General features: G+C 43.9%; 6 protein-coding genes across 10 annotated transcripts; 2 read left to right on the top strand and 4 right to left on the bottom strand.

The window, feature by feature from the left end:
* Window positions 1-35253: 35253 nt before the first annotated feature.
* CHRNB4 (cholinergic receptor nicotinic beta 4 subunit) lies at window positions 35254-47826 on the top strand. Its single transcript, XM_008494323.2, has 6 exons — window positions 35254-35457; window positions 39499-39644; window positions 41870-41914; window positions 42041-42150; window positions 44705-45677; window positions 47686-47826. Exons 1-6 carry the CDS (start codon window positions 35403-35405, stop codon window positions 47824-47826), a joined length of 1470 nt encoding a protein of 489 aa, XP_008492545.1. The 5' UTR covers window positions 35254-35402.
* A 4729-nt stretch (window positions 47827-52555) lies between these two features.
* On the top strand, window positions 52556-60138 carry CHRNA3 (cholinergic receptor nicotinic alpha 3 subunit). Its single transcript, XM_008494324.2, is given in 8 exon segments — window positions 52556-52566; window positions 53004-53048; window positions 53050-53168; window positions 55037-55176; window positions 55254-55298; window positions 56337-56446; window positions 57577-58588; window positions 60010-60138. Coding segments are annotated over 8 exon segments (1611 nt in total).
* Window positions 60139-62485: 2347 nt separating this feature from the next.
* Window positions 62486-79162, bottom strand: CHRNA5 (cholinergic receptor nicotinic alpha 5 subunit). Its single transcript, XM_030456983.1, has 6 exons — window positions 78998-79162; window positions 70026-70177; window positions 69155-69199; window positions 67646-67755; window positions 65970-66801; window positions 62486-62902 (listed from the first exon to the last, which is right to left on the bottom strand). Exons 1-6 carry the CDS (start codon window positions 79113-79115, stop codon window positions 62741-62743), a joined length of 1419 nt encoding a protein of 472 aa, XP_030312843.1. The 5' UTR covers window positions 79116-79162; the 3' UTR covers window positions 62486-62740.
* Window positions 79163-82472: 3310 nt separating this feature from the next.
* Window positions 82473-88627, bottom strand: PSMA4 (proteasome subunit alpha 4). Its single transcript, XM_030457010.1, has 9 exons — window positions 88438-88627; window positions 88197-88237; window positions 87838-87880; window positions 86859-87021; window positions 85612-85689; window positions 85308-85396; window positions 84081-84211; window positions 83756-83879; window positions 82473-82874 (listed from the first exon to the last, which is right to left on the bottom strand). The coding sequence occupies exons 1-9, from the start codon at window positions 88625-88627 to the stop codon at window positions 82720-82722; spliced, it is 1014 nt and encodes a 337-aa protein (XP_030312870.1). The 3' UTR covers window positions 82473-82719.
* Window positions 88628-88667: 40 nt separating this feature from the next.
* On the bottom strand, window positions 88668-96124 carry HYKK (hydroxylysine kinase). 5 transcript variants are annotated; one of them, XM_030456994.1, is made up of 5 exons: window positions 94289-94738; window positions 93836-94188; window positions 92984-93126; window positions 90606-90789; window positions 88668-89189 (listed from the first exon to the last, which is right to left on the bottom strand). In XM_030456994.1, the coding sequence occupies exons 2-5, from the start codon at window positions 94179-94181 to the stop codon at window positions 88729-88731; spliced, it is 1134 nt and encodes a 377-aa protein (XP_030312854.1). In that variant the 5' UTR covers window positions 94182-94188; window positions 94289-94738; the 3' UTR covers window positions 88668-88728. The 5 variants fall into 5 exon arrangements, with proteins under 5 accessions (XP_030312854.1, XP_030312857.1, XP_030312855.1 ...); XM_030456997.1 differs by lacking the exon at window positions 94289-94738 and adding an exon at window positions 96105-96124 and having other exon boundaries at window positions 88721-89189; XM_030456995.1 differs by lacking the exon at window positions 94289-94738 and adding an exon at window positions 94800-94818 and having other exon boundaries at window positions 88721-89189.
* Window positions 96125-98914: 2790 nt separating this feature from the next.
* IREB2 (iron responsive element binding protein 2) lies at window positions 98915-124040 on the bottom strand. The gene is made up of 22 exons (XM_030456968.1): window positions 123926-124040; window positions 122502-122591; window positions 119260-119425; window positions 117916-118053; window positions 115820-116041; window positions 112898-112967; window positions 111566-111749; window positions 110901-111040; window positions 109930-110101; window positions 108604-108704; window positions 108071-108187; window positions 106390-106549; window positions 105445-105580; window positions 104671-104755; window positions 103927-104083; window positions 103519-103643; window positions 103132-103236; window positions 102737-102879; window positions 100987-101134; window positions 100776-100898; window positions 99944-100129; window positions 98915-99331 (listed from the first exon to the last, which is right to left on the bottom strand). Exons 1-22 carry the CDS (start codon window positions 123942-123944, stop codon window positions 99221-99223), a joined length of 2898 nt encoding a protein of 965 aa, XP_030312828.1. The 5' UTR covers window positions 123945-124040; the 3' UTR covers window positions 98915-99220.
* Between the last annotated feature and the right edge of the window lie 19013 nt (window positions 124041-143053).

Raw genomic sequence — 143053 nt, 5'->3', positions numbered from 1 at the left:
ATTCCTATTGTTTGGAGTCTGTAATTTCAGAAGTTTTTCCTTTCCCAATGCTAGATTCTCCCTCATTAATTTTCCTTCCCCTCAAAAGGGGAAAAATCACTGTGTAAAGGCAATGCATCAACCCAAATAAACTGCAGAGCTTTGGCAGCCCTTTTCTTTTGAATAATACCTTTAAAAACCAGTCAGCTCAATGCATTTATCTGCAAACAGCAAATGCACACTATCTGCCACCCTGGAAATAACTTTTCTTTTGTATTTGTTGTTCTCCCAGTGAGATTAAAGTCATCCTTTTTTTCTCTGTAAAAGGAAATCATATAAACCTCATTTTCCCCTGAAACTACATAAACATTTGCATGCAGTCTCCTTCCCCTAATAAAAACATTAATGAAGTTCAGTTTCAGTACCTGCAGTTGATTCTCTTACTTTGTCATTTCTGACTTCTTTGCCTAAATCCATCCTTTTCTGCCTGTTCATAAATGAAAAGGCTTCCTGTGAGAGCTCTGCATTGTAGAAGATGACAATTTTCTACCTGATTGCTATTTCAGCAGATGAGCTGGTTTGGTTTTTTGTTGGTACCTCAGCACCTTTAGCTTACAAACCTGAGAGAAAAACAGAGGCTAAGCAAGGTCTAAGCAAGAGTGAGCAGATTGCTGCTGAAGGCAGAGCAAGAAATTTCAGCTTGGAGCCCAAGCCTCACATGTAGAAGCTCTGGCACTGTAGCTGCCTCTCCCCTTCATGTTACCATCCAGCCAACTGCCCCAAGGATTTGTGTGTATGTGTGGGAAAGGCTTCTTGCTGCACTTTTCTCATTTGATAAAAGACAACCTGATCCCACATAAATAAGATTCAGTCTGCACTGCACAACTATCAGTTTAGCAAACAAATATATTAGTAAAAAATCTAAAGCAGTGTCTTGCTGGGGAAAAAAATGCTGGGTTTGTTCTCCTGGTTTGGAAGCCTCCATGTGCAGAGAAATCCAGGGGCTCTGTTTTGAGAGGTTTCTATTCCTAAATTATCCCCTACCACTTTCTGTCCTGGAAGTTGTAGTTCTCCACATTTTAAATTTGCATTTGTCATCCTCATGAACAGTTTTCTTGTTCCACGTGAGGGCAGATGATTTCAGACACTCAGAGTCAGGCTGGGATGGGAATATTGTGTCCTGTGGCCAGAGTGAGCTGGAAGCTCTTCTCTTGATGTGGGGGGAATCCCCCCCATCCTGCTGCTGCCTCGTGAGTGGCAGGGAGTTACAGTGCTGGGATCATGCAGAAACGTTCCACAAAAGAAGGGAAGGATGAGAGCAGCCTTAATGATAGAAAAGGCAATGTAGCCATGTTCTCAGGGTGCAAAAAGGAAAGTAATGTTAACTGGAGAGAACACTTCACCCAGCAGGGAGTGGGGTGCTCTCTGTGGACTCCTAAGGCAGACACATCTGTCTCAGGGCATGAGCAATCCTGTCTTTCAGCTTCTTTTTCTTTGGCCTTAATGCTGATGGTACTGTCAGGCAACACTGAGCTTGCAAACAAGATTATAACCTAAGTGAAGAAAAACAAACCCATCCCAATTCAGCTGAAGCACAGATTCTGAAGAAATCTTCCCCTTGACAGAAAACTGCAGTGTGCAGAGTTAGAAAAACAAAGCAGAAATGCCTGGATATTTCAAATACCTGGAGTGTCAGGAAGAACTTGGCAGACACCAAATGTAAGAGGAGGCACTGAGGCACAAACTGCCCTCAAACCCTGTTACTTGGCTTTGTAACTCCTTCATACATTCCCTCCTTGTAGACCATTTCCCCACTTCTCCGCTTCCCTAGATTGATAAGAGAATAAACATCAGCATCTGTATTTGTGTACAGTTCTAGAGTTGTTTCATGCACAAGATGATGGGAACACTTTCTGCTCTGTACCACAAGATGAAGACACCTTTTTGTGAGAACTTGCTCAGAGCATGAAGATTTTACTACTGAGATTTGCTCTGATTGAAGGAATCTGCTGAGTTCTTTGAAAAACATTTTCATGGTTCTCTCTACCTGATTATGTGATCTCCAGGATTCCTGAATTTTCTAGCAACACAACACTTTTTTTGTTCTTATTTGGGCTAGTTTTTGTGTTCCCAACGTTCCTAACAGCCAAAGGAATGGAGTTATGTCTGAGCACCTTGGAAACACCTTCTGTATTGCCAGACTAAACACATTTTAAATGTTTCCCTTTTTATGATGCTTTAAGTAGAGAGAACCAGTGACCAGATTTGCCTAATGGTACCCAAGCCTGCTCTTTCCGGGGATGGAAAAGAAGAACTGGGACACTGGGAGAAGGAGGAGTTAAAGGGAAGCTCAGGGAGAAACAAATTAAGTTTCTTTTCAACCCAAGACAGAACAAACACAAGTCTTCTCTTCTTCTCAACATCCAATTAAAAATGCATGCAAACTACACTTCTGCAAACGTCCATCAACCCAGAAAAGCAATGGGAAACATATCTGCCCTTTACACTGCTTTGAAGTTCTTTGGTCTAAAGGTAGCAGAGTGCTTTAAATTGCTGTCTAGACTGAAACTTGGTCAGAATCCCAGTAAATCCTTACCCTTCAGCTGTGCTTCTCTCTTGGCAGTGTCAAGACAATGTCCTGGGCTACATCACCCCTCAAAGACCCCCTGCTTGCCTTTCTGTCCTGCCTGTGCTGGCCCCAGGACTCCCCAGAGGTGTTGTGCTGTTTGCAGAGCAGACTGAACACTTGGCACATCTGGCAGGACACATCTGTCCTGTCCACCCCTGCAGGCAGGCAGGCACTGGAGTCCCCAGAGACTCCCAGTGTGGCCTCAAGTCTGGCTCAGCACAGAGCCTTCCATACAGTGAGTAAGGAGCCACTGGCAGGGCTGGACCCAAGCACAGCCTTGGGGCCACATCTGCAGTCTGGATGTACCCTGATGACAGCCCTGAGCCACTTCTCTCACTGCATCATCATTTCATTGACAGTGAAATGTCATTTATTCTCTTCTTTATACTCTGCTGCAGCCAGGCAGAAAGGGACCTTGGAGTCTGGATTGCCAGGAAGCTGAACAGGAGCCAGCAGTGTGCCCAGGTGGCCAAGAAGGCCAATGGCATCCTGGGCTGGCTCAGGAACAGCGTGGCCAGCAGGTCCAGGGAAGGGATTCTGCCCCTGTGCTCAGCCCTGGTGAGGCCACAGCTTGAGTCCTGTGTCCAGTTCTGGGCCCCTCAGCCCCTCAGGAAGGAGCTTGAGATGCTGGAGCAGGTCCAGAGAAGAGCAAGGAGGCTGTGAAGGGACTTAAGCACATCTCCTATGAAGAGAGGCTGAGGGAGCTGGGGGTGTTGAGGCTGGAGAAGAGGAGGCTCAGGGGAGACCTCATCACTCTCTACAACTCCCTGAAAGGAGTTTCCAGTAATCCTATTAAACTTGGAAAGTGATGCAGCAGATGACCAGTCAGCCAGCCAGTGAGTGAGAATTAACAGCCAGTGGAAAGGTTGCCTGTGACAGATGGAGCCTTCACACAAAGCAAATTGGAAATGCAAGTGAAAGAGTCAATGGAGTGAACCACAGCAGGCTGGGGCCCTGCCAACAGCCAAGTGACAAATATCTGCAAAACACCCTGTACAGCTCCCTGCAGCCAACCTGACCCTCAGATGAAATGCCAGAGAGATTGCTCAGGCCACAGAAAAGCAAGGTCTGATGTTAAGACATTTTTCATAGAATCATAGAATCCTAGAATTGGCTGGTTTGGAAGGGACCTCAGAGATCATCAAGTCCAACCCTTGATCCACTCCCCCCGTGGTTCCCAGCCCATGGCACTCAGTGCCACATCCAGGCTCTTTGGAAAGATCTCCAGACACGGAGAATCCACTACTTCCCTGGGCAGCCCATTCCAATGCCTGATCACCCTCTCCACAAAGAAATTCTTTCTCATCTCCAACCTAAACCTCCCCTGGCACAACTTGAGACCCTGCCCTCTTGTCTTGCTGAGAGTTGCCTGGGAAAAGAGCCCAACCTCCCCCTGGCTCCAACCTCCTTTCAGGGAGTTGGAGAGAGTGATGAGGTCTCCCCTGAGCCTCCTCTTCTCCAGCCTCAACACCCCCAGCTCCCTCAGCCTCTCCTCACAGGGTCTGTGCTTAAGTCCCTTCACCAGCCCAGTTGCCTCCTTTGGACCTGCTCCAGGACCTCAATCTCCTTCCTAAACTGAGGGGCCCAGAATGCAATGTCCACCGGTCTCAGGTGGAGCTGCTAACTCATTAGTGCACTGAAACAGGGGAAGAAGAGGCTGTGTGGTTTGGAAAAGATTCAAACCATCTCCCAGGCTTTTACACATGGGTGGGTGAGGCTTCTGAAAGGCTACAGAACACAGAGTCCTCCACCACAACTCACTCTGTGCCTGCTCCCCTCTGCATCAGCCAATATGAACTGACAGCAGAACACTTGGCTGATCAATGTCCCTGTGTCCCTGCTTTTGGCAGGAAACCAGTGGGTCATCATCTGAGAGCTGAGACATCGAGGCCTCCCTCAATCTGTAAGGCTCAGGACATCTTGGCAGCAGATCTCTGCTCATCTGCCTTTGACCAAATGATCTCCTGGCTTTGGCTGCCTGATCCATTCACCTTCTACAAAAGCGTTTCCAATAGAAATGCAGAAAGCTCCAGATCCATCAGGTGCTCCTGGCAGATGATCCTCCCTCCACTGGACCACTGGGAGCAAACCTGACCAGCTCAGCTGCACAAGCCCAAACAGAAGCACGTGAGAGACAAGATCTGGTTATCTGCAGCAATGAAGGATCAGGTCTATTGATTTCCCATGGTCCCATGTAGGCAGACCCACAGTCATATAAAAGCTTTTCCTGGCACACCAGCCCAAACAGAAATGCATCCTCATCCTGACCTCATTCTGGTACCAAGAAGACAGGGATGAACTTTCTCACAAATAGGATTTTCTTGGTCCTGTAACTAGGAGCAGCAGAGAAGGATGGGTTTTGATGCTCTACATGCATTATATCCCACCTGCATTATCCAGATGTCACACAAATGGCTCCCTTGTATCAAAACATACCTGGGGGAAAAAATGATCACTGACCAAGTCTGAGGTTCTTAGATTCTCTACACCAAGTGCACAGGGCTGTCTTCTCACTTCATTACTTCTGGAGGAAAAGTTTTGATCCAACAGGAAGCCAGCCAGTAATAAACACCCTTTTTTTTTTTCCTCTGCATGTTCTGAGTTATTCCAAACAAGAGATGTAAATATTCCACTTCTGGAGTCTGGTGTCTGAAGGACTGAATCAAATTACCTTTTGGGAGAAGCTACTTCTGGCTAGCACTCTATTTAATTCATTCTGTCAGGGGATGCTTTAGTGCTCTGTGAGGGAGCCTGACTTCATCCAAGATCTCTGCTCTATAAATTGAATCCACTGATGCATAATTGAGCATCAAATATTTGCTTCATTAGACTCTCCTTGCTTACTTGCTGCATTTGCTCTCTGAAAATATGGTTTTATATTCTAGGGAGCAGAAAACTGAGGGACCTGAAGCTCAGAGGTGCAGAGCACCCTTGAAACCCTACAGAAATAGATCACATTTGATGTATGTCACATAACATCTTTGATTTCCACTATTTTGCCACACATTTCAGTTTTCACAACATGGCTTTGAACAAGAGCTGTTGAAGGAAAAAAAACAGACAAAAAACAAAAAAAAACAGTGTTTGTGTGGAAAGATTAATTGGTTCTGGTTTTGGAAAGACAAAAACCAGGCTCATCTCCTATCATCCTCTAAATCCATGTTTATCAGCAGACTCACAAGCCTGCTCTTGGGGAAGCAACCGAGCAGTCTGGAGCCTTTTGGCAGAGTCCCCCAGGATTCTGCTCAGCCCAGGGACTCTACAGTCTGCAAAATGAGACCTCTCATTTTTAATTGATGAATCAAAGTCTCACAGGGAGGCAAATTTCCTTTTCCCACTGCCAGTGCTAACTAGCAGCATAGCAAGGTTGGGTTTTAATCATTGAGAAGCACAAAACAGTGAGAGTGCCATTCTAAGTGCCATTTGCCTCTCCATTACCCAACTTTCAGACTTGGTTCCAAAGGGATTTGGAAGATACAAGGAAGCTGCTGCTCACAGCTAAGGTTGTCTCAGAGGCAGGGATGTCTGAGGACATCAGCCTAAGCCAGGTGTAAGCAGCCAGAGCCCCCTGCTCCACTCTGCCCTGCTCCTCAGGCACACCAGCAGGATTTCTGCAGGCCTGGCTTACAATTTGCTGTTTTGCAGGATGGTTTTGGGTCTGAATCATGAGAGAGCTTGCCTGCCTTTCTAGGTGTGATGAAGTGTGGAAAGGCACCTAAGTCCTACTATGACCATACAAGTTTGATGAGATAAAAGAAAGGGGAAAGCAAAAATCAGGCTTTAGTCAACACATCTACACCCAGCACACCTGGACAAGCACATCTGCAGCCAAGCACCAGAAACCCCACTGCCAGAAAGGTTTGTATTTGCACCAAGAGAGGTCAGAACAGCTTGAAGCAGTGGCACATGAAAGCCACACCATCAGTGCAGTGGTTGTTTGTAACACTCTCAGAACTCTTTTTGCTGCAGCCAGGAACTCTTGTGATCATGTTAACCTGGAACAATGAACACAGTATCATCACACCTCACTCAGAAATCCTGGAAATTCTACTAAAACCTTTGAAGATCTTGTTAGTCTTCATTTACAAAACAACCTGGTGATGCAGGGCAATTCCAAACCTGATGGTGGAGGGGAAGGACAATGCTCAGGCTGTCAACTCTGATGCCATTCATCAGCTCTGGATTCAAAACTGGGTTTGAACCAACCTTCCTGCATTAGCTGGGCCAAGCTGCTCCCTGCCTGCCTTGCAGAGAGAGAACAACACTCTCCCTGCCACCATTTGAAAATGATTCACTGAGGACAGTCCAAATGGATGCTCTGTGGGACAGGGATGATGTTCCAGAGCACAGAGTGGCACTCAGTGCAACAGAGCTCTGGTTTAATCCATCCCTGAGAGAGTGGCACAGTGTGGGTACCAAGGTAAGCACACACCAGAGCCATCACCTATGGACATTAAATCCCAATGGATTGATTTTCTGTTTGAAAAGTTTGAGAAGTCTCTGCTAAAGTCTCTGTTTGAAAAGTCTCAGCACTAACCCTCCCCTCCTGTCCACCCCCCGGGAGACAGGATCTAAAACTTTGCACAGGAAATGAAAGAATATAGAGCAAATTCAATGGTAAGTGGAAAAAGAATCAAGTAAAACAACCCAGAGCTGAACTTCTGTAAGAACTGTGCCTATACAGAACTGTGCCCTGCATACACATAAATTTGTCATCAACCTAAACTCTTAGGTTTCCTCTGTCAGGTTTTCTGAAGGATGAACATTCTGTGGCATTTTTACAGCACTGATGTCAGCAGCACATGGAAGCTTCCTCCTGATGGTTACTCAGCACCAGAAGGAGGAGAGGCTGTTCCAAGGTTAACTTGATTTGAAAGGCCTTGGGTTTTTCTACATCAGTTACACAGATTGCTCCTGACATGTGGGCTGCACTTGCAGGCACCAGTCCCAGGGCAGCAGATAGCTTACAAGTGGCTTTTATCATCCCTCCAGCTGCAGAGGTCACTGCACAACAAGGGTGATGCTCAAGATTGGCTCAAGAGCTCCTGGCTGAGCCCCAGCTGAACAGAACCTCTGGAGTTCCAGAGCAGGGCTCCCATCCTCAACCTTTTCAAGTTCTCCCTACATGTATAATGAATATCATCCCCTGCACCTTGGCTGTGTTCTGTATCAGATAAAGAATATACAGATGGAAATCAAGAGAAGGATGCTACAGGAAGAACAGACAGTGAGGGCACTCACAAAATTTTCCATTTGTTTTGAAAGCAGTAATACTTAAAAATTAATTAGAGAAATTTCACCCACTAGGGGCTCAGGATACTTTACTATAAAGTAATTTTCCCTTTCTAATTGCACAATGAAGCCCCCCCTAAAAATTACCAGAGAAAGTGAAAACTTCACTGAGAAAGTTAGCAGGTGAATTAAGGATGTTACTAACATGTTACATGACAGTTTAAATTGAAAGCTCACAGAGTACATCATGTTACAGAACACCTGAATGGGGCACAAAGCTCCTAATATAAAGGCACAGATTTTCATATTCAAAAGTTAAAATTCTGCCATTAACACAAAAAGAAAAAAAGTCTGGAGCAAATTTTTTTTTTTTTAAATATGCTTTGTATAAGCTTTCTGCATTCATAAACTCTTCTCCCTGGAATAATTTAAGATCACTGTACTGGAGCAGGATCCTAGGATGTGGTTTCCAAGTACTGGAATCCCAAAGGACAAGACTGTTTGCTAACAAATTCAAACAAAGTCAAATTACACTGCAGAAAATCCCTGCCCAAGCTCTTAAGAGCCCAGTAATGATCCTTACAGCTACAGAATCCTTATGGATTAGAGCTCTCCTAAGAAGGCTAAAGCATAAGCAACTCCATTGGTCATATTCAGCAGTTCTGGTGTGTGGGATACCCTGCTTTAGTGACTGCCTACACACTGAAAAATAAAAATAAACATCCACGTGGGCTTCAGAAGGATTTGGAAAGTGCCAGACAGAAAGAAATGCAAATTTATAAGTTCCTCAAATCTCTTTCTGCTGTAGCTGCTATGATGAAGATGGACAGTGATGATCCATTATTCAGAGTGCTGTTGGGAATGCCCAGAGCCCAAAGGAAGCAGAGTGCAGGCAAAGATTAATGCAGGAGAAGTGCTGCTGCAGAGCCTGTGGTTCAGAGCCAGGGAGGAGAGGAGTTCTGGGCTGGCCATGGCTTCCCAAATGCAGACTGAGGACACAAAGGAGGCTTCTGGGGGGGCAACACAATTATCTTTCTGAAAGGAAACCCATACTCATGAAAAAAAAGGTATTTTTCAAAGGCAAGAGGAAGCACAAAGGTTCATCTCCTTCCATGAGTAATTCTGGCTTTCCACACTCTGCTTTATTTCCTGACCTGGCCCATAGGTCATTTGTTAACTATTCCCCCTTTTTCTGCCAAAGCACCTCCTTCCCCCACCTGCTCTCTCCAGCCTTTGCCCTCCAGCTCTCTCCCAAAATTGTCCTCCTACCATTCCCTTCCTTCCACACTCCATAGCCAGGTCTCACCTCTTGACTCAAATCCAGCATTATTCTCTCTTCCTCCAAATCTCTCATGACAAATGCATCATAATAAAATGCTTTCAGATCATCCCCCAAATACAAAAAAAACCCAAACCAACAACCCAAAACCAACACGTGCCTATATCATGCCCAGAAATTAACTTTTCCTCAGTCTCAGCTGCTTAGCAAGGATCAGATTCTGCAAGGGTATTCTGGGCTTTTGTGCTTCTGTCTTCTCTGTGCTTGAGAGCCTGGCAGGAGGTAAGGCCTGAGGCAGCAGCACAAAGCCTGGAAGCAAGGGGTGGTTTGGTGCAAGTGTGAGCCTGAAGGAAGACTCAAGGTGTTTTACAGTGTGAGTGCAGCCCCAGATCTCAGCTGGGGCATCACCTGAATTCTGCTGTAGTGACAGCACAGCAAAAAACACTCCATCTGGAGAGACACCTTGGAGATGTCACCTTCTTTCCTTGCCTAAATCACCAGTGGCTCTCTGGGACTTTGGGTGACAGTGGCAGGTAGCAGGAGCAGCCAAGTTTAATTCCATTCTGAATGGGAAGGGAGCACAAACCAAGCTACACCTACTGCTTCCCAAATGGCAAACACTCAAACATTCAGTTCCACTTACACAAGATTCTCCTGGAAATCACAGGGAATCTACTTCAAGAGAAACAAACCAAAGAGAAATAAGTATAAGTAAACAAATAAAGATAAATTAACAAAAGAGAAATATACAGAAACCAAAATTAACAGAAATAAACAGAGATACAAATAAATAAACAAAAAAACAGAGAAACAAACAGAACTAGAGACAAACAAAGAAACAAACAGAAAGAAAAACATAGAGGAAAGTGTAGAGGGCAAACAACAAGTTCCTATGTATATTCCTGCTATTGCTTCAAGGCAAAATCAATCAAATAAAATCAAAACTTTATTTTTCCAAAGCTCTTTCCAAGGGGCCATTTTAAAATGTAGTAGAAACCCAAGCATCTGAAAACTCTTCCATGTGGTACAACCCTCCCCAGTTCACATCTGGTAAATGCAGAGAGGCTACAGCCAGGGTTCAGTGCTAACAAGCCTTGCCCCAGGGGTTAGTCTCAAGGAGGCTCCATCACCAGAACCAGCCCAGGATCCAAAGCCAGCATCTTAGGAGCAGCTTCAGATCTCAAGGGTTGGTGTCAAAGCTGAATGGGTGCTTGGAAGCCTGCAGCTTCAGTGAAATGAAGCTTGAATGTTGCAGTTTGCTCTTAGCAAGTAACTGCTGAAGTTTGCTCAAGTTATTTAAATGTTAAAGCATTTCTGCAGTGGATCAGCAGCCAAGCATGGCAATGCCATGTGAAACCCTGGCAGCACAGCTGCCACATGCTGCTTGCAGAACCTCACCTGTGCTTCAGAGAGTACAGTGAGACTTCTCCAAAGAGTTAACAACCAGCATTTTGCAGGAGCTGGGCAAATATTAGTGCTAAGATAACACCAGAGTGCAGTGCAGGTTCTCACATCCACAGAAGGAACAGAAGTTTACTTATGTTCAGAAAGGAAGTATTGCACTGGGGATTTCTCTCTTCTGGGCCATACAAAGTGCTGCCTAATGAGGACAGGCCTGGTTTTGAGAAGGGTGAGTGCACCCTGTGCTTCCTTCTCATTCCCCAGCCCTCTGACAGCCCCTGAGCAAGCAGAGCACAGCAATGCCTCCCTCCCACTGCTGCTAACTCCACCTTTTTCACCTCTCCTTCAGGATTTCATTGGGTAACAGGACCTCTAAAATCACCATGGAGAAAACAAAAAGAAAAACCCAACCAACCAACCAAACCCAAGCCAAAATCCCTAACAAGAACTCACCCCACAGCTATTACCTGATTCCAGGGTCAGTAACTCAGCACTTCCCTGCAAAGCCAGCTCAGTGCTAACACAGCAGGGGCTGGAGGAGAGCTCTGAGGTCCTGGCTGGGGAAGACCCCTGAAGATTTGTTACTCAGCAATGCTTCTGCAGCAAGAGGAGGAGACAGCAGTGCAAACCAAATCAAAATATTTCTCTGATTTCACTGAGGAATCAGCTCCAATGAAAAATCATCAGCCCTGGGGGAAAAAAAAAAATCTTCTTGTCATAAATGTCTCCTAAACGAGAAGGCTCAGAGAGGCCCCTCACCCAGGCAGATTTAATTACAGATTATTTCATACTGCATCCAAGCACTTCAAAGGGAACCTGACTTACAATAAATATACAGCCTAAACACACAAAATGCACCCAAGGTCAGAGGGGAAATCAAAGCTGACGGGGCAGTGTTCAAAGTCATGCTGCAGACCTGAGCTGGTTCTTTCATTCCAGCAGTCCTGAACTGCATAATCTTCCTTCTGATGGTTTAAACTGGATTAAACTCAACACCTTGAAAGTGTTTTCTGAACTGAAAGCTGTCTTTCATCATACAACCCAATGTCTTCAAAATACATCTGGAAAACTTGCTCTTGAGAAAATTCACACATCCCTGTGTCCTAAGTTTTAGGTTTTTTCAGGTCTCTTTATTTTATTTTAGCTATTTATATGACTATTTCAAAAAAATCAAAACACAAAACAACCACAGACAGGGCATGAAGAAGCAACAGTAAAAGCTAAAGCCATTTGAGTTGTGACAGGCTGAAAGATCCCAGGATTAGAGAACCACTGCACTGTCTGGAATTGCCCCAGGTTTCCCTATTCTCACATCTGAGAGAGTGGAAAATTCCCCCAGGCACTGCAGTAGGAATTTCCTAACTCAGTAAGACAGCTCTTTTACATTTCGGGGCAAAATGAGGAAAACTTCTTTTAAACCTGTGTGCAACTCTTCTAAAGCACAGCTCTGGATACCAGGGTGAATATTCATGCAACAACCTTTACAATAGATTATGGGAATTAAACATTCTTGAACAACAGTCAGCTAAAAATCCTCAAGGGTTTGGTTTTTTTTTTGATGGTTTTTTTTTTTTAAAGAATGGAAGAAAAACTTTATTTTTCTCACTTAAGAAACCAAATGGTTTCTAAGGCAAGGAGCCTCTTTTTTTGCCTACTGAAACTCCCTGGCAAGCAATATGAAATGACAGTGGATTCAACTTTATCAGCCACTCTTGATAAATTTTCTCTCCCTGCTGACTGCTCCCTGCCAGCCCCCCAGAGCCCAGGGGGCACACAAGCTCAGTCCCAAACCATTGTATTCTTCAGCCTTGCAGCTTCAGATAATTTTTATTCACTTTTGGCTCACAGGAGTATTCCAGGCTAAAGATTGGACTGCCTGGTGCTGATTTTTGGCAGATGGAGAGGCAGGGCAAAGGGTCACAAGACTTAATACACTGCCAAGTGCAGACCAGTCCTGAGAGTCATCTGACATGATGCTGAGCTGGGACTCAGCCCAGAAAATGAGCTGTGGCCAGTGCCATGTCACAGGGATCATTTAATCCTCCTCTTATTTGCACTGACAGCTAAATCCTGGCTTCCTCCAACCAAGCAATCTTTCCTGCTTGCAGTCCTGCACACCCAGCCCAGGTGAGGTGCTTGTGGGTAAACACTAAGAAGGTCTCTTTGGCTCAGTCATCCTCTGCTCTCACTGCTGAGGACACCACCTAAAGCCAGGCTGAGAGGAACACTCTGAAAATGACTGGTTTGCACCAGACCTTAGAGGCAAAAATCAAGTCCCACTTCATATGGTAAAGCATTCAAAGGTTAAAAATCCCAAAAGATAAAAGGAGCTGGCCAGTGTCTTCCTCTCTTCTCTACTTTCAAGTGCTTTCAAGTGGGCTAACCAGAAAGGGAAGCAGGTCAGCATTATGAGGTAGTGAATTAAGGCATTCTGCATTATTTCTGGGTATGTAATTGACCATCCACAAATCTAACTGGTAGCTAATGGTGGATTAGTGCTGCCAAGCCTTCTTCTCTCTATTTGCCTCAAGTAATTTTCCCTGGGGATGCACTGGAAAGGAGATATTGAAAACTCTTACTAAATAGCCACTGCCTTTCAAATGAAGTAATTGAAAAGGACAAAGCAGAGACAGTGAGAACTAACTTCATATCCTAGGAAAGAGATTTATTCCCTCAACAGGTGAATGAGAACTTGATGGCCTCAAGCAATCCTTCCTGGTTTTTCTGAGGCCACAACCTTGCTACATTTTCTGCCCTGGAGCTACCCAGCACTGATGGCTCTGTCTTCAGAGGCTTTAAAAGGGAAGCTCCAGCAGACCCTGGATGCCTAAGAAATCCTGATCAAGCACTTCTCCAGATCCCAGGACAGAGGGAGAAGAAGACAAGGGTCAGCAAATAAGTTTATGAAAGGAGGGGATCAGCTTAGCCATATCTGGTTTTCAGACATCTCCAAAGATTCTGTGGAAGTTGAGGAAAGTTGCACTTGTGATGAGACTGTTACATGGGGGAAAGCCCTGGTTAAAGAAATGCATACTTGAAACTCATTAAAAATATCTCTCCCACACAAAGAGAAACCTGGGAGCTGTTCTGTGCAAATTCCAGCTTCAAAGAACTCTCACACTGGCACAGCCTCATCTCATACAACTATCAAGGAGCTCTGCTCCAAGCTCTCAGCTGTGGGCAGCCTCACAGCAGGCACCCAGCCCTCAGATGTCAGCAGGGAGCAGGTTATTAGCAAGGTGAGCTCTTAAATATTCAGCAGGCTTCATTCAAGGCAAAGCAAACAAACTCTGGAGTGTTTGGGGCAAAAGGTATGAGGGATGGATGGATGGATGGATGGATGGATGGATGGATGGATGGATAGATGGATGGATAGATGGATGGATGGATGGAGGGATGGAGGGATGGATGGATGGATGGATGGATGGATGGGTGGATGGATGGATAGATGGATGGATGGATGGAGGGATGGATGGATGGATGGATGGAGGGATGGATGGAGGGATGGATGGAGGGATGGATGGATGGAGGGATGGATGGATGGATGGATGGATGGATGGAGGGATGGATGGGTGGGTGGATGGATGGATGGATGGATGGATGGGTGGATGGATGGATGGATGGATGGATGGAGGGATGGATGGATGGATGGGTGGGTGGATGGATGGATGGATGGATGGATGGATGGAGGGATGGATGGGTGGATGGATGGATGGATGGATGGATGGATGGAGGGATGGATGGGTGGGTGGATGGATGGATGGATGGATGGATGGATGGATGGAGGGATGGATGGGTGGATGGATGGATGGATGGATGGATGGAGGGATGGAGGGATGGATGGAAGGATGGATGGATGGATGGATGGATGGATGGATGGATGGATGGGTGGATGGATGGATGGGTGGATGGATGGAGGGATGGATGGATGGATGGATGGATGGATGGATGGATGGATGGAGGGATGGAGGGATGGATGGAAGGATGGATGGATGGATGGAGGGATGGATGGGTGGATGGATGGATGGGTGGATGGATGGAGGGATGGATGGATGGATGGATGGATGGGTGGATGGGTGGATGCCTTGAGTGAACTGGCTTGCTGGATGGCTGCCCCCATGGGAAGTGCCTGGGGCACCTGCAGTGAGTTATAAACCATGATGAGAACCTTTGCATTTCATTTGCTTTCTTCTAAAGCTGTTATTTGCTACTGTAAGAACCTCTAGTTCTCTTGAAAGAGATGCATCCTCCAAAGAGTTTGGCTTTATCATCCAACTCCTGTACTTCCTGAAACCACTTTGAGCCCACAGTTCACAAGGAAATCAATATTATTAATGCCTTGTTACTCTCTTGTTTTATTGCATCTTTAAGGAATGGAGACTTTGCTTCCTTTACAATTTATTCAAGTCTTTTTTCTTCTTTAAAATTCATACAGGATTAAAAACTGCTTTCAGACACCAAGCTTGCCCTGTGAGGTTCATTTGTGGTTGCTCTCTCAGCACTGCCTTTTTTTAATCATTTTTTTTTATTCTCAATTTTCCAAGCACAAGTAAATCTAGAGCAACTGTATTATCAGCTGTTGCCAAGTCCCTACTTAGTGCCACAATTCAACACAATATTTAGATTACTTCACCATATTACACTCCAGCCATCCCAAGTTATGGTTCTAGAAAGCAACATTACACTTTAATTTCTGCCCTTAAATATCTGAGATGAGCATGCTTTCAATATTGCCTCCTACTCTCCATGGGAAAGACAAATTCTTCTCTAAATGCAAGAACTGCATTAACTAAGAACAGAAATGGAGAATTGAAGCAGATTGTGTTGTCACTGTGCAGACACGTGGAACTTGATACTGGACACAGGAGGTTGCCCCAGCTGTTATCCACAGGTGTAACCCTATTTTTAAAAATTCTGGAAGCTACTCGTGGGTCATTTTATCTGCACATTTAAATCTGAAAGAAACATCTCAGAAGGCTCTAGCAGCATGAGCAGAATAATGATGAAAATCTGTATTTATATTCAAAATTTGAAGCATCTCTCTCAAAAGCTAAATTGCTTTGCTGTCAGACAATTAAGTGACTCGAATAAGAAATCTGCTTGATTGGCTTGGTAAAGACACAAAGTTATTTTGGGTAATTAAATCTAAATGAGACTGCAAGGAGTTTCAGAAAGATCTCACAATGCATTCAAATTTAATGTTCTTAAGACACAGTGCTGCACACAAGGGCAAAATCCTGCTAACTATGTATTTATCCATAGGTTACTTACCATCCCTGAGTGGGACTCATCATGAATGGGTCCATGAAAGTGCTAGTTTGCTCCTGAGGCAGTAAAAAGGCAGATATGTTTGGAATTATTAAAAAGAAAATGAAGCAAAACAGAAGACAAGAGTTTTTCTTTGCAAAAATCTCCAATATATCTGCATTTTAACTACTGCTCTGGTTCTTATATTCTTCCCTAAGCATCATGGGTATTCCCAGCCATCAGAGATAAGCTATTTGTATCTAAGGACTTTTGTTTGCTCCAGCATGATTGTTCTTGCCCATCTGTTAATTACTAGACACCTTTTCTTGCCTAGATCATTGAAGTGGTTATGATTAACAAAGATTAAACAAAAAAAATTATTTTTTTTCTTTAAATCCCTGCAGAGAGAACAGACTGCAGGTCAGCCAGCTCCTGCCTGTCACATGGAATCCATTCCCAGTGCTCCTGACCTCTCTCTACCCAACCAAGTGCTCTGCTGCCAGGGGCTGTCTTGAGAGGACCTCAAATGCTCTGCTTCCCACATGTCTGGAGGACAAGGATGTGCTGAAGTGGGACTAATGCTGGTTCAGAGAGAACACCTTCAAGACTGTAATAACAGGAAGAGGTGTGAGAAGAATTAATGCACAATGAAATACAACTTTCATGTCAATACCTGTGAGTCTGATGTTTTACAATTTGCCTGTAATGCCAAAGTTTAAGCAGCTGACAATTCGAGGAAAATGGTCAGTAATTATCTATAGAATAATTAATTCAATTCAGGATGAAGAAAATTGAGTTTTTCTGGATGGGTAGAGCAGCAGAGTGAGCAGTGTTTGCTAAGCACTCCCTCCCAGGTGCTGCACTCTGGCAGGACAGTCAGTGGGACTGTGCAGATGTGGCAGGGCTGAGCTGGTGGGAGAAGGCAGCAAAGCAGCCACATCATCCCCCTGAGAACTCAGACACAGACAAGAAGAGCCCGAGGCAGTGCCCCTGGGCCTCCCTGCCTGCCACCAGGAGGAAACACTGCCTGGAGAGCATCTCTGCTGCTACTGGAGGTATCACTCTCCCTCCCCAACTAAAGCAAGTAAAACCTTCATGGTAATTCCTGTGGGTTTTTAGATCAGGTCCTAAACATACTCTGTTTAACCACTGCCCCTGGAGATACTATGACACAGACCACCCTGGGGCTCTTTGGTCTCCTAGCCCTCAAATAAAAGATGCTCCCTCCTGAGGACAAGTTGCTGGTCCTTCCTATCCTATTAACTATTGGAATTTGCACATTTCAGAGAGAGAGTCTGGGGCAAACCACTGCAGTTTCTTTATCAGTGTCTGTATTTGTCAAGGGTAGTGAGTTCTATCAGATACAGACAATCCTCTCCACCAGGAGACAGGACCTGCTGCATAGAGAGCACATCATCCATGAGGGGACTTGGGGAGAACTGGTTTATACTGATGGCCATGAATGGGCTGACTCCTCTCCACACACCACTGCAGGGATCAGACACAGACACTTTCCATTTTTGCTACACTTTCCACCTCCTTAAAGGAGGACAGTGCCCCACCACCTAAATGCATTTGTAGTAAATTTCACCATTTCCATTATTCATTGACTTCTGATTCAATATCCTGTCAGGCCTAAGCATCCTGAAAGGATTAATCTGGAATAATTCCATTAGCAGAGCAAGCCAGGAGCCCCAAAACATGAGAACCAACATTGCTTTGATTCTGCATTTGCTCTGCAGAAATGAACTTCCCAATCCAGTCATCCAAACAGGCAAAAATCTGGGAGAGGGCATCATCCAGTGTCAATTACTTGTCCTGGGCTCAGCTCTCTTCATCTCAGACTTTTTCCAAGGACAGCATGACAGTTCTACCAGCAATGCTGGGATGGGAAAGAGTTAAAGAAAGTGAATTTAGCTGGGGGGGAAAAGACTTCAACATAACACTCAGCATGTCCATTATCTTAAGGGCCCCTGGGATAGCATGATCTATAATAGCATGCTTTTCAGAAAGAGTGGAATGGAAAAGGCATATATACTTAAATATTAATAATTATTTACTGCTCCAGAGCTTTAGAAACAGCTCTTCTCACTACACACTAGAGATCTGACCCCAGCACCAAAGGTACAACCCACCATTATCTTCCTAATGCCAGTAACATATTGATTTTTGCTCCTTTTCTTTGTGCACCAAGGCTCCCAGTCTGTGCCCAGGCACATGTGTGTTTATTTGAGCGTGTAGGGTACAGACAAGAGATGGATGATATTCTCTGGAGATTTGGGTTCATGTCTTTGGACAGAACAGCTTCCCTCCTACCCTCTTAGCTTCCTCTGCTCGTTCATGCAGGTGCTGCTGTTTCTGCACTCACCCTGCAGCTGGGAAATGAAACACTCACAGTCTGCAAATGCTGTGAGCAAGCAGTGAAGCATGATACAAACTGGACCTCCCAAACTCTCTCTGAGGGCAAATATCCTTCTTTAAGATGCTTCCAGCCTCAGCTGAACTGCAGTGGACAGGACAGACTCATTCCTGATCCTGCAGACAGTGCAGGGTGAGGTACAGCTCTAGTTTCTGCCAACAAACCCAGCCGTGCCAGTACTTTCTATAAAAGCAGGACAAAAGAGGTAGAGCTAAACATCCTGAAAAAGTCAATTCACAAGCCTGTATCATATGTTACCCACAAACAGTAACTCTTCCTGTGCACATGTGAGGCCCTGATGTGTCCTTCTTGCAAAAGGCCAAGACTTTCCCTAAGTGGAAAGGCAGAATCCCAGTACAGTCAGCCTAGAAGGTATGTTGTCCATCAGCTTAGGCACTCTTGTTGAGTTTGTCCAGCTGAAATTGCAGATCAGAGGAAGAATAATGGGAAACTGGAAATGATCCACGGGAACTGAAATGATCTCAAAGCATGAGGAGGCTGCTCTTGTTATGAAAAACAACAGGGATGCACCCAATAAGTACTGCACTTAGGAGAGTCAAATGCTGTTTCCTCTAGGCAGGTGAATTATCTTCTACTCCAGCCTTCAGTCCCCCCTTTCAAGCTCCCTGGGGCCTTGTCCCTGCCCTGGTGACAACATTCTCTCCCCAGTGTCAGCACATCTGCATCCTGGGCCCCATCTCTCTCCACTTCACAGCCTGGGGTCACACACCACTGGTCTTGGCTTCTCTCTGCTTCCTGCTTCTGAGACAGTTTTGTGCCTCTTGGGGACAAAATGAAGTCAGTTTCCACACACACAGCATCTAAGAGCCATCTGCAGGATAATCCCACTCTGCACAGCATTGGGTTTGGTCATTTTATCTCCAGATCCTAACTCCCAAATTTCCTTGCAGAGATCCCTCTTCCCCTGGTTTGAGCTCAGCCCCACACTCCTCAGTTCTCAGGCCCATCTGTCTTCTCCCACCTGCCTCCCTGGCCTTATCTTTCTCTCTCACAGCTGATACAGATAATTCCCTGATCCTGCACCCATGGTGCTTCCCTCTCAAGTTATTTCACCAGTGCCTCTGCACAGCCCTTCCAGGCAGATTTCTAACTCCCCTCCCTTCAGCCCCAGTTGCCACCTCCTCCAGCTTCACAGCTCTCTCTTGCTGTTCACCCACTTGCCTATCTCTTACCTAACTCAAGACTCTTCCATTCCCCACAAAAAGCCTTAACAGGGGTAGCACTTAGACTCCAGCTACTGCATTTTCACAGACTTAGCATACTTGAAGCAACAGCTCTGAAGGGAAGTGTCCTGAATTTTCTGGGCCTCCCTCCCTTACTCTATAATTAATGCCAGTACAGATATCATCTGCTCTGACTTACATGTTTGTTCTCAGGTTGGTGTAAGATTCAAACACAGAGAAGCATATAGCACAATGTAAAAATTAATAATTTAAAAAATGCTATCTGGACCAGAAAAGGCATTTAGGACATCAGTATCACAAAGGACTAAGGCCTGAGTGCTCCAGATGAATGGTCTTAGGAATGTCTGAGCATTTGTGTGGGAGAAATTGGGGCTGTTAGAGGACACCACAGTGAACAGCAGCACCAGGGCCCACAGGAGGTCCCACTGCAGACCCCAGCCTCTTGGGTTTCTCCTCCAGCCAGGACTTGGGAAAGCTAAGAGGAGATATAAATAGGATGCAGCATGGTGAGGAGAGCTGTGCTGACTGCTGAGAGCCATCCTGAAGGAATCAGCACTTTTTTTTGGATGCTACTTCAAATCTTTGTAATTGGAATAGATTGAAAAGATCTCATGTGCCAAACACATTGATTCCAGTTCAAAGCAAAATCATAAATACACAAGAATCAGGGTCAGTCTCCCTTCCTCTTACTTACCTAATGAAAAAGGATTTAGCCTCCTACTTAATGTACACACTGGCTAAAGGAAACAATCCATCCAGCACTATGCAGCTGCCACAGGAGGTGAATTCCTGTGCACCTCCCATGGCAGCTGCTGCACAAATGCAGTGTTCCAGAATGCTCTCAGCTGCACCACACTGGGTTTGAGTGAGGTCAGGGACAAAGGCAAAAGGAAGCCATGAAGACAGGCAGGCTGGACAGAAAATCCATTCCCACTAATTCAGATGCATCTTTGCATTTACAGTCTATGAGATTATATCAGGGATAATTCTGCCTAAAACTCAGCAGGGTGAGGGCTTAAAAAGGCTGTGCCAGTTGGCAGGAGGGACAGAGAAGGGTCTAAGAGAGAAGGTGCTCGGAACATGTAGAAGGCCAGGAAGCCTTCCCTGACTTTGCCCTGTTAGAACTTGGGAAGCATAGAAATTAATGCAGCCAAGCTTCTAGGGAAGGGATGATTTGATTTTATTTTCAGCTATAATTCATGTTCATCAAGCCCTTGCCAAAACCTGTAATTTTACCAGTAAAATTACTTCCTCAGCCACCTCACCCTCCCACACACACAACATCTCATACTTTTCTATGCTCCCCAGGAATGACCTCACTGGCTGTTATTTTTCTTACTCCACACCTTTATCAGACCCCAAATTTAAGACAGTACATGCTGACAAACCCAGCCAGGCAGGCTCTGGAACATCATGTACAGTGATCCTGAAAAATCAAATGATGATCCTTCCCACATTTCTTCTCCAGGTCCACCTTCAAAGGAGACAGCCTGGAACTTAGGATTGCTGCTGCTGCTATGGACTCTGAAAGAGAGCTCAGCAGGAACACAGCCCCTGCTGACCCCCAGATGCCTTTCAAGCACAGGAGAAAGGAATGGAGTCTAAAACTTCCCCCTACCTTAGGTGTAGCATCATAAAACATTTGCCAAAACGTTTGCATCTAGGTATTACTCAGAGGTCATGATGCAGAATTTGAGCTCTGTTGCTGCTCTGAAGTCTGAAGGAGAGAGGTAACCATCACATCAGGAGCAGCAGTGGCAAAGTGCTTTCCCTCAATGCCTGTTTTATTTCTGCAGAGCAACAGGAGGCCCCACAGGAAGATGAACAGTGCAGTGCAAAATCTTTCCCCATCAAAGCATCCACACATACACAGAAGAGAGAACTTGCTTGAATGTTTCCTCTGCCTGTGTCAGAGCCAAACCCCCTGCTGAACCACCAATGCAAAAAGAGAAAAAGAAACGTTTTACCAACCTACCAGCACCCACTTTCATCTGCTTTACAGCTCCTCTTAATACCAGCCTGCCAAACAGAGCCTTACCCCAGGGCTTGGGAACTAAATCCCTCTGGAAGGAGTGTTTCCCATCATGGATGGAGCTGTGCAGAGCAGCCTCTCCCTTCCCTCTAAGTAAAGCCACTGCCTGCACACCACATCCACCAGTAACAGTGTTGAAACTCCCTGCACCTGATCATTAAGGGAGATTTGTTTTTTCCCCTCTCCTACACCAGACAAAGGAGAAGAAAGTGGCTGGTGTTAAATCAACAGTACAGAGCTATAATTTCCTGCAGTAATGCATCTTTATGGACATCAAAGTTTTCTTTAGGGAACACTTGAAATCTCTGCATGTAAAAGGGTTGAGAAAATTCAGATCACAGTGGCTTTTGCTCCATTTTGTTTTTTTAAACACTTATGTTGATGCCATTTTAAATACTTTGCCCTGACACATCCAACCTTTATGAAGAAGTCACTCCCTGGGAAGTTTCTCCCCCTCTTTCTCAGCCAGTGTAACTGATCCCTGGAGGAACTTTTACACCACCTTGATTTCCAGCCCCCTTCATCTGTTTTTTAATTCAAACATCATGATGTTTGAAGGCTGCTTTAGCTCTGTATTTCAATTCCAACAGCCCAAGCACATCACCTTCTAAATGTGCAAGGATAAAAGGAATTCAGGGCACCAGGAGAGTGGGGAGAATGCATATGGTCCTTTGGACAAACCTCACAGCTCTCATGACAAAGGATTCACCTTTCTCTCAGATGCTCAGATTCAGCAGCTGTCTTCAGGTGAAAAATTACCTTTCCCTGACAGTTGTTACAAAAACTTTAACATAACTGAAACCTCAATAAAATGGTAGGCACAAAAACCAGTCAAATAAACCCTAACAAGTCAGGGCATCTCTGTATGACACCAGGTAGGGGCAGGCAGAAATACCCAGCCCGAATCTGAATTGCACAGGACTGCACATGCTTCAAACCAGACAGGTCTCCTGCTCCCAGAGTTGGAAAGTAGCCACTTAAAGTAGAAGAATTAGAGAGAGAGGAATATGAATATTTTAAAAGCTCTGGGAAAACAAAGCAGAGAAAATCAGAGAGTAGAAGCATTCCACCTCTGAGTATCTCTGGTTCAGTGACTGTGATGTTTACAACTTGCACAAAACTAAACCATTTGGTTTGGAATGATGACAAAACAACTTTTTTTTTTTTAAATTTCAGCAAGAAAAATCCTCAAGAAATTAGTTCAGCATTGATCTGATCTGATCTGTCTGGGTTTGTGCCAATCTCACCAAATCAGTTACTTCTACTGCCTCAAGAAAAGCAGAGCCAGGGCTCTAGCCCAGTCAGGCTGGGATGGCTTTTCCTCTCTTGCATGCTGGCCCACTTCAGACTGCCACAGAAAAGGAGCAGATATAAGTGTAGATGGCAGAAGGTAGAACTCAAACCAGTGTTTTGGCTACCCAAGACACTGCATTCTCTGGAGACTCTCAGTTACATACAAGAAATGGTAAGGTTCCAGTTAATTCTGCAAACACACCACCTCTATTGACAGCCAAATGCTTTGTACCTTTCTCATTAGCTCCTGTTCACAGTCAGAGGGACTGCTGCTGTATTTTGTGTGACAACAGGGAAACTCTTGGGTTTTGGCCATGCACTGGGAAAGAGATGTCACAAAACCAATTGGACAAGGATTTTATCATAGAATCATAGAATGGGCTGGGTTGGAAGGGACCTCAGAGATCATCAAGTCCAACCCTTGATCCACTCCCCCCGTGGTTCCCAGCCCATGGCACTCAGTGCCACATCCAGGCTCTTTGGAAATATCTCCAGACACGGAGAATCCACTACTTCCCTGGGCAGCCCATTCCAATGCCTGATCACCCTCTCCAGAAAGAAATTCTTTCTCATCTCCAACCTAAACCTCCCCTGGCACAACTTGAGACCCTGCCCTCTTGTCTTGCTGAGAGTTGCCTGGGAAAAGAGCCCAACCCCCCCCTGGCTCCAGCCTCCTTTCAGGGAGTTGTAGAGAGTGATGAGGTCTCCCCTGAGCCTCCTCTTCTTTAGGCTGAACACCCCCAGCTCCCAGCCAGCTAGAGATGAATTTCACCCACATGCACAAGTTCATTATTCAGGATTAAAAAAACAGATCGTGTACTAAGTCAAATTCTTTATTAACTACCTTAGATGTACAACTTCCCAAGCAAATAAATGACCCAGTGAGTCAGATGTGTTACTTGCTGAACGGAATGTATTCTCTACTGAATCAGATATATCATATCTTCAACAAGAAAAACAGTTTATTAAAACTGGAGGCAACAGATTGCCATATCTGTCATATAACATGATGAGCTATGGAAGATCTCTGCTAGCTGCAGACAGTATCCCAGTGACTGAAAAACCAAAACTGATGCCTTAATAAACAATAAAGATCAAACGGACTTCAGAAGGAAGGAATCCATTGAACACGTAGTCAGAGCACCACCCAACATGGTGAGCACCAGAGCTGTGAGCACACAATAAACTTCCAGAATGATTTATGGCCTGGGAAAAGAACCTGCTTCATTAATGAGAAGGAGCCTTATCTGTTTTGCTAATCTAAAAGAAAGCCAAGAGCCTAAAACTTCTGTAATATGGGAGACATCAAAGTACAAATGGAACTTTGGCAAGGACATAAAGATACGCAGTGGTCGAAACTTAAGAGACTTAAAAACTTTAAAAGTACAAACTTCTAACAACTAAACCATCAGAACTCTGCTACATAAGGATATGGCTGTTCTTCACCATCTAAAGTCTTCAGTTTAAAACTGAAAGTTTAAAAATTATGTTCTAGATTAATCTTAAGTAACATCTGAGAGGCAAGAATCCTGTGGTCTGTACTAGGGAGGACACCAGATGATGTGTTCTGGTTTTAGAGCCTGTGTATCTACAGATGTCACACAAGTAGGTAGTTGTTAAATTCTTAGGAAGTGAATCTCCCTGTGCCTACATTAACATTAACACACCCAGGAACCAAGAACAGAAACCATTCCATCTGCCCTGCATTAAAATACCAAACTTTCCCAGCAGGGCAACTTTCCCAGGAGTAGTAAACCTGTCATCTCTTGGAAGACTATTCTGAAACCAGACACAGTTTGCATTCCACAGATGGGGAATGAGGAACCAAAGAAGATTCTCTCTCAAATACTTGGATTTGATATAAATCTATCCCATTCCTTAAGGAAGCAGCACAGGTATGTGAATTTTTGAGAACTGAGAACAATATTCTGATACTCATTATTGATTTCCCACACAACTGGCCTAAATTTAATTCTCTCCTTTTACATCCTGCTCTCTAACACAGGGCTAATGGCCTAGCAAAGCACCTCAGGATCTGTGCCCCACATCTCTGGGTTAGTGTTAAGCAGGGAGTCACAACCCCAGGCAGAAGGAAAAGCCTTGGAGTGAAAGGTGCTGTGCTGCCCAGCAGAGCCAGGGCAGGGCTCCCACCAGCTCCTGACTGATGAGGGGAAGTGGAGGCAGAATTCTTGCAACCAGAGCCCTGAAACAGCCATCCTGGGCTTCCACAGCTCTGCTTTTCAGGTCTCCAAAGCCTCCTCAGGGTTTGTTGTTGCTTATTCAGCCTGTGCAAGGCAGTGGCAGCAGGGAAGCAAGAGGTGGCCTTGCCCCCAGTGCATTTGGCTGCTCTGTAGCTCAGCCTAAGGGCAGCACCCATCATCCTACAGCACTTCTAAAAAGCTCCAAGTGCTGCTCCTGTGTACAGCACAGCAAAGCCTGCAGCCAAACCTGCATGCAAGCTGTATTAAACACAACACAGGGCTAGATAATTTATACATATATATATATATGTATTAAAAAAGCATGTCCTACCCCAGAACTCACATCTTAAAATGGGAAGTGAGTGTCCCATGGGCAGGGCAGGTGGAAGCACACTGTGCTGAAGGCAGGGCCATTACCCCAGGCCTGGACGTTAAGGAACCATTATATATAATATATATATATATAAAAATAAATATATATATAAATGTATAATATTATGTAATATATATAATTATATATATTCTATAAATATATATAAATGAATATATATAAATAAATATATATTATATAAATATATATTATATATAATTCTATGTTATTATTTAATATGTATTATATAATAATGATGATTATATATTATAATTATATTTTATATTTTATCATATATATTATATAAATGTTATGTTATATAGTAGTTATATATATTAAAATATATATATATATACTAATTATTATATATTATAACCACCAGAAGCCCATCAGATCCACCTGGGCTCAAGCAGTGGCTGGCTGCTAGGGAGGAAGACCTGGCCTGGGGTTCAGTAGCTGCACATCACTAAAATCACCCCACCCAAAGATCTGTGGGGGGTTTCTTGCTCCTGAGCTCTCCTAAGCACAACTGCACCAAAGCTGTGGCTGCCCCATCCCTGGCAGTGCTCAAGGGGAGAGGACTTGGAGCAACCTGACCCAGGGGGAGATGTCCCACACAGGGGGTTGGACCCCAACTGATCTTTAAGATCCCTCCCAACCCAAACCATTCTATGATTCCATGCAAGGATAATCAGTCCCAGGAGTGGTAATAAACTGGGGCCCTCAGAAGCATTTGCTTTCAATCACAACCCATTATACCCACACAACAGAATTCCAAGACATTGTTAGTGACAGCTGACTCTGTCAGTATGTGAGATGCTATGAGACTTTGTGAATGAAACCCCATTATTACCCTAAATAACAGATAAATTTCTCCCTTTCCTGGGTGATATGCAACATATTTTTTCTTCAGGGCAGTTGGATGATGTCAGCACAAATTACTGCTTTCCACACAGATGACAGAACCGGAGGCATTAAAGCAGCTTTCAAAACCCAAATCTGAAGAGACAGAAGGAACTGCTTCTTTGACTTGGAAAGAACAAATCTTGCTGGCCCACTGGGTAAGGTAAAAAAAAAAAACAAAACAAAAAAAAACCACACAACTTTAGAAAAAAATTTTTAAAAATAAAATATTTGTGACTCTGATTGCACTTTAAAAGATTCCCACACTTAGAAACCAAAATTGAAGTTAGGATTCTTTTTCTAAACTACAAGAAAACCAACAGAAGTGCTTGTGTTTGGATGACCAGATCCCTCTGCTGAATATACTTAAGTGTAATACTGTCTAGCAAATTAAGGAGCTCTATTTTCTGGTTGGAAATAACTGAATATTCAGTGTCTTTTAGAGTGTTTTTCTAAATGTTTTCCTCTCCTTCTAGTTTCTCCTAGTAGACCAAAGCCCATGGAAGGGCAGAAGAAATGGTTACATGTTTGAGAAAGGTTCTCAAGTTCTGTTCAAGGCAAGGTTTGCAGGAGGCAGTAGTGTGGCTCAATAGATCAACTGATATAATCAGAAAACAAACAAGCCAGGTGCAAATATATACATGTTTTCTGTTACTTGGTCTGTGAATACTTCATTTGAAAATCCAAGAGCAGAGAATTACTCCATTATCCTACAGAATTTTCCCTATATAATCATTTTGTTGGCTCACTGTCTGCACTGGAAGTCAAGCTCTTGGTTGCCATCTGCCGTTTCTCTCCTTACACTTCACCAGGGCCAGGTCATGCCAAGGGGGTCTTCAGGACCTGTTAAGAACAGGTACAAATGCTGCTTTCACACACAACCTCCAGGAGCCAGGTGAGCAGGAGAATTCCTGAAAGTCTTCTTTAGTAAAAGCTGCCCAGCTCTTTATATGGAGAGCCTGTGATGTTCCCTCACATCCAAAGGGAGGGAAGGAGAAGATGGTGGCAGCAGATCCACTGGATTTGCTTTGCATCATTTTGTGACTCTGGCATTGGGAAGAAAGCCTTCCTAAGGCTGGTTTGCTTGTGGCCAGTTCTGTGCTTGACATCCTGGTGACAGGCAGCATTTCCTGTACCTTGATGTGGGCAGGACTGGAAAAAGATCCTGCTTAAACTTCCTCCCCAGCCCTGGCACCTTCCCCACCCAAGCCTGGATTCCCAGCTCCCAGACCTCTGGGCTCCCAGTGCCTGCTAAGCAGGCATAAAAGCCCCAAACTAAAACTATGACATTTGGAGCTTCTCTCCAGACAGAAGCTAAGGCTGTGCCTGCGTCTCCACCAGCAAGATCTTTCCCTCCCGTGTTTCCAGTTCTGTTCCTCTCTGCACTGCAGCAGGAACAGATCCAATTGGTACCCAAACACCTTTTAAGTGACCTTGAGGGAAGCCCATCAATACTGAAGATCTTATGCTTGTAGTGTTTACAGAAGCACATGCCCCGTACCTCTGTCCTGGCCATATTTCTTTGCATTTAACATGTTTGATTTTCAAGAGTTTCAAATACATCCATGTTATGTGTTCAATCCTTCCCAAGCTTTGTCAGTGCCTCTGACTTTAAAATCACAGTAAGTTTCAGCTCTGTTCCACCAGAAACAGGACCCAAGAGCTCCTACTTTGAATTTCCAAGATTCTGCAGACAACTGCTTTGGTGTTGCCTATTTGGTTCTTCTCAGAACTAACCCAAAGTCTGCACTTTCACAGTTGCAGCATTTGCCATGAAGGAGAAACAGCAGCCATTCCTCTTCTGCTATGGAAGTCTGTGCAGACTCCACATTTGTTCTCACTACCCTGTGTAACCACCAGAAAGTTACAGGAGCCCAAAGAACTTCACCCAGGAGGGTCTGAGGGGAGAGCCAAAAGCCTGAGCTTTCTGGTCAAAGGCAGACTCCACACAGGATCCACCCCCCACTGACAGCAGCTACAACAAAGCTGACCTCCAGCAAAACAAAAATGGATTTTACTTTCCATTATGTCCCTTCAAAGTAATTAAAATAAAAAGGAATCTCCAGAACAACCTCCTGTACTATACTGAGAGTCTACTTTAAAATTGCAGAAGCCTGAAAACAAGGAGTTGGGAGTCCAGTCAGAGACCAGCACCTGAGTGGGCTCCTGCCAACCAGAAGATGATTTTACCCATCCTCACTTTGAGGGAATGATGATGCAGGTGATTGTTCAAGATGTATGCACCACTCTAGCCACATCTGGATCTTAATTTAGAAGAAGAAGAAAAAAATAAGGCAATGCAAAGTTAAAAGGACATTAAAGATCATTAGTCCTGATGAAGCAGTATTGCCAGCTTAGCTTCATGACAAGCAAAGGGAGCATCCATTCCATTTGCTTGTTGAAGAACTAGCAAAAGCCTCTTTGGCAGAAGAAGTGTGAAAGCCACAGTAATACAGAGCCCTTCTCCTTGTGTTTTCATCCTTCTTTTTCATCCCTTGCCACCCAAACCCTTTACAAACAGTAGTTAATTTTTTGCAAGTCTATCTCTTGGCTTTACACCTGGGGAAACTGGAGCACTGATCAGCATTTGTATTTATCTAAAAAAAAGCAGCCCTGGAGACTCCTGGTAGAGCTGAGAACAAAGCCTAGAGCCTTGGGCTCCAGCTCTCATATCCTAAAGCTCTTGGTTTTTTTTTTTCACTTTTCAGCATTGCTCAGTTTGAAATGCAGCAGCCCCATACAAAAAGGTCAATCCCAAACAGTACAACTGTCACTCTTCAGCTCCTCCCTTTGAAGGGATGTGCAGATACACATATTCTGATTCCCTCAGTCATGGGGGCCAGAGAGAAACCTTTGGACTCTGTCACAACCAGTTTGGGGTTTTCTGGCACACAAGCTATCTCAGTACCAGAGGAATAACACACAGATGCCCATGTCCCATCCTAAAAGTGTACAAACCAGCCACTACTATCCTGGCACAGGCCCAGCACAGTGAAAGCAAGGAATGTGCAGGTCTGGTTCAGTAAAGAAGAGTCCTGTGGGGAAATCAAGTAAAACTCCCCACAGTTTTGCAGTGGAATGTTCTCCGCACCACAGCACTTCTGGCTCTTCCAGATGACCATGCATGCATCAGGAACTGCACTATTTCTATCAGCACCCTGCAGTATGTAGAGGCATCTTGAGAAGAAAAAACATTTTACTGCCAAAATACAGTGATCCTTTTGTAAAACAAAATGCAACAACCTCATTACTGAAGCTACAGACACTATTGTCTGAGTAAAACCTGCAGGTCTGGCCCAGTGACACTGAATTCCACACACAGCCTGAAAATACCATCTGTGATTTATCCACAGCACCTACTTTCAGTAGACAATAGAGCTTTTCTCAGTAGCTTACCAATTACTGCAGAAAACAGCAGCAGTAAATGGGACTGAAATTTCACCTCATAGTGAAGCACAGGATGCTTACTCATCACTGCCTTTACCCTTGGGATAGCTGTATTTTATTTCACAAGGATATTATAAGCTTTATAATTTTGGGTACCCATAGCAAACAGTTGTTTGCTGTAGGATTTTGCTATAGGACATTCCAGAGTTTTCAGTAGAAAGGTATGAAGACTGAAAAAGTTGTAAATAAATCCTTACAAACTGACTCCTAGTTTGATAAAGCAGAATAAAATTCTTCAAACTAAAAGGGGAAATCCTACTAAATCTAGGAAACTGTTCATAAAAACCCCCTCATATCTCATAACAAAAAACCTCACAACTGGACCTTTACCAGGGGATGTAACACATTCTGGTGTTACACCAAAACTGGAAAGTAGGCAACAATTCCATTTATTTGGCAGGCAAGGAACCACAGTTCCTTAGTCAGAATAACATAGCAAGGTAGAAAAATGTAAGAAAAAGAGCCCCTTACTCATATTTACATTTAGAGTTTGTACTTCAGAAAGTAAGAGCACATCCATTGCCTATAGGAATGCTCTGGTGTTGGCAAAGATGTGTTTTAAATGTGCACATATCTATCTCCTTTTCATTAATTCCATACCTTGGCAGAGTGCTGCAGTGTTTCCAAAGACTACATGAGTTGGCCAGCCCTGTAGTTGGCAGTCAACAGGTTACCCTGCAGCAAATCTTAAAGCACATAAAAGGAAGCAGAAGAGACTGATAAAAATAAAAGCTTCAGTTCCAAAATAGCACAACCACCCACGGTTGTTGCTTCTGCAGTGCTCTGGAGAACTGTCTGGACTTGGTACTCTTGAGAACTTCAGAGGTTAAAGATGTTGATGGTAATCAATGAGCATTAAAGGCTTTAATATTACTGCCTTAAATACTCTACAAATAGAAGCCAGCTGCTAGCTCCCAAAGCACATGGTGACAACTATTAAAAATTAACCAGACAAGGAAAGCACTTTTTTTCCAGAAGTGGAAGAACAATGTCTTCATTAGACATATTCCAGAGCAGAAAAGTGGCTTTTTATTGATCTGTAATCACTCAGACCTTGACAATGAAAACTGGAATCCCATTAATTGCTACCAAGTCATCTGCATGCCCTGCTGGTGCTATTACCACTGTCACAGTGCTGTAAGAGGCAATTCCCTGGAGCATTTTGTGGGTTTGGAGCAGATTCTAATGTGATGATGGATCAGGCACCAACATACAGCACGTCATAGTGTAAAACCTTATAGAAGTCTTAATTACCTGATAATTTGGTAGCATCCACAGCTGTTTCCCAGTGCCATTTGCAAAAGTGTGATGGTTTTATACCTTGCCCCAGTGCAGCTTAGAACATATTGCTTAGAACTTCTGTGGCAAGGCAAATGTAATCCCAGAGCTGCTGTAGGAAATGGACTTTATGGCACCAACATGGTCTGTCACTGTAGAGTAAGCCTCTAAAACTAGTTCTCCAGTAAAAAGCATCAAAGAGTGCACTAAATTCCAAAGCTTTAGATTACTATAGACCAAAGATTCCATGTGTCCTTGCTCCCCACACTGCTTTCTGCCCACAGAAGGTTTATGTGAGGACCTGGCTGGGCTCATCCAGCTGACAGTGCGTTTGGTTTTCCAAGTAGACTTTAAATTGGGACACACCAGAGCACTGTTAAATGAAGCTGCAGCAGCACAACTTCCCCCCAAAACATCAGTACCAAAATGGCTGAGGTATAACACGTGCCTAATGAGATTTGTCAGGAAAAAATATCCCAGGAATGCAAAACATTAGCTCCAGCACAGCTGTTCTAAGGAGCTCATTCAGACAACAAGTAGCAGAAAAATGACAATTTTACCTGCAGGGGGCATGGTGGATGTTTGCTGAAGTTACCTGGAACAAGTCCCATTTTCCACCAATCAGAGAACAAAGTATCTCTTGCTGCTGATGTGATGAGCCCGGATCTTGGCAGATATCATCAAAGTTCACTCATGTGTAATGTGCTAGAAAACCAAAATTTGCCATTAGTTGACATTTTCTATAGTCATTTTCCACCAGAAAGTGACAGCTGTTCTGCTAGTGCAACAGTGAGGGAGCCCTGTGTGTTCTCAAAGGCCAATCTTTAACAAGCTGATCTGAAGTCCCTTATCAATTCAGTTTATTTCAGCCCTGAACTTCATTTCTGTGTCACAACTACTGGGAACTAATCATGGTTTTCTATCTGGAAGCATCTGTTTTGCAGCCCTCTCCCTGTACCTGTATCCCTTTCATTAGGAGGCCAACTGCACCCCAGGTTACTTCCACTTTGAAAGCTCCAGCATTTCTGACTGGTTCTTTCCTAATTCAAGTGGCAGCTTGGAATCACCATGACAGACCCTCAAAAGGGGACTGCCAGCTTTCCTGGGCACTTGGACATCTTGCATTCCTCATCCATCTAAAACCCCAGGGCATGCAAAGCACTGCAGTGCCAGGAACAACCCCCCAGCCAGCTCCCTGGATGGCTCTCTGCCAGGCTGTTCCCATGCCTGCACAGTGCATTAACATGGAAATCCAGAGTATCATATGTGATAATGTCTACTAAAAAGACTTTTCATGTCAGGATCTCAACAAACAAATGGAATCCTGCAGCAGCACTGTGAGGAAAGCAACTGGATAGCACAACTGATGAAGACAGACCTTCAGTGATCTGCCTGAATGAACACAAGCAAATGGCAAAGGAAGGAATATGGCCAGAGAGAAAAAAACCAAACAGCTGTGGCACTTCTTGTCCACCTTCAGCAGCAAAGACAGCACCATCAGTGACTGAGCTGTGAGCCTGTGGCTCTGTGGTGTCCCACTGCTTTGGTGAAGCAATCCCAGTATGTTTGGTTATACCTTGAGCTGCTATTCAACCCTCAAGCATCAGGTGCAGTGAGGGGACAGTGAGTTCAGGGCCTGTACATCTGTTGCTCCTGTAACCACTGCAAAAGCACAGAGGCTGGGCTGGCAGGTGGAAGATTTGCCTTTAAGGAGAAAGAAGTCAGATATCAGAGAGTAGAAGCAGAGAAAGTCTTTCCTGCTCAAATATCAGCTCTGTAGCTGAAGACACAGCTCCTTGGGCTCAGTTCCCCTTACATGACAACATTTCCCTGGAGGCTCAAGACAGCAGCAAGGTCCCTGACCACACAAGCCTCTGGCAAGGTACAAGCCAAGCTGCTGTGCTGAGAAGCAAGAAGCAGAGGGCTCAGCATAAACACTTTGCTTGGGACACACCTCCTGGTGGTTGTGACTTGTCCCAGAGGGTAATTTGCTGTGGGAAAGGACTGTTTCTACCTGCTGATCAGTAAATGCTGGAGGGAAGCAGAGAAATTGTGTTATATTTTCCTTACAGTTAGGCTGTTCACATGGTACTCAGGAGGACTGCACTGGCTTTCTCCATCCAAGTAGCTGACACCACAGCCCTGTACAGCCCACTGAAACCACCCTCCTCTCCCTCACTTTCCACACACTTTGAGGTAAGAATTCTAACCCCTATAACAGAATTATTTGGGTTGGAAGGGACCTTTAAAGGTCATCTGGTCCAGCTCCCTACAGTGAGCAGGAACAGCTTCAACTGACTACGGATGTTTCCAGGGATGGCACAGCCACAGCTTCTCTGGACAACCTGGGCCAGGTTTTTATCTAGTCTGCTTTTTATCTAGTCTAAAACTACCCTCTTTTAGTTTAAAACCATTATCCCTTAGGTATCCCCAGAGTTTTCTCCAGGTTAAGCAACCCCAATTTAAAGCAATTCCAGCTACCAGATAGTGAGTAAGAACAAAAAGGAAGCAGTGAAAGCACACACACACACACACACACACACACACAAAAGACATAATACAGCAGGCAGGAGCTAGCAAGAGTGATCTCTGACACCAGACTGGACCTAATCCTTAAGATAAACAACAAAACCAGCACATTTATGTTGGTATGGATAACCATAAGGCACAGTGTGAAGTAAAAATTCTTTGAGTATACAGAAATTGACCACCAATTTCCTACTTAGTCCACAGAACTTCTTGTGATTAAAGATGTTTGTGTAGCACTGAGGTGCAGTAAATCTGCCTCTAAACAAAGTGACCACATATACATATGTAAAAGCTCAGTAGTTATATAAGAGAAGAAGGTTTTGTATTTTTTTTTAAGTTAAAGCCACTGTAGAACCTGAGAGATTATAACTGAGGGTGCTGTATTGAAGAAAACTGTTTGAGACTGAAGGTAAAGAAAGGTGAGAATGTACAAGCTCTCCTTCTTGGAATAAACAGAAGAGTTTTTTAAAGAGTTATTGGGAACCCTCAGTTGAGGATACAGTACCTTGAGTTTTCAGCTTAAAGGAAGACACAAGGCACAAGCCACTTCAAAGCTGCTTTGTAAGAGCTTGTTTTAGCCACAAGAAGTTCATGCTGTAAAATGCTTTTCCATTTGTCTCAGTGAATCCACCCTCCTGCCCTAAAGAAATGAGAGAAAAACAATCAATAGACTGTTCAGAGCACTTATACAGATTGTAGATAGTACAACTCTAAAAAGTGGAGTTATTGTCTCGTTATGTATCAGGCTGCCTCTGATGGCAGCTCCTTGAAAGACAATGAAGCTCTAACATACTGGCCTGTTTAGTGAAAAAAAAAAAAGAAGGGGGCTAAAACATTCAGGGAGAATGCAAAGGGTGTTGAACACTGACAGCTTGACTGAAAACAGCAGCAGGTCACATTCTCCAAATAACCCCAGTCAGGTAGCAACTGTGCTGGATGCAGAAGGCTGCATGGTAAATCAGGAATGCCTCCATTCCATCCAGTGGCTTTAGGCTCTGGGGAGATGAGACCAAACCAGAACTTGTATCCTGAGGCCACCAGAAGCAGACTGAAACCCCAGTATGGAGACAACAAATTATTTAGAAGATTAGCACCTTTTTTCTTACTGGTACTTCAGCCTGTCCTATAGTGCTTGCAAAGGGTGTGTGATATCCTCTTTTCCCTTCCTTCTACACATATCTTGCCAGGCTAAATCCCAAAACTCATGGTACTCTGTACTCTGCTGAATGCTTCAGCTGGAAAAGATGACTTCCAGAGAATTTCTCTAGTGCTGCTCTGGTGTGTCCTGATAGCTCTTGCTGGTTCTCAACAGCTTTCTTTTGAAAATCCTGTCAAATGCTACTGGTAACAAATTCCCTGTTCCTCTCCTGCTGCTCCAAAAAGGCTTTCAGAGTGCTAGTTTGGAGAGATCATGTGGACCTTGGAATGGAAAGGGCTTGGCAGTACACAATCAGCTCTTTCCCTGGACACCAAAAATGCCCCTCTGCTAGGGCTCTGTTTTACTGACATCTCTTTCACTACCAGGTCTCACAGCACAAAGTTGTATCAAGCTCTTCCCACGCAGCTCTTCCTACTCATTGCACTTATTAACCAGAAAGCCTTCTAAATGCTATCTAGCAGCAGGAATTAAGCAGTGGTGTTTCCCACATTTTGTTCCTTTCATTTGCTCTTTCATTTCCTTTCCTTCAACATTATCACATTATGTTCCCTCTTCTTACGTGCTTTTCCTCTTCACAAAGCTCTTTAAACAGCTGCAAAGGGGGAGGGACCACTATGCTCACAAAAACTCCACTTTGCAGAATGCTCCTGCCAGGTCCTACTGTCTGTCTCTTTCCAGGCATTTAAACTCCCAGATTCAGGTTTGCTTGTACATCTCTGCCTCGTGCATTCCTGACAGCAGAGCTTATTGACAGCTGTCTTAATTGAGGAAAAGCCATCCACCTCTTCTGGTTATTGCCATGAGGAAGCTGTACACCCTCTTTCTCTTTGTAGTGGGCTCCTTTTACTTGAACGGTAAGTGATCTTTTCTTTCAGTTTGCAGAACAGCAATAGCTTGCAGGGCTGGGAGGTAGGGCTGGGATACAAGCTGGCAGACAAAGTAGGCAGCAGACTTTAAGAGGATGCATGAAATTCATTAATTTATTGTTGTTTCTGGCATGTTCGGTGTCAGCAAATCCACTACAATGGGTATGGACCGAGTTGGGCATAAAAGGACAGAAAAGTAGGCAAGGAAAATCACTAAATAATATCCCTTGAGGTGCTCCCAGGATTATTGGTGATGGGAAAAGCAGGTATTGTGCTGAGAGTGAAAAAAGAAAAAAATGAACCATGACATGAACTGTAAATAAGACAGATCTCATCCCTCTATGATTTTGGCTCAAGTTCACATATTTTGCAAAGTTCCTCCTTCCTTATTGTTTTATTAATGTGTAAATAGTTTAAAATAAAATGAAATATATAATGATATATATAAGCATATATATATGCAAAAACCAAAGCTAATATACATAACAATGTCTTCAACCTGCCAGAATTTCTTGCATGTGGTTTAGTCAACACGCAAACAGAGCTCCTGCCCACAGAGACTCCACTCAAGTGTTCAGGGTGAAACTGCCTGAAACTGAACCACGACAAAAATCCCATCTTTCCCCTAATTAGCCAGTCCCCCCCCCCAGATGTTTTGCTTCTCCAGTTGCCAAAAGGCAACTTCAGAAAATATTGGTTTTGTAACAAACAAAGAGCAAGGGCCTACTTTAGATTCTTAGATTACAGGTTTTTAAACCCATTTGTATTTCCTTTTTATTTGCATTAATTGCAGTGTGGAAATTCAAATAGTCTGTAAGATGCACTGCTACTTCCATGGGAACAGAAAGTCTTCCAACCCAGGGTGTATTATGCTAAGAGGTTTTATACATCTTTTTACTTGACAATATGCTGAGAAGTTACAGCATCATGAAGTGCTTTCAGGGAAGATGTTGGGATTGTTTTATTGCTGCTTCTTTACAGACTGGAATGTGGTGTATCACCTTTGTCCACATAAGTAATTTTCAAGCAAAGAAAGAACAAAAATTACAACATATGCTGCAGCATATTGTTTCTAAAAAATGCTATTTCAACATTAAAAAAAAATGACTGAAGTCAGGGAAACAGGGGAAAACATGCCTCATGTTGCATTTTGCCCTTTAAACAGTGCTAACAGTGCACTTGCCTGCAGTTGTCACCACAGCTCCTCATTCTGTTCTCTGGGAATTTGTCCTTACACTGAAAACAAACAAAGCAGGGTGAGGAGTTATTCCACGTTATGTATTTAAATTAGGCGGCATAAAAAGGAAAGTTTGCACAAGGGAGCGAGTGAAGTCTGTGGTTTTGTTTCTTCTGCTGTGAAACTGGAAGCATCCTGAAGCCATTTGTCCCTAATGGCCAGACCCCCGCAGAGAAGGGAGGGAGGAAGGAGCTGGCTGCGGAGGGCGGGCGCACCGCGGGTTATGTAAGGATTCGCTCTCCCCGCACCGAGCAGATGTGCGGCGTGTTCACTGAAGCTAAAACAGGGTTGTTTTATCCCATTTCCCCAGCAAAGGGTCCCACCCCAGTGTGTTTTCTCCATTACTGCTTTCAGTAGACAAAAATACTCCACCCCCTAAATTAGGGCTGCCTCATCGTGCTTGTGAAAATCGAGTGTGTAAAAGCGCTGCTCTACCTCCTGGTGCATCCCTGGTGATGACTGGAGCTGTGCAACTCCATGGCTCCCAACTCCAAGAGGAATCCGAGGACTTTCAAACGCACCAGGAAATGCACAGAAAGATGAACTTGAATGTCTGGTGATTTGGTTCTCAGTAGGTGCCATCTGGTTGATACGCAGCCTGGTAATGGAAAATAAATGACAAAAATGATGCAGGAATCTCTCATTTTTACCCGGTATTTAGCAGTGCGCTGCTGACACCTACTGGTACTGAGCCAGACACCTGGGTGAGGGGCACAGTGCCACCCCCTTCCTATTTCCTTCTGATAACGAAGTTATCTAAAGGCTGTGATGGGATGGCAATTTTATAAAGAGTGATTTGCTACAGGAACCCCTTTCCTAAGAGCAGATAATGATTTCTGAGAAGGACTCATTACTTAACGTATCTTTTTTCTAATTAAGTTGTGGCCTGTTTTTCATCTGCATGAAGTTTCTTGACGTGGCACTCTGAGCTGTTCTCAGCAGACATGCAGAGCCCCCAGGATGGTTTGATTTGCAGACCAGACGACTGGGATTGCTAAACCCAGGTTTCAGAAAATAGGATTGCTACAAATTCAGAATTAACTTCTGCAAATATTGGGCAGTTTCTGCTTCTTACTCTCCTTTTGGCAAGCATTCCAAGATGCTACAATATTTACATAAAAAGACTGGGGTACAGTGGAAACATATTCAGCAATTCAAAGAAGAATTCCCTGTCTTTGCTACCAGCTCTCAGTGACCACTGTATGAAACCAACCAAACAACAATTAATTTATAAACAACTATAGCCATCTGCTTGTGTCCCTTGCATATAGTGCAGCAGGAATGGTAAAAGCAAAACCAAGCCAAAACAATAAAATAACTTTAACCAAGCTCTCTTCAGCTATCACAAGGCTTCTCACCTATCCTCATACACAGAGAATGATTCATTCTTCAGAGTGTGGCCCCATTTTCTTCACAGAACCAGTTTTAGCTCTATCTTGATTGCAAAACACAAGAATCAGCTGCATTGGACTAGGGTGAACAAGTAAAGAATTTGTTCCAACACTTGAGAAAAAACCCACTCTATCACTATGTTAATATATACCTTTGATTTTCTAAATCTCCACACGTTTTCAGTGACTAGAATATTTTTATTAATGTGTCTATTAAATAGAACAGCACCTATTCAGCCTTAAAACCTGTCTTTGTTGGCTTACCTTTTGGCAAACAATCACTTTACCCAAGGAGATCTGCAGGAGCAGATTACATAGAAAATACATGAGAAATTAGCAACAGAAGCAAACTCTGCAAAAAACCATGTGGATAAGCTTCACTACAGAGTTCAGGCTGTAGCAACACTATCCTCATTTCTGCAGTCTCTAAGGTTGACCTGGGATCCCTTTTTCTATTGAAGAATCATTCTATCAATGGGATTAAAACCTGTTTTCACTCACACCTGTGTCCATCACTGCCAGCTGCATAACACAACAGAGCCCTGGACACACAGCAGAATCTCCTTGGGTCAATTCTGTTACCAGGACCTTAGTCACCAGTATTATTACATGGTCAACAGCCCTTTGAAAAGACCACTGGAATGGCTTTAACCAGCACGTGGGAACAGATGCAGTTATCTCTGGGGTTGGTGCCATAAACTCCCTGTTCCACAGAGAACATTCAGCCTTGTTTGACAGTACAGTGCAGAAACTCTATTTTGCTGTCACTCAACTCCAGCTTTAGCCATGGAAGGTTTACAGTCCCAGTCCTTACATCAGGTGTTGTTTCCACACAAAACAAGGCTTACATACTGCCTCAGGTTTTCCAGGGAAATAATAAAGAGAAACATGACTATCTACCAAAGAGCTCCCAAGCATTAAAATACTCTTACAACTCCTGCAGCTCACCTCCTCGTTTTCCCTACACAGATCAGAGTCTTTCAGTTTGTAGGGGTCCCTGCAACTCCATCTCCCACAAGACTAAAGAGAGAACTCACAGCTGGGCTCCCTGCATTTGGATCACTGAAACATTCTTCTTCTGTTATGAAGAGGGTGGTTCACTTCCAGTTTCTGTAAGAACTCCCAAATCTGTCTGTCAGTTTGAGCTTCATATTTTACTTCAAAAAAAAAAAAAAAAAAAAAACCCAAAAAAAAAGGACTCTGATTTATCTGCTTTGATCTGTGAAAGACAGTCAGCTTCAGCAGAACAGGCATTGGTGCAAACACCATATCCTTCTGTTCATGAAAGCTTACAGTCTATGGAAAATGAAAAGCCCTCATAATTTCCTGAAGATAATCTGATGCACAGACATCCTGTGATACCACATCACTTGGTCTCCCTTCTAAAATGCTGTTTTACAGGAAGCAGTGCAGCAGATGCTGAAGAAAAGCTCATGAATTACCTGCTGAGTCCTGCCAGGTACAATAAGTTGATTCGACCTGCTGTCAACTCATCCCAGCTGGTATCTATAGAACTCCTGGTTTCCCTGGCACAGCTCATCAGTGTGGTAAGTTCAAATTAGGCCATGCCTGTTACTGGTATTTGCTGTCTCTTGTTTTCTAGTGTATATAACAACAGTTAGTACATGCAGTTTGCTGGTTTTATACTTCAGAATGCAGCTACAACAGGGAGATCAATCTATGCCTAATAAATGGCAGTGGTCAGATCTTCACACCCAATAAAATACCACTGATCAAAAACTCCCTATCCTTCCAGTGGTTTCACTACAGCCACAGGAATTTACACCAGGTCAGGATCTATCCTGGACTGTATACATGATGCTAAACCACCTTACACTGCTGTCAGCAAAGAAATGTGGCTGAATGGCCAGAAAGCAGCCTGCAGCAAGCTCAAAATCTCATGGCATATCAGGCCTATCAGAAAAGAAGGGTGAAATGCTGAAAAGAAGAAGACACATTTGTTCTTAACATGGTTAAAACAACTCTCATGTAAGCAGCTCCTCACATTCAATAAAAATTAGCTCAGTGGGTCTAGAAGACACTCCCACTCACAAGGTTAGCAACTCTCTCCCAGTTCTTCCAGGGTACAAACAGACACCTCAGTGCCAAGGGGGGGTTAGCATTAACTGAGTGGAATGAACTCTAGCACATAAGTGGGAATAACTCCCTGAAACAGGGCTTTCAGCTCTGCTGATCTCTCCCTGGATGGCAAAGAGGATAGAGATGATTGCCTCCCTGACAGAATCTGGGTATGGGCCAGCGACTGGGCTGCTGCAAACTTGAAGAGCCCTATGTAATTTATATCCTAAAATCCAATAGGAAAAGAGAGAGACACTAATGACACATAAAGGAAACTGTTCAAACAGATGAGCTTTCATTCACGTGTTCAGGCTGATTGTACTCAGCCCTGGTGAGGCCACACCTCAAGTCCTGTGTCCAGTTCTGGGCCCCTCAGCTCAGGAAGGAGATCGAGGTCCTGGAGCAGGTCCAAAGGAGGGCAACCAGGCTGGTGAAGGGACTTAAGCAAATATCCTATGAGGAGAGGCTGAGGGAGCTGGGGGTGTTGAGGCTGGAGAAGAGGAGGCTCAGGGGAGACCTCATCACTCTCTCCAACTCCCTGAAAGGAGGTTGGAGCCAGGGGGGGGTTGGGCTCTTTTCCCAGGCAACTCTCAGCAAGACAAGAGGGCAGGGTCTCAAGTTGTGCCAGGGGAGGTTTAGGTTGGAGATGAGAAAGAATTTCTTTCTGGAGAGGGTGATCAGGCATTGGAATGGGCTGCCCAGGGAAGTAGTGGATTCTCCGTGTCTGGAGATATTTCCAAAGAGCCTGGATGTGGCACTGAGTGCCATGGGCTGGGAACTGCAGTGGGAGTGGATCAAGGGTTGGACTTGATGATCTCTGAGGTCCCTTCCAACCCAGCCCATGATTCTATGATTCTATGATTTATATAGGAGACTGTCATGTATACCAGATGGCTCTGGGAGAAGAGCCCCTTTTGTCCTGGGGAATTCCACTTGAATGCTGACAGGCTCCTCACACCAGGGCACTGCCACCACTAGCACAGCATCCTCCTAGGTTAGGGATTCTGGGCATAAAAAGTGAGATACTTTCCCTGCACAGTCCCCAGTAACCAACAACCTAAACAGAGTAGATGACTGGGCAATGACCATGAACAACACAGCTCTATCCCTCTATATATTCACTTTTCAAGCAGAAAGCAAAATTAGTCATCTTATAGGCTCTAACAATTCCAAGCATCTTCAGGACTGGAGAATTAATTTATTTTCCTGAAGAAATCCTCCTGACTCTTCTGTCTCCTGCCTTGTCCCTTCAGTTGAGCCCTAGACAGAGAACTTCTCCTCTGGACTGCTTGTGCAAAGCAGAACCTACCAGCTGAGAGCTTATATGGCAAACCTCACACAAAGCTCATTCTAGGCCCTCCTGGTGGCCAAACCTGTGCCTTCTGTTCCAAATCTCCTCTGAGGAAGGGGGAATGTGTGGTGGCCATTTTCCCCAAATAGCCACTCTCACTCCAGTCACAACTGTCCCTGTTAAAAGCCACTTGGAGCTGTTACTTGTGGAGTTACTGTTTATCATCAGTACGTGCACTGATGGCCATCATACCAGCAAAGAAATGCCTGTCTTGAAATACACTAGATTAAATAATCATGTGCCACTGGAAACACCCTTTTTCAAAAGCCCACTGCATAGATCTTATTACTGCAATAAAGTGAAACACTCCTGAGGACAGCTTTTCTCTTCTTTTCCCTGCAGAATGAACGGGAGCAGATCATGACTACAAACGTCTGGCTGAACCAGGTAAGTAAAGCCACAGGGGAATTCTCCTGCAAACCACAAATGCAGCTGCTCTCACTCCAGCACAGTGACTGCTTTGCTGCTGCTGCTCTGGACACTCTCACCACTACCTGACAATTCTTCCCTTAGGAGTGGATTGACTACCGTTTGGCCTGGAAGCCCTCTGACTATGAGGGGATTGATAAGCTGAGGATACCTGCAAAACACATCTGGTTGCCAGACATTGTGCTTTACAACAAGTAAGTAAAAAGTCTGAGGTTTATGCAGCCCACAAGTAAAATTTTAAATATGAATTGAGAAACAAGCATCAGAACCAATGAAGGAAGTCTGATAAAATTCTAAAACTGCATTTTGTAACTTGTAGCCAGCATCAAGTGTATCTGACTGGGGCACTGGCCTCAAAGGTAAAAGTCAGGGTGCTGGTTAAAAAAATTCCTGCAGACTTGGGGCACTTCTGCATGTGAGCTGCTACACCAGCAGAGGATCTGTGAGAAGGCTGACAACTAAGACACAGATCTCTATCAGCCTAAGCTATATGGACAGCATGAACTGCAAGTACTGGTGCAGCCAGTCATGTTTACAAGAAAACATCTGGAATTGTGTCAGACATCTTGGGTTCTGAGCTATATTTTTGTCTCCTACTTCTTCCCCAGTCTCCTTCTCTCTGGGACATAGATCTGTTACAAAGCTCCCATGCAACAGAACTCCATGAGTTAATACTCATTTGTAAAAATAAATAATGTCCTATTTTCATAAAGCATTAAAAATGTTATAAGAAAACATAATAAGTTGGGCAACATTTGACCCTTTTGCTTTCCAGTACAAAAGTTCTTCTGTCAAACAAACAGCTAGCTGAAAATTTTGGTTTGCTTTAAGTTTCCACCAAAAGCTTGAAGTGGATGATATCAAGCCTTCAGGGAAAAAAATAAAACTTTAAATGTACTTTCATGACACCAATTAATTCATGAACACATTGCAATTTACAAAGATACAGAAAACCTAGGAAGTTTATTATAACTGAGTTATGTCCCTGGAATACTATTGATGGAAATCAGATTTGACAAATACTTAAAACAATTGTATTAGTCACAAAATAATTCAGGATGTACTCATTCTGATCAAACACTGTTCTGGTAAACTGTGCCCCTGCCCTCTGCTTCGTTCTTCCTTACTCCCCAGATGATGCCATTTAATGGATTGTAAGAACAGAAGGAAACAGTTCTTAAAAGCTTCCCAAATGTACAGAAGCAAGCTTTTAGCCTCACCATGCTGGATTTTTACATAAGTACAGGGCCTCAAATGAAAACTGTCAATAAAGGACAACCCCTTGTAACTTCCTGCTCCTGAAGCAGTGGGGGATAAACATCAGTCAGCTCAAGAAGGTGCTAACCATAGAATCATAGAATGGGCTGGGTTGGAAGGGACCTCAGAGATCATCAAATCCAACCCTTGATCCACTCCCGCTGCAGTTCCCAGCCCATGGCACTCAGTGCCACATCCAGGCTCTTTGGAAAGATCTCCAGACACGGAGAATCCACTACTTCCCTGGGCAGCCCATTCCAATGCCTGATCACCCTCTCCAGAAAGAAATTCTTTCTCATCTCCAACCTAAACCTCCCCTGGCACAACTTGAGACCCTGCCCTCTTGTCTTGCTGAGAGTTGCCTGGGAAAAGAGACCAACCCCCCCCCTGGCTCCAACCTCCTTTCAGGGAGCTGGAGAGAGTGATGAGGTCTCCCCTGAGCCTCCTCTTCTCCAGCCTCAACACCCCCAGCTCCCTCAGCCTCTCTTCAGAGGATATTTGCTTAAGTCCCAAGGAAAACACAAGAGGATCCCCATGCCCCCCTAGCTCTGTCCATATGTAGGCTGTGCACAGGACTGCAGAGGGCACTGAGACAGCACCAGCAACCCAGCCTCTGCCCCACAGTGAGCCAGGGGCACTCAGCAGAAGAGCTTCCATATTCTTGTGCCTACCCAGTACACTGTATGTCTTACTGGGACTCTAACTTGAGGAGACAGACATGTGAGAAAGAAGATACAGTTTCTTTACAGTGACCCTTGTGTGTGGTAGCCACTTGCTTCTGCATTGGGTTGTTTCCCCATGAGCTACTAGGGTCTCAGCTCAGGGCTGAGCTCCAGGCCCCACAACATAAGGGCCTTTCCAGAGCCAGATGGAAGGGATCTGGAGAACAGCCACATGTGCCAAACCTTGGATACTTTTAAAGACTTCCCTACTTAGAAGAAAAAAAAAATCAACCTTAACACTAAAATAGCTCCATGATGTCTTGTAAACAAATGAATGATCCAGTAGAGGTTTTCCTAACTCTTAAGGAGCATATTTGCAAATCAAAGGGTGCTACTTGACTATCCTCAGCTCAGCATCTTTCATTTAAACTTTAATTCTAGAACCTACTGAGGCACACAAAAAATGTCAGATGGAAGGGATCTGCAGAACAGCCACATGTGCCAAACCTTGGATACTTTTAAGACTTCCCTACTTAGAAGAAAAAAAAAATTAACCTTAACACTAAAACAGCTCCATGATGTCTTATAAACAAATGAATGATCCAGTACAGGTTTTACTAACTCTCCTAACTCTTAAGGAGCACATTTTCACTCCAATAAAAGGGTGCTACCTGACTATCCTCAGCTCAGCATCTTTCATTTAAACTTTAATTCTAGAACCTACTGAGAGCCACAAAAAATGTCAGAGGTTTTCTGTGCTGAACTGTTGGGTTTGTTTTTTTTTTCCTCTTACCATCTTCTCTCCCTTTCCTTTCCCTGGTTCCATTAGTGCTGATGGCACATATGAAGTCTCACTCTACACAAATGCCATTGTGAAGAACAATGGCAGCATCCGTTGGCTGCCTCCAGCCATTTACAAGAGTGCCTGCAAGATTGAAGTGAAGCATTTCCCCTTTGATCAGCAGAACTGCACTCTCAAGTTCCGTTCCTGGACCTACGATCACACAGAAATAGACATGGTGCTGAAAACCTCCACGGCCAGCATGGATGACTTCACACCCAGTGGAGAGTGGGACATTGTAGCCCTCCCAGGAAGAAGGACTGTAAACCCTTTGGACCCCAATTATGTGGATGTGACGTATGACTTCATTATTAAGAGGAAACCTCTCTTTTACACCATCAATCTTATCATTCCCTGTGTGCTAATTACATCCTTAGCCATCCTGGTGTTCTACTTGCCTTCAGACTGTGGGGAAAAAATGACCTTATGCATATCTGTGTTGCTTGCCTTGACTGTGTTCTTGCTGCTGATCTCCAAAATCGTCCCCCCGACATCTCTAGATGTTCCACTGATAGGGAAGTATCTCATGTTCACAATGGTCCTCGTGACCTTCTCAATAGTGACCAGTGTCTGTGTACTCAACGTCCACCACAGATCTCCAAGTACTCACACTATGCCCCCCTGGGTAAAAGTGGTTTTTCTTGAAAGACTCCCAGCCTATCTGTTCATGAAGCGTCCAGAAAATCCCCCTCCAAGGCAAAAGCTCTGCAACTGCAAGAAGACCAAGGCAGAAAATCCATGTATGGACCCAGCTGACTTCTACAAGAACTCAACGTATTTTTTGAACGCAGCCTCTGCAAAAAAATATGACATGAAAATCACTGAGACTCTTGACAGTGCCAGCAGCCATCGAGACTTTAGGTTAAGAACAGGCACCAAATTTTCTCCTGAAGTCCAAGAAGCAATTGATGGAGTCAGTTTTATAGCAGAGCACATGAAAAGTGATGACAATGATCAGAGTGTAAGTAAAAAGGAGGAATCACCCCAGGCTTTCCAAGTGTCATTTCCTGTCCTCCTCTGTACCCTGCTGTTCTTCAGGGAGCATATTTGAACTCCCCAGTTGTTCTATTTAGAGAGATTTTAGCTATAGCTTGTAAGAGGAAATCATTTTTGCCCTTAAATGAACTTAGTGAAGCAATTTGGTAAATGCTGCTACCATCCTGGAAACGAATATGGCTATTTCTACAAAGAGAGAATGTTCACTGCCCTGTAAGTGATGATACAGCCTTAAAAAAGCTGTGTTGTCACATTCAAGTAGTTTCTGGCAGGAGAAAAAAAATTTTCAGTTCCAGGTTAGAAAAATAATATTTTTGTTCATTGTATTCAGTAAGACTGTGACTCATCCCATGGCCAGGCCATGCTAACCAGAAACAAACTACCTGCAGCTCCAGCATTTATTTGTCTGACTGGGTGTAGAAGGAAGATTTAGTAAAATGAGTACAATTCCTTTGCAAATACCCTCTCTGGGCTGCTATCTGTCTTTACATGACAAATATAATGGGTAGGATCAAAATCCTAATGCCAGCAGAGCTGGTACTTCCTTCATCTGAGTAAAATCAGACTTGTTAGTAGCTATGAGAAGTCCTTTTCTCAGGACATGTTTAAGCAGTGCTGCTGCTGCCCTGTTCACCTGCCCTGCTCCTCTGCTATGAGCTAGCACACTAAAGCTGATACAAATACACTGTGATGCTTGGAAAAACTCAGGTGGCTCGTTTGTGTTTAGAGAAACACCTATGGCTGGGCAAATTCATCTTCAAATCTACCAGTCAGACTCTAGGTTCTCTCTTCCTGCTGTGTTTGCCCTCCCTCAGCCAAGCAGATTAAATAAAGTCTGCTTTCTGATCTTGCAGAAGTCCCTTGAGGAGCATGTCTCTGAGCAGTGTTGTTCATTAGCTGAAATTAGTGTCAGCGTAAATAAAGATGAGCTATTAACATTAGGCATGAGCTTGTGAACACTGAAACTGACTGAACAGAAGCAGCCTCCATAGGGCAGAAAAAACATCTTCCAATAGCTCAGAAATTCTGGCAAGGCTGTTGCACACTAAAGGATTTGCAAAGTTTCCCCTTGATACCAAGAACAATTTTATATGTTAAAAATTAAATTAATGTTTTTGGCCCTCTGTTATTACACATCACTTTTCTAGATCTGTATTTCAAACCTTGCTTTCTTCCTTCCTTATAACAACTGTTGCACATTCACTACAGTCTGATTTCAGAAGCCCACAGCTCCCATTAGCAGCAGTGGAAATTAAAAGTGTGCACTGAAGGAAAAATAGGTGATGTTGTAGTATAAACCATGTAGTAATCCACAAGCAGGAGGGCACTGAAGTAAGGATGTCCCATGTGTAACTGGAATCAATGATGGGGGAAAAAAAATAACCCTTCCTGACTGCAAATGAAGACTGATACATTCCTCTACACAGTAATTTCCCCACAGTCAGTTCAGTTTGAGAACAGAATCTAAGGCCATGACTTGCACTGACAGCAAATGCAAGGCAAAGAGGGATTTTAAATACAAGCAGCAGTACTAATATGCATTAAACCCCTTGATTAGGATGAATGCTGATAAGAACTCTGAAGCTAACCTTGTTCAACAGCTGTAAACACCATCTATTTTTGCCCACTGAGATCAATAGCATCTGCAAGCTAAAATTAAAGAAAAAAAAATCCCTTTCTTGGCTTACACTGTGGGTCCTTCTCAACTGGCTTCCACCAGGCAGCTATGGTCAGTACCTGAACATAGTCAGGTCACAGCATCCAAGGAAGCTGTGAAATATTTACAGCATTTTTCTCCACTGCCCAGCATGGTTGTAGCAGAAAAATGCCTTTGCAAGGCTGAAGTCAGCTTATTCCCTGAACCTTGAGATTTGTTTCCTTCTCTTTTCATAAACAAAGACTCAGCATTAGCAAGAGGAAGAATAAAAGAATATGACAAACTGCTAATATCTTTAATTGGCTTTTTCTTGCAGGTCATTGAAGATTGGAAGTATGTTGCCATGGTAGTGGACAGGCTGTTCCTCTGGATATTCGTCCTTGTTTGTGTCCTGGGCACTGTTGGATTATTTCTGCAGCCACTTTTTCAGAACCACACAGCTGCCATGAACCCTTAGTTGTCATTTAGAATTCTCAACACTTACATGGATGCTGGGCCTGGTATTGCCCTCAGCTCCCCTCTGTTAAGGCCACAGAGATGCCAACTGGGTTTTTCTTCCATCAGATAGAGAGTAGGGAAATGGAAAGTAGACCTTGACTTATTGGCATTGACTTATTGTGATAGGGAAAAAAACACCCAACCCAACAGAATGCTACTATTTTTTCCAATGAGTTCAGTACTTCTGGTGATGTCTTGGCCCTTTTTCCAAATATTTGAAGTCTGAACACTCCAGAGAAAGGCATTTACTGTACAAATGCCCTCCTGGCTCACAAGAATTAATATTTTTAAAGTATTTTACATACAATGCCTAAGGAAGGACATTTTTTTCCTTAGAATGCAACAGTTTCCCTGTTACAAAGAAAGTACTGCCATGCCACTTATTTCCTTCAAATGATTCAAAACTGGCTTAAAGAGAGCATTATGGGTGGAATCACTGTTTAGCCATTTGCTTAGGATATTTAAAAGGAACTGAGAAGTAGACATACCTCTGAGGAAACCACAGGTAGGTTTCTCATCTTGCCATCTCTGATAGCTGATTGGTAAGCAGGGGCCAGATTAATATATTATAAACATTTATATACTCTGTTCAGTGATGAAATATAAATAAAATGTAAAATTTTCCTTAATATAGATCTAGTCCTGAAATGTTCCTGCAACTTTAACAGCTCTTGCAACTGGGGTTCATATATATTTTCATGAATGTCAGAGCACAGGACAGCATCTTGAGAAAAGACATCAGTGAAAAGCAAGCAGGTTGAGGAGAAGACACCTGAAAACCAACAGACCTGCAGATTTTGCTGGGGAGATATTAATGCAGATCTAAGTATAACCCTCAACAAATTAGCTAAGAAGGCACATCATCCATGTGAAGTCCTAACATCTTTCAGAAAGGACAGACAGAAAGTCCCTGGACTCCAGTCACAGGACAATCCCACAACACTTTGTTCTTGGTAGCTCATCTGCAAAAAGAAATGGACTCCTGGTATTTTTCAAGTGAAATCACTCCCAGCTTTTCTTTGGGATGCTGTCAGGACACAATGATTTACCAGCACTGACAGGCACAACTAGTGACTGGTGAACAAACTGCTAAAATCCACTACTATTTGTGAAGGAGACCTGAGGCTTACCTGTCCCAGGGAAGGGTTGGCTGACACCTAAACCTGTGTCCTTCAACAAGCCACAGATGAAGCCAGAGCTGCCTCTATTTGCTACATCCCTACTTAGATCTCTATTGCCAGGTACCTGCCCAGATTGAGGCATGCCCAACAGCTGTACCAACACCTTTCCAGTCTTTGGAGCAGCACCAGGACCTTTGCTGATTCCTCTCCTCACCCTGTCCATTCACTGAGCTCCCCAGCACCACCACCAGAGCCCACAGTCCACCCAGGAGCCCAAGCTCTGCAGCATGGCCTGGTGCACAGCAGCCTGGGGGAGACAGGGTGGAAGAGTGGCAGAGCTGGGGTGGGTGAGGCAGCTGCAGCAGCTCCCCATGTCCTATCCTAGAAGAAGCAATGGTTCTAACTTTGGCATCCTCCCTTCCATCCCCATTTCTCTCTGCACTGCCCATCACTGAGGACGTGGCAAGAAGGTGAAAGATGACTGGTGGGCAGCCCTATTAAAGCAGCTGTGACCATAAAAGCTGTCACATTCTCCTGTCCAGAAGGGTGGCAGTGCTCTGGTCATCTCCCCAAACATTAACTATGCTAAACATTTCCCATGGTGACTGGTGGGCAATGTAAAGTTTTAAATAGGTCAAATCTCCTTTCCCCATCTCAAATGTCATCTTCTTCTCAAACCAAGAGCAGAGCTATTTCTCTTTAAGCAACTGAAACAACAGCAGTGAGAAGAGATGGGGCACAGGAAGCATCCTGGATGCTCCTCTGTGTAAGTTACATGCCAGGAGCAGACATGGCACAGAACATCACAAGCACCCATGCACACACTGCCCCAGCTGCTGAGCAGCTTTTCCTGCTCACAGAGAAGTCAGAGTGAAGCCAGAGCAGCTGCCAGCACTGCACAGACAGCAGCCCCTTGAAATCCCACGGTAGCCCTTGAAGAGTGAATCTGAAAGAGGCAGCACAGACTTCAACATTCTTGTGTTTAACTCTTCAACATTCCTGCAGGGCAGCAGGGAGGGGACTCACCCAGCCAAGCAGCCAGGGATGCAGCCAGGGATGCAGGGACTCAGCTACAGACCCTCAGCCCACCCCATGATGCTGGGGCTGTGCAGGGCAGAGTCCCTTTCTTTCCCTGCTCTTTTCACCCAGCACCAGCAGCCCTTTTGGCTCTGTCCCACTCTCACCCTCTGCCTGCTCCATTCTTCTTTGTGTCCTTCCCCTCACTACCTGGAGACAACTGCAATGAGGCCCCTCCAATACCCCCACCTCAGGGCTGGGCTTCTCTTTAGGAGCAGTAATGAGATGATGGCTCTGGAACTGCAGCCTTCAGCTCAGCTGTCCCCAGAGCACAGGCAGGTGAAGGCCTCAGAGGTGACAAAAAAAAAAAACAAACTTGCAAAAGGGACATCCCTGGCTCCAGGGAGAGCCCTGCAGAACCAGGCCTCCTCATCCAGGGAGCAGTGGGCTCTGGTGCTTTCCATGCACTGTGGAGAACTTACTCCTTGTTCAGTCACCCATTCTTCTCTAGTTATGTCTTGGAAACCACCACTTTTTCTCTATATTTTTTTTTTTAGAAAAAATTCAATTCACAGCAAACTACAGAATGGAAAATTCCACCCAAATTCCTCAAATTTTGAAAAATCTGCCCTCCTAAAACTGGTTCCAAAATGGGAAATGCTATTTTTGCCTAAAACTCAGCAGCTCCACCTACATAATATAGAGACTGATTCCTGGCTTAACTTGTCAAAGCTTGCTGTGATTTCTTTCACAAAATTAAAAAAAAAAAAAAAAAAGGATTTCTGGAGAAAAGGAAACATCAGAAATGTCATCTGGCAGGCTAATGTGAATATGATAAGGTCATTAAGCAAACTAAACCACAACATTTCTACTTTTCAGGGGTTTTTTATAGTAGGAAAAATGATCATTCAAATGTATTTTTCACTAAAATCATGTCTCATTGAGAGAGTGCAATCAGCCTCTGCTTCCCCACAAGACCAGAAAAGCCTCCCTGGCTCCATCCTCATTCCCTACCATTAGGGAAAACCAGAAAGAGCAGCAGTGCTCTTTATTTTATAGAGGCAGCATCAATATCCCAGACTAAGGTGGGATGTACTTTCCTCATTGCCTTAGCTAAGCTTTGATCTTAACAGCTCTGAACAAATCCAAGCACTGCTAAAAGTGCTGTGGTTATTAAGAAGCAAAGGCTACAACAATTTGTTACTGCAGATCAGCTTCCCCTTCCCCACACAGGTTATTCTTCCATCTACTTCTGCAACTCAGTCACAGCAACGTGTCCTTATCACATCACTCTCCCTAGCCACAGAAATACTCCTGCCACAAAGCTGATTTCACCAGGAGCTCCAGCATGTGAGGTAAAAAATAAATTATCTGTGCACACCAACACCACTGAAATGTCAGTAACTAGGAAAATTAAAATAAAATACCTGTATCTGTTGAGGCAATGGCTCTTTGCTGTCTCTGCTGATGTTTCCAAATTATTCAGCCTTTCAGGGAACAAATTATTCCAGATTATTCAGGTTTTGGGGAACACAGGTTATAATCTGATCTTTGAAGCTTTAGCTCGTTTCTAATTGGAACTGAAAAGAACCAAACACAAATCTCAGTTATAATGCTGCTTATACATAGAAACCCAGAAGGGGAAAACACCAAGTCTCAAACCCTGGGAAAGGCAAAAAAAATTATCTACAAAGGGTTAAGCTAAAAGACCAAGTGGCCAAGTTCTCTGGAAAAAAAAAAATCAAATCATATGAACATTAGAGCCTATTTCCTGCAAGATAATAGAATTACAGAAATTATCATAAGGGCATGTGTCTGGGGATGTTGTGAGTGATATGGAAAACAAGATCAAAAGCTCTGTGCCAAGAGCAGTCGAGCTGAAGCCAGCCTGGTGCTCCTTCTCCCAGAGCTGCTTCCTAACACGGTGCCAAATGGGGTCATGGTTTCTCCTTCCCTGGAGGCAGGGAGTGAAGCACCTATTGGATGCAGCCTCCTATCCCACAGGGCCTCCCACTCGTCATTTCCAAAAATGAGGGGGGAACCACCCATTCTTCTCTCCTCCCTTTGCACAGACAGATCAGGCGTGTGGAACAACCACTGCACTCAAGAGCCTCCCATCACCTGGCCCTAAAAAGGGGGCTAAAAGGGCCCCTGAAGTTAATCAGGAAGCTAATGGGCACCTGGGGTGTAAACCAATTTACAAATCATGTTTTCATGATTGAACTTCAAACACCAATCCCCATTCTCCCCCCTCTCCTTCCCCCTGCCCAGTAAGGTTTTAGGGGATCAGGCTGGGATCCTGTGCTATTATTCCCCTTCCCAGATTTCATCTCTCTCATTCCTAAAAGCAGGAACAGTCCAAGAAAAGTAATCTCAAGAGCTTTGGTCAAGTTTGGTCACCAACCTAAACCCGTGGCCCTTGCTGGACCCTGCCTGCTATGGGTATCTCTCTGGACTTAGATCCTGGATAAGATGTTAATGACTCTTGGGAACAGCACAAGTTTTTTTATACAGTCAGAGATTTTTATACCCAGCACATGCACTTGCAAGATGAAACACAGGTGGGAAAAAAACCTTCAACATTAACAGCAGCACTGGAAATTCAGGTCCCACAATCTCAGTTCACTGCTAAATCAGGCATCCTTAATGTCAGTAACCATTTCAGCACAATTCAATTGTGAGGTTTTTGTTAATTAAATTTCTCCCAGTAGCTTCACGTGAGCTTCTGATAAAGAAGGATGCTGCAGAGCAAGTGACTGGAAAAATCTCTTGCGTTGTCAGTTTACCAGGTTTATCTGTCTACCAGTTTAAGGACCCTTGCCTGTTGTCCTCGCCAGAACTCTGCTCTGTGCCTACAGTAACATGTTTTGCCTGCAATTCATTTGCTGTTTCCAACGCTCTGACAGCCTGGGCAGCTAGAGAGGGGGCAGCACAGCAAGCCTAATGGGAGCTCACTGCGCAGAACGGTGCTCAGGGTCCTGCTGGCTGCTGCTTGCAGGCGTTTCACGCATCGCAGGAGCAGAGCTCTCTGTTTCCCATGCTCAGACAATCCTGGCAGCTCGGCTCATCCTCCACAGCCTCTGCCGACAGGCAGAAATTCGGAACAACATGGAGAGCACGCAGGCTCTCCTCCTCACTGCTGCCCTTTGCTTTCTCGCTCAAGGTGAGTGATCCTTAATTTGTTTATTCGTTGTTGGTGAAGGGGAGGTTAAGAGATTTAAGGGGGGAGGTTGAGGCTGAAGGAGATGGCTTTGGTACAGATTATTTTTAAGAAGTGCTGAGGCTCACTCCATACACGTATAGAATTGTAGTAGAGCTCTTTTTGATGTATAGTTTGTTGTCGGGTTGTTGGGATTTTTTTATATTTCTTTTAAAGTAGTTAAGCAGTCCTGATTCGAGATGCCAAACAGGACACACACAGCCATGTTAACACTGAGAAAGCACCTTACATGTAAAGATGAGGTTTTACCTATTGTGGAGGAGACCACAAGTGACAATATTAAACAGTTTTAAATACATGCTGCAAACAGTGCACCTTCTCTCTGCATGAGATATGGAAAGCACCCAAACCTTTAAATTTTTTTTAAAAAAGCACATTAATGCACTTCTGTAGATACAGTGGATGCCAGATGTAACTGGAGCACTGGTAACATGGCAAAAGGCTGGCAGTGTGGATTGACTGTAATAAGGCACTGCTAAGATCCAGCTCTAAAATTGTTTATCTAAAATATGTGGGAGTATTTGTTCCATGACAGCTTGATCTAAAAGATGTACCAATAAGCAATAAGGGCAAGGCTAGCAGTTAAAACAGTGTGACAGAAAGGTGTTAGGTTTTTAGTTAGCAAGTTGGCTTGAATTATTTCACTAAAATTGTCCTCCAGTTCACCAGGAGAAGGAGGGGGGTTAAGTGAACAAATTTTCACATGAGGGGGAAAGAATCATAAACACATGCTCTGTGAACCACCACAGATCTGTCACCTGCAAATACTTCTGCCATTGCCTTTCTTTACTAAAAAACAGGTGTCTGGCAAAAAAACCCCAATCACAAATAGCTGTAGCTTCATATTTGTGTTTCAAAGGAACTGCAGAGTATACTGAATAGACATCAGAGCTGTGCTTTTGTCAAACTGGTATAGTGCCATCCACAAGAGACAGAACAGGCCTTTTTCTTTTTTTTCCTCAGTTGTAGTGCTTGAGAATGTGTTGTCCAGAAGGCAGCTTATGAGAGAGTGCTTAAAAATAAAAAGCCATTGTCTTTTAAATAATGTCCAGCTGCCAGGATGGTTATTGCCTAGCTAGCTCTGGGAGGAAAAGTACCAGGTGAAATACAGGCTCTCACATCTCATCCCAGAACAGTTAAGAGACCTTGTTGTTTAAGAATCTCAGAGTACAGCTTTTCTGTTGGCCACAAGGCACCATGAGCAGCAGTTATCAGTGGCAAAATTACAAATAAAAATTATTTAGAACAATAAATGGGCAATTAGCATATTCATTTGAAGGTGCTGAGAAGTCTTTGAATATAATGGTTAAACAACTTTTTTTTTTCCTTACTTTAACCAGCAAGTTGTTATCATCACTATAACCATGCACTGTAACCTGAGTTATCATCACTATGACTCAGGTTATTAAGCAGTTCTCATTTCTTGGGAATACTCCTATTCCAAAGCACTCTCTACAAGCTGCTCTGGCTGCCAGGTTACTTTTCCTTCCCTCTGCTCCACACCCCTGCACATTCAGGTGGTCTCTAGAACTAGGCCTGTGAGGAGAAAACGTTTCTGCACCTCCAGTTCTTCCTTAACTCTCTAAAACTATAACTCATTTGCAGAGACCTGTGTGACAAAAACTCTTGTCCTAGCATCTCCTTTCACTGCTTTTCTTCTCCCAACCTAAGCAAACGACACAGTACTACCCAGTTTTGCGAGGCTTGTCCTTTACCCGGGCATCCCGGGGGTGCTGAGCAGCCAGCCCCGGCAGGACGGCTCCCCAAAGCTCGGGTGCCACTGCCCCGCTCACCCCCCCTGCCCTCCGCAGGCTGCGGCGGCTCCGAGGCCGAGCACCGGCTCTACGCGGCCCTCTTCGAGAGCTACAACCAGTTCGTCCGTCCCGTCAAGAACGTCTCAGACCCCGTCATCATCCAGTTCGAGGTCTCCATGTCCCAGCTGGTGAAGGTGGTGAGTACCCGCCCCGCCGGGCCGCCCGCGGGACACTGCGGGGCCGCTGCCTCTCCCGACACCGCTTTCTTTTCCAGGACGAAGTCAACCAGATCATGGAAACCAACTTGTGGCTGAAGCACGTAAGTCGAGCTGGCTCACAGCCCAAGGCGGCACCAACTCACCCCGACCCTCACGGGAAGAACTGCCCGCCCGCTGAGGCGTCTGCGGGGCGCCCGGGCCTCTGCCCTCAGAGCGAAGCCGCAGGTTCGGGAGGCTCCTGGGGCACAGGCACACACACCCAGACACACGCACCCAGACACACACTCACACCCCGGTGCACAGCGCTCCCCTCAGGGCCGCCCGACGTCGGGAACGGGAATGGGAAAGCGGCGCCTCCCCGGGCTGCTGCTGCCACCTGGCGGCACAGTGAGGGACAGGCAGACACCCGCACAGCCATCCGGACCCGCACAGCCATCCGGACCCGCACAGACCACCCCCGTCCCGTCCCCCGGCACCGCACTGCGGACCTGGCAGGGAGTGCAGCCCAAACTTTGCTTTGCAGGACAAAGCACCTCAGCACGGCGGTCCCCACAGTGTCACCTGCTGCTGCTTAGCTCCCCGAAAATGAGAACAAATCAAAAAATGTTGACAACGCCTAAAAGACTCTTTATGGGCTAAAAATGCAATTACTTGCTGATGGAGTAATTATTATTTGGCTTAATAACCAACCAAACTGCTGGCTTCAGCTTTGTGAAATGGGCTCTTAAGGTGCCCTAAAGGACAGGGCTGTGGCTGCAGGAGCAGTGACCCCCTGCAGCTCTATCCCATCCACACCTTCACACCATGCTCCCACACATCACCAAATCCCCCCATAAATTTGTTTTCACCAGCAGTTTGAGACCAAACTTCCTATTCAAGTCCTACACTCTGGCGAGTGAGTTTCTCAGTCCCTCTTTTAGTTTGTTTGTTACTGAGTAGACATTCCTGGGGCATCAAGTCAGGCATATCAAAGCCCTGTGGAGACTCACAGTCACCACGTTTGTTAAGGAAACACCTCATCATTATAGGATCCAAAATAAAACAACCCTAGCACTGATATGACAGCAATTGGTTTGAGCCTAGTCCAACAAATTGCAATTTCTTCACAAACCTAACAGACTCATTTATTCCCTAAACAGATCTGGAACGATTACAAGCTTCGCTGGAATCCAGCAGACTATGGAGGTGCTGAATTCATCCGAGTACCATCTGGCCAGATATGGAAGCCAGATATTGTTTTATATAACAAGTAAGACTCTTGCATAATTATCTTCTTTGCTCAGGGGGTGATGTTACTACTTAAAAAAAAAAATAAATCAGCAGTTCACTGACTGAGCTGAAAAGGTTTGGTTTTCACAGACCTGTGTCCCACTTCTCCCTGTTGTGCACTCACCTCTGTGCCATCCACATCAGCATCACTGGGCAGGAGCCAGCACCTGCCCTGGAGCTGCAAGTGGACAGACCAGAGAGAACTTTGCTTTCCTCCTTCATAAGGCACCACTTGTACAGTAATTTTTATCCCTCTCTGCAAGGGAGTTGGCAAGAAATTTCGTTAGACTGCAGAGTTCTTGTCTGCAAGTCAAACCTTTAACTGAAAAAAGGCTGCAAATTCTAGTTTCTTAGCTGCTAAACTCACAATCTGACAACTTCTACAATAATATGTTGATATATAAAAGCCACAGGCAAAGTTTACTTTGGATGTTAGAGTGGGAGAAGTGATCCAGTGGATCCCTCTGCCATGGAGGAAAGCAGTTCTCAGTGAATGAACTTAGCCAGACAGATCCAAACCTTAGGTTTATGGAACAGCAGTGATGATGCTCTGCTTCTAACCAAGGCCTTAAAGCTTTAAATTACCTTTTTAGTTTTTCATATAAACAACTGAAATCATCACATGGAATTTTTTATGATCCCTGGGATCAGGACAGCAATATGGGACTTAAAAAAGCCCTCACCAAACACACCCCTGACACAAAGATGCACCCTAATCCCTTTTTCCATAGTTACTACCTGCACTGCCCACAGAAGAGATGGAAATACCAGTACTGGAGGTATCCTCTGATCAGCCCCTGGGTTCTGTTGAGCTTGATCTAGAACAGAATAAAACAAAACAGTTCTGTTGGAAGGGACCTACAATAATCCTCTAGACAGACTGCAGTTTGCCATCTCCTATTTGCTGCTCTGAATATTGATTGCACTGAGCCTCTTTATAAGGGGGTGGGGGTATTTCCTTTCAGTCCTCCATGGTAAATTTACATAGCTGCTTATTGAAGCTTAACTGTAAGTGCTGACAGATGAAAGAGTTAATGTATATGATCTGAATGTCTGAAACTACCCAGAGTAGTTGCATTCTAATTTTTGTCATTTATATTTACTCCACAGTGCAGTTGGAGATTTCCAGGTTGATGACAAGACAAAGGCCCTATTAAAATACACTGGTGATGTGACCTGGATACCTCCAGCTATATTTAAAAGCTCCTGTAAAATAGATGTCACCTACTTCCCATTTGACTACCAGAACTGCACCATGAAGTTTGGCTCCTGGTCTTACGACAAAGCCAAAATAGATTTAGTTTTAATTGGCTCTACAATGAACCTGAAAGATTACTGGGAGAGTGGAGAGTGGGCTATTATTAAAGCTCCTGGGTACAAACATGACATCAAATACAACTGCTGTGAAGAGATCTATCCAGACATCACATACTCTCTTTACATCAGGCGTTTGCCTTTATTTTACACTATCAATATGATCATTCCATGTCTGCTGATTTCTTTTCTGACTGTCTTAGTTTTCTATTTGCCCTCAGACTGTGGTGAGAAGGTAACACTCTGCATATCAGTCCTTCTCTCTTTAACAGTGTTCCTTCTTGTTATCACAGAAACCATACCTTCTACTTCCCTGGTGATTCCACTGATTGGGGAATACCTCCTGTTCACCATGATATTTGTCACTCTATCCATTGTCATCACAGTGTTTGTGCTTAATGTGCACTACAGAACACCCAAGACACACACCATGCCCGGGTGGGTGAGAACCATTTTCTTGAACTTACTTCCCAGGATCATGTTTATGACAAGGCCTGCCAGTGACGAAGAGAATAACCAGAAGCCAAAACCATTTTTCACTTCCGAGTTTTCAAACTTAAATTGCTTCAACAGTTCTGAAACCAAATGCTGCAAAGATGGCTTTCTCTGTCAAGATATGGCATGCAGCTGTTGTCAGTATCAACGAATCAAGTTCTCTGATTTCAGTGGCAATCTCACAAGAAGTTCAAGCTCTGATTCTGTAGATCCTCTGTTTCCCTTTTCAGTTCTGTCACCAGAAATGAGAGATGCTATTGAAAGTGTTAAATACATTGCAGAAAATATGAAAATGCAGAACGAAGCCAAAGAGGTAAGAACATATCAGTATTACTCAAACTACAGAAACCACTTGCCATTAGTCTAGTTTGTAAGAAAGAGATTTAAAAAAAAATTAAATAATAAATATCCCACAACCAAACAAAAAATAAAAGGAATAAAGGATGGGCTGTTCATACAAGCAAATTACCCAACCTGTATTACAAATAGGTGCAATTCTGAATGTTGGTAATTTTGGGGAGCACCTTTATTGACAACACACATACTGCCTGAAGCATGCTAAAGCAATCAGAGCCAGGAAAACATACTCAGGTGTCTGTCCTACAAGATTCACAGTGAGGATTCTCCAATTCATGATCTGAATAGTGGGATTTGCTGCCTTAAGGGCCTTTAGAATGTTCCTCTCTCCCTCCCACAGCTTACCATCAGTAACAAGGTAAGAATGAACATCCTTCACAGTGCTGATGACTCTGCTGCTGCTGGAAAGTGCTGTAGCTAAATGAGACAACTGCAAGATGGGGACCATCATCTTTCTGAAAGCTGCATCTTGATGCAATAAACAAAAACAACAAAGTTTTCTTTTTATCATGTTTCTCAAGCATACTAACAGTAGTAGCCACACCACCACAATCATCACTGCATTTCCATCCTCTAAAAACACAGAACTTCAAGTTAGAGCAAAATTATTTTCTTTATGCTGAAACCAGAACTGTATTTAGGACTAGTTGGTATAGAGAACAGAAAGCTGGTTTGGGTGTTTTGTTTGTCTTCACAAAAATGTTTTAACCTGAGAAGTGCAAAATTTCTTTTTTGCATCATTCATTTATTAGCCTTTCTGCAGAAAAATGGAGTAAAAAGTTAAGCTGTAATCTCAAGAGTAACAAAAATTCTCACCTGGTGTGGTTACTATTAATACATAACATTGCTTATACAACAGTACTTGTGTAATTCTCACAGAAGGCAAAAAATTAGAAAAGCTCTGTGCTTTGAAAACTCTGCATAGGAGATGGGTTTTACATCATGCATGAGAACTATCAAATTTCTGTACAGTATAAGAAACATGCCAAATAATTATACACCAATTAACCCTTACCTTTTTACATACTGCTTAAAGACAAGCAAGAGCAGCACAGTTCAGTAAAGTTTTCTGAACAAATCCTATAACCTAAGAGTGTAAAGCTTTTCACTTTTAATTTCTGGCATACAGAAGAGAAGCTGCATCTGATGAAGTCCAGGCTCTTTTTGTATGTGAAGCAGCAGCTTTTGGCATGTTCAAATAAAGCTTCTTCAAGATGAATTCATTTTTCAAAGAACAAAGAGATAATTAAGCTGTGCATATATATCAAAGTATTCCACATATGGAAAGACTGTGCTTCCTATATACAATGATACTGATTTCTAATACAACTTATTCAGCTAATAAACATCCTGCTTACTATTGAATTTATTTTTCAGATTCAGGATGACTGGAAATACGTTGCCATGGTAATCGATCGGATTTTTCTCTGGGTTTTCATCCTGGTGTGTATTCTAGGAACAGCAGGGTTGTTCTTACAACCTTTGATGGCTGGAGATGAAATGTGAAGTTGTGAAATCCAATAAAACTTCTGCCAACCAACTCTGCACCCAACCCCAGCACCTGATGTCTCTTCTATGTATAACAAGGATGTCTCTTGGCCTCAGCTTTCCTTGGCCAAGGAGGCTTTCCTAAAAATGTGAAAATGTTAAAAAAAATGTTAAAAATATGAAAGCTAATCTCAAAGTAATGTAAGATATGCCTGACAGCTACTTTTTGCAACAACTGGAGAAGATTCAGATAGTACATTAAACTTGATGGGGATGGTTTAAGATGAGATTGATAAAGAAAATGAAAATTAAAGATGTGTTGAATATTTTCAGCTGCCAGATTTGTTTCCAGGAGTCTGGTCCATGAGTCTTCAGACTGTGAGAGCATCTTCTGAGAATAAGTTCATACCCAGCTCAATGAATGCCCTTGTGAGGATCAGTCAGCTTAGGAAGCAGGGATACCATGTTGCTAGAATGCAGAGGTCGCCACCTGGTGCATAAACTGACTCAGGCAGTGATGGAAAGGATCAGGGAGAGATTTCTTAGGAAAGGAAAACAAGCAGGCAAGTAAGAGATGATGGAAATAAAGTACCCATAAAGTAACCCCCCCCATATTTCAATGTATGAGAAGACTGTCTCAAAAAAACCCTGTTCAAAACTGTGTGCAGGTAAAATACACACTGAGATGCAGTCTGCAGGGATTTAAAGGATCAAAATACTTTGCTAGCACAGTTGGGATACAGAGGCATGCTGCTATAGTGAAGTGTTTTCTGATGAGGAAAGGCAGGGACGTACAAAATAGTCCTGGAAAGTATGATAAAAGAGCTTCTTAGGAATATTTTTCTTTTTTTTCTTTTTTTTTTTTTGTTTTGTTTTGTAATCAGTAAACACAGATCATTTAAGAGCATGAAAAAAAAATGCAACAAAAGACTGTAATGAGGAAATATTTTCTAAAAATATGAACCCTCAGTACCAAACTGGAAACTTGGAAATACTGTGTATCAAGTGATGTAACATTTATGAGAATAAAGAGAATCGAGCTGCTGAAAATTGTGCTTTTTTTGGTTTATTTTCATGAAGTGACAAAAAGGTAGCAATTAGCTACAGGTCAACACATTCAGAAAGAAGTTACATAAGTAAAGGTCCATGCTCCTGACTCTATAAAGTTATATAGTTGCAGACACAGCTGATGATAAGGTGATGAGCCCAAAAATTCTAATGTCAGCTATCTTGTCTGTGTCTCAGTGACTAAAAGAAATTCATGCATTTCCCAAAACTGTTACTGGTCTAAGGACTGGGACTCCATTGGCCAATATGCTGCCAATCAACTTATAATGGGGCATTCTAGAGACTTCATTTAACTGGGAGAAAAAGATGGGCTGGGGAGTTAAAAACCAATCAATCAATTTATCCATCCAACTGAGCCTAAACCACGAGACTAAGCTATAGTTTTACTGACTTTTCCGTCTCTTCAGGTAAGAATAAACTTCAGTAATTCAAAGCCAAGGAAGATTATACAAAGAACTTTTGCAGCTGAAGATGAAGTAAGGTATCTGAAGTACTTCTGTAACTTCCACAGAGAGAAAAAACAGGAGGAATTGTTTAATCTCAGCAATACTGAGAAAATGAAAATTATTATATTAATAGATTAAATCATATGATCTTTGCAAATTTACCTTTAAAATTAATTATGATTTGGAACACAGAAAATATCTGTATCCAGTGCCATATGTAATTGGGTAACTCAAGGTTAAGAATGACTCCCTTCACAACCAAAATTATTTACACATAAATTGGTATTAAAAAAACAAAAAAGTTGGGGGTTGTGTGTGACATCATTTCTCTGCCTGTGAGCCTTACAAAGCTAAACAAAAGCAAGAGTGTTCAACAGGTAAAACAAATTTAAAATAAAACTGAATCTTCTGATCAATTCCAGGACTTGTGCTACTTGGGAACTCGTTTCATTGCCTTGGCCTTCTTTGCCCTGTATCTTTGTATCCTGCAGGCATTGTAAGGATTACTGTATTAGATGTTCATCTTAGCATGACAATTAACAAGGTCTTCAATTTAGCAGTAAATTCCACTGATAATTTAGAAAGGGAAAGTAAAGCCAAATCCCTCTTTTTACTTGATATGTTATTATGACTTTGCATTTACTTTGTAGATACTTTATACTTCTGTATCACATGCAAGAGAATTGATAAAGCTCTCCTTTGCATACTACAGTAAATTGAAATAAGCAACTCTACTGTGTAAATATCTGCAGATCTTTAGTACTCAATGTAACAATTTATATAGTAATTTAATAACTGCACTATAGTAATAATTTTCCAACTTTTAAAATCTATCTTGCAGTAGATGTCAGTGTATGCTTTTCTAACATGCAGGTGCTGGAGAAGATCTTTCTAATTCTGATCTGGTTTAGAAGTAACTTAATGACTGTTAAGAAGCAAACTGACTTCTACATGTGCTAGGGATGCCATGCTTTAACATAAAGACAATTTTCTGGGTTTGGCTTTTTTTGCTGGATCAGAAACATGCCCATAAAAATGTGTATGGAAATAGAGCTACTGCAAATCTCCTTAAGGCCATACTAGCAGGAGACAGATCCAAAAATCTTTTATCCATTTGTACTGCCTATATGGGTGGGAACTATTATACTTGCCCATTTATGAATAACAGGAATAAATAACAAAAGGGATCCAATGATTGAAACCAGAAGAAAGGTCCATAAGAACATTCGATCAAGCACCTGAGCAATAAACTTCCAGTCTTCAACAACCTAAAAAACAAAGAAGAGATGAGTTGATCAGAACATGGGCAGCTGAAGATTCAGTACCAAACCCTGCAATTCTGGATCACTTTACATCACACTTTTTTCCCAATCAGGTCCATCTGGAAAGCCCCTTCAATAACTTTTTATAATTACACTACAAGGTAGAACAGGACAAAACTACAAACTTGTGAACTATAGAGACCAATAATAGATTTTTCATGCAGACACTGACCCTGAAAAGCCTCTGACATGCTCAACTGCAAAGATAAACACAATTTTCTAACATTTTGCAGGATTTAAGACTCATGCCACAGCCTCATCACAAAGTGGAATTTCCAGGCAGAAGCTAGAAGCAAAACTTGTAGAAAAGAAGCCCCAGGCAATCAAAATTAAAAAGGAAAATTCATAGTAGACAGCAGATTTTCTGTTACATACAAAACCTGAAAGCTGTGGAGTTACTGCTGCACAGAATTACAAGCTAGGGAGAATACTTATAGGACTTATTGCCAGGAAGCTGAACAGGAGCCAGCAGTGTGCCCAGGTGGCCAAGAAGGCCAATGGCATCCTGGCCTGGATGAGGAACAGCGTGGCCAGCAGGTCCAGGGAAGGGATTCTGCCCCTGTGCTCAGCTCTGGTGAGGCCACAGCTTGAGTCCTGTGTCCAGTTCTGGGCCCCTCAGCTCAGGAAGGAGATTGAGGTGCTGGAGCAGGTCCAGAGAAGAGCAAGGAGGCTGTGAAGGGATCCAGCAGAATTGCTGTGAGGAAGGGCTGAGGGAGCTGGGGGTGTTGAGGCTGGAGAAGAGGAGGCTCAGGGGAGACCTCATCACTCTCTCCAACTCCCTGAAAGGAGGTTGGAGCCGGGGGGGGTTGGTCTCTTTTCCCAGGCAACTCTCAGCAAGACAAGAGGGCAGGGTCTCAAGTTGTGCCAGGGGAGGTTTAGCTTGGAGATGAGAAAGAATTTCTTTCTGGAGAGGGTGATCAGGCATTGGAATGGGCTGCCCAGGGAAGTAGTGGATTCTCCGTGTCTGGAGATCTTTCCAAAGAGCCTGGATGTGGCACTGAGTGCCATGGGCTGGGAACCACGGGGGGAGTGGATCAAGGGTTGGACTTGATGATCTCTGAGGTCCCTTCCAACCCAGTCGATTCCATGATTCTATGATTCTATGACTTGTAAGATTATTTTCCTTCCTGACTGGATTATTCATATCTATATATAGGTTTTCAAGTATAGCAGACAGAACTGTGCAAGCTAATCAAAACCCTGCCAAAGACTTGTCTCTGATTTGAACTGGAGCTCTCCATATTTCCTAACCCTACTGCTTCCTAAGAGGTAAGGCTACAACAGCACTAATTCTGAACAACTTTTGCAATTCAAGCTTTAATTCTCTGGAGCCCAAATAATAAAATACAAGTGAAACCCCAGCCAGCTGTATTTTCATCTCTGAGGCTTAGAGTCACAACCACATTACACCTAAAACCTAAATACTTATCACCTGTAGTCACTCACAGTCAAATACAGTAAAGTCAGTAAGTGAAAGATCATCAACCCTTAATTTACAGGGATTTAGGTGTTTAATAGCAAACTATTCTCGAGTTTTAGATGTTGTTTTAACAGTACAGTAGATATATTTGTTCAGAATTTAGGCTAGATCCCTGGTGATAATGTCACTCGAGTCCTGAGGAGCTACATTAGAGGCATCAGCTTACTCCCAGGCTGGCATCTGAGAACAAACATTCAGCAATCAGCAACTCTGATAGACAGAGAGTTCTGTATAACTTCTGTATAAATAAAATCTCAGGCCTTGCCATCAGAAAACAGAGCAGTATCTTGAGACCATGCAACAAATTCCTGTATGTCCAGACTAGCCTGAAAATAGCATCTAAGTCCCTATTGATCCAATGGTGCTAGTTTAAAAAGCACAAAAAGGAAATAAATTCATAATGCTCTTACCCAAATGGTGTAAATATCCATTAATGACAGCTCAGACTGCAAATGTACAGACTGAAAAGCCTTTCACCTCTTCTAATATAACTTACAGATAAATAATAAGAAAGTTAGAAGAGAGCATTCAAGAAGTCATCTAATCCCTATCTGATCTCAGCATAAAATGACCAGTGTGGCTGCAGCTTGTTTTTAAACTAATATAAGTTAGGACCTTAAATACTGGTTTTATCTGGAATTGAAAACTGCAAAGTAATGCTTAGGAATATTTATTCTGAAATGCTAGGCAGATGCATTCTTTAGCTAGCATTCAGATCCAACACGAAAATGAAAAATACCTACTTGTCTCATTACAGTAACATGCAGCAGCACCACAGGGAACAGTTACAGTACATGCTCTTGTAACTGACAACTATCTCCAAAATACATTATTAACAACACTAACTTAAGTCTAGAAAAAAGCAAAACACTTAAAAAAACCCAAGGACTGTACAGTATCGGCCCCAATATCTGTAAGAATTCTCAGTATTGTACCATACTTCTACTTCTTTCCAGCAGAAATAATTAATAATAACAGCTACCAGTGAAGGATGAGCACTGGAAATCCCATAGCACACATTTAATCTGCAGCTGACACCACACCATGACTCTGGTTCCTGATTTTCAGTTTGAGCAGCTCAGTGTAATACAGCCACATACACCACAGCCATCACACCCACCACATTACACCACACCCACCCACCACGCCTCACCCCCCACACCCCACCTCACACACCCCACCTCACACACCCCACCTCACCCCCTCCGCACCTCACACCCTCTGCACCTCACACCCTCCGCACCTCACCCCACTACCCCTCACCCCCTCCGCACCTCACCCCCTCCGCACCTCACCCCACTACCCCTCACCCCCTCTGCACCTCACCCCCTCCGCACCTCACCCCCTCCGCACCTCACACCCTCCGCACCTCACACCCTCCGCACCTCACACCCTCCGCACCTCACACCCTCCGCACCTCACACCCTCCGCACCTCACACCCTCTGCACCTCACACCCTCTGCACCTCACACCCTCCGCACCTCACACCCTCTGCACCTCACACCCTCTGCACCTCACACCCACCACACTCACCTCACGAACTTCGTTCTCCTTCCTAACATGCTGGGTGATGTATCGGATGGAATCCAGAGCTGCTTCCAGCGTGTTCCTAGATGATTCTGATCCACTGGCATTTCTTGTTTCCTCCTTCTGTGGAAAGTATCTGTCTACATGACTTCTCATGCAAAGCAGCTTGGGAAGTTTGTGAAGAAATATCTTGCGAACCCAGGGTGCCATAGCATTGTGTGTGGAGGAGGAGCGGTGATGGATGTTGATAGCAAAGACAGTTATCACAATGGACAAGGTCACAAATATCATAGTAAACACCAAGTACTCTCCTATCAGGGGGATAACTTTAGATGATGATGGAATAATCTCTTCGATAACAAGAAGAAAAACAGTCAGAGAAACCAGCACTGAAGTGCAAAGGGAAATTTTTTCACCTTCGTTTGAAGGAAGGTAGAAGACAAGGACAGTTAGAAAGGAAAGCCCAATGCAAGGAATAATGAGAAACAAGGTGTAAAAAAGTGGCAAACGTCTAATTATAAATGAATAGGTGACAAAAGGATACCAGCAGCAGCCATCAGTCCTATTTCCTTTGCTCCCTGTTGCAGTCACTATTTCCCATTCTCCGTTATCAAAAAAGTCTCTCTTGTCTACATCATAATCTTCAAGAATGAGATCAACTTGGGAGCCATCATAGGTCCAGGAACCAAACTTCATCGAGCAGTTTTGGAGGTCAAAGGGGAAGAAGGTTACATCAATAGTACAAGAGCTTTTGTAGTTTGCTGGGGGAGTCCAAGCAATGGTGCCATCGTATTTTACCACAGTTTTTGTGGATGTTCCCTCAAAACGTCCATCTGCACTGAAAGCAGAGATAGATGCAGGCTGTAACAGTGGAAGGTGTGTGGTTTTAAACTATAAAATAGGGGGGGTTTATTGTCATTTCTTTTCCCCTCTCCCTCTTCACAGCCCAGATTTCCTACTATATTCTTATTCAATTTTTTTTATTTTTAAACTTTTTTTGAAAGCTGATTCTCTTTTTTTGGAAGAGTGAAGAATATTTTCAAGTCATTAAAAGATCTGGTTCAAATGACATGCAAAGGACTGTAAAAACCTGACCTCTAAACAGCATGACCAAGCTCTGGTGTTTCACACACCATAAATACTTCACAATTTGGCCAAAACATAGAAAAAATAAAAAAAAAAGGTCTTGAAATGGGCAAAATAATATTTAAGTGTATGACCAAACTTGAGTCTACAACCACTGCCACAGCCTTTTTTCCTGACTCAACAACTCAGGAGCTGCAGAAACATTGTATATGCATCTCAGATAAGCAAATGTTACTGCTTCTAAGAGCTGCTCCTTCTCAAAAAAAAACCCAACAGTATGAATTAGCTGCATCCCTCCTGTCATTCTACACCATTAGTTTTTACCCTATGCTCAGCAAGACACTTTCCTAATTAAAAAGAGTTAAAACAAAGTGAAAATAAACTTTTCAAATAGACTGGAAATTCCACACAGAAACAAATAAAAAAGACTGAAGCATTGAACATGGCAATCAAATCTGTTTGCATCCAGGGGCAAGTTCTTTCACACATTCTTAGCTCTACTAAATGGACATGATCTGTCCAACCAGCCTCCTAGAAGCAGCATGGACAGTTAGAAAGTAAACATATTTTATACAAAAAAAAAATTATAACCTTACTTGTCATACAACACAATATCTGGAATCCAAATGGAATCTGATGGGACACGAATAGATGTTATTCCAGCATAGTCTTCAGGATTCCACCTTAATTTGACATCCACCCATTCCTGTGGATATGCAGAATGTAAAATATCATTGTTAATGTGAAGTTCTTTTAAAGAGGACAAGATTGGATGAAAATAGATTTTAAAAGCTATTAAAAAACCCAACTGGCTTCTAAAATTTGCATACAACAGGGAATTTGCTGAACAGACATCTCTTTACTTCATCCAGTAACTGTTTCCTGTTTCAAGAGGCACTTGACAGTACTTCTGTACAGAACTTAAGGCATTAAAAACGTTTTTTCAGAGAATATGCTCATAAGAAAGAACCATTATAAAGTGTAGACAATTAAATTTGGAAAAAAAGCTTCTTCTGAATGAATACCAATGACTTTGGAAGCTGATCAGAAGGCATTAAAACATTTTGTTCATTAAAAAAATCATGCTGCAACTCCCACAAGATAGTTTTTCCTAGCAACACTAAAAATAACACCATTAAAAGCATAGTAGAGCTTTGGTAATTTTATACTTGAACTACAAGCTCAAGAGATAATAATGCAAGTTACTACAAATTCACCACCACAGAGAATTTTAAAAGCATATGCAGGTCAGTTCTCATTTTATTTGAAGTGGTTCAACTGCAACAAGTTCTGTAGCAACTATTAAGAGGGCACAAAGTGTTAGCATCAACACACTGCCCTCTGAGAGTTGCTGACCAGTCTCAAAGATCTCCTGAAAATAAACATTTGGCCTGAAATTACAGTAAATGGAGATAAGGGAATGGAAAGCAACAGGAAAAAATTCTTTTAAATGTAAAACCAAACAAAGAAACACAGCAAAACCAAAGGAAGTATCCAAAGCAAAAATAATTTAGTAAGCTGGTCAGTATAATCAGAGTCTGCAAACATTCTTCAAGTTAAATTGAGTATGATTTGTGAGCAGCAGTTCCCATTTAACAGTGGCCACTAGGTTTGCATCCACTAAGCATTGGACTTATATATTAAAGAGCTTGTAGGCTTTTACCTGCCCATAACTAAATGTATTTAAAAAGAAAAAAATAGTTTTTTAGACCAGGCTTATACAACTTTAGTGATCCTTTAGTGATGTTTATGTGACCATCTCAAATAAACCCCACAAGAAAGATCTTAAAACTCCCTACACAAAGACTACACAAAACCATACAGATCTTAATATAGTTTTTGAAAGAATACTTATGTACCAAAGCAGTAATTGTAAGGTTGAATACATGCACTTTGGTACATTATGTGCCAGGTTGATTTCTTTCATTTAGGTAATTTAATTTTTAGTTTTAGTTTTATAACAATTAGTCCTTTAAAGCATTTCCAGAGACAACTGCAGAAAACTTAACACACCAGTGTTTTTTTTTGAGTTTAATTAAACCACTGTTTCAGTTCTGATGTGCAGTTCTGAAGCTTCAGAACTTTTTGGTCAATTTTACACATACCTGTTTCAACCAGACATTTGTTGTCATCAATTGATTTTTCTCATCCTGTAACAATAAAGCATATTTTATTTAAAAAAATCTGCACAATACATTAATAGTAACTTGTTGCTATAACTCACAGCTATTTATTACAAAATTTAAAATAGGAAGTATGGTTCTAAAAAGATTCCAGCAACTGATAAGAATGTTTCCATGAGAACTTTTAAAGCACAGAGTTATGATCTTTGATTCTTTAACTGCTGAAAGTGGTATTTTCCCCCTTCTGCATCCCTCTCCTCTCTTACATTTTTTTATTTGACTATATTTCATGCAGTCTTACTGTTTTTCTGTGGAAACATAAACAGCCAGTGTGGAAGAAAAACTTACCTTATAGCTATAAACAGCTAATTTAATTTAAAATTAATATGCTGAGGAGAATAACACGGGGGAAAGAAAACCTGTTAATCTCTTTTATATTCCATGTTATGCCATAAGATAACCTTTATTACTAGGGAAGTGACACACTTGAAGGCTTAAAGATTTTTTTGCTGCTTAAGGGAAAGAACAAGTTCTTCAAAGTGTTTCTAAGTTTTACATAAATGAGACTGATAAATTTTAAAAATGTGGTTTTAACACTGAATAAATAAACTAAAACACAATTCCCCACCCTTAGGGATTTCACCCACATTTTTTTTCCTGAAAACTCTACTGAACATAAGAGCCATCTTTGCAATCACTTCCCCATACCCCCACCAACAATGCATTTTTATTCTGCTGAGGATGATTCCAGAAGTTTAACCCACTGTGTTTGGGCTAAAATAAGCCTATATGACCTTATGTTCCAAAATTTTCATAACTAGGGCAAAAACTACACAAACTTTAGTGTACATACCACATCTACAAGCTGAGAGATTGCAAGACCAAACTTGATTTTGATTGTGTCATTCAAGTGTTCCACTGGACGAACCCATCTTTGGTAGTCTTCAAACAGATGTTTAAACAAACGATCTTCACTTTTAGCAATAAAAGAAGGTTCTGATACACCTATATATAAAAAAGTACTTCGTTAATATTGATTTAAACCAACAGTGTATATCTGCATTCCTGTGTCCAAAGAGCTACAGCTATTTTTTTTTGCAGAGTTGAATTTTTCATCTTATCCCCTTTTCTCTGGAAAAATGGCCAAGGTCTTCAAAGAATTTCATAAAATTAGGTGGTATTATTAGCATTTCCATACCACCATCTCACTTCTAAAATCTGTGACCCAAAAACATCAAGATAAATCCAGTAGTAATAAAGGCAAACTGCACTTTTATCATTTACCTGGTGCCATGCAATTATGGAAACCCTCTACAACTGAAAACTTATCTAGAGAGGGACTAAAGTTCTACCTAAAACAAGGTGAGACTTCTTTGAAAAACCTACATCCACACTGTATGAGTCTTTAGCATATTGCATAACTTGTGCTACAGTTGGAAACATCAGTCTCCTCACGTTTCATACATTATTTCTCCTCATGTTTGGTCACATCTGTGAGGTATAAACTTTGCAGTACCTGTAGAGCACTTCTTCCACACACTCCTGTATCCTAAACACAGGGGCCAATCTCTTTCCCAGTCTGTCCTCTACCTATTCCAGTGTCACAATAACTGGATAGCACTTTACTAATTAGGTAATAGTATAAACTCAGTTACTTAACCATAGTTTTCAAGGAGTTCTATTTAAGCATCTGCACTAATTGATAACCTGGAACTGCCAAAAATCTTCGGGCAGCTTACAAAGAAGTGAACACTAAGTGTTGTCTTGTGTCCTGTGTCCAGAATGGAATAAATATGCAAAGGAGCTTTAGGAAGGAAAAAAAAAAAAAAGTTTTATAGATGCAGAAACTGCAGGCAGAGAGCAGCCCAGACTTTAAAAGAGATTTTTAAGTTGTTCTAAGGTACCTCATGGAGCAACAGCTGTCCTTCATCTTTGGGAAGACACAAAGAGGTTTTTTACCAACTCACTGGTTAGTGGGCTCACAGATATCAGTAGAATATCTGCCACTCAAAAAAGGCAAAGTTTAAGGATTCTCCATAATAAGAACCTATGCAAAAAATTATATACCCTAAATAACAAGAGGTGGACAAACATGGGGAAGATAAGAGAGAGAGGGGAGGGGAAAAAGGCAAGATCTAGCTAAGTAACCTGAGTAACAACAGCTTTCCAAGGCAGTGTGAAAGACCTGGAGGAGGCCACCACCTCAAGAAGCAGCACAAGCTACATTCATCACCTTGAAGGGAATGAGTTCACAAGGGTCCCCAGTTCACAGACAGAAGTCCAAGCAAGCACCAAAAACCATGAATATACGTTCTGGACAAAGATTTTTACTATTCACTGAGGAGATTTAAATGGACTGAAACTAATTCTGAAAAAAAGACCTAAAAATTATTATAGTCAGTGTAAAGGACAGAATAAATGTAAGAAAGATGTTCACAACCATCTCTTTTTAATGCAGATTTAAAATATTATACCATTACATAAGTGTAGGGCATGACCTCTCTAGAAATTATGTGCTCACTAACAGCATCCATCTAAAAAAAGACCTATCAGAAACAGAAAAGCACCAGAGAATGGCATAAACAGATTAAAACTAGAGACAGATTTACAAGATTAACATTATTTTGTTTCAAGAGGAGTTGAATCTAGTGAATACAACAGAAGCAGAAGAAATAGTAGTGAATGACACATGCACAAAAAACAATGAATGCATTGAACCTTTCTCTTAAAAGGTAAAAGAAACAAAAATATCAATTAAAAGCTATACAAACAATTTCTATTTGAAGTTCATTACTTTACCCATTCAGTGAGTCAGAGAGTATTAGACACTGAAGAAGAGTATAATTTGATAATTGCCCAGGACTACTAAATTGTCAGGTTTGTCAGGCAGCACCAGACTTGCAGAGGGTATCAGCTCTCATTTCACCACTACTTACCTCAGAATTTGATCAACAGTTTGCTGGCTTGCATTTGTTGCAGCATGGTTCTTGCTGAAGGCCAAATCAGCATTTGAGTTTTAAGACAGTTCACCTTCTGTCCCAAAACCAATCCCATTTCATTCATTCACAAACACAGCACCCTACTGCTCTGTGAGATGAATTATCTGTGCATGTTCTCCAATTTAATGTTTTTCCATTTCAGGATTGTTGATGTGATGGTTGTGTAATAGCAAAGAAGTGATCAGCAGCTTGTGCTGGAGCTCTGAGCATACCTCAGACAGACACATGGAAACAGATGGGATGCAAGAGTTGCTGCCAAGAGATCCAGCAAGTTACACACACACAAGTTACCTTCACAGTTATTGGGTTAAATATATTTATTTTTATGGATACCTTAGGTTCAGTCTATCCCCATTAGTTAAGGATTTTTTTCTCATGTGTAACTATACGTAAATTTGTCACCTTGCTTTTTACAGACATCCAAAAAAATACTTCCTGAAGACACGACCTACTCTATTTCTGTATCCCTATTTCCCAAGTTATGAATGGGTCTGTGTGTATTTCAGCCTAATGTTTCATAAACACTTGATTTTTGTATTAGCATTAATTACATTTCCCTTTTACAGTTACAACTCTCAACTGAATTTTCTGTACAATCTGAGCATGACTGTGCAGCTGGGTATTCTCTCCCCACTAACTGACCTTGAAGCAATGCAGAGGCAAAGTTGCACTTTCACCATTTCTGTGTTTCTGTAAGATGACCTCCTGTACACCGATACAGCATCCTCAGGGTACCTGCTGTTTCCAGTGTCTTCCCTGCTATGCTAGCTGGGGATGTGTTCCTTTACCTCTTCTGTATACTTAAAGATATTTTTCAAAGCATTTTACACTCAGAGCTAGAGTTTACTCACTGATTTATTACAATGACCATGTTTACTAACAATATGGTTCAACTAATTTTTTTCAACTAATTTTTTTCTACCACACTTCTTCATATTTCTAGTTTGTTCTGCTTATTAATAAGCTGGGCTGTATTGGTCTAAAAAAGAGCCTATACAAAGGAGAACTCCATGAGGAAGCTGGAGATGACAACAAGATATTGAGTAATCAAAACCAAAATAAACAAACACTCCTACTTTCCCAGATTCTATTTAATAGGACCATACATACATAGTCTGAATGCATTTCATTTCTCTTTTCCCTGTATCTGCATGCTTTTAAGATTATAATACAGGGTGCAGTTCTAAGTTACTTGTTGTCATTAAATCCAACAAAAAAAAAATTGACAAACTGGTGGCAAGCAGAAAAAAGGTAGAGAAGAGAGGACAAGAGATGAAAATACAGTCAATGGCTTAAGGCAGCAGACTTGGTATGCTGGTTAGAGGAAAGCAGAAAGAGGTTAAAACCTAAAACTAGCAAGATTAGCAAACAAACAAACCAGAGTACAAGTCTCACAGTGAACCAGATGGCAAGAGATTATGGAAGCACTCACTCTGCTACTAGCTCACTGTACTAAAAAAATGCAGATTTGTAGCACTTCATGAGCAAGTCTAAGTATGCCTGGTTTTGGGTGCCTTTACTTTTCCTGATATTAGGTAACTTCTGCAGTCCTAATCCAAGGTGGGCTCTACATATGGTTTAGTGCTAAATCCCAAAAACAATGTTTACTTTATAATTCACACCTGAAACTCTTCTCTGCTCATCCCCTCTCAGTGTGATTTCATGTTCAGCAAAAAAAGCTAATCACATGAGATAATGCTGGATGGCTGAAATTTTAATCCTACAAAAAGGAGAGAAACGTTTATGCACAAAGCAGACAAATGAACCAGCTTTTTTAACCTCTGAAGCAGGTGGAGCACACTTTTGACAAGACAGCAAGCAGAAATTCTAATTGAACACTTGATGTCAGAGACATTTAAAAATCTAGTTCTGCAATTTCTCCCTCCAGATATTTAACAAACTTCAATAGAAGTACTCTAGAAGACCCATGTGTAAAGGAAGAGGAAGCATTACAGGGGTGTCAGGCTCATTAATAGCACGGCAGACTGTGTATGTGTCTGTTCATTTTGTTGTTGTTTCTCAAGTCAAAATTTCACAAGTGCTGCTAATGGCAGGGTTGTTAAATGCTTCAGACAAACTACAAAAATGTTTTTCTTTTGTAAAAAGCTGTCCTTTTCCATTGCTTCTCACTATGGCATTAAGGAACACAATTTCTTTGCATCTTAATGTGCTCTAGGAGCAGTACTCCTTTTACAAGAGCATGGGCTGTGGGTGTTGCAGCTATACCTAGATTTTTTCATGAATTTGTTTTTAAACAGGAGAACACCAGAGTCTGTGCTCCTCAAAACAACATTTTCTTTTAAGTATTCCTCAGCACCTCCTTAGATAAAGCATCTAAGAACCACAATGGGACTGCAGAACACTGGTTCTTATACTCTAAACAATGTAGTTCAAGGCATTTTCTAATTGATATAATTGAGGGCTAATCATTTCACAAATTTAACTACTACAAACTATAACTAAGAGTTTACCTACAAACCAGGAAGGAATACTAACACACACAGTACAGCTGCCTTCAGTACACTACTGTATTTACTATGATGACACAGACTTTTTTCTTAAAGCAATACATTTTACATAATTTATAGCAAAGGGAGCACATAGGAGTCTAGAAGTGCAATGGAAACTGTAAATCTTACTCTAAAAATTGTTCTGTGATCATTTTCAGAGAAAATAAAAAGTTTTCCATCTTTCCTACAGACTAACTTATTCCACAGTGAGCATCCTTTAAGTTCATGAATTTTCCCAAATCCAATCTACTCTCATCACAACATTATAGTAGCTGGTTACAATTCCAACTGTATTTATATTGCAGCAGACAAGAAAAAGCAGAACAAGATCACATCCAATATTAACTACACAGCTCTCTAAGCTTCCCTTTACATTTAAAATATCTTGCTTAATCTTCAGCAAGCAGAATAGGTAAGTGAAGTTTAAAGTACAAAATGAAGTAAAGTTTAAAGTATAAAATGGAAGTTAAATTTCTGTATTAATGCCTCCCTTCCTTTGAAAGGATCCTGAGTCATACTTTCTGTATGGCCTTCCATTATTTTGCCTTCTTTTCCTTCTATGCTTTAGCAACTGCCAAAATCCAATCATCCATGAAATGTTTAGTTAACAGCATTTAGAAAGATCAAACTCGTCTTTACTAGAATAAGTCAAAGCAGGATTACTGACACCATTTACAATTTACTAAAAGAAAGTCAGAAAAGCCAGCTATTACCTCCTACAAGTGTTTTTTTTTCTCCCCTGTATAAAAATAATTCAAAACCTACCACTACAGCTACAAGCATGGAAAAGATTCTGGACTGTTTCTTATTGGTGTTTTTTATTTTTTTCTTTGCAAATTTGTTTTATTTAGAGGTTGTCTTGAGATTCCAAAGGTTGAGAGCACAAAAGTGACAGCCTTGTATTCCTATCACTATGTACACATACATGCCTGGTAGCTGCAGGAACACTTAGGATTTTTATTTACCCCAAGCTTGTCAAGTTATTGGGAAGATTTCTGCCTTCTCTCTTACCCAGCACATCAGTCTCCTGCCAACCAGTAGCAAAATAAAACAACGTATTGTGGAAGTGAAACTATCAAGGATTTTGAGCTGCAATGCTGCTTAGCACTTAATCAATGTGAACAGAGGTACAAGAACTGCACATAGAAAGCAGGGAAGATGTTTCCTACACTCAAGTCAGATTTAAAAGATTGATAATTGAAGCTGATAATTGAAAGTAGAACTAAACTATCCCCTAACAGCTTAGCATCAAGGGATAATTACAGACTATATTCATGAATGCATTTACAAGTACACCAGACTGTACTGCCATGTAGTTTGTAGCTAATCAAGAAATACATCCTATCAACTACAGACCGATGGTCAGTCTTTAGATTGAGACCTAACTGCAGAACTAACCATTCCTTTCTGAACATCTCTGCTATGGATTCCACTGTAAATGCCCAGAACCCACCCAAGAGCTTCCTGAACTCTGCAGTGAAGCTCCTCCCAGCAGTTTTTTCCTGATTAACAGCCCCCTACACTGTAAGGTTAGGGGTCTGGTGCATGGCACAGCATTTTCTTGTTACTTCGTTGACACTAATGTTCTCCACACAGCTTTCAGCTGACAGAACTCTGGTCCTTCTCCCTGCCCCAACAGCCAGGGCATGTGAAATTGCTGCCTCATGTCAGTCTGCCTCAGGCTAAAAATGCTGGTCACTGAAGCCAGGAGAACTTTTTTTCTTTAACAAATCCAGGATTTGGTCATCTCTCTTTGTATCATTTAACACTACATCATTTTGCTGACTGCTGACTTGCCAGTAAGGACTGGAAAGACAGCACTGAGGAATATAAAACACAAGCAGCAAAAAGCATGTATGCAAGTGTGGATAATACAGGGAGCAAAAGGAAGAACAAGTATACTGAATGTTAAATATACTTATTTATATAGATTTTGATGGCATGTATCATGGAAGTAAACAGAAATCCACAATTTATACAAATATGTCACAGGCCACAGGCTCCTTACAAGTTGCCAGTGCAGCTCTGGTTGCTGCAGAAGTTGTGCACTGGGGTTACCTTCTGCCGTGGCTGCATTTTGCTTATGCAGCTCAATTTCAGTCTCAGGTACACTGCAATACAGTGCACAGAGAAACTGGACACTCTCCTTAGAAATAAGATACTCTGCTCAAAAACAGATGCAGGAGGTTTCAGAACATCTACTGTCATACAAAAAATCAGGTTTCTGAAAAGTGGGAAATGATGCAAATACTTTCCATCCACAGCTCCTCCTACAAAGCAGCACAGACATTTCTCTGTAAATCAATGCTCACATTTTTCTCCCTAAGAATCCCAAAAGAAAGCACAAAATATTGTCAGAGAAAAATCAGAAGAAACCCCTACGTGCAGGGAGATTTGCTGCTTCCTGCTGGGCAGGGAGGAGGATCCTATCTGCTAAACTGAGTGGAAAACGTTTGGGTGTGTGACCTCACAAAGGAACACGACCCCAGTGCAACATGGCACAGCACTGCTACGGGTGGTTCTTAACCTCGATTCAGCTCCTGCATTTCAGTCTCACCTGTTTAAAAATCAGAGCAAGGAGCAAAAGTTAGAATCTGGCTGTATTTTAAATCAGCACAGAAAGTTATCCAGGATAAAGGGTTAGTTCACTCCCAGACTTCTAACTAAAGGAAACACAGAATCCATTTTCAAGCCCTCACAGTGTAATGAAAACTAAATGACATACATAATTCACTTCTAGTCGTTAAAATTATTACCACATGTAAAGTAGTATCTCTAGAATAATTTAACTGTGTGTACAAGATACTTTGATTTAGGTTATTTTTCTTCACCTTATATTTTAATAAGAAGGTGAAAAATATCACAGCTACCTATTAATAGCAAATTTCATTTTATTTTAGAGGAAACAAATTGTGAAAAGAAATTTTATCCTCGCTATATATGAACAGTTCTCAATGAAGTCAACACTGCTGGCTTGTGCCAAAAGACAAAATCTGCTTTAACATGAACGCAAGCAAATCCATACCCTCATCTGTACCTTGTAATGTAACATAACAGTTTCACAAAGTAATATCTTCTGCTATGATGAAAAACACTACTTTTCCAAAGACTGATACCAAGATAGCATTTTCACTCACAGTTAGCAATAACAGACTGTTTTGCATGTCTAATTAAAACTGAGACATTAATACCATTTCCTTTGCCTAAATCATACTTAAAACATTTTTTCAATTTTTAATTAATCTCCTTTTTGCTTGCAAAACTGCAAAACATAGGAATGTACCTATAAATTATGTAAAAGCCATGTTCTGGAATAACTACTGCTAAAAAATTCTTGGCAAAGAGCATTGATTTCGCTCCTTTAATCTTTGTGTAATTTCATAAACACTTTATCTTCACATTTTCATCCTTCAACTCTGAAAGATACATCCTGATTGAATTACGAGACTGACTCTTTTTAAGTCAAAGAAATAACGCATGACAAAAGCAAAATGAATTCTGCTAAAAATTCTTCAGAAGGACTTTTTCCTGTGCAGCCAGATCCATGTGCGATATCGCAGTTATTAAAATATATCCTGTAAACTTCCCTCTGTACCAGCTGCAAATTTACAACTCTTCTTCGCCTCAGTAAGGGAACCGAGCAAGAACTGAAAGCCATGACACTTCAAACCTTCAAAGAACTATCAATTAATTTAAAACGCGGGGCACCTGGGTAATGAAACCCGCAGCACGCAAGACTCAGATGCACCTGAACAGTCTCGGTGTGGCAAAGGGATTTTTTCCCCCCCTTGCCTGAAAGGGGCAGCTCTGGGGAACCTCTTTGACCGTGGTCTCCGTAGCTCACCTTAGTTTGTTCAAAACCCACCCCAGTCCCGCAAGCCCCACCTCAGCACACCGCAACATCGGCCGGAACCCCGCTTCACCTCACAATCAGCCTTTTTTAAGCCTCGTCTCAGCAAAAGTTGATGGTGTGGAAAGCGAGGCTGCCCCAACCCCGGCCGCCTTCCCCACACACACCGAAACCCGCCTCGTTTTACCTCACGAAACCCGCTCCCCTCCAGCCCGCTCTCCCGCCGCTGCCAGCCGAGGGAGCGACAGCCCCGCAGAGCCGGGGGCTCCGGTACCACCTCCCCCTGCCCCCGGCGGAGAATTAGCCCCGCACAACAGCAGGTTCACGCGAAAGCCGGGTTCGAGGGGGCTCACAAGTCGCAGCCGACCCTGCCCTCCCCTCCAACACCCTCCCCTTCTTCTCCCGCGGCCCCGGCAGAGCACCCCGCCCGCCCTCACCCACACGGGGCCGCCCTGAGGCGCCTTACCCGCCTGAGGGGAGCGGGCGGCCGGGCCGGCTGCAGGCTGGCTGAGAACGTGTGGGAAGAAGCAGGTGAAGAGGAGCAAGGGGCGGCCGCAGCACACCCAGGCTCCGCGCTCGGCCATGGCTGGGGTTGGGTTCCCCACGCTGCCTCAGAGCCCCACGGCGGGAACGGGGGCAGCTGCGGGGGCGCCGCGGGTAGCGGTCAGCGCTGGCCCCGCCCCGCCGGGAGCCGTCAGGGGGCGCGAGAGGAGCGCGCGCGCCGGGAGCCGTTAGAGCGGGCGGAGCGGGGAGGGGGCGCCCCTGAGGTAGCCCTGAGGTAGCCCTGAGGTGGCCCTGAGGTGGCCTTGAGGTAGCCCTGAGGTAGCCCTGAGGTGGCCCTGAGGTGGCCTTGATGTGCCCCTGAGGTAGCCCTGAGGTAGCCCTGAGGTGGCCTTGAGGTGCCCCTGGGGTAGCCCTGAGGTGACCCTGAGGTGGCCCTGAGGTAGCCTTGAGGTGGCCTTGATGTGCCCCTGAGGTAGCCCTGAAGTAGCCTTGATGTTCCCCTGAGGTGGCCCTGAGGTGGCCTTGAGGTGGCCCTGAGGTGGCCTTGATGTTCCCCTGAGGTGGCCCTGAGGTGGTCCTGAAGTAGCCCTGAGGTGGCCTTGATGTGCCCCTGAGGTAGCCCTGAGGTAGCTCTGAGGTGGTCCTGAGGTGGTCCTGAAGTGGCCCTGAGGTAGCCCTGAGCTGGGCGGCGGGTGCCGGGCGGACACCCGAGCTGCCCGGTTTCAAGGGGAGGCAACCCCGACCGCCTCCCCTCAGGCGTTCAGGAGAAGTTCCCCGGGAGGGAAGGAGGGAGAGGTCCCGGGGGGCAGGGGCTGAGGCGATCCCCTCACGCACCGCCCTGCGGCTCCGCACGTCCCGCAGAGGCTCCCGCGGAGGCACCGGAGACCCGAGGCCAGGATCACCATAGAAACCTTCAGAAACCCACCCGGATCCACATCTGCTTCTTTTAAACCATGTTGGAAGTTTAAGTCGTTTTTAGTGAAAATGAAAATATTAAATTTAACTGGTTTTAAAATCCCACACGAAGCGGTAAGGTTAATTTTCTGAAGCTTCTAAATCAATGCTTTGTAACTTTTACTCAAAAAAAGATAAATTGATGCAAGTTGAAAAGGCCTAGGATGTTTCTATCTTTATACATATACATATTTATACATTAAAATATATACTGAATACTCTGTACAAAACCCAACTTCTTTCTCTATCAGATAAATAAAAAGCTGTTACAAAAGACAGCTTTAAATGCACCATGAAAATCTAATTAGTGATTTTTCCTAAATCATCCTAATGGAAATGTATGATGTACACTGCCACAGAGAGCAGGAGCAGTTGACATTAATGCATTTTTTTACATTTAAGATGCTGCTTAAGATTTGAAGAATAAGAAGATTTGGAAAGAAAGGCTAAATGGCTCTAGGCAGTGTTCATGGAAGGTGCTAGATTACCAGATTCCTCGGAAAAATGGACCTTTTTAAATCCAGATAATTTTAGCAACTTTGTACCTTCCTAAAAGGAGCAGAACTCAAAGTAGTGATTTCATTAAGCACGCTGTCAACTTTAGAAAGCCTTTTATATTGTGTTCATTTCATGGAACAGTAGTGCATGCATCTTTCTGTAAAGCATTAATCGTTTTTATGACCGAAACGAAGTATTTGAGCACTTCAGTACCATTTGTAATTTCATGGTTTTTCTGTATTATCTTACCCTGCAGCCACATTTAGGTTCTGGAAGACATAATGCAGTCAGTACGTGGCATCTGAAAAAAAAAGACTGCTTACCTGGTGCTTTCTCCTAGCACACTTCCAGTGACACCTTGTATTGATTCCAATGCTCTGCGTTTTATATATTGAGAGGGTTTGTGTGCTGCACGTCCTCTGCCTCAAAATGTGTCAAGGGATGCACAGTGTGTGACTCTTACTGTGAAATGCTCTCTGTGCATGCACAAGATTTGAGAGTAAATTAAAATAAAAATATACTTTAGCCTAAAGCATGGCCTGAAGGAAAACAAACAAAAAAACCCACGAAAACCAAACCACAACAAAATCTATTAATATATTGAGATAGAGTGGAGCTCTAATGCCTTCTTAGTGCTCCAAAAATTACAGGGCCATGTTTCTATTGAAATGGCAAACCTGTGATCTGTGCTAAGTGGCCCAGGGCTGCACTGCAGCTGGTGTTCCTAAGGTTATCACCTAAAATCTCTCCTTCTGAGAGCAGGGTGTGTGTGTTGCACGTGCATTTTAGAGCCACAATGTCTGTAGTCAACGTTGTGGTTGCCACTGGAAGGTGCAGGACACAGCAAAATGGATTTATTATGTAACTATGGATTTGTTTGCAGCCAGGTCCTAGTTAGGCAAACCCAGATGCTGTGAAACACACCATGATTAAACCCAGTAGGTTATGTGCCCAACATTTTGCTAAATATTTGATGTAGCATCATCTGGCACACATTAATTATGCTGTATTATTACTGTTCTAGAAAACAGCAGATATAAATAACAAGCCTTTTTTTTCCTGCTGCTTTCATCCTGGAGCAAAATGTTTTTACTAACAGTGGCATGTTAAGTTGAATATTTATCATTAAGTGCAAGCCTAAACAATTTCATGAGCAATGTCTGCTGTCTGTCAAAGGGCTCTTTCTCAGCAGGAGTTGACATCTGAAGGTCCCCACTAAAGCCAGCTCTGAGAATCTCCAGCAAATTGGCTGATGGCAGCTTTTACTGTGCACTGAGCAGCCAAATGCCAAATTAATCTCTGATAAAAATAGAAAGCAGCTCAGTTGTCTTTGTAAAACCAGAAACATTTGAAGATTTTTTTTGTGTGTGTAAAAACTGCATTTTCTCCAGATTAAAGCCAAGAGCTATATAAGCAGTGAAGGGTACTCTCAGAGCAAGTTATTTTAGCAGTTTTTCATATTTTAATAGAGATAACTGCACTTGAAACTTGAAAGACAGGACGACTTTTACTACAGAGGAACAGCAATGGAAAATACTCCTTAAAGAAAATGAAAGACATGCAAGTAAGTTCTAGAACCTCCTCCACTCTAAAGCTACATCATTTATCTCATGTATCATGTACCTGAAGGCATTAAGTTCTTGGGCTCAGCTGTCTTTAATACTCTTTTCTCTGCCATCCATGTATCCACATGTAGTTCTGCAGCTCTTAAATTCATTAATTTGAATGCTTTGTAATCATTAATAGATTTGTCCTCACAACATCGTGGAGAAGTTTTGTCCCTAATTTTAAGATTATGAAGAGAAAGAGGAATTACCTGGGGAAACCATAGCAAAATAAAAGCAGCAAATTTCACACTAAATATCCAAACACTGTATTTGTGCTTTACCAACTAGCATATACTTTTTTTTAATGGTTTGTAGTGATTCAATCCCTCATGATTGTGCATATCCAGGCATTACTGATGAAATAAAGACACTCATCACTATTCTTCTTAAATTTTATTCCATAATAAAAAATAGAAGAAAAAGTAAGTGTTGAAGAATTAAAGCAATTGCTGGTCAGTGTAAGGAGCAGTAAACCAATTATCTCAATGATGATTAAGGACCTGGTTCATCAAAAGCAATTCTAGGTCCTCCATGGCATATTCATAGGCTTCTAAAAAACAGAAATCCATATCATGTTTCACTGAAGCAAGTCCTCTATTACCTACAGAACACTTCATTTCATACTCTATTTATCCTTCTCTTTTTGCTCTTTCTCCTTCTTCTCACGTTCAGCTTTTGCTTCTTCCTCCTCGTGCTGTTTTATCAACTGTTCCACCTCCTTTTGCTTCAGAACCCTTATGACCGTCTTCCCGTTCTCTCTGGTCAGTGTTGCAATTTCAACTGAAAGCCAAGAAGAGGCAGCAGGGTTACAGCCCTCAGGCAGCAGCCAGAGCAGGGTGAGCTTTGTGGTTACACTCAAGCAGAAGACTCTTGCTCTGCCTACAACAAAAGCCCGAGGGCAGCTGCCTCCCCCTGCAGCCTCCCCACGCACATCACATCAGCTCCTCCCCACTGACTCTTCCACCACTCAAAGCCACTCCTGTCACCCCCACACCAAAGCAGCCAGCCCTGGGACCTGACCACACTGCACCATCCTCGTTTCTCAGTGGTGTGGTGCAGTGTAATTTGCTGACAGAGGATGATGGAAATTTGCCTCAGGACTTTCTGAGGGTGCCAGGTCTGAGGTGTTCTAGCACTGAAGAAGTGGAGTGAACTCCTTGCACAGTTTCTTGGAGGTCCTGCCCCTCACCTCCCCATATTAATAGGACAGGCCTTTTTGAGCCATTCTGCCCTTATGCTCCTGTTCTGTCATCAGTGGTTGGTGCATAAGGAGTCAGAAACCCTCATGGCTGCAGTCAGTGGTCTGTGTGATCCACTCACCAGAGGATGAGATCAGCCTCTGAACACCACCAGAAAGCTCTATACCATGTTCCATGCTGTCCCTCCATCACCAGCCTTGCACTAGCTCCTCTCTCTCCTTTCTCATTCCACCTTGGGTCTGCTGCATGCAGAGGGGTGACATGAGGTTTCCTCCCTGTACAGTCAGCACTGCCTGTGTTTGTTTAGCAGTTCCACACAGAGGACTGACCACACTGCACCATCCTCGTTTCTCAGAGCTGCTGCATCTTGTAGAAACATTTTTTTCAAGACCCAACCAGCAATAAAATACATTTGTAATTCCTAAGCAAAGGATGCCAACCCCCTACCAGTGAACTGCTCACCTTTCTCTGCAGAGAGCTTGCTGACATCCATGGTCTTGTTTAGAACCTTGATGGCTAATGCAAGGGCAGTCTTCAGTGTCATTTCTCCCTCTTTGTAGTCTTGCTTTAGCATTGACACAGCTGCCTAAAAATTCCACAGAAATTAAAATCACACCTTTATCCAATCAACCAAGCTGTTGGTTTCTGCCAGATAACAACAATCTGTAATTAACAGCACTGCTTCCACAGTTACCAGTGTCTGCTCTGTACCAGTAATCAGCAACACACTGCACTTTGCACATGTTTTTTGCTTGACTTTTTTAGAGGAAACAAACCCAGAACTTACAGCACTATTATTCCCAATGCACGTAGCTTTCCACCCTCCATAATTTCCACTAGGATCACTTTGGTAGAGCTGAAATCCATAATGCTTATCCCAGCCAATATACAGCAATGAAACACCAAAAGGACGTTTTCCTGTTGAAAAGAAAGCTATTAGCAACCTAAATTTAGTAACAAGTTGGGTTATGAGTTACAATCATTTTCTTTTGATTGCCTTTTTAAATCTGTTCATGTGAACTAGGATTTACCAGACTGTTCTGCACTTCTGTTGCTTGAGATAAGCCTGACAGCATTTCTTTCTAAGTCATGGGGGGGGCCTGAAGAGGTTTATTACATTTAACCCTCAGAGCAACTCATTTCTGTCTTCACAAATTGCAATTTATCATCTCAGGACTTTAAATCAAAACTTATTATTTAGAGTATGCAGCTTAGCTGTTAAGGCACCTAACTTAACCGTGTCAAAACCCAGGCAGATAAAAAGGTCATTCTTTCCAACTAGGTATCTGTAAAATCCCAGAACTATCAGTCCACCTCCTAAGGAACATTTCCCAACATCCTGATCCACAGCAATACTATTTTTTAAGTGTCAGAATACTGATATCCCTACCTGTAGGATTATTTGTGATTCACTGGGCCCACCATGAAGCACGAGGACAAGTGGTAATGATTTTACCCAGATACAAAGGGGATTCAGACTGGCAATAAGGAAGAGATCTCTTACAGTGAGAGTGGTGAAAGACCAGAACAGGTTTCCCAGGGAGCTGTTAGAGGGCCCATCCCTGGAACACCCAAGGACAGGTTGGAAAGGGCCCTGAGCACCCTGCTCCAAATCAGTATTTCCCTGCTCAGTGCAGGGAGCTGTATGAGATGACTTTTAGAAGTCCTTTCCAACCCAAACCACTCTGTGATCCTGTGAAAATGCTGGAAGGTTACATAGGACACAACTCTCTGTAGGTCTTTTGAAAGCATTCACTAAATCCAAGAGCACTCAAGGCAGTCCAAAGAATGAGCTGGGATCAGACATCAAATTCTCCATCACTAAAAAGCAGCACCTTCAGCAGCACAACAGTACCCATGAACACCCTCTACAATTCAGCTTTTTTTTTTCTTCCCTGGTGTATCTTGTTACAGAAAGATTTGGTAGAACTGTACAGACTCAGATGCCTCAAGTTATGTTACAGAATCCCTCTTCAGAGACTGCAAAGCACAACGGTTCATCACACTTCATTACCTCCAAACTGTGTATATGCCTGCTTGATATCACACAGTGCTGTCACCAGTTGTTCACAAGGGATGGGCTCTTGATATTGTAACAAATACCTAAAATGAAAGAGAAAAACAGGTTTAAAAACTCTTGCTGACATCATCTTGTACCACATTTAACCAGGAACGGGTTCCTGTGTTACAGCCTCTTTGCTCTGGCTGTTGTGTTTCAAGCAATCCACCTGTGCTCTACCCAACATTCACTCACTGGGATTCAGCAGAGAAACAGAACACAACCTGAGAGCACAGGCAAGTGCAGGCACCAGACCTACCTCTGGGCAATGAGTCTCAGTTCATTTGTTAGGACATTGGCATCTGAAGTTATTCCTGCAACACTGCAAGCCATATCCCTGCAATGGAAGCATGCAAGTTAGCTGAATTCCAATAAATCCCAAAAAAAAGAGTCACATCCTCATCCGGCAGTTCCAGCAGAACTGTCGGGCTTTTCTGATTACAATTAGGCAGCTGTCATGAGAGAGGTTCCTCAGCTCCTGCCTTTAGGGTGCACGAAAAATATGTCACTTTTTTTAAGAGCAGAGGTGGACAGCAAAATAAATGGGTGAGTATGACAGCTCTGCATGGACTGGTGAGGAGAGGATGATGCCAAAGATGTGTCATTCCAGAGAGCCTTCCCAAGAGCCATTTGCTCACACAGGTGCCTGTCTGGAGGCCACCTGGCCCAGCACACCAGAACCCAGAAGGACCCTCAGAGATGTGACAGGCTGACAGATCCCATCCCTGTCACTGCACCTGTGTGGTTTTGAGTTGATCATAACAAGCACTTCAGCCTGGATTGTTCCATCAACTCTTCACTGGAGGTCTCTTTTACCTCACCCAATACTGCCACAAAGCTTTCAATGACACAGAAAGGATTAAATAACCCAGGTGATTATTTCCAAGTGAATTGAAGCATTTCTCAGAAGATGGAAGAGCTGTCCCCAGGTGACAATCCCAGTGCACTCTCCTTGAAAACCTTTAACTTCCTTCAGCTCCAGCTGCCTCCCAGATGAAGGCAGAATGGGAAGCCCTCAGAAGGAAAAGCTACTTATGCCTCATGTGGATGGATGAAGCTCTACCTCCCTTACAGACACGGCAGCATGATCCATAACACCCTGTGCTCTGACATCACAAACTTAACTCCTAGAGAGCTAAAAAGGAAGTCAAAACAGAGAGGCACAGAATAACAGCTGTCACAGGAATGGCAAAGAAACCTGAGGCATGTTTTAGCCAATTATGTTGTTGTCTTTGAATCACAGAAGTAAAACAAAGACTTTGGAGAGGATGCAGAGCTGAATTACAAGGGTGACTTCTTTGTCTGCATTCTTTTTTTGCAAACCCCCCCTCAGTATTCTGTAAAAAATGGAGAATTCCCCATTTTCCCAAGCACAAAAAGAACACCAACACTTCAAATAACATAAAACCAGGTTCAGTGCTAAAATGTCTGAATCACAGCAGTTCTGTTGTGCCTGGTGTCACTCCACCTGACCAGAGCACTCAGCAGATCATCACTTCAACTTACTCGTTAAGTTTGTATATTTTCTCTGAGAAAAACACTTCATCCAGAAGCTTGTGAATGTTGCGTCTCTCTGCTGCCAGCAGAACACCATCGTTTGCCAGAATTCCCAAGCAAGTGCCTGCATGTCCAATTGCTTCCATTGCATACTCAACCTGGTACAGGCGACCTGGGAAAGGGTTTAAACTGAGAACCTCAAAAGAGCAACACTCAATATCAAGTTAAATTTGCTTGATATCAAAACATCAAGTTAAGTTTGCACGTACCTAGCAGATGCTGACTGCCCAACCTTAACAGTCAATTAATTGCTTGAAACAGGGGAATGAGTTAAGAGAAGGAAAATCCACAAATCTAAGAATGCACAGGGCAACACCCATGTGGGAAAAATAGTGAAAAAAAAATCTACCATTTTTTTTGTAGCAGAGCGAGTCAAAACGGATGTTTCAGTATCAAAGCAAATATTGATAATAAACTTTGAGCCCACCTCACAAAATAAATGGGCAAACGTGGCTTGTACATACTTGCTTCAGGATGTGGTAACAACAGCAAGGAGAGGTGTGACTGCACCAGGGGGTATTTATGCATCTCGGGTGTGGGGAGGGTGTAGGGAAAAGGAACAGTAACAAAATCCATCCATCCTCAACCAAAAAAGGAACGGTGAAGATATTCTTCAAGTTACATAAAAAAACTGTGGCAGTGAATTACTTAAAGTAAAAGTACTTAAATTAAGAGTGGACTTGGCAGTCTCCCCTTTGGAGCCTTGGTGTCCTTACAGAACCGGGCTCTGCTTCTGGGAGGGAAAGGTGATTGCTGCAAGTCAACCCCGGATGGACACACACACACACACCCTACACACACACCCCCTACACACACCCCCTACACACACACCCTACACACAGGCAGCCTCTGCACAACCAGCTCCTTTTTTACTGCCGAGACAACGAACAGAACAGAGCCCACTTGGGAGCGTGAAGCTCAGCACTACCTTCTGGTGAAAAGATGGTGGTTCTGGAGTCGTATCTTCGGGACTGCAAAAAGCAACAGCTCGTTAAGCGCCATCCTTCTCTCCTCAGAACGCAGCGTTCCGAACTTAGCCACGGGCTGAGCCGCACAGAACCCCCGAGAGCTGCCGCACCGGCCCCCCCCACCCCTCACGCCGAACCGAACCGGGCCGTACCCCACACGTCCTGTGGCCACCCCCACCCCTCAAGCCGAACCGGGCCGTGACTCCACACGTCCCGCGGCCCCCACTCCCCGCAGGCCGAATCGAACCGGGCCGTGACTCGACACGTCCCGCGGCTCCGCGCAGCCCGGGGAAGGGCCCGGCCCGCAGCCGCCACTCACCATGGTGCCAGGGATGCGGTGTAGGTGGAAGAGAAGCGCGCCTGCAAGACACCACAACGCACGTTAAGCGGTACCGAGCGTTCCGGCTCGTCCCCCACCGACCCTCTCCGGGCTCGGCCCAGACGGTGCCGCCACCGCCCCGGCCCCGCAGTGCGGAGTCATCCTCACCGCGGGGCAGCCCCGGGCCCCTCCGCCTCCCGCTCCCCACACCCCGCCCGCTCTCGCTCGCTCGCTGGCTCACCACAGGCCGAAGGGGAAGGGGGGAGGTTCGGCCGCTGAGGGAGAACGAATCCGAACCGGCGAGGAAGAACCGGGACCCTCCAACAGCCGGAGCTGCGCCGGAAGTGACCCCGCGGCGCCTGCGCGGTGCCGCCTGACGGGCTGACCCGGAACCCGCCCCCCCCCGCTGCCCGAACCGAACCCGAACACATCAGAACCCCCTGACCCGTCCCGCAGGCAGCGCGCTGGACACGTTCCAGGGTTTTATTGCAGCAGTCGAGTGTCACCCGGCGCGTACCCCGCAAGCCTCGGCCTAGGGGTCCTGGTGGTGCCCGTAGGCTCCGGCGATCTGAAACCAGCGCTGCTCCACAGCTGCCTGCCCCACCTCGAACATCTTCATGAGGTGTTTCCAGCCGGTTCTGGCGGTGATCATCAGGTATTCCTTGTTCTCCGGGTAGTGCAGGGCGGTGTGGGCCGCTATGACAAGGGACTGGGAAAACCTTCCGCTGACCAGGAGAAAGAGGGCACCCCTCTCCTCGGCGGTAAGGGGCAGGATGCTCTCAAACCCTGCCAGAACGTGGCCCCCCACCCCCAGGGGGTCTGAGCTCTCGATCATCAGGTACATGATCGCTATGGCCACTTCGAACACGTAATACCCATAGCTCATGTCACTGAAATCCAGGATGCCAGAGACTCTGTACTGAGGATCCTCCGGGGAAGCAGAAGCCGAGTCCACCAGGATGTTGTGGTCGTTCAGATCCCCGTGGTTGATACCTGCACACGCCAGAAATACCAACTGGAGTCATTATTGAACAGCAATTTCTTTTTTAATTTCTCAGTGAAACAGCATTGACTGGGCACAGAGGCTCAAGCCAACAGAACCACACCAGGTCCCTCAGCATCAAGTGCTGCCTCTTGTGTCTCCACTGCTCCCCAGGAACCCCCATTCCACTGAGACAGCAATCAATAATCAATAAAGCAGCATAATGAGACCTCACTCTGGTCTGGCACTGCCCCAGAGACACTGCATGTTTTCCCAACAATGAGTATCAGTTTTCAGATTATCTAATTTTGGTAATTACTATTTGTTGATAGTGATTTGTGTCAGCATCAACGTGAGCTGAATTCCAAAAACATGATTAAATTGTTACTCTTGGGCCTCTATGACTTTGTCATGGACTGCCTGTATTCTCATTAAGCTGATGAGCAGCCAGGCAGAAAGGGACCTGGGAGTCTGGATTGCCAGGAAGCTGAACAGGAGCCAGCAGTGTGCCCAGGTGGCCAAGAAGGCCAATGGCATCCTGGGCTGGCTCAGGAACAGCGTGGCCAGCAGGTCCAGGGAAGGGATTCTGCCCCTGTGCTCAGCTCTGGGGAGGCCACAGCTTGAGTCCTGTGTCCAGTTCTGGGCCCCTCAGCTCAGGAAGGAGATTGAGGTGCTGGAGCAGGTCCAGAGAAGAGCAAGGAGGCTGTGAAGGGATCCAGCAGAATTCCTGTGAGGAAGGGCTGAGGGAGCTGGGGGTGTTGAGGCTGGAGAAGAGGAGGCGCAGGGGAGACCTCATCACTCTCTACAACTCCCTGAAAGGAGGTTGGAGCCAGGGGGGGGGTTGGGCTCTTTTCCCAGGCAACTCTCAGCAAGACAAGAGGGCAGGGTCTCAAGTTGTGCCGGGGGAGGTTTAGGTTGGAGATGAGAAAGAATTTCTTTCTGGAGAGGGTGATCAGGCATTGGAATGGGCTGCCCAGGGAAGTAGTGGATTCTCCGTGTCTGGAGATCTTTCCAAAGAGCCTGGATGTGGCACTGAGTGCCATGGGCTGGGAACTGCAGTGGGAGTGGATCAAGGGTTGGACTTGATGAGCTCTGAGGTCCCTTCCAACCCAGCCCATTCCATGATTCTATGTAACAGCATGAAGATCATGCATGATTACAATGTAATTGTAATTGACCTTAACTTGACATTGTAATTGACCTTAACTGGAGGGAAACTCATCAGAAAGATCAAGAGCTGAACCTGAACCTGACCCTGGACAGCACACTCCTGGTTTACTCTGCCCAGTGTTCATTCACCACAGTATTTGCACACATCCAGGATAAAGGAAATTTTTTTTTTTTTTGCCTTCTCCACAGACCCAAACTCCTGTAAGAAATGTCATTGTCTCAGCTGAACATAATTACAGTGAGACTAAAATACTCACAGGCTCGAAAACTGCTTAGCTTTGGCATCACTTTTTCTTCAAACTGCTGGATAACTTTTTCCACAACTTCACAGTACTTGTTCTGACCCAAGGCATAAATGTACTGATGCAGGAGGGGAACATTTGCCAGGTTCCAGATGAACTGACCTCGGTGCAGACTTTTTACTGATGCATGATGGAATTTCTTTGGAGAAAGCACAAGAGAAAACAGGCTGGAAGTAGAAATTAAATTTTTAGGAATAAAAGGCTTAGATTCAAAGCCCTTACTCACTTCAAGAGGTTCCTAATGAGCACCAAGACTGTGACTTCTGCTTTACATCAACAAGTAGAAGAACAGAAATGTAAAAAACTAAAAGAATGCCTAAGAGAAGCATCTCAGTAACTAAACGTGCAACCCAGATCAGTTTTGGTCCATTCTTTAGCTACAAAATCAGGTCATTACTCACTTAAATCATTTAAAACTGGTACTGACTTTCTGCCATGTGCTGTTATGGGGCAACTTCTGAGGGCTTGCCAAGGCCAGAGTCCCAGCCTGGATTGCAGAGCTGGCACCACAGAAAGCTGCCAGGGTGCAGGAACAGGCAGGAGGTGGCAGATTCTGGGGACAAGCTCAGATGTGAAAAGGCCTTAGGAGAGAAGTACTGTATGGATTCTTTATGACACAAAATTGCCTCTGTAGGTAGCCTAAATATTTTAACCAACGGGGTCCTTCACCTCTCACTAGCAAATGGAAAAAGGTGTTTTGGAAACTGGCATTCAAGGAGTAAGAGCATTTCTCCCACACTTTTAAATGTTCAGGTGGGTTCGTGGGTCAGATTCTACCTGTGCATAGAGCAAATAATTTAAAAAACAACCAACCAACCACCAAAAAACCCAGCAAAACAACCACAAGAGTTGCTCACTTCCTCTTAAAAATAGCTGAATAATAGTCAAAGCTGGAAGCATGGGTGAAAAACTAACAAGATGAAGCTTGAACAAACAAAAACCACCACACAGGATCTCTAATGGTGGGTAAAGCCAGAATGCTGCCTGTCAGCAGGCACTGCCATCTTCCCAGCACCAAGCACACCTTCCAGGAAGCTCCAAGTGGGATTCCCAGTGTGTGAAGGGTAATCAGAAATCCTGAGCCCTTTTTGCTGCACAGCCACAGGCAGTCACTTCACCTCTAAGCCATGAATGTTTCTGTTTAGAGGATGTGAGGCACAGCCATGCCAAAGGAGACACCAGCAGTGAAAGGGGGGGACTATTTAGTGCACAAAATAAAACATGGGAGAACACTTTGCTATCAATTGACCAAGTAACTCAAGGGGGTGGAAAAGTTTCTGAGCTGTCATTAGAAAACTGAGTCTCTGAGGTGGTATTTTTAGTGTCAATGAGATTTTGAGGTGTTTACAGCAGTAACTGAATTTTTTTTCTTTCTTTTAAACAACAAACCTTGGCAGATGATAATCCATATGGTAAGGGCATAAAGTGCCTTTTCCATCAAGATTTGGTTTCTCATTACCTATTTCCTCCTTGGCAGGACAAGTCACAGAGACCAGCTGGTCTGGATAAATTGTTTTGATTGCCCCATAAGAGCATAAGCAGAGTGTTGGAAGGTGACCATAAATTCTTTTTTCCAATTGAAAAATGCTCTTGTAATTTAAGGATGTGGTCAGTGAAGCTGGCAATTCACATTTCATAATTGTCTTAAGCCAGCAGCTGGAACATCAGAAGGAAAGGTTAATGGAAGGCAATAAATAATGCAAGAGTTCTTTTATGTATCCAACTTAATTGCTGCCTGATTTATCAGCTTTATTATCCTGTATCATTTCAGAGTAAAGAAAGAACTTGCTTTGCATTAAGATTATTTGACTGGAAGCAATGCAGATGAGAGAAGTGTCACAAATCTCTGTTCATAGCACAGCTGGCAAGGCAGAGAGGGAACCACTGTGAAATGGTCACAGCTCCAGTGCCCAGGAGAAGGAGAGCAATTCCAAATAGGAGCTCTGCCAGCCATGCCTGATGTGCAAAAACCTCTTAAGACAAGTTTTACATGCTTCTAATTTGAGCACTCTGGGGGCCACTCTCCTTATTTGCCAGGTGTGAAACAGCAAACAGGTGAATTTTGTGTAAGTAAAAAGAAATCTTTATCTTCCAGTTCCTGGTACAGAAACACAGCAACACCACCTCACCAGCACCAGCCCCTCCTGCTCTCTGGGGAAATGCTTTAGCCACAGCCAGCTTGCAGGGCAGCACCCAAAAGGTGCCTCAAAGTGACACCTGCCTGAATTCTGCAGATCAGGAAAGCAGGCAGCAAGCACCAGGAGACGTGGGGAGGAGAAATTCCTTAAGAAAGAAGTTTGTGAGGCCAGAGCAAGGACCAAACAACCACTCACCTCTGCAAGAGCTTTATCCATCCTGGCAGCAAGCTTCCCAATCTCGTAGAGGATCTGAGGATTTGTAGCAATTTTTGCCACAGGTGTACCTGGCAGGTAAGTCAGCAGCCTGACCATGTACTTTCTGCTGCCAGGTCCAGTGTCTAACAAGCAAAGAAGGATGCAGTCAGTCACCTCAGGATGTGCTATTAATATTAGTTAATGCAAGAGGCAAAAAAATAAAAGAAGGCTTATCCCAGGGATACTCATGAGATGTAGCTGATAAAACAGATTTCCTTCCCAGATGTGATTTACCAGAATGCTGTGCAAACCTTACCACAGTTTAACAAGGTGTGATGAACCTCCAGCCCCTGCCCTTGGCATTAACTCTGCCCACAGCAGGTTCCTGCAGAGACCCCTCAGACAGTTCTGCAGCACAACAGGAGGGCCCAGGAAGCCCAGATGTTGTGTGGAAGTTACAGTGAACACAGAAGCAGAGGGCACACACAGTCTTTCTCCCAAGCACTGCTACAGCAGTTTGTTCAAGCATTGCAGATTGGCTGGAACTACTTCACAGCAGTCTGTAGGCAATTTATTTGTAATGTGATCAACTTAAAGAGACTTTTTTGGCTTCTATGTGGACAGATCAGATCAGTCTTTTCTCCAATTTAATTTTTCAGGTATTTTTATAGTTATTCATTACCCTCTTTGACTTGTTTTGTTTCTGGTGTTTTAAGTTTGGAGAGTTCTGGCTGGACAGATGAGTCAGCTCATACACATGCCCCAATATTTAGAAATTAGCCCCAGGTTTTACTTGAGTACTGCCGAGCTAAGGGTGATAGTAGGGCAGTAAAGGTGTTCCCAGTTGCTCACCTCCTGCCTCCAGAGACATCGTGTTACCATCTTTTGTGAGATAAGGGGTTGCTGAAGGAAAGCCTTCAGCATGGAGAAACATCATGGCCTGGGTCTGCACTTCAATGAGGTCAGGCTCCTGGCTGTCTTCTGAGTTGGTGATTTTGAGGACACACTCAGCAGCATCTTCAGCTGCATCTTCATTCCTGGAGACACAGACGTGGAAGTTTTGATCGTCGTAGCTGGGGAGAGGCCTGATCCAAGACACCTTTAATCCAAACACCCTGTCCACCAGTTCTATCACTGCTTTTTCCCCAGGTGCTGGCTTGGTGAGTGCCTGGGCTCGGCAGTCACTCTGAGAAGACATCGTGGCTCTAGGAGAAAAAAGAGAAGCTGGATGATCTTACCTGCACTCTGCCACCAGAAGCAGTGATCACTGTCACCAAACGCACTCACAGACTGAGGAGCACCTGCCTGTGTTTATTAATCAAGCAGAATAAAGCCTAATGAGCCAGCCAGGTTTCCTACATCGTGGCTTCTTGTCATGTAGCTCCCTCAAGACATCCCTCTGCCCAGAACAAGGAGCCAGGAGCAGCGTCTTACCAGGAGCAGTTCCATTCCCTCATTCCCAGCCACAGCCTAACCGGGAGTGAATCCCAAAGGACCAGAGCTGCTGAATTCCTGTCCAGAAAACTCTAAATTCACCTCTACCAAAACCCCAGACACATCCCCGGCGCTGTTGCCGGTACCGCAGATGCCATCCCCCCGCCTGCCCCCAGCCTTCCCGCGGAATTCCTGCGCAATTCCTGCGCTGGGAAACGCGGAAAAGCAGCTCCAGCCTCCCCTCCTTCCGCTCTAGCGGGACCTGCCCCGACACCGGGCCCGCTTCCGACACCGAGCGGCACCGCCTGACCGGACCGGACCGGACCGCCCCTTCCGCGGGCGGCAGAACCGGGGCGGGGCTGCGGGAGGTCCGTGCCGTTACCTTTTGGTTCCGAACAGCACCGGAGGGAAGAGGACGTGGAACTTCCTGTCGGGAAAGGAAAAGGAGAAGAAGAAGCAGCGGTCCCGGTGCTGTCCGGAGAAAGGGAGATTCGTGGTTTATTGCTGTGCTTCGAGTCCCTTTCCCAGCACGCAAGAGCCCAACATCTCCCAACCCTTCTGACCAAAACTCATTAACCAGTGACAAACTTGAGGCATCTTCCTAGGATGCCCTTTGGACCTTTGAGTTCAGGCTGGGAACACCGGTCCTGGCCTGGAGAATGTTTGGCACGTATTGACTTTTCAGATCACTGTATAAATATCTTCTGAAATACTTAAAAACACGAACAAAAAAGCAGCCGTATTCTGCAGTACTTGAGGTCCCACTGGGAGAAGATTAGTGAGGATGAAAGGGATTTAGAAAAGGCTTACTGATGTTAATAAAATTAAAAAAAAAAAAAATCACGGTTTTAAGTAAACAAGAACTCTATTTCAGTGCTGTTTATAATGCTAAAGAAGACATTAATTTGACAAACATTACTTTAATCCAATACCAACATTTGAAAAAGGAAACTTTCCCCAAGAAACAAATCTAAGTTCTTTGGATTTTTTTGTTTTTTAAACTAAATCACCCTCTCCAAAAAAAAAAAAAAAAAAAAAAATCACACAAACAAGTTTTTTTCAAGAATAAAAGAGGTCTGGAAAACATTTAGGGTTCTGCCTCCTGCTTTCTGAGGCTGACTGAAGGTCTGGATCACTGGGACTAAACCTGCTGCAGCAGGAAAGCATTCTTGCAATGCTTGTGACTTTAAGACCCAGTGCAGATTACACAAAAATCCAAGTGTGTGCTACTCCATCACTAAACAAAAACACAGTGCATTTTGCAGACCCCTACCTTGTTTGTCTTGCCTCAGTTTCCAGACAGCAGTGCTGAGACTTAAACCCTCCAGAGTCCTCTGCTGCTGCCTCCTGCCTGCCCAGTGCTCAGGGGGGAAGCAGAGTGTGAGGGTGAGGCAGTACCTGCAGCTAAGGTTGTACTTTGGCACAAGATAAGACTTGAATAATTTAACTTCTCTGTCTTGGAGGCAAGTCCAAAGCCTCTCCTGAAATTAAGTCAGAGCCAGACACCCCCAAATTGCTTCTAAAGATCTGTCAGAGAGCTCACAGCTATGTGCCACAAGTGTAACCTTGGCCAACAGCTTGCTTTAATATAGGATTTGATCTAGATTCTAAATTAGGAATTTTAACTGAAGAAGGAAAAAAACTATTCAAAAAGCACTTGATACAGTTATAATATCCAGAGGAGTACCTGGAGTGCAGCTAACACAGAAAACCTCTTTCTCTTCGAAGTCCACGTGAGCCACTCCTAACAAGAAGAAAAAAAACACACAGTGGGACTTTCCTTATTCACTCCTCTTTCACCCCTACTTACAGTACTATTTTAAGAGCATTCCATCCTATCCCTTCCAAATAGACTGTAATGTACAAAAACCATGATACAATTTTCTTTATTAAAAATAATTTACAGCATCAATCAGTGACATTTTATGCACAATGATCATCAACTGAACTTGAGATATATCTATACAATACGGAAATTAAAACTTACACTGTTCTGTTGGCTTTAAACAGCAGACATTGATTTGCAGTTGCTTAAATATGGTTAATATACATAGCTTCACGTCCTTATAGTTAGGTGTAAAATGTGGAAACATCAACACTACCCCAAAGCTTTGTTGTTTGGGAGGGAGGGAGGAAGAGAGCACAAGGAGAGAAAATATTTAGAAAAATTGGAAGAGATTCTTCTCCCAGACCCAAATGGAGAGACTTCTAGGTTGAATACCATCTAACACATTGAGCCACTTCTTCCAAAAGGTACCTCCCTTCCTATGCTTCAGATACTCGAGTTCTAACTGGGCAATGCTGGGTGTGATCCCAGCAATCCTCTCCCAGAAGGCAGATGCCACCCCTGCCCATCCTGCTCCCAGCAGTGTCTTCAAAGTTAAAAGGTTTTCCTTTGCTGCTGGGTTGTCCCCATGCTCCCTGCTGTATCGGGGAGGGATCAGGCACTTCCCTTGAGGAGCAGGAGCTGGGTGTCTCAGCAGAGCTGCTCCTCCCAGGCACACAGAGCCCCAGGGCCGGGACAACCTGGGGACACCACTGACCTCAGCATCTTTAGGGTGAGCAATAACAGCAGGGAAAACAACCATGCCAGCTCAGAAACTTTCATCCATTTTAAGTCTTCAATTCTTACAGAGTTAAGGTAGCTGTTATGAGAGTGAAACACATCTTCTCTCTTCAAAGTCACCTAAAAGCTTTACTGGTGACAAGGAGAGGAACCACATCCCTAGAAACTGCATTTTACATCCCCTGGTTTACCTTGCTGTGGCTTGGATCCCTGTCTCCTCCTGCAGCAACAAGTGTTCCTGCACTAGAGAGGCTCTGTTCCCTTCAAGCACTCTGAGCTACACAGGCTGGACATCAGCTTGGAGTTGTGGTTTCATCTATCATCTGCATGAGGCATCATTACATGCCAGCACTAAATTCCTCTTTGCTCTCCAATAATTAACATACATTTTCTTGAACTAATCCAAGAAGACACCTTTGAGCTGGGGAAAAAACAAACCAAACAGTATTAGACACTTTGTATGAGAAATAAAAATCTGCTCAGTAACTCTGGATAGAATTAACACAGAACACAAACTCATTTGAATGTAAAAGGCATTGATTTATCACCCTTACCAGTGGTAGGAGTCACCAGAGTGGTATTTATCTTGACTAAATGGAAAAATCACAGCAAAACTAGTGAAATATAAAACCAGACTCAACAGAATGTCAAACTGTAGGGAACTTGGTCCAATAAAATTTAAAAGGTGTGTTAAAGTTATGTCAGTGAACAAACTCTGCATTTGACCTGTCAAAAAAATAATATATTGCAATAACAATTATCCCAGGGTGGTTTCCTCCATATTCTTGTTTTTAAAGGAAGATGAGAGACACTCTACTGAAAGGTATGAACCATGCAACTGTTAGTTTGCAGGTCAGGTAGCTTAGTGTCTGGCTATAAATTGAAAGCAGGTGTAGTAAAGCTAATACAGTCCTCTTGCAAGTGTTGGTATTTAAAGACAGAATGTTTATCAACAACAAAAGCCTTAAAACAAAATCCTGACAATTTATGGACAATTTTGTTCTCCAAAAGAAAGTCTCTCTGTAAACTGGAAGGGGTACTGGGAAGCTTTCCAAGACAGAGGAGCACAGAAACAGCATCTTGCAGCTCCTGCACTGACAGCTTGAGTGGAAAACCAAGAACTTCTGCAGAAACTGTGCCACTTCTGCTGACATTAGCACAGAACAAGGTGTTTACCATCAATGTGCTGACAGCTAAATGCCTAGAGGCTGCAATGGGTAAAAGCCAGATTTGTTTGGTACTGCAGGATCTTCAGCAGAGGAAATTTGCTGCCTGTTTGGAAGAGCTGTAAACTAACAGCTACCTCAGCTATGGAACATTTGACAAGTACAGCTTAACAGAGATAGGTCATATTTGAAGCAGAGGCATATAAACAGCCCTAAAAACATTTTCAAAGACATTTAAAAGTTAAAATACTATGGGGAGGTAACTTGGTCTAGTGGTATCACCAGTAAAAACTGGTGTCTATAAACTGCATCCCTTGAAGTAGGTATGACAAGCTTCAACCAAAGAACTCTGCAGCTTGCTGAAGAAGCTGGGGTGCTACACTTCATTTGTGAGCATTTTATAATGCAGATGTTTCCCATACTTCTAAGTGCATGTTTTACAGCATGAACAGCTTTAAAAATGGACCCAGATGAAATAACCACATAAAGAAGGGTAAGAAAGTGCTGAGCTGTGGTACAGGATACCATGGGCCTCACATGGACTGGTTTTTGTTCATCCAGTAACTCAGAGAGCAAGAAATTCAAAACTGAGTATCTGTTTCAAGCTCTGGATGCAAAAGAAAACATGAATTCTGTTTGGCCTTAAACATCCTATTCCATTTGCTACCCTGAAACCAACTAACAGCAGCACAGAGATTTTACAGGTGCAGAAACTGAATGGAAACAACTGCAGAACATCTCCTCACATAATAATCTTCAGCACAATCAGTTTCAGATTTCGCATCGTTTATTTACAAAATGGTCTGATAAAACATCCCCTCCATACTTACAGCTCTCTCTGCCACAATACACATGTTGATTTTTAGCAATGTTTAATAGCACCATTAGAATATTATTTAAAATCAGGAAGGATCTCGTTGCAGTTACAATGATTCACAATCTTTTACATCCATGGACGAAGTAACTTGGAGCACACGAGGACTGTTTGCAGTTCCACAGTACAGATTCCTGGGTTCACACAAGGCATTTGCAGAATTACCAGTTATGCAAGGTACCCAGAGTCAGTAGCCACTATAAGAATCTTCGGGCCACAAAGTTCAGGTTTCCACCAGATCTGTACAGTGTTACCTCCACATCGTTGTCAAACAAGGCAACCACACTGAAGACTTTTCCAGTGCTTGTCTTAAAAACAAAAGCATGAAAAAAAAAGAGACAACGTAAGAGCTCTGATTCCAATTCATTTTTCTTAATGTTTGTTGAACAGCAGCAAATTCAAGGTGCTGATTTGCCACTGCAGACCCCAGAGCCTGCTGACAGAATGAAGCTCACTGCAGTTTTGCTCCAGCTGGGAGCAGATGATGTGCCCACTGACAACAAAGAAAAAGCCACTTAGTTAAGACTGCAAAGTCTGTTATTACAGGCACCCAGTTCCTTTACACAGAATAGAAAGATGAAATCTCCCCCTAACAGTTGTCACCTTTGTCTCTTATAGTGCCTGCATGAGAGACAAGACTCCATTTATACCCCCAAGCACGGGGTGGGGGACAATGCACAAAAGAACAATCAAGAATTTCTGGTTGCATAAAAAAGCCATGTAGAGCCAGCAGGCATGATGTGTGCCTTGGGAAAATGCAATAGCCACAGCAAACTGCAGGCAGGGCTACAGGCTTACTTCCAAAGAGAATTCAGTTTTGGTTTTTCCTGCTTTCAGTCATGAGGATTAACTTTTCTTTCTGTGCTCTCAACTGCCAGTACGCTCAGAGAAATTAAAGAAAAAATAAATTGCTAAGATACCTTAACATCCAAAGTCATTCCAGGTGACAGCTCTGGAGGGAACAATATAGAAAATTGTTCTCTGCCAGTAAGACCCAAAGTGCTTGGATTTTCCCCAGGAAGAAACTGAAGTGGAGCTATGCCAATTCCAATCAACTGACTTTTATGAACCTTCTCATAGCTTTCAGCTAGAACAGCTTTGACACCCTGCAGAAATACAAGTGATGTTGTGTTACAGCATGGTACTCAGAATGAAATGCAGAACAAGCTTCTAATACACATTATGTCCAACATTCTGCAGTTTGAACAGGAGTACAGAGAGTGCTTTGTGTGAGTCCAGTAAGGAGGGAACCTCTTAGCTTTACAGACAGATGAAAGCAGGTCAGGCAGAACAGGCCCAGACAGCATGAAATGGGGTTTTACAACAGGCAGTGCTCATGCAGGAAGACAATCCCAGACCAAAGTCAGTTGCTTCCATTATTCCAGGTGAGCAAGTGGCTGGCTCAGAATATGTTCAATATATGAGAGGAAATGAGTCTCCAGTAGCTAGATGCTGAACAGCCCCCAGAGACCAAACAGGTCAGCATTAGAGAAATGTCTAATTTATCTTGAAGTCTGGAGTCTAGGATGCTAAGCTACATAATCAGGAAATTCAGATTGATCCTGATCAGTGACTCCCTTCTATGAAGACTCAAGCAAAGAAATTATTAACAAGTATTTAAACAAAAATGTGGTTATTATGTTCAAGACTGAGGACAGTTTCTACACATACTCATGCCCAAAACTAAATATGGGTTTAGGTATTTCCAGAAGCCACAAAACCACACCCCAAAACCAAGCAAACCAGCAGTACCAGTAAAAAAGGTCCTTTTGCAGCCCAGTCTCTTGAGCTACCCAGGCCATACTTCTTTCCTGCTAGAATAATCACAGGGATGCCTTCCTTCTGGTACAACTCTGCTGCTTCAAACACATCTAGCTGTGGAATAACAGAGTGGAACAGTTTGAGCGAGTCCTAAATCTGCATCAGAGTTTCAGAGCAGCTCCACAAACAAAAGTCCTTTTACCGTTTGTCCTGATGGGAAGTGAATTGTTCTAGGAGCTGGTTTTCCTATGAACTTATTCAGAAGCTTGATATTTGCAAAGGTGCCTCTTGTCATCACAGAATCATTCCCTCTGCGAGCTCCGTAAGAGTTGAATTCACGAGGTGTGAGTCTAGGGTAGGAAGAATACTTAAGAGGTTATCAGTAATTTCAAAGAGTCCCTGGCTAAAAACAGTATTAGGGTTTTAATAGTTATTGCAGCATCTCTGTGTTTTCGTTGCAAGATATGAAGAACTACCACTGAACAGATGTGATCACTTACATGAGCAAGTGTGCAAATCATTGCTAGATGATTCATGAGGAAAGCTGTAATTTTAAAGTAGTTTTCTATGACTTCTTATGACTTTTTATGACTTTATGAAGTGCTTTGTGCAGTATGGTACCTGGAGAAAAATTATGGGGAGATCATTCTAGGAAACATCCCTGCTTACTCTTACCTCCACCATCCTATTTATATACAAGCATTGTACCAAAATGAGAGCTTTACTAATAAATAAAAAAAGAATCCTGAGAATTAAGGCTCACTAATGCTCATCCAGACTGAATGCAGCAGTTAGCAGACCACAGGCTCTTTTGTGGTGGCTCTGTGGTAACAAAGCACCTTTGCACTGAAACACAAAAACACCCAACAGCTCAGCACCACTCTGTGTTCTGTGCCTTTGCCAGGGAAGGTGAAAGGCACCCACTGCTGCTGCAGCATGCTCACCAATGCAGACCCAAGTTAGAGCTTCATTCATTTATAAAACTGGGCTTTTATTTTTATTTTTTTTTTAAACTCTGTTTCTAGAGCTTGTGGTTTGTTCTTTCCATCTGTACTGTTCCTGAGGACAACAACAGTTAACAGTGAGTGCTCTCACATTTACACAGGATCAGTCACCTGCTTTGTAAACTGCTGCATGATTTTTGCTTAGGCAGGTGTCTGGCAGCAGACATTACTGCAGCCACAGTGAAGGACAAGTTCTTTAAGATTATGTATCAGCTGTTTGCTGATTCCTTGAGCTTAATCTCTGACAGGGTCATTTGAACACTATTAATAATGAGGCAGAAGATAACTGGGCTTCTAGGAGGAATACAGTTGACTTCTCAGATTCCAGTGGTTATAAACAGTGAAGTTCCTGTTTACTCTTCTGTGATGGATTCCAGCAGGCATTCATGGAGCTTGGTACAGCAATTAAATTACCTACCAACAGGATTTGGTTCAGAATATTTGTTAGTACCACTTGCTTTTGTGTTTACATTATTGTTGATTTCTTGGTAAAAAATGAGACTTGGAACAAAGATAATATTTTTATACAACTCAGGTAGAATATAGATGTGTTTAGTTTATTACCTTTTTTTCCAAAATACCTGTTTTTAAAAAAAAAGGTTTCTTTGAATAGTGAGAGCAAGAATTAGCAGACATTTTCTGTAAAATTCTTGGACATCAAGGAAGCTCAGAGGATTGTTAGGCAGTTCAAGATGAATGTACTCACAAAAAGTGATGGAAAATAAAAACCTTAGAAAATAAAAAACCTTAGACAGAGACTGCAAGAAAGGTGATTGCTGGGATTACAAGACTTAAACACCAGCAATAGTTACTATTCTACTTATCTGTTCATCACCTCCACTTTATGCAGCCAGGCAATTCCAAAGGCAAGCACCAGTGCTGAGCAGTGCCTTGGCATTTCAAACAGCCCTCTGAGAGCTGGAGCTGCTCAGGATGAAGAGTCCTTACCCTTTGTTGGTCAGGTACTTAGCAGCAGCACTGCTCCGGGCAATGCTTCCAGCAGGAGAGATGTGATCTGTAGTTACAGAATCTCCCAGGAAGAGCAAGACGTGGGCGTTCTCAATCGGTTGTGGTGAAACTGGGTCTTTGGCCTAAAGGGGGAGGAGGAAAATGACAACAAAAAGAGAAACTTTTTTTTTTCAAGAGCCTTCTGGACATAAAACACCTCTGTATGAAGGTACATGCATGTACAGGCTCCACTCGTGCAAGAGATTCAAGTAATATTTAAGAGTGTATGAGTGATAATCGAATCTGTTACTTCAACATCAAATCTCTTCTGGAATTGCTACTCCTTTACTTAAATGGAATGGATATAAGTGGCTGGACACATCCAGGGTACTCACAAGTTTATCAAAAAAGGAAGGACATCGGATATAAGTAGACTTTAAATCCCAGGGAAACAAAGTTGACTCAGGTGCTTCCAGTAAATTCCATCGTTTGTTTCCTTTCTGCAAAACAGAAAAGTAGCCAAAAAGAACAGAGATCACTTTACCATCTGTTTACATTCTATGACCAAAGACTTACTGGTGATTTTCTAATTTCTGTAACATACTACAGGTTGTCTCTGGGGTATTACCTAAGAATCCCTATCACATACCAGTATCCATCTCAGTGAAGTCCTCCTTTACAGTCATGGAACTGACAATCCAATCACATTTTAACTGGAGGATATTACAGAACTGGAATGAAGTGCCACCTTGTAGCATTACAGAACAAAGGGTAATTCTTACCTCCATTTTTTCTTTCAATTCCTTAAACATGGATGATATCACACACTCTTCCTCCACTGTGTGGAGTTCTCTTCGGGAGGGCCAAATATCTCTTAAGTAAATACTCTTGCCATTAAAGCCAGTGCCTGAGTAAGAGTTGAAACAGAATAGTGGTTTTTGAACAATAAATTATCTGACTTCATATTTACATTAGAATATAAGTACATATATTTTAAGGTCTTCAGAGATGGTAGCAGATCTGCAAAATATTTCATCAGTTATGGGCATGCTTTGGTTTAGCTACAAGCAACACCAAATAACTGACTGTGCTTTCTACACATACTGCAATTGCACACTGAAATGCACCTGAAGAAACCTTCCCTACCCTTGCACTAGATGCAGCAGTGCAAGATGTAAGGAAATACTTACCCAGAGGCTCAGTTTCAAAGTCTATTCTCACTGTGCCTGCAATAGCATAAGCAACTACTAGTGGTGGGGAAGCAAGGTAGTTGGCACGGACACAGTCACAGAGACGTCCTTCGAAGTTCTTTGTTCCAGACAATACTCCACAGGCTATGATATCACCCTGAAAGGCAAACCCACAGACATTCCCTTTGTGACTTCGTGGTACTTCAACAGCTTGTGTCATTTTTTGGTTGAAGTGCAATGCTAAAAGCACATCTGACTTAGCCAAGTATTTACTGTAACACTTCAACTTAAGACATTTTGTCCTCTCTCTCTTCTCTTCCTCCTTTTCACTCCTGACTTCTGCTCTGTTCTCCAGTCACTGCAGGGAACTCCTCTCCTGCTTTTTAATTCTTGTATTTTCATTCTGCTTCTCAGGAGAAAAATGCTGCAGCTGTTTAGACCCTGCTGGTTAAAAATCACTCAAGCACATAGCTCTTTTAAACCCTCCTCCTCCCTTATGACACCAAATCCACAGATTGCACCCTCCATAATATTAGAACCTATGTATTTATCTTGTAATTTATGTATCTGTATGCTATAAATACCACTGATTATATTTATTTTACATACTGATGAATCACTATGGTCTCCCCCTGACATGCAAATGTGCAAAAACATCATGCAAAGGCCAAACCAACAAAGTGGATTTTGCACAGATTACTCCATTTCTTCATCACTTATATTCAACAAGCCTTAGAGCTTTACCTGCTTTATTGCATTCCTGATGGCTTCTGGCAAGGGGGCTGTGTTTCCAACACAGGTTGAACACCCATAACCAACAACTTCAAACCTAAAGTGGAAAAAAACCAATCAATCACAAGATAAATGACCACAAGCAATTTGTTAACAAAACAGCTCTTTTATTAACAGTCACAGGGAAGATTTTTGTTCTCCTTTAGCAATTAAGACTTCTTTGGAAGCAAACCACAGACACTACATCTCACTGGTGCGGGCATTAAAACATAATCACTCAGGATAAGTCAAATAAAACACCTCAAAATGTTCTTAGTGCCTTTAGTAATGGCAAAGAGAAGACAGAAACATTCCTCACAGAGCAGAGCTGAGTACTGCTGCAGAATTATGAACATAATCTAATTGCTATTGCTGCAGAGCAAGCAAAAACATGCTAAACAACCCACAAATCCATCAGCCTTGAAAGACTAACGCAGACTGTCCTGACAAATTTACAAAATTACAGCCAGCTTTCACTTTAAGTATATAAACAAGTGCATTCTGCCTTGTAAGTCACAATTAAGTAGATCATCACTGATAAACAGAGCTCAGATGAGGCAGAGATCAACACGTTGAAAATTTTAAGGTGGAAATAAAGTGGAATAAACCACAACTTGAAGTAGTTGAAATAACAATCTAGTAAGTTAAGAACCAGCCAACCTAAAATGAACAGCAACCACACTGCTCAGCCTGTATAAACCCCCCCATTTTCCTCCAGTGACAAATGAGGCAGGAGTCACAGCTTACCCAAGCTTACTGAGGTATGGTAATACTCCACTGGAACTGAGGTAATGTGTGACCATTCCACTGCCTGGTGATAAACTTGTTCTTATGTAGGGCTTAACCCCCAGCCCAGCTTCCACGGCTTTTTTGGCCAGGAGTCCTACCCAGAAAAGAAAGAGACAGCTTATGTTTTGTCTATCCCTTCAAAGAACATCTATTAGTTAAACTACCCATTAAAAAAGTGACTAGACCTGCAGCTTACTAAATTATTGACCCAACTCCTTGCCTGAATAACACAATTCATAGCACTGCCATTCAGGTTTTGCTCCCATTCCTATCAAGCAGGTGCCCTTTTCTGTAAGAAAAACCCTTGGTAAGAAGCAGCTCTTCCTCCAGTGCTGAGAGTGCAACTCTTATTTGTTCTTCTGATACAAAGGGAAGCCTGCCTTGGCCACAGAGGACCTCAAAAGCAGCAGCAAGGTCTGTGTGAGGATTAACTGTTGTAGGAAACCTGCACACTGCCTGGCAAGGTGCAGCACAGAGCAGGTGGCTAAACCACAGAGCAGTTGTTATGCAATTCAGATTTTAGTTCCTGCCTTTGCAGCTCACTAGTTCAAGCTACCACCATCCACTGGAGTCAAAGCTAAAGCCCACCTCCTGTACCAGATGTGCTAATATGTGAAACCATCTGAAGAGTGCCCTAAAACCACTTACCTGTTGAAATACTGCTAAATGTGTTTTGTAATTACCATCACTGATACTGCTTTCTGACAACAACTCTAACATGGTATTACTGACAAGTTACTTTCATGATAGGAGCTCCAGAGCGTACAAATTTAAGCCTCAAACTTTAGAGTCTCAACCTTTTAAGTCAAAGCATTACAGAGAACCTACAAAAGAGGAGGCAAAGACTGTACAAACATGGGAGCAGCACTAAGGCCAAGGTTGCTGTCACCAGTCCCAACCTACCTGCAGCAAGCATGACAGAGGGATTGCAGTTGTTGGTGCAGCTGATGACGGCGGCGATGACGATGCAGCCGTGAGACAGCGTGTACTCATTCCCTTCATACTGCACAGGCACCATCTCATCCTGCTTCTCAGCTGCAACCTGGAACCCCTTAACACCAGACTGGATGATAAAAAAAAATAAAACAAAACACATGTTGGCAGTTATTAAAGACCAGAAAGCACTGCAGTACAGCAAGAGCAACTGCACTCTCATTTTAAGAGACTCGGCTGTGCCGTCAGGAACCCCTCAGCAGATCTGAAAAGCCCTCAGGTCAAGTCCCTCTCCACAGCTACAATTCTTCCTGATCAGCTAGAAAAATGGAGACAGATTTTAGCATAACAAAGGAAATGTATACTGTCTGTTGAAATAAAATTCAACACCTAAAAAGACAGAGTTACAAACGTGTAAACACAGCTTTAGTATTCAGAGCTAGGGAACCTGGCAGCAAACAAACTATTTGCATATTATGTGGTGCAGTGAACAACTGTTCTTAGAGACCCCCAGTCTTAAAACTACTTTGAACAGAATGGAACCCCTTCAGGACAAGGTTTTAAGAGTCCAAGATGTGATATCCAGAATTACTAGATGTTCATCTGCTTATAATCTAACGATTTCTCTATGCAAAGCTGTGTTCTGGATAACTGACTTTAATGACTCCCCAACAGCAGGCTCAGATGGGGCAGATTAAACCTCAGAGAGAAGCAATAGCCCAAGAAACACATCTTGTGTGAAATCCACATCTACAGTGGTCTCATCCTTCTTTTTTCATAATTGCTTTAAGCTTGCAACAACCATGAACAAATGCCAAAGTGTGGTAGATCCCCTGCTACTCAAGACAGAAGAATCCCATGCCAGTAGAGCTCTACTTCTATACAATACTTGCTTCTGGATTGGAAGCATACACAAGATTGGAAGAGTTGTCACTGGAAACAGACCCAGTCTGACTGACCAAGTCAATTAACATTTCATGTCCTCAGCTCAAGCCACCCTCCAGAGGTCTCTTTCAGCCTCAGCCACTCTGTGACCCATGATCAGTTATTATTTTTTGCTCCAGCACAACTCAGACTGGATTAGATACCTCATTACAACCAGAAATGCCAAAACCAAAAGAAAGAATTTTTACAGACTTAGTGCAAATATAAGATGAATTTGCATATCAGCTGCATTCTTAGATACCCATGCATATTCCTGACCAAGAATATCACCTTCAAAGGAAAAACATGTCCTCTGTGAAGTCACATTAAGCTTGCTAAGGTAAGAGCCCAGGACACTAATTAGCTACACATTCTGCATCTTGTAAGATAAGTTTGTTTCCTTCTTTCTTATGGTAATCAGGTTTTGGGCATTAAGTAAAAGACAGCTGTTGAAAATTCAACTCTGAAAAGGCAAAAAACGTTTCCCAAGTTTATGCTACTTATTACTGAAATTAAATTTTTTCCTCCCAGCAGTTCCTGTTCCTGACAAACATCTCTAATTTATCAAGTACTGTCTTCAGGACACTTGTCAAGCAAGGAGAAAGTATCTTTGGGTAACCTGTTCATATGGCAATAAGGAGGGCTCAGCAGGTATGCAAGGAATAAGTAAAGTTCCTCCACATGGATTACAGGAAGCACCTTTTGAGAAGCAATCAGTTGTACAAACCTTTTCATTTAAGCAGGCCTGGAAGTCACTTTTCATGTTATTTACAGCCACTCTATCTTGGGACCTCTTGGGGCCACTGACATACGGAATTATAGAACTTAGATTAATTTGCACCACCTGAAAAACAGAAACAAAATATACCAATGCCAGCCCAACACTCCACCAAATATCCTCTTGAGACATCCAGGGCCTCTCTCACTTAGTTTGGATCTTTTGAGACAAAGCTCTGGGCTTACATTTTCCAGACTGCAAAAGGCTGTTCATCTTATTCAAAGTGTTTTTACACTATCCCTGACTTTACTCCCACCCATCAGACTTAGCTGGTCACTTGGGGGTGACAGGAACTCAGTATCTGTTAGCTGACTTGAACATTACTGTACCCCAATCCCCATGCTCTGCTTCTCAAAGTTATGAGCTAAAAAAATTCAACTTTTATTAAAGCAATGAATTATAGCAGGAGACAAAACTGTCAATTCAGCAGCAGTTATTTATTTGCACATCACACAGCCAGAAACAAGGAATTTCAAGCATACCTGGGAATACTCAGGTTCTCTGGAAGAACTCTCACCACTTCTAAATAACTTCACAGCTTTAAGATAAGCTTCCATGACCTCAAGCTTGGCCTTGTCAAAACCTTGGGATGGTTATTTCAGACATGAGAAAATTCACATTAAGGAACAACGTAAAACACAAGTCCCAGAAATCAAAACTCACACAAGCCTGTCAGATACTTTGATTCAAGGCACACCTCTTCCCTCTCCTGACTGCCAGGAGCTATTCCAGAAGGATACATGAACTAAAATACTTACTTAGTTAAATTTTTAATTAGTTTAACTTTGTTTCTTATATCAAGGCACAAAATAAACTGTTCCAACTCCAGCAGCAGTAACATGTTAAATTTACAGATTTGTCCCTAAAGTTCATACAGGTATTCTACATTAAGATTTACTTGTTTGAGACAGGTCATCTGCTTAGTTGATAGAAGCTGTTTCATTTGTTCAGCACTAACCAGACAAAACATATTTGTTATTAAATTAAAAATGTTTAACTTGGTTTTTAAAGTGAGGGATTACAGTGCCAGAAAGGCTTATTAATGTGAATGCAACTTTTTTTGCTATCAGTTCCCCTGGGGCTTTTCTCCATTTGTGATAGCTTGGTAAGGAATGAAGACCCTTCCAGCTTAGCTGGAAAAGTCTGTGGAATTATACTCCTCAACAGGAAAGAAATAACTGTGAAAAAAACCCCAAAACAATGTTGTGATCATGGTGTGATCTGTTTTACAGTTTCACTTCTCCAGTAATAATTTTAGATTCTAATTTTGTAGGGAACCCACAGCAGGTTAAGAGGTTTATTTCATATGGAGAAGACTTCTATTCCACACACTTTTCAAAACATGGGAATTTCCTGAATACTTTCAAGTTTTACCTGTGTTTTTAAACCCAGGGTCTCTAGATGCTGGAACCTCAAGGGCAATTCAGCATCCACATGCCAGTGTTGTGCACACAAACTGCTGCCTCACAGCAGTACAGGGAGACAAACAGGCCACAAATTAACACCTGTACCAACACAGCAGGTAAGTAACTCAAGACCCAAATGCCACATCCAACAACACTGGCCTGGCATGAGTTCTGGGGTAGATATTACCCAGAGGCATGAGACTGTACAGGAAAAAACCTGTAGCCAAGAGCATCCCATGACAAACATCCCAGCCTCTTACTGTGCAGGGGAATTAAAGACATTGACTCCACGCCAGAACACTGCAGAAAATCAGTTTAACAACTTGGAGTTTTAAGCAAAACACACACTGCCACATACCTAAAACAACTATTACAGTGAATCACTTTGGTTTTGATGTTTACCTGTATACTTTAAGTGCTTCAGTGTCACATTATCAACAGGGAAAAAGCTCAGGATAGCACCGTACTCAGGACACATGTTTGCTATTGTGGTTCGGTCTGCTACAGACAGCTGGGAAACTCCACTCCCAAAAAACTCAACAAACTTTCCAGCAACATCAGTTTGTCTAAGATGCTGTTTAAAAAAAAAAACAAAACAAAACACAAAAACAATCTGTTATGTGAAGACTTAAAATGCAAGCAGTGCTTGTTGCAAAAATTCCCAACTACCAAGTCGTGAGCATTTAAAATCAAAAGCTGAAACTTGAAGGAAAAAGTAAAAAAAAACCCCAAGACTTCCTAACACACTAGGTTCTGCCAGTCTGCACTGGAAACTGACATAATAAACACATCTCCACCTGCAACTGAGCTCTTCACATCTCTTGTCAGGAACACATTCATGCTTCTTAAAGCTTCATGCCAGCAAGAGGAAGGGTTTTCCAACAAAACCACAGCTCTTCACCTACTACAGAAGTGACAGTTTGTGCCACCCTGGCAAAACCTTGTCTTCAGAAAATATATCCTTAAACTAAGGCAGCTGACAACCACAGCCAGGCCTTGTGTCTTGCAGGGATTTGAGAACAAAAAGGGTACTCAGAAAAAGTTCGACCTGAAGAACCCTACACACTGCCAGCCAAAGAATAATGGAAAAAGAGGTGTCTGCCCCCTGCCCCCAACCCTGCACACATACAGGGTTTTTTTGGTAATTATTCTTCAGTGGTAGAGGGCCTGTAAATAAACCACAAGAGAGGAAACAGAAAAAAGCCCACTGCTTTGGAGGACTATAAAATAAAACCAGATTATCTGTATCTTTGCCCACTACCACAATTCAAGGTATTTTAAGATTACTCTCAACAATTCAATTCAGTTCTCAAATAGCACAGGCAGAATTTGCAGCCAACTCTGCTTTGTTCCACAAGGCACTGAGCTCTCACCTTTGTGATGCCCAGAACAATGTCTATGGATGTAGCAAGTGGGCTGGCAGTGCCTGTCAGCTCACACCCAACCACCTCCGGCAGCGTCAGGGTCACCGGCATCCCCAGCATCACCGCCTCCGTTTCGATGCCCCCAACACCTGGAAGCAGAGTTTTAGGTTGCTTTAACACACATTAAATACTTAAGAGGTCCTCAGAATTAGTAAAACTCTTCATCTTAAGCCTAAAACTACAGCAGGAAGCGCATGGGTTCTTTTCAACATCTCTACATGAAAAATAAAATCAAAACTGTTGCTGAAGTTCGACTTCACACTCAACCGTAAATGATTTTTTCTCCAAAATTAACTTTCCAAGAGGAAAGAGGAAATTTCATGTACAAACAGCACTTGTTTGAATACTAATTGGGTTCTGGCTATTTTCACTTTACATGACGTTTCTATTTCTCAAGGGAAAGAAATGTTAGTGGAGATTTCCTTGGGACAAAAAGCATTCTGAAGAATAATTCTAGAGAGAATCATTCTCTCTCCAGAATCATTCTCTCTCCAGAATGATTCTCTCTCCAGTTTATTATGCTGGAGACAGAACTATCCAGTGGGAATAAAGTCTCTCAGTAATGCCTTAGTGAGCCCTTCAAAGCACTACCACGTTTTTTGTGGCATACTTACCCCAGCCCAAGATACCCAAGCCATTCACCATGGTCGTGTGTGAATCTGTGCCAACCACACTATCTGGGTACAGGAGATCTTTAACTTCAAAAACAACTCTTGACAAATATTCCAAGTTAACTTGGTGTGCCATTCCAGTCTCAGGTGGAATTATGGAAACATTCTTGAACACCTTTGAGCTCCACTGTAATTTTTCCAAAATGAGAAAAAAAAATTGTGTTTTTTTTTATAGGGTGCATTCAATTCCTAGAATGTAACTAAAAGGGCAAAACTAACACAGAATCAAACAGTACTTGGTACTCCTGGGAGTGGCTATAGCTCATTTGTCAGAGCTGCCCTTGGATTCTAAACAGCTCTTAAAGCTCAAAGCCCTTCATTCAGCTCCTGCTCAAGGCTGACTCAATAATTCAGACCCATCTTTCAAAAGCAGGGCTGCATAAATCTCCTGCCTTCAGCTTCACTGCAGCTGATGTCAAGGACAGCAAAGGCTGGGATTTAGACAACTGACCCCAAGCACTTGATTTACAGCAGGATTTAATTTAGCCTGAATGAGCCTGAAGGTGCAATCCAGAGTGTCTTGCTACACACAAATTCAGGATGCTGGATTTTAAAGAGTTGAGAGAGAAGCTTGTAACAAGATTCAGGCTGGCCACCTCCCTCTTTAATGATGTAAAAGCCAATCTGCAGCTTTCTGAAAGAAACTGCCTACATGAAAAGAATTTTAGATGATTGGATGGGATTCCCAAGCCACGTTAGGTTACTGGATGAGGATCCAACACCAGTGTTTCAGATCCCTGGCTGGCGCCAACACAGCCCATGGTCACTGTGCAAACCAGTGCCCTACAAACCAGCCTGTCAGCACTGCTGCCAGTTCTGATAGCAGCCAGGTCTCAACACCAGCCTCTGCTTAACACTCCCAACTTCACTAAGATAAATGGACCTTTGATCAAGAAACCCATAATGACCTGAGGCACTGAGGTCATTAAGAAGCATTAAAAAGATGAATGCTTCATAAATATCTACTTTGCCCACTGCCTTCACACTGACAGGAACCAAATCACACAGTCTAATCTTTTTCCAATTGGAATTACAAAAAATTATCTCCCCCTTCAAGCAACCCCTAGATTTAGACCATATGCTGCCTAATAATTGAGGTTTAAAACCATAAGCCTTGTTCTCAGCCAATTTTCTGTTCTCCTATTAGATTCAGGTTTGGGAGCCTGATGTTCCCAAATGATTACATTTCATTTATCTAAACCTGACCACAGGCAGACAAATGGAGCAAGCTCTTAAACCAACCAAAACCCCAAGTCCAGAGGCACACAGACATACCTTAAAAAACTGAAGCCGCTCTCTGTTTCTGCCAAATTCCATCTCCTGATTTTTCAATACTGTCTCAGGCCTAGGAAGAGAACATGTTTACAAGCACTGTCATAATTCATTTGAAATTACAGAGGACAAAGTTGGTTTTGTTTGATGAAAGACTCGTTTAACCCTGTGGCAAAATAAGAAGTGGTTTGCTTGAACAAAGATAATTCCTTCCTTGCAGCAAGCTTTCTGTAAACAGTGAAAAGCAACTGATTTCATCTGTGCTGTGTTTGAAAATGTTTATTCTATGTATAGCTTGCCCAAAGCCTTTGATCTCAAAATTAGCAACTTCAAGATATCTTTTCCTAGCATATACTACAAAACAAACATGCTTTTTTTGCCCTAGCAGCACTCCTACAGGCTGCACACCTCAGAATTCAATTACAGCAAAGAACCAAGATGTTCACCACACTCTCAACCTTCAGTCCTAACCCTTCATAGAATCATAGAATTGGCTGGGTTGGAAGGACCTCAGAGATCATCAAGTCCAACCCTTGATCCACTACCGCTGCAGTTACCAGACCATGGCACTCAGTGCCACATCCAGTCTCTTTTTAAATATCTCCAGGGAGGAAGAATCCACTACTTCCCTGGGCAGCCCATTCCAATGTCTGATCACCCTCTCCTCTTCAGCACCTGAGCAGACCATGCCCATTGCACCTCCCCTCCATTTCTGTACCTTCTGCCACCAAGCCACAACTTTTTCCTCACAAGTACTCATCAGTCCAGTCTCATAAAATGAGTCATCTTTTCTTAAGAGATATTAAGACAGTGATACTCATTATAAAGGAGTAAGCCACAATTTAAGAGAAATAACCTCTGCTTAGGAAGGAAGGACAAGGACCACACTTGCTTTGCACCACAAAAGAACAGTCAACTCCTTGGTGTATTTTACATGACCCCTCCCTCCCCTTCTCTGCAGTATCAGGATGTGAGTGGCCACCCTGACACCACTGTGATCTGCTGCCACACACATCGGTATTGCTGAAAACACCACTAGTTCTGCATTCCCACCCCTGCAATGAGCAGGAATATTTGCACATCTATAGTATCACCAAGACAGCCACCATCATATTGTGGTGCAACACAGCTCTGGTCAGGTTGTAAGTTCTACACCTGCCAGGCAGAGGAAGATGGGGATCCAATCAGTCCCTCTGAGAACAGAGGTGGCAACTGAAAGAGGAGGATGCCATGCAATTGTCAGAGATGGAATGGTGCATGGTGATCTGTTAATAACACTGGAAAACCTGGAAAAGACAGAGAAAAGGTTCCCCTGGGCCATAGCATAGAAGTGGGATGCTAATGGAATTACAGAGGGTCTGCCAGAGTCCATAGAAGCTGGAAGCTCTGGAATTCTAGCTAGCTCTTAGTTCTTGAACAAACAGAACTTTTTAGAAAGTTCTCACAGTAAAACTAAAATTTATTTTTAGAAATAAACCAGTGATTCACTGACTTATTCATTGAGGTGAACTTTGTAACAGAGAATTACTCCTGTGCTTTGCTGTCCTTGTAAAGAAATGTGGGAAGTCCCAAAACTCCATTTGAAAATCAGAACCATGAGTCACACAGCTGGCCATCTGCACTGTGTTTGGTAAAGCCCTTCTTGTGGGACAGGACAGTGATAAAATCTTAATTGCTCCCTCCTTTTCTTTTCTTGACAACTCTTCTCTCCAAAGTAACAAATCGGGTTTACCCTTTATTAACAGTGATATTTTGTTTCCCCTTTCCTAAAATAAATCCTTGTAACTTGCTTGAGTTTCAAAACGCCTTAGTGTGCAATTTCCAGGCGTTTCCTCTGAGTGGTGGCTGCATTTTCCTCATAATCAAAATATTAAAATAATAACTCGGATCACGACATGTGGGAAGTCCCAAAACTCCATTTGACAATCAGAACCATGAGTCACACAGCTGGCCATCTGCACTGTGTTTGGTAAAGCCCTTCTTGTAAAAACAAATTTACTTAGACTAATTCAAATCTGCTACATCAGACCTTTCAGATGTCAGACCTGTCCATGGCACACGTGAAGATGTACTTTTAATACAGATGTACTGTATTAAAATAGTCAGCATTTGATTGTTGTGGAAAGGCACGGTGCCTTAAATTCATCATGGGGATGGGAAGTTGAATAACAAAGAAACAAAACCCAATTACTTTCTTTGTGGGATGTACATATGCAGTTGCTAAAAAAGTGTAAGGAGGAGGAACACTCATTCATGAACAACACAGAGATTCACTCAGCCTGGGAATATTACTGTTCAAATCAACTATTACTTTTCTTCAGACCAAGTCTTGTGGATATCTCCACCAGCTGTACAGGATCTTGATTCAGAATTCCTGAGTGATGCAAAATGAAGGGGCTGTATAATGAGTCTGCCACTCTTGTCTTTTGCACACACTGATTTCTTAAGGCTTTGCTAAGTTGTGACTCAAATGGAGAGTCTTATAATTTTGAGTCACTGAAGGTTTTCAGGAACTGAGCTGTCAGTTCCCTGGGGTGAAAGTACTAATTTATCATAAAGTCTCCCCAACACTCTGGCTTTTGAACCATGGACTCTCTCTCTCTATATATATAGAATGACCCATGCTTTCTGGCATCAGTACATGGTCCTTCATCTACTCAGTTGTTAGAACAGACCAAACTCCTGGTCATCTGTGCTGGTATTTTAACAAGCATGTTAAAGTATTGAAATAGTTGCAAAGATAATATTCTTTTCTATGTATATTTATGTATTGGTGTCTTTATGTGTGCTTGCTTCTTGTACAGGAGTAAGGGTACAAGGATGCATAGAATTAAAAAAACCACACCACCACATCTCTATCAACTGTCACAGGCAGGGCTTACAAACACAGGAAAGTGTAAATAATGAAAAAAGAAGCTTTCATACTCAGGCACTGGCTGCAGATGGAAGGGACAGAGGATGGGTGTGTTCTCAATCTGCGCGGAAAACTGCCCCGAGTTGCGACTCCCATCCGCGGCTCCGCAGGGCCCCCTGCAGCCCGTCTGACCCCGGCACGGCACCTTCCGCGGCTGCGCCCGCAGCGGAGACAGCTTGGACACCGCCTTCTGGGAATCTCCACCTCCAGGATTCGGAGCATTCTGTATTGCACTGAAGCATTAAACAGAGAAGCAAATTAAACGCTTGCAATTTTGCTTTTCTCGTTTTTGTTTGTTTGTTTCCAAGTAAACAGAACCGGACAAGCTCAGCTGACAAATGCAGTGTGGCAATAAGTGAACAGAACTGGAGTGTCAGCAAGATGAACATCAGATAAACAATTCCTTCAGTTTGCTCACAACAGAGCAGAAATCTTTATAAGCCATGCTGAAAAAGCTCAGCTCAGGCATTTAGACTTCAAAAGTGCAGGCAGAGCCTCATCCAAGTGGTGGACTTGCTGAATGTTTCCTTCTTTAAGAGAGTACTGTACAGGGTTTTGTGAAGTCCACAGAGGCACAATTACAAAGCTTCCTCAAGGAAAGAAACTTAACCTTATTATTTCACTAAGCTTCTTATACAAATTCTCAAAGGCTCAGAAAAATTTTATACACTATTCAAGTCAGAAGACAGAAAAGAGGTTATTTTTCTGAAAATAAAGAACATGTAGCACTCTACCCTCTGATTGTACAATACTCAGTCCTTGCACGGAAGCAAGGAAAGCTCGTTGTGAAAAATACCTTTTTCCTCTCATTATTTATCAAATAATGGATTTGTAACTAAAGCCACTGCTTTCTTCTGCTTCAGCAAGACAGAGAGAGACTTATGGTTCTCAAACTGCAGGGTACTGCATGGCCTCAGCAGGTTCCTCGGCCCATGAGCCTCTGATCAGCAGGAGATGGAGGCTGCATGAAAGCAGCACCAGCAGCCACGTTCCTGAGAAGGGTTTCTTATCACAGCCCAGCAGCTGCCAAGATCCTGTAAGCTTCCCAAACGTGAAGCTCCAGAGGCTGGATTTATCATCACAAAGCAGCATGCTGAGACCTCTTGCCAGCACTTGCTCTTTCTGATAATTTCAGGCTCCCCTGGCTGCAATCAAATCAGCTCCAGACACAGAGAGGACAGACCACAGAACTGAACGTGGATATGCAAAACAACAAATGATCTGGGGCTTCCTGCTCTTCACTCTTACACCTCCAACATCCCCAAATCCTCTGTGTATTGGCAAGAAATGACTTGTACATCCCTGTCCATCTGACCACGGGCTTTTGCCCCATGAACTTCTAAAATTTCCAAAGAGCTTGAGCAATATGCACAATGGTGTCTGAGTTTGAAAGGGGCTCCATGATGGAAAAAGCAGGTGAAGGGGCAGTTGTATGAACTGCTTGGTGCTTACTTCAGCAAGCACTGATTAAAACACACGTTTTTCTTCTTCTGTGGTACCATGTTTCTAGCAAAGGAAGCCCCAGGCTGCTTTGATCAAATTACTGCCTGTCAGAAAAGGAAAACCAGGCTGTCAGTTTTCCAGTCCCAATACTTCTGCAGACTCATACAAGAACTATACTCTCTCTGCAAATATATGCAGCCTTTTTAATCTGTTGTGAAATCCAACCCTGTTAAAAAATAAGAAATCAATCACAGGCTATGGGCTGAAATTAGTCTTCTGATATTACCAGCAGGGTTGCAAGGCATTCCTCTGCAGCTGTGACAAGGCAGCCACGCCTAGAAGTAAACTCTGTTTAACACCAATAGTAAAAACAGGACAAAGCAAAATTAAAAGTTCCCTCTGCCTCATTCTTTTAAGACACTATTTGCTGGAAACCATGACAGAACCAGTTATTTCAACAGACTCTTGCCCAGAATTTTGGGTTGTCAGCCAGCTTCATCCATAGCCCCTCACAACCATTCTCTTTCTCTTCTTTAAGAGTGTTTTTTTATCCATTTTTATCCAGCCTGCTTTCAGACAGGTCACACCTGACAAACAGTATGATGGGACAGCACCATCAGACACAGTATCAGACACAACCATGAACCATGGCAGAATACATCACCATTTGCTGAAATCAATCTGCAGAGAATGGTCAACAGTGAGATCAGTTGGGCAGGCAGGATTGACTTTCACAGGATCTCCTCCAGCATTTCTCACAGCTTCCCTCATGGCAGCAAAGTCCACCATTGCTGGAATTCCACTAACAGAAGGGGAAAACAAGGGGATAATGGGACATTAACTCACTGAAATAGACAAGATTCTTTATTAAGTTTAACTTTATTTAAGTTATATTTACCCAAGTACTGTTTTGTATAACCCTTGCTATTCTACTCTCCAAACTCTGAAGATCTTGAAACACTGTTAGAAGTTGACAGAGTTGTGCTTATCCACAGCAAGCAACAGCAGGTTTGAAGATAACACACCAAACAAGAACAAAAGATCATAAAGCAGAGAACTACTTCTGTTTTTGTCTTGCTGTGCTTCTGAAGCCTAATGGTATTCTTACTATAAAACTAATTTTTAGATACTTATTACCTTTACAATAGGACCCTGCTTTGCAAGCAGTGTTCATGCTATATATTTGAACACCTTATGTTGGATTATTACTCTTCTCACAAAGCCAACCACTTCTGAAGCTCACAGCATTTTACAAAACTATTCTTGTTACTCATGTGTGTCTCTGAAGCACAAAACTGAAGGGAGGACAATGTTTGTAAGAGTACTATAAAACCTTCCTGACTTGGCTTCCTAAGCAGAAGTTAGCTCAGTTTTGTCATTGGTGTAATTCCTTTTTTTACAATTATTTCACTTGTTGCTAAATATAATATTGATATCAATATTATATAGATATATATATATATACATATAAAATAATCATCATCATCATCATACATTGTTAATGAGTCAGCTAACTAACTTGCATATAGTATTTGCAGACTGCTGAGGGACTGCCCTTTCTGTGATGCCATACTCAAATCAAGAAAGTTAATATCCTAAGAGATTTTCTTTTAAATGAGAGTTATTCATGGATTCAACTGGATTGCACAGACTTGTGTAAGCAATATTTGCTCCTATCTCATGCAAGAATTCTCCATATTTCAGTGAACCATCAGTCACCTGGCAATGGCCAAAGTGTCACCACTTCCATTTCTGGTTTGGCTCTTGTCTTTTTTTGCTCTTTGCAGGCCAACAGCTGCAACCTTGCCAAGCTGCACTAAAACCAGGATAACACAACAGCTCCTGCCCTTGCATCCCACGTAGTTATCCTGAGCAATCCACTGGGTTGCAGAAGCAGCACACAAAGATACTTTGGTAACAAAAGGCCCGGTGTTGTTTATTGTCAAGGCAAAACTCTGCACATCCAGCTCAGGGATTCCCTGGGTGGTTCTGGTGCACAGGGACTTACGTAAAGTCTTGAAGAACAACTCTGGCAGGACAGAAGGGCACTTCAACATGATTCTGTTTTGTTTTCCAGTCTAAGATGTTCATAGCATCTGTTTCCTTCACCAAGAAGCCATCGCAGTTACGGATACTGGATTCAAACAACACTCGGATGGAATAAGGCAGAGAATCTAGGGCAAAGAAAAGCAACTGACTGAAGTAGTGCAACACTGTGTCAGCTCACACAGCTTCTTTAAACCTATAACCTCAGCTCTGGAGAATTCTGCTTTGCTAGGGCTTGGAAGGATGAGAGCTACAGGTGTCTGCTTTTCCAGTTGGGTTTAATGTTCATGGCAGGGTATGGCACAGTGAGCTGCAGCACTGCAGAAGATGAGTGAGTTATCATATGGGGTTGGGAAGGAAAACATCAACAGCTCTACCCCACCATGGCTGGACAGTGACATTTCAGGAGGCATCTGTGCTGGCAGGAGAGCTGCAGGGAATCCAGAGCTGGGGTAACTGAGCAGAGCAGGTGAAAAGCAACAACTATTACAATATTCAAAAATAATTTTTAAACTGTCAATTTTTCCATTTCATTACTCGAGATTTCAAGCCAAGAGCATCCAATCCCAGAATAGTTTTTTTTTTAAATAAACTGAGATCCAGAGATCAGAAACTGTTCTGCCATGTGCATGAAACACATAAATGAAACACATTCAAAGAGTGACATTGCAATAAATACAACTCTAGTTAGTTTGTTACTGATCTAGATTAACACAGACTAGAAGCAGGTTTCTGGCACAAGAAAATTGAGGGAACTGAAAATGAGAAGGAAAAAAGTGGGAGGAGAAAACAGAAGCAGATGTCACTATTCACTGCAAACAAAAAGTCAATATTATTTCACATTCCTCCCCAAATCCCACTATTTTCAGCACCACTGAAGCAGGCAAGTGACTTTATGAAGTGAGAAGCATAACAAAATTTAATTGGAAGAAGAGGGTTAAACAGTTAAGTTCAGGTTTTAACAAAAACAGGTGCGGTGGTCACAAACCAGAGGTTTCTCCACAACATATTCCAGGAATTACTGACTCTGTTCTCATCATGCATCTTTCTCAGGCATTACCTACTGATGCCTAATTAGATGAACCACTCTGAATAATGCAAGAATGCCATCAAAAATGGGTTTAATCAGCTGCAATGTCACCACTCACTTTATCAAGAAGTTATGGGAAGAAAACTTTCTCTTTATCTTGAATTACAAAGACTTTCAGTGACAAATCTAATTGTCTGACAGGCTGCTTAGCAGCCATCAGTTCTGGGAAATCACCTCTTTCTCTCTGCTAGGCACTTGCAAGCCCATCTGCAATCCTTCTCAGGATACAGATCTCAGGAACCAAGACTGGATTCAGCCAAGAGCTTCCTCAGCTGGGTCTGAGGCTGCTCCCCAGACTCAGGTTTGCTCACCCTGAGCAGGCAAAGCTGAGCAAGCCAACTGGGGTCATCTCCAGCTTCCTGGGAAGTGCAGGGAAGGCAAGGCTGGCTGCTCAGAAATGCACAAAGGGCAAAGCAAAGAAGTCCCAAGGTGCAGGAAGAGACAATGAGAGTGGAAACAAGGGGAAAAGTTGACAGAGCAGGTGGTTAAGGACAGGATCTGGGAGGTGGTGGAATCTACACCCTGGCAGACATGTGGGGCTCAGTACAGAAAGGCTCAAGTCAGCTTTGGTCCCAGCAGGGACTACATCTCCATATGCCTCCTTTGCCCTAAATCATCTTGAACTCCTTCACCTCCATTTTCACCACAAATGAACACTATTTAATACACTAGAAAATCTGATTCTCTCTAGCAAACTAGCAAATAAATCAACTACCATTTACATCCTCAAACTGATTAACTCCAACAGGCTCTGTCACTCTGGAGTCAGGAGCCTCAAGGCAGAGTGCAGCCAGTAAAACCCTAAATTAACCTTCTAGCAACAAATGCAAGGAGCAATTCCAGATGCTGGATTTGCTATCAGTCCTGTCCCACACTGTGCCAAACTGTTACCAAGTATCTTGCTAATATGGAGTTAACATGAGGCTTCCAGCTCCTGCACAGTGTCAGCTTGGGCTATTTAGAATCCTTCTCCCAATTGTTTTAGGAACACCCACTGCTGCTCCAAGCTGCATGGCACATCTTCACAGAATGTAGAATCTTTTGTTTATATTCCCACTCCTGGCACCAGCCTTTTCACAAAACTGCTGCAGAAGTGACAGGTTTGTTGCTACTACACAACTGCTTCTTCCTGGGCAAGGCCACAAACAGAACACTTCCACCTCCTCCTCAGGAGCCTGCCTGAAAAATTTCCTTCATTATTACAAGGACAGAGTGATAGAGCACAAAGCTGTCACATCAGCCACTGTGCACTAACTCCTCTCTCTCTTCCCTTAAACAAGAGGGAAGTAATCAGTAATTACCTGTGTCAAACCCAGCTCTGGAGTGATTTTTTTAGTGCAGAAACACATCACAAGCTCTGGGACTGCAGGGGAGTAAATCAGACCTTAGAAAACTACTAAATGGAAAAAACCAAACAGAAATCCCTAAATATGTACCTCAGGGAAGTATTTCAGGAGTTTATCATGAAAGCAAATGAAGAGAATAATTTAAGTATGTATTAGTTAGCTGCAAAAGTAAAGTTTATTCCAGCTGACAGTGATCTAGAGCTTGCTCCATCTGCATATCTTGCCCTCCCTGTGACACAGGCACCTACTTTTTGTTTTTCAAAAGGCCCTTTGAGAGAAGCAGCACAAGTTTCTTAGGCTCACACCCCTTAGTGTCACATTGCATATCAGTGATACACTAAGATTACACAATTGTTTGAACACCACAAATAAAAAAAATCCTTTCTGCAGCAAGGGCAGTAGGAGCTACCTTCTAGTGAAGAGTCACACACTGTTGCTGGCAAGATGAAACTAAACACCAAGAGCCAGTAGAAAACTGTAGGAAAAGCTACATATATTTTTCAAGTATTACATAAGAATTCCCCTTCACTGCATTTTTTTCCAAAAGAGAACTCATTTTTGATGAAAACTCCAGCTACACCTGTGCCTTCCCTTGATGTATCCCCCTCTACCAGCTTCACAAAGCAGTAAGAGATGGGAAAATTACAAGCTTTCACATCCATCTATTAAGAATTCCTGCATTCCTGATCGCTTCTCTCAGCATTTCACAGCACTAAGTGGTGCCTGATGGCACCACCCTAATTACAAACAACTGAGAAGTATCATTACCATACTTGGCGCCTCCAAGCTTTGAAACATTGTAGAACTTCTTCTGGGGATAGCTTCCTAATGCTTCAATGGCGGGCTGGTAAGGGCTTCCTGTGGGGGGGGAAAAAAGCAAATAAAATTAAAAAGTATGGTATGTTGGAGCACTGACAGACGACTCCTAAGAATGGCTTTGGTTTTACAAGAAATGATGCTCTCCTAGGACTGTAAATCAATCATAATATGGCAAGGTTTCTAATCAGACACCTAATGATGCAGATGTGTGACTAAGATGAATCCTAAAAGTATCTGTAATACTAAATATATACAGATCATGCCAGTAATCAGCACAGTCACACGCCTGAATACATTTGACCTTTATTGCCTCAGTTTACCATCTACACAAGAGGATAAATGCACCTCAGCAACTCAGGTGAGAGACAAAAGCATTGTGCTGGGCTAATGACAAGCAAGCAAGAAACAAACATAACCCTTGCAACAGCTCTTAGGTGAAGAGAATAAATAATTTAGACCAGCAGCAGGCCAGAGGAAGAACGTTTTAATTCAGTCGCTAACGAACTAAAGGGACAGGGCCAGTGACATATTCCCTCAGGCCTAAACCTAGGAGTTTGAAGAAACAAAATCTAGATGACAAAAGGCGGGCACAATGGTGTTGCTCCTGACATCACCGAGCTGCTCCTGTGCGCACAAACACGGAGCGCTGGAGCCCTTACCCTTTGTTTGCTTTGGCTGAACAGGCTACAGCTACACTCTACTGCGAAGCAAACGCAACATCCTCGGGAGCTAACAACAACTGCGTCACTTCAACACCCCAACAATTAACACGACCCCCACACACACACGCAGAGATGAAGCCGAGCACCGTTTAGGCCCCAGCCCGACGAGCAGGGACCTTTACGGGCACGACATCCCCGGCTCTCCGCAGCGCTTGCGGCAGAGAGCCGAGGGAGGGACAAAGATGGTGGCCAGGAATAACGGGAGGCCCGGTGAGACGGGTTCCCAGCCTTGGCCAGACGCCCCGGGCAGCCACTGCTCAGCGGGCGGGCCCCGGAGCCGGCCCTGCCGCAGCCCAGAACAAAGCGGCTCCCGCGGCGGGGGCAGCCACCACCGGGGGCGGTAACGGGCCCGGGCCGGCGGTGGGGGGTACCCCAGAACCGCGGGGAGACCCAAGGGGGGGCTGCCTGCCCGAGGCCCGGCGCACCGCTCCCGCACAAAGAGGCCGCGGTGGAGGAGACAGCGGGGCGGGGAGGCGAACGGCCTCACTCCGCCGGGACCTCCGCTCGGGACGGGCCCGCTACGCTCCGCCGCCGGCCGGTGCGGAGGAGATGACCCTGGACCGCGAGGGGGTCCCACGGGGGGGGTGCGACGATGTGTCCCGAAAGCAGAGGCATCCCGGGGAGGGTGGCGGCGGGGCGGCTCGCACTGACCTGGCCTGGCAGGGTCCATCGCTGGCGACCATATTAGCTCTGAGGGGAGCGGGCGACCGGGAGGGGGGGGGGGGAGCTGGCGCGGGCGGGGCCGCCGCTGCTCTCGCGAGACTTGCTGGGGCGCCGCGCAGCAAAGCGGCGGAGATCTCGCGAGGCTTGGCCGGGGGAGGGGGTGTATCCGAGCCAGGGAAGCCGCCGGCTCTCTCGCGAGAGCTCCGAGCCCCGCAGGGCAGGGCTTAGGGCCGGGCGCGAGCGTGTCCGCGGGCACCGCCTATTGGGCTCGCGCGGAGGGGCGGGGCCTCGCCTCACCTCGCGTCACCCCAGAGACCCCCGGTTCGGTTCGGTCCGGTCCGGTCCAAGGGGCTGCGGGTTCGCCCCCCGAAGTGTCTCCCCGTTCCCTCTGCCCCCAGGCACAGCCCCTTCTTCCCGCCACCCCGGGTGCTGAGGCTGAGGGGGCGCGGCCCCGGGGTTGTTGCTGCAGAACTTGGGTTTTGTTGGGTTTGGTTCCGGTTCGTCGTGTGTTGGCTGCTAGGAAAACTGAGGGGTGTCCTCTGAGGGAAGCGCTAGGAAACCTCTAGCAAAACGAGCGTTAAAAAAAGCCCTGGTCCGATAAAGAGCGTTAAGGTGTGCAGGGGGCGTTCTGGAACCAGGGAGCTGCTCAGGCTGGGAAGCTCCTTCGGCACCTTCAGGATGATCCCATCCCAACCCCATCACCCCTGGCACCACATCCAGGCGATTTTTAAACACATTCAGGGACGAAGACTCAGCCACCTCCTCGGGGAGCCTGTTCAGTGCTTCACAGCCCTTCCTGTAAGGAAGTTTCTGCTGATACCCAACCTCAAGAAGAGGGGAAAGTCAGTCCTGTCAGACACCTTTCCCCTCACTCCTTTAGTCTCTGATGCGAGGTTTCTGTAGGAGGTTTTTGGGCTTTATGTTTTTCTTCTCACATTCAAATAATGGCCTTTTCTCTTAGCAGAATCATGGATATTTTTTTTTTTTTGTCTGGGGCAGTGTCAGTACATGAGGGCACAGAGTGAGGACCAAGCCAAGCAATACTCCTTTCTCCAGGCTGTAAGACATAGATCATATCTAAGGTGTAGATACCAGTGCAGCCAGAACTCACCACCAGGACCAGAGAACCAAGATTACCAGGAAGATGTCTGTGACTCAACTGCTAATTGAGCCATTTTCCCTTTTGCCTGCATCTGGTTTGACCTAAACTGCCATTGCCTTCCTGAACTGTGTCAGAATGACACAACGATTGCAAAAGTTATTCTCACAACTGCATAAGCAACCCTAATCCTGGTATTTTTTTTCCTTGTTCTAGGCTGCAGAGATGTCTGGAGTATCCTTGTGAGACAGCAGGCAGAAGGAAGCAGGGGGAGTCCAAGGCAAGTATAGAGGAGCTCCCCCAGCTCAGCTGTGCAAAGCATGTTCAGGATGCCAAACCCCATCTGTTTCTTTGAACAGATGATTGATGAGTAGCATCTTTTATAGCTTTTCCCCTTGTTGGCTCAGTGCAGTCATTTCCATCAGGAAGCCCAGACAAACAGTGAGGGCTGCAGCCCAGGATCCTGGTGCAAAGGGCAGCTTTACCCTCTGCTCCCCAGCACACGTGGCTGCCACACACCTGCTGGCCACAGGTTTGGAATGTTGCAGGAGTTGCTGGGGTCAGCTGGGAGGCTGAGTGGCAAGCAGACAAAAGTGTTGGCAGCCAAATTACGTCAGCTTTTTCCCTTGACAGACTCATGGAGAAAGCATCTCCAGGGACATCGTGCACCCTCACCCACACACTTGTTTTCCTTTGTGAAAGAAGCCTCTGGTCTGACTGGGCTGAGTCCACAGGATGCCAGGCACAAAATGACTCCTGGTTAGCTTCCACTGTTGGCTGAAGGCTGCTTTTGGTGGTCAGGTACATCCAGGGAAAGGAATTTTAAGGGCTGTGGGGTCTAAGACCCACAAGTGAAGCCAGAGAGGTGGGTAAGACACATAGTAATCTATGCACAGACTGTGTCAAAGCTGGAGCTAGCTGGGGCAGCTAATTAAAAGGATCACAAAGACAATTTGACATTTTTACAAGGATTTGTAAAGATCACGTGGGACAGTTGGTAAGAAAAAACTCAGACAGTCCCATTCCCTGGGAACCAGGGACACAGGAACCAGGTGAGCTGTAAACTAAGAGCACAACAGGTTGGATATTTCACTAAGAACATGGCTCAATATTTAGCTTTGATGCCACGTGGCCTGAGATGCAATCTTTGCTTTTGTAATTTTTTGGGTGTGTAATACAATGTCCTCAGTGCCACCACATAGTCTTCAACAGCAGGGTTTTAAGCTTGACTTCTGATTGTATCTTGCTTATAATCACTACACAAAATCCCTAGCAAGAAAACCAGTACATTAATGCCTGTCAGAGGTGAGCACAGCTCTTCATAAGGCTCAGTGTCTGTGCTGTGTGAGCCAGTGTTACAAACAACACCAGAAATCATGCTCCTCACCCATGCTAGGGCTCCACTGACAAAAACTCCTTAAGTCTCTCATCCCCTGGGACACTCATTTCCTCAGGCTGCTGTTTATTACTTGACTCACTGCTACCAATTCAAGTTGCTCTGACAGTTTTTCCTCCAAAGTGCTGGCACTCAGGAAGTCAAAAAGTTTGGTTTCATGTCTTACAAGAGCTGCTGTTCAGACAGATGCACACACAACTCCAAACCCTCTCCAAGAGTCTCTCAGTTACATGAGTACCTCATAAATACCTAGAGAGAGCACATCAGCTGTTCTCATGTTCAGGCTGGGTATACAGAGTGGCTCAAGTATCAGGGAAGTTGCCCTTCAGAACTTTATATCAGGGGCCCAGCATACTTTTTTTCTCCAGATGAAGAGAAGAGGTGTTGAAGGTGGTTTTTACTTATGAGAGAACTACCAGTATATGGGATCCTGCCAGAGTTGTGTTTGGGAGCACAGCTTTGCTGGGAAGAGTCTAGTAGTGCCCAAAGGGAATTTTGGTGGAGTAAACCATGCTTATCATCAAATAGCTGATAGAGTAAACGAATAGGATGGCAAACTTGTGCTGTTCTGAAAACAGGCATCCATTTTCAGGTCGCAGTACCCTTGGCCCCCTGGGAGCTGCACAAAATGCCTCTTCCAGCTACTTACCAGTGTCCAAGTGCATGCCAGGGCTTTCCTCAGAGATGTCAGGAAGGAGGAGGAGTATTTTGTGCTGGTGGCAGATGAACTGGATCCTGCATTGTGAGCAGGATTTCAGGAAGTGCAACTAAAGACTGGGGAGCTTCAAGCTACATTGTCCAGTTCTTGCAGCAGTCTGTGAAATATCAGCCTTAACAGCCACAGAGATGACATCTGCTTTGGTTCAGGCTGTGGTTGTTCCTGACATGCTTGTTTTAAATGGATGGCATCTGTTGCCTTCTTTCCTAACGCTGCAGGAAACTGAGGGGGGAGGCACATTCAGCTTCCTTCCCTCAGGACTGCAAGCCCAGGTACTGCTGGCAGAACTTTCACCCCAAACCTCCAGGAACAAGTGTGGAGTTCACCTGCCATCTGCTCACACCCATTCTGCAGAGCTGAGTCCCCTGCTCTCCTCACTCTCTGCAGGAGCATGCTGCATGTGGCAAACACCACTACGTGGTGTGTTCCTCACATCTGGAGAGGAGGGAGTGGGGAGGGCTGAGTGCTGGGCACCACTGGTGGGCACATCCCAGCTGCTGAAAGCCCAGAGCTCCATCCCTTCAGAGAGGGAACACATTCCATACGTCCACAAGAAAGAAATGGGGAGGATTTAATGAAACACTTAGCAAAAATGGCCATAAAGTTATACCCAGCAGCACCAGGCAGTGCAACTCCCTAGTGCACAAGGCAAGTATGGATGGTATTAAACTGCTCTTTTTAACTGCTGATTGCTATTAAGCATTTCTAATATGATGACAGCTTATGCACAACTGACAATCTTCAGTCATCTGTGGAAAAAAAAAAAAAAAGTAGGGCAGGCCACTTTCTGTGTCTGGTTTTCTGGGCTGAGCTCAGTCTTGAGATTTCATTACCTGCACTGTGACCCAAAGGTCAGAGCAAGTTGTTGAGGCTGTGCTGAGGACTTCTTAATATATTGCAGTGAATGAGGCTTTTAGCAAGGCAAAACCCAACTCATGAAGCTAACAACCATCCAGAACCAGAGCTGTTGTTCTTAGGAAGCAGCCACAGGCTGAGATAAGACACCATATCATCTGTCTTAGAAAAATGTCCTCAAGCCAGGGCTAGGCAAAAGTCCCACAGACAACCCAAGAGGCATATTGGGGAAAAAGTCAGCTGTGGGAGCAGACAGCTCCAGGCTTTCTGTCTAAATATTGCCAGGCACACTATTGCTGTAGGTGAGAAGCCCCCAGTTCTGCAAGGACAGACCTTCAATCTACAGCCTAAAATAGGAGGGGTGCCTGAGCCAACCACTGTCCCCTGACCCTGGTTCCTAGCTGAGAGACGGTTTTGCTGCCAGCCACCTTTGCACCTCCCTCCCCAAACAAGGCTTCCTTTTTGGGGTGCAGGCAGGGACTCAGGCAGAGTCTCCTCTGACTCTTGGGCTACCAGAACGAGCTCTTCCCTTCACAGCTCTTGTGGCTGCTTGCAGGAGGCTGGACCTTGTGGCTCCTGCAGATGGCAGCTGCATCCTAGGGATGGAGTGAAATGCAGGCTGGAGCACAGCAAGTTTTCTTTGGTTCAGTGCATGGGGGAGCAATCGAAGGAGCTTGGATGAACTCTGAGCCCTCCTTCTGCTGTTCAGCCAGGATCACCCATCTGCACCTCCCGAGCAGGAGAGGAGCTGCTTGTGTCCTGCTGTCCTGGCTCCTTCGGCACAAACCCTCTCATCTTTTTTTCTTTCAGATGTGCACACACTCAGAGGGAGACTGCCAGGCCTGAAGTGAGCAACCAGGGGGAGGAGGAGGCTGTGGAAGACACAGTCCCTGAGCTACGTGGAGCAGGATGGTGCAGCTTCCAGGAAAAGGACAGCAACAGCAGGAAGTGGCATTTGCTGGAAGCGTTTTTCAGGCCAGTTGGGGAACAGCTGTGCTGATCTGAGTCCAACTGGACTGAAGTGCCTCCAGAAGAGCCTTTGATACCCACCGCCCAGGCAATAAAATGTTCATGTCAGTGGAAAGTCTTTGTTCTCTCAGTAGTGGTGTTTTTCTACTTAGAGGTAACGTTCTGCAGCCTCCAGCCAGAGGCCCCGCTCCAATATGGGCCCTGCATGTGTAACAGGAGCTGCTCCTTTAGCATCTGAGAGGTGACAGACAACTGGGGAAGTGACAGTGACCATCAGGGGCAGTGGCACAGCCCTCCTGCTGCCACTCCACTGTCCTGTGTGTCACAGACTCCCTGGCACAGGGAGCTCTTCTGAGGAAGGGTAAGATTGGGGCATTTTCACAGATGTGTCAGTCTGAGAGAGCTAAGTGTGCAAGGATGAAAAGGTGCAGGCTGAAGCTTCAAGGGCAGGTGTGAAATGGACCCTCAAAAGCACATGAAATGATAAATCTGCAGAGAAGAGGCACTGAAGGGCCACAAGATCATTTCTGAGCCATTGGAGTGAAGTTATTAGCCAGTGTCCCTTTGGGAGGTCACAGACCTGTGCTCCTTGGATAACAGGTTCAACCTGGGAGCTGCCAGCTGTTCCAGTGGTGTGCCTGTCCCTTACACTTACAGCCTTGTTTTCAGCAGACCTCAGTGACAACTTCAGGTTTTGTTGTACACAGAACAGCCCAGCCCTGGGTTCACAGAGGCTCAGGCAGGGAGCATACGTGATCACCCAGGAATCCTCTGGTGAGCTTGACAGAAATTAACCAGGCTTTCTGCTTCCCCATCTGTTTTGTCCCATCCTGGAGTCTTTTCAGTTTCCTCTCCGGTACTTCCAGCTCAAAACATGTTTTTACCTTTTCCTTTACATTTCATTTATGTCCCAAATTTTCTTTAAAATTAGAGGAAGTGACACTAAAGAGCACTCCAGCCTTGCCACACTGTCATGTAGCATTAGGTGTGAGGTGTTCAGGTAACGAGTAATATAGTGCATATAGTTTAGATTTATTTCTCTCAGATCTTTTTGCCGTTTTCAAGGATTGAGATAATCTCCAGGCTGCTGAAAACCTGTTACTAGATGCAGGTATCTTCAGTATCATCAGACTGAACCTCACAGCATCACCTAAAACAAGAAGAGGAAGCTGGAACTAGCTTTCCCACGTCTCTGGTAATACCATGGAGCACCAAAACTACTGGGATATATTCTATAAGTGGCTATTTTTTCAGTAGAAATCCTACCCTAAACCTACTGGATTTTCCTGGCTACTGCTCCATCTCTGACAAGGAGCAGTTTGGGGCCTGGCTGCTGGATGTTTCTTGACAAAAAGATCTGTATTTCTGCAGGCATGCTGACTGTTTGCCACTTAATGCTGTTTGCTGAGATATCTCATTTTGGAGAGGGCACAAGAGATGCTGCTCCCACTGTCTGCAAGCAGAGGTAGCAAGGCTGTAAGACATTTCCATCATTCAGCAGGTACTGGGAATGTTTTCATTACCTCAGTGATGATTTCCTGCCTCAGACTCTCTTGCACCAATTGCTTTGAAATTTTAAATAACTGTTCATCCCTCCAGCTTTTGTCTCCTTCTGCCTCCTCCTGCACTGATAGCTCCATCATGCTGTTATCTTTGTTGCCACCAGAGCCCAAAGCTGAGGTGAATGCTAGGCATAGCTTGTTTCCATTATTATTTTTATTGACATTTTGAAGGGATCATTTGTCTTCATTATCTGCAGCTGCATCCTGAAGGGTTTTGAAAAGGTACCCACAACATTTTCCCTTATGAGCTCTTGGTTCTCAGCAGGGTTTCCCCCCCCTCCTTCTGCCTATTAACAAGTAAAAGTTTCTGCTCTACTGCTGGTGTGAGAGCATTGAACCATCTCCCAGATGGGCTGACTCTCAAAGAGGCAAGAATCTTAAAATCCAGCATATCCTGGTCTACACCCTGCCCTTTCCCTGCTGCATGATGAATCAGTGCACCCTGAGGTACTTTCTTTCCCTCTGCAGTTTTCAGCATACTCCATCTTTTCAGTTTCCTCTTGAGCTCTGCCTACAGCTGGCAAACCAGTCCCTGCCTGAGCAATGCACCTCAGACTGTTTGTGCTGCATGAGTCCAGCTGGGTTTGGTTTCCCATCATCTGCCAGTCATCTTAATCTGTATCAGTGCTTGGTTCAGGGTACTAAGCTCAAAGAACAACTATTTTGTTCAGGGGAAGGAAGTGAAACAACAGAAAAAGAGGGGTATGAGCTAGCTGTGAGAAGAAGTGGTCAGCATACTTTTCATAGAATCATAGAATGGGCTGGGTTGGAAGGGACCTCAGAGATCATCAAGTCCAACCCTTGATCCACTCCTGCTGCAGTTCCCAGCCCATGGCACTCAGTGCCACATCCAGGCTCTTTGGAAAGATCTCCAGACACGGAGAATCCACTACTTCCCTGGGCAGCCCATTCCAATGCCTGATCACCCTCTCCAGAAAGAAATTCTTTCTCATCTCCAACCTAAACCTCCCCTGGCACAACTTGAGACCCTGCCCTCTTGTCTTGCTGAGAGTTGCCTGGGAAAAGAGCCCAACCCCCCCCTGGCTCCAACCTCCTTTCAGGGAGTTGTAGAGAGCGATGAGGTCTCCCCTGAGCCTCCTCTTCTCCAGCCTCAACACCCCCAGCTCCCTCAGCCCTTCCTCACAGGAATTCTGCTGGATCCCTTCACAGCCTCCTTGCTCTTCTCTGGACCTGCTCCAGCACCTCAATCTCCTTCCTGAGCTGAGGGGCCCAGAACTGGACACAGGACTCAAGCTGTGGCCTCACCAGGGCTGAGCACAGGGGCAGAATCCCTTCCCTGGACCTGCTGGCCACGCTGTCCCTGAGCCAGCCCAGGGTGCCATTGGCCTTCTTGGCCACCTGGGCACACTGCTGGCTCCTGTTCAGCTTCCTGGCAATCCAGACTCCCAGGTCCCTTTCTGCCACTCTGTGCCCAGCCTGGAGCTCCCCATGGGGTTGTTGTGGCCAAAGTGCAGGACCTGGCACTTGGCCATGTTGAACCTCATCCCATTGGGATCAGCCCAACTCTCCAGTCTGTCCAGGTCCCTCTGCAGAGCCCTCCTGCCTTCCAGCTGATCCACACTCCCCCGCAGCTTGGTGTCATCTGTGAGTTTGCTGATGATGGACTCAATCCCCTCATCTAAATCATCAATGAAGATATTGAACAGAACTGGGCCCAACACTGATCCCATGAAACACAGCAGAGATCTTTAGCAATAGCACAGGTAAGACAGTTGTGTGGACTGAAATAAGTGGAGCATCCCACTGCTTCCCACTACAGCCCCCTGTGCCCACAGAGTGTTTAACATGGCAAACATCTGGCTCAGACTTAGCTGTTGAACATAGTTAATTTCAGCTTCAGTCCTTCTGCCTTCAGTCATCCCCTCCCATAGCCTTTGTTGCTGTGACCTAGATTGTGAGCAAATGCTTTCTGATGGCTTTGCAGAGGGAACTAAGCTTGCACTCAAACTGAATCATGACAGGATTAATCTGTGCTCCATACCCTGCGCGTGGAAGTTGATTTCTGCCTTCATCCCTGAGAGGCACGTGCAGATTCAGCTGCAAGACACAGCCTATGGAAAGAAGACTTCCAAGGCTTTTCTTTATCCAGAAGCAAAACTGCTGCTGGAAATAGAGACCAGAGGTGTAGAAATACTATTGAAATTTCATCCCAATTTTAACATACAAAGGAAAATAAAAACCTTAATTAACAACTTCAAAAACACGTCCCAAGACTGGTAATGACACCCCAGTACCCTGGCTGTACTGAGCTGACCAAATTCCCAATCCAGTTGTGCTGCCTGGGTGGAATAACTCACAGTCAGTAATGCCCCATGTGGAGAGCAGGATACCAGTATTAGCATTTGCCTTGGAGTGAGATGTCCTCACAGCCTCTTGAGCTCTGGGATCAATAATGAGACAGAGCAAAAGAAAAATGCAAGCAAGAAAGCCACCTGCTCCAAGAACCTTTTTAAGTTGATGTATGTGCTGCTGGATTTCTCCATGAAAACGGTGGCACTGGAATGGCCCTCAGAGGAAGATGCATCAATATCAGCAGCCCTAAACGTGCAGCTTCCATACATCATACCTGAGGCAACTTCTGCTGTGTTCATTTGTTTTGCCAAACTGTACAGCCCATTCCCCTCCTGTTAAAGCTGCTGAAACCTCTACTCTTGCAAACCATAAGCCTGTCCTTACTGTTACACTTGTCCTGTTCATGCATTGTGAGAGCCTTGCAGCCACAAAGGGACATTCTGACCTGAGCCTTGCTGGCACTGTCACATCTACCCAAGCACTTACTCCCTAAGAGGGGCTGCTCCAGAGGAAGTGCTGGGTATATGGACTTGTAACATGCTCCCAGGTACGGAAGGGTTGGAGTTTGCACCTCCTTGAGACTGCTTTTCATAGACTAAGAGAATCCTCCACACAACAACAATAATGAATAACACACAACTCTTTTTCCAGTCCCCTCCCAGTACATCCCTGGGACTACTCCCCCACACATACACTTATTAACTCAAGTGGAGTGCTTCATGATGCCCACAGAAGCAAAGACAGGGATGTGAAGGAGAATGAAATCAGCTGCAGGGATTTCTGGCACTGAGGGCCAGGGCTGATGGGCTTTTTCCAGGGACATCTGGTCATTAACCCTCACAGAATAAGGGCTTTTGGGTCCTTTCAGGCAGGACAATGGGCTGTATGCTAGGAAATGCTAACTTCATGCAGCAGAGGCTTAATCACACCTTTTGGGACTTAAAAGCTGGTAGCTATTGATTGAGGCAAGGATGGTGAAGCAAGGTCACAGCTGCCTTCATCTTTCATATGGGGTCCATGGAGACCACACGTAGTAGCATGCAGAGTTCCCTATTGATTCAAGTGGCCTGGCAATTAAAAGTCCACTTTCCATCCATCCAGTCATTTACCCTTCACCAGATGAAGCCAAGTGGCCTCAGCCACACCTATCCTGGCAGCCCCAGTGAAGCTGGGTGCACCCAGCTGTAACTCTGGGCTCAGGCCTCCCAGGAGTGAGGGTTGTGCTGAGACACACACCAGATGGAGCAGTGGTTTTTGGCTCAGATTGAGGCAGGAACCCAGTGAGGTGACAATGGTGTGGCTCTGGAGGAAGGCCTTGGTGTGGAGAGAGCTGAGAGGGGTGACACTGAAGCAACCCTGTGTGAATGATTTATGTACTGTGCTGCTCCCTCCAGCTCACCCCAGGAGGTGACAACCTGCCTGGGGACCATTTGAACCTCCTGGGGAGGAGAAGTGTGTCTGTCTCTCTGTCTGTCTGTCCCCAGGGCTTCTCAAACCCTCTTTGCACAGCCCCTCCTCACCCAGCAGGGCCTGGGGCAGCAGAGGGCTCAGTCCTGCTCTGCACTCCTGTAATAAAAATGCTGAATAACTGTGGCAGAGGCACAGCCTGAGCCCACAGCCAGCTCAGGGGTTTAAAGAACACATGAGCTCCCCAGCAGGGAAATGGATGTGTCCTTTCATCAGTCACTTAGTTGCCCAAATAAAATAAAAGGCCAGTTAATTTTCATAGCCACAGTTTTATAAAACAATAGGCAAAAGTACTCTGTTTATCATGCACAGGGATGATGAGACAGCCAAATAATGCATTCAAACTACAAGGATTTCCAGAAACAATCGAGGTCTTTACCATGTGTTAAAACATCTCTGGTGCAGGCTTCATGCAGGCTGAATGCCTCCTGGCTATTCTTGGAACAGTAAGCATGAGAAAACAGTAGTTATTACACCAATATAAGACAAATTATGCCCTTAATGCTATATGTGTACAAAGGGCATTATTGCTATTTTTAGTCAGAACTGCATCTGGCACATAGAATCATAGAATGGTTTGGGTTGGAAGAGACCTTAAAGCTCATCCAGTTCCAACCCCCCTGCATGGGCAGGGACACCTCCCACTAGATCAGTTTGCTCCAAGCCCCATCCAGCCTGGCCTGAGACACCTGCAGGGATGGGGCAGCCACAACTTCCCTGAGAAACCTGTGCCAGGGTCTCACCATCCTCACACTAAAGAATTTCTTCCTAATGTCAAACTTAAATCTCCCCTTTTCCAGTTAAAAGCCCCCACCCCTTGTCCTATGGCTACATGGACAGTAAAAAGTCCCTCCCCAGCTTTCCTGGAGCCCCTTCAGGTACTGGAAATTGCTCTAAAGTCCCCTTGGAGCCATCTCTTCTCCAGGCTGCACAACCCCAGCACTTTACAGATGAACCTAAAAAGAACTAAAAAGAAGTTCCTGATTCTCTCAACAGCCTCACACCCAGATGTACCAGTACAGAAGTGTGTGTGTGGACAACACATGCTGAGGAGCCTCAGAGCAAGTAACCAGGTTCCTTTCAAGCACCCTGTTTTCAACATAATGATTGCAGGACTGAAACCTTAGCTAGGTGGAGTGGAAGAGCTGTGTAAGCCATCCTCAAAGGTAACCACAATCTTGCATCTATTTTCAATGGATAAAAGTGTGTCCCACTCACTTTCACTTTAGTAAATCATGGCTGCATACCCTGACCATCCACCTTCCTCTCATTTCCTACATTCCTGTGCCTTCATCCTGGACTCCCCTGGAAAGGCACATCCTGATTCTGGCCAAGCAGGGGCAGAGGAGAAGCAAGAGCTCTTTGCTTGACCAAAGGCAAAGTTGTTTTGGTCTGGATTGGTGCTGGCTCTCTGTAAAGCATTCTCTACTCTGTTGCACCATGGTGTCTCACCCTTGAGCAAGGCATAGGTCTTCTCACATTTTATTTCCATGGCTATCCCTCCAAAGCCAGCTAGTTCCTTCCATCTCCTGGCAAGAATTCCAAGTCTCTGGAGAGTGCAGAACACATGTCCAAACTACTGAGGGAAGAGATTGTTTTAAAAAGCATCTTCACATCCATGTGGGTTACTATGGTAGGAAAATCCTTGCAAGGAGTGAGCTAAAAACAGCTGCTCAGATTGCAGTATAACAGTGTGGGGATTTGTCTGCCAGTTCTGAGGGGGGGATCCATGCCATTCCCAGCCAATGAGCACCAGGATGTTTGCAGCTTCTCATCATTTCCTCCAGACTGCTCTTATCCATTATCAGCTCATGGGAACTCTTCTCTTCACCATCAGATTCCTCTGCTCTATTCAACACAAAGAGCAGCCCCCCCCAGCCATCCCCACGATGCTTCTGCCTCCTGTCACCAGCTCTGGTGGCTCCTGTCTCTCAGAGGAGCCCTGTCACCAAGTCATTGTTCAATCAAGCTCTAAAACCTCCTGCTTTGCTTACAGAGACATGTCTTATCCCAAATTCTTATCCTAATCTCTTCTTCAAGATAGAAATTTTTTCTCTTGGCCCAGCAATTTCCTTCTGTGCTTGCTTCATATCATTAGATGATAAAATCTGGCTAACAGGCACCCTAATTATTGCAGCATCCAAGTGACAGGCTTCAGGCAAAATGATAATTACTTATTCAAAAGTATTCATAAAATTAACATGTCCTGAATAAATTCAAGCTTAATTTAACAGGCCACTGCACTCACTACAAGCATTTAGCAGATGCAATTGTTCAAACTTAGTAGAGAGCAACTTACTCTTTCATAAGATATCAGAGTCAAAAGTAGAGGTAACCACACTTTGTCCCAACAAGAGCAGAAGTCAATCAGTTTCAGGATCTATACAGCAATTTGTTCACTTGCATGTAAGTTAAAAGGTGGACAAAGAAGCTCTTCCAAGGCTTTTAATTATGGCAGGGTATTCAAACTCCTCCATATATTTTGTTTCTCAGCCAAAATTAAGAAGAAAAAAAAAAAAGTAGAAAAAGTTATAAATTCCCTGTCTGTCCTTCCTTCATACCCTGGAACAGATTCAGGGCTTTATTCTGAGATCCTACTGTGGTTCCCAGTATTTTCCATGAGAATTGTTTCACTTTTAACTATAATGCAGAGTGTTCCTCACTGACATAACACACAGAATGCTGTCTCTGGTGAGAGGGGGAAGAGCTGCTTGAGCTCTGTATGGAAAACCTTGTGTGCCACGATGTCAGCCAGCATGGTAAATTCCAAAAGCTTTGGGAAAATCCTGGAGTGGTACTTTTGATAACACTGTTCCCTCTGTCTGCAGGAGTGCTCAGTTACTGCCTTCAGCCACTAGAACTGGGGCAGCTGTACCTCTCTCCTTGTGTGTCAGCCTGGTTCCCCACGACTGGAGTAAGTGATGCCATCTTTCTGTCTTCCAGCCAGCTAGAAGTGAATAACTTTTGATCAGAACTGGTCACTTTCTAACAAACTGAAAGCAAGGCAAGAGGGCACCGTGTTCATCTTTAGCTGTGACTCCTGGAGCTGTGTGGAAGGTAGGTGCTCTGACACGGTGGCAGTTTCACACACGTACAACACCTTTCTTGCCTCCTTCTTCCCTTTCTTGAAAATGTAATTTTGTGTCCATCCTACCTGGGACCCTGGCTATGAGATTAGAAGAAACATTGCAAGATGTCCCCCACCCCAAGTCCTGGAGTGTCTTAGATATTTTACCAGCAGGATGACATGTCAAGGATAAGTAAATTAATTCATTCATCTTCCTGTTACTTAATAGCAAGGAAGAAAGCTCTGTCCCTGAAAAGGGCCCTTTTGTAGCTTTCTAATCATTCCCATAGCTGCCCCGTGACATGTTTTGAAGATTCTATTTGTTTCTGCATCAAAGGCAACAGCAGCAACATGTCTGTGTAACCTGTGCTAATGGAAAGCATTACAGATCCTTGCTGCTTGTTCTTCATGTTCATCACAAAGTAATGATACCGAGCTCATTAGAGGAATTAGGAAATAAATCACACTTGAGAAAACACGATGCCAGTCAGGGCCAGATGATTCCAATTTACTTCACTAAAATACTTTTGATTAAAACACGTTGCTAGTGACGTGTCCGAAAAGGAACTTGGACTTCAAGCTCCCTAATAACTGCAATATGTTCTCAGTCTCTAGCCTGGCCACGGGCTGCATAAGCTTGGTGCTAAAAACTCCTGCCTAAAGAGTTATTAGGTGCTTGCTTCAGACACAGACTCCTTACTGCAGTCATTGCTGATGTCCTGGCACACCCATCCTACTCCAGAGGATCATATGCAAATTAATATCATTTATTTAGATGTTCCAGACTCACTATGGGTCATTATGGCACAGTGTCAATTTCATATGAATTTCCACATCTGGAACATTTTAAAAATCTCTGAACTGCAGCAGGAGAAATGGAAAGGAACAGGTTCAGCAACCAGCAGCCTCTTAACAGCACCAGGATCTCAGCACTGATGTGAACAATAGTGCACAAAAGGACTCTCTGAGTAACACTCGTAACACTGTGTTTCAGCAAGATGGTTTGAAATCACTGATCTTTATCCAGAGATGCTAAGATAAGCTCTCATCTTGTGGGAGTATTCTCTGGATTTATGTCACAGGGCAGAATAGAAGCTAAACAAAAAAGGACAGCAAGCTTTTTATTTTACTCGCTGTGGGTACAGCCCCTCAGTCACTGCTCATTAAAACTGCTGTATATTTTAGTGATGTTTTCTGCCTCAGCCCAAGCTGAGATGCCAGAAATTCTCAATGCATTTAAATAAGGGGAGAGGTCCCTTGATCTCTTTCATGGGGGCAAGAAAGCCCTGCCATTTTTCTGTGCATGTGGAACACTGAGGCAAGGGAATTGGAGTGAGTGGAACACAGACAGAGGTATTTCCAAGGCAGGGCTTGGACACAGCAGGTCTCTCACCTTGCTAAAGGCAATGCAGGCTCACAGGGAAGAGTCTTGGGCACTGGGTAGAGAGGAGAGGACCTGTGCACTGTAGCTATTCCAATCTGCAGTCTCTGTAAGATCACTTGATACTCCAGTTGTGCTTTTATCTCCCAGCAGTGACACTTCCTTAGGCATGAAAGCTTCAGCCCTCTGAAAAGTTTCTCTGAACTCATCTGACCAGTGATCAAATCAGTCCATAAACTGCATCAACATCTTGTGGAGACCTTAAGAAATCTGTTGTCAACCCAGACTGTCACCTCCTTTCTGCTTGAGCAGCTGAAGTGCCTCTCCCAGTGAGCAGCTGGGTTGTGTGGGAGATGGCAGAATCCAGCAGGAGACTGGGAGCAGTATTCCTGCTGCAGGAACCATTTCAAGCCTCACCCCTTTCCTCTCCAGTTGTGATGTGTGACCACACAGCAAACCCTAACAGCAAATCGTACTTGAGCTTGTGAAACAGATGAGATAACAAATTGCTCTTTGTTCTGAGAACATGGCAAAAGAAATGAGTGCCTGCCATGGAGTGGGGTGGTGGAGCATCACTGAGGGGCCCTCAGATGGAAACGCTGTGAGAGATATGAGACAAAACCCCCATTTTCAGCTTCCAGAGCTTCTCTCTGCTTAGCAGAGTGCAGCAAGAGTTAAGTAAGAGTGAAGCAAAATTTCAAGAATCTAGGGTTGGTTTTTTTTTGGGTTTTTTTTTGCTTCTGATCAAAACTGGTCTCATATTCTGTGAGGCAATGTGGGTAATGTTAAAAATGAAATAAATAGCTGAAAGCACCGTGACATCTGTCCCCACCTATTCCTTCATTATTCCTAACAGCATTTTTTTTACCACCTTCTTTAGTCAGCCAGCCAGCCATCTGTAATATCAAAGAGAACACCTCAGGTTGTTCCACTCCTGACATGGCAGTGTTCAGACAGCACATACTTTAACTGAAGACTCTGAATTCTGCAGCCCTGTGGGATTTGGAGCTTCCTGTCAGCAGAAAGAGATCCCTTTGCACTCAGAGTGCAATAAGTGATGACTTGAGCTGAAGGAGCAGGAGCTCTCCAGGGCATGCAGGCTGCAGAGGGATAGCTCTGTTCCCACACAGTGCTACAGATAAGTGTGAACTGAGCAATTCCATGCAATATCATATTTCTGGCTGAGATTTTAATTTTTTTTTTTTTTTTCATAGTTTGGGTTTCCCACAGTGGATTATTTTGAATCCAGCTTCACTGCCTCATCTGTTTACTGGTTAGGATGTTTATTTTTCCTGGAGAGAAGAAAAAACAGTGAATGTTTTATGAAAGCCCCATAGGAACAAAGTATGGAAAATCAAAGGAAAATCCTAAAATGAACTCTTCTTGCCCTGAGGCAGAGAGTATGGCTGCTGTATCCCACTCATGTAGGGAACTTTTGTTTCTGTGAAACATTACACATGGGCCAAGTTGCTGCAGATAGCTGTATAACCCTTCCTTCATCCTCCTGTAGCCAGGAGCTATCAGTGTGGTCAGTGCAGTGCACAGCTTGGTCCCAAGCCTGCAGGCACATTGGTTGGGAGCCAGTGGCCTGGTCCCTGCCATCTCTTCTGCAATGCCCTCAGGTTTTGTCCCTGGTCTGCTGCTGCCTCTCTGTCTCTCTCTCAAAAAAAAGGCACAGATCTCATGCAGAGCCTGTGTATATATTGCATGTATATGTGTATGTGTCATTTTTGTGCAGATCTCCTGGATACTAAACTAGGTGCAGACACCTATGTTTAGGCAGCTGAATGCTCATTTGTACTGGTGAAGCAACTGCAAGACAAAGTTTTTTGATTTCAGGGAGAAAGTCTTCTCACCTCAGCTACCTGTATTCTGCTGGCCTGCTCTGGGGAAATGCTCTCAAACATAAATGGTTGAATAACCTCAAAGGGAAGAGGTCCCTTATGCAACAATCTTAGCAACAAAGGCTGAAAAGTCATCTGGCTGTCCCCCTTGAGCACTGGCAGCCCTCAGAAGTCCTGCTGCTTGGGCACAGAGTTTTGTGGGACAGCAGACCTGGGGAGGGTGATCATGCAGTGGTCAATCAGGTGCAGGGATGGGGGAGCTCTGTGTCTCCAGTCTGTGCTTCCAACTCAAGTGCCAAAGTGCTAATTAGAGCCCAGCATGGTGAGGGGCAGGAAGGTTCTGTTTGCTCCCTGATGCACTCAGCTATGAGCCAAGCTCTGTCCCTGCCTCCCCTGCTTGTTCCATCCCAGGCCTGATTAAAAGACCCAGTGATGCAGAAAGCCTCTGGAAGGCAACAGCCAGAAAATCCCGGGGCCCTTTTCAGATATCCCCATGCTATCGAGTAACCATTCATGTGACCTTCACCAGCTCCATTGTCTTGGCACCTTTGCCTAAAAAATTCCCTCCCTCCTGCCTGCAGAGAGTGGCCCCCTGAAGCTTCAGGCTCCTCTTGTGCCAAGCAACAAGTTTTTAACACTCAGACACAGTGAGATGGAGATTTTGTGAATGCCACCTACAGTAACTCCACTTCCATCACCTCGTCCGTGGAGGGGTGAATTAATGAGTTTTTACACAAGAAATGGATAAAACTCTCTCTGTTGGCTACCCTGGCGTTGTTCCTCTTCCATGTTCCCAAAGGACCACAGTGTCAGCAAAGAAAAGGGCAGGAGACAACTGCAAGGCTTCTGGCCAGTGAAATCATGCCAGGTCCTTGTGTGCCTAGACTTGAAGAACTTTTAAATCCAGGAGGACTCACAAAGTGCAATTTGGCCTTCACAGTGTTTCAAGAATGAGCCATAAAACTAACACCCTGGACCAATTCTAGTCCCTCTTCATACGGATTTACCCATGCACCAGTAACTCTCATGCAATTCCATGGAAGTCAATCATGTGGTGAAGCTTCCACACTGAAATGACTAAAGAAAGGAACTTGTGTCATGCCAGACTGCAAATGAAGCTTAGGGGAACAGTTTCAAGTCCTGGAAGCATCAAGTTCCCAGCTATGCAGGGTAGCTCATATCTCAAGAGCCTGTTTTGAATCAGAACTTCTACAACCCAGTTACACAGCTCATGCTTTACTACTTGGATAGTGCCTGCCAACTGGATGGAAACATGACTTGGTATTTTCCAGTTGATAGTAAAATTTTCTGCAGGATATTTGCTTGAGCAGCACAACAGCTTAGGAAGCATGAGGCTCCCTAGAAATGAAACACAAATTACTGCTCCTATTAAACGTGCTCACTTGCTTTAGACAACGTGAGGTTCACACCAATACCTTGCTGAACCCTCACAAATGCTGAGGCTACGAAGAAAAATGGTGAACCCAAAAAAATCAGGGCTACTTGAGGCACAGGCAGGAAGGGTAATTGCTAGGACTGGCAAAACAGTGCTTCTACCAAGTGACTTTGGCTCTGCTTTTTGCCTCAACAGCTTGTACCAGCCCCCACATTCACCACCCAGCTTCTGGGGGGTGGAAGTGAAGCATTCTGCAGTGTTGGTGGGCTCCTGTTGCTGTAGGATATGGCATGTGACAGCATGTCCTGCAACACAGTGCTGTTTACTTCTCAGCCTTGATGTGGCAGGACAGAGTTTTGTCTGCATCACTGAGAAGCCCTGAGCTAGTTCAGCCCAGCACTTTTTATGGAGTCCCTTTGGCACAGCTGGTTGCACAAGCAGGTCCAGATACTCTTGAAATGGAATTTGTTAGTGGAAAAAAAACCCAACCAACTATTTTAATTTGAATCTTAAAAGAGGATAGAAAATATAGACCACTGTCATTCCCCCTCATGGTTTCGTTCTTACCAGGGGAGAGCTTCAGCTGCATCCCAAACACAATGAACCAATTCCAGCCCGTGCTTCACTGTGAACCAACATGCAGTGGATTTAATTGGTACCAACTGAACCAGGGTCTTGCAAACAGGCTCTGGCTTAAGGTTAGAGTGTGGGAGGAGAAGATCCCCATTTTCAGCTGCATCTTGAGTGCAGATGACAGAGAAAGAAAGTGTGACCTGCCAGAGCAGAGGGGACAGAAAGCACAGAGTACGTTTCTCTCCTGCTGTGCTCTGGAGCTCTCTCCCACTGCACTTACAGAACAAGTGGCTGATTTCTCCCCAGGAGTTTGTCAGTCCTAGCAAAGGCAATTCCTCTGCATGGCTGGGCAGGTGAGGAAGGGACATAGTAATTTCTTTCCCACTGATGTCCCAAAATGCTTAAGATTCGGACCTGTTTTCCCGTTCTGAATATTGAGTGAGCTGGGTACATACTGTGCTAACACTGAACCTCTT

Source organism: Calypte anna, chromosome 10 (genome assembly GCF_003957555.1).
Source record: "Calypte anna isolate BGI_N300 chromosome 10, bCalAnn1_v1.p, whole genome shotgun sequence".
NCBI classification, from domain to species: Eukaryota; Metazoa; Chordata; class Aves; order Apodiformes; family Trochilidae; genus Calypte; species Calypte anna.
Note: the sequence above shows the minus strand (reverse complement) of the source record. Positions and strands in the feature narration are given on the sequence as shown.

Coding starts and splice junctions, on each gene's coding strand:
- CHRNB4 (XM_008494323.2), top strand. CDS start 35,403: ATGAGGAAGCTGTACACCCTCTTTCTCTTTGTAGTGGGCTCCTTTTAC. Junction 35,458..39,498: donor GGGCTCCTTTTACTTGAACG/GTAAGTGATCTT, acceptor GCTGTTTTACAG/GAAGCAGTGCAGCAGATGCT. Junction 42,151..44,704: donor GACATTGTGCTTTACAACAA/GTAAGTAAAAAG, acceptor TGGTTCCATTAG/TGCTGATGGCACATATGAAG.
- CHRNA5 (XM_030456983.1), bottom strand. CDS start 79,115: ATGGCCGAGCGCGGAGCCTGGGTGTGCTGCGGCCGCCCCTTGCTCCTC. Junction 67,756..69,154: donor CAAATGTCTGGTTGAAACAG/GTATGTGTAAAA, acceptor GCATATCCACAG/GAATGGGTGGATGTCAAATT. Junction 62,903..65,969: donor AGGAGAACGAAGTTCGTGAG/GTGAGTGTGGTG, acceptor TTTGTTTTTTAG/GTTGTTGAAGACTGGAAGTT.
- PSMA4 (XM_030457010.1), bottom strand. CDS start 88,627: ATGTGTTCGGGTTCGGTTCGGGCAGCGGGGGGGGGCGGGTTCCGGGTC. Junction 85,397..85,611: donor CTGAGACTCATTGCCCAGAG/GTAGGTCTGGTG, acceptor CTTTCATTTTAG/GTATTTGTTACAATATCAAG. Junction 83,880..84,080: donor GCATTGGGAATAATAGTGCT/GTAAGTTCTGGG, acceptor TGGAATTTTTAG/GCAGCTGTGTCAATGCTAAA.
- HYKK (XM_030456997.1), bottom strand. CDS start 94,181: ATGTCTTCTCAGAGTGACTGCCGAGCCCAGGCACTCACCAAGCCAGCA. Junction 90,790..92,983: donor TGGATAAAGCTCTTGCAGAG/GTGAGTGGTTGT, acceptor CTTTCTCCAAAG/AAATTCCATCATGCATCAGT. Junction 89,190..90,605: donor GCTAAGCAGTTTTCGAGCCT/GTGAGTATTTTA, acceptor TGGCGTGTGCAG/GTATCAACCACGGGGATCTG.
- IREB2 (XM_030456968.1), bottom strand. Junction 101,135..102,736: donor AAGTACCTGACCAACAAAGG/GTAAGGACTCTT, acceptor TTCCTACCCTAG/ACTCACACCTCGTGAATTCA. Junction 99,332..99,943: donor GAATGACTTTGGATGTTAAG/GTATCTTAGCAA, acceptor TTTGTTTTTAAG/ACAAGCACTGGAAAAGTCTT.